General features: G+C 41.8%; 1 protein-coding gene across 3 annotated transcripts; it reads left to right on the top strand.

The window, feature by feature from the left end:
• The first annotated feature begins 39,002 nt into the window (after nucleotides 1-39,002).
• On the top strand, nucleotides 39,003-119,304 carry LOC140730599 (BTB/POZ domain-containing protein 3). Of its 3 annotated transcripts, XM_073051275.1 has the most exons (6): nucleotides 39,003-39,498; nucleotides 44,914-45,025; nucleotides 91,478-91,694; nucleotides 94,672-94,762; nucleotides 97,747-97,865; nucleotides 111,744-119,304. In XM_073051275.1, the coding sequence occupies exons 3-6, from the start codon at nucleotides 91,558-91,560 to the stop codon at nucleotides 112,774-112,776; spliced, it is 1,380 nt and encodes a 459-aa protein (XP_072907376.1). In that variant the 5' UTR covers nucleotides 39,003-39,498; nucleotides 44,914-45,025; nucleotides 91,478-91,557; the 3' UTR covers nucleotides 112,777-119,304. The 3 variants fall into 3 exon arrangements, with proteins under 3 accessions (XP_072907376.1, XP_072907377.1, XP_072907375.1); XM_073051276.1 differs by lacking the exon at nucleotides 91,478-91,694; XM_073051274.1 differs by lacking the exons at nucleotides 39,003-39,498; nucleotides 44,914-45,025 and having other exon boundaries at nucleotides 90,885-91,694.
• Nucleotides 119,305-144,179: the final 24,875 nt, after the last annotated feature.

Raw genomic sequence — 144,179 nt, 5'->3', positions numbered from 1 at the left:
ACTTATCCTTTCCACAGATGCCTGCCTGAACTGCTGAGATTCTTCAGTATTTCTTTTTATGTCAAATTCCACGTGTCTGCATTATATTTTATTAACATTTACTCTCACCCTTGGCACCCTTCCATAAATCTCTTCTGTGACCCCTCCAAAATCCTCTCATCCTTCTTAATAAACAGTGCCTGGAAATGGACACGATGCTCCTGCTGGGGCCTAGCCAGCAATAATAAAAACTTCAGCATTATATCCTAATAGTTATTGGCAACTGAAAAAATTGAAAGAAATCTGAAGTAATATATAAAACTGTTTTTGTTGCTTTTCCCTGCACCTGCTAACAAACTAAACTTGGCTTTAATTTCAATTGAAAATCTCCACAGCAGCCAGTATGTGGATATTTCCAACTAGTATGTGTTAAATTGAGCAGACAAATTAATTTGCAGCTAGCGTTCCAACAATAATTGGAGGGATTCTTCAACAATTAGATTCTAAAGCTTGAATCCAAATAATGTTCCTTTTCAGTCACTATGGACTCCAGCTTTGATACTTTCAACAGGGGATCAGTATTTCATATTCAGTGGAACAAGCAGACTTTAGCACCGTTTCAGCAGAGAGGGAGAAGATGTGATGGGGTGGGGAGAATAGATGACGGTTCTCCAAACCACTCCTAGATATGGACTGTTTGGATCGTCCAAACAACTTTCTAGCTTCTCCAGTGTTAGGGATGGGTAAAACCAGAGGTGGAGAGGATCAGTAATTTTAAATTCCTTGGTGTCACTATCTCAGAGGACCTGTCCTGGACCCATCATATAAATATAATTACAAAGAAAGCATGACAATGCCTTTACTTCCTCAGGAGGCTGTGGAGATTTGGCATATCATCAAAAACCTTGGCAAACTTTTATAGATGTGTGGTGGAAAGAGTACTGACTGGCTACATTATGGCCTGGTATGAGAGCACCAATGCCTTTGAGCAGAAAATCCTACAAAAGGCAATGGATTCAGCCCAGTACATCATGGGTAAAACCCTCCCAACCTTTGAGCGCATCTAAATGAAACATTGCTGTAGAAAAGCAGCATCCATCATCAAAGATCCTCACCACCCAGGCCGTGGTCTTTTCTCACTGCTGCCATCAGGTAGAAGGTACAGGTGCCTCAGGACTCACACCACAGTTACTACACCTCAACCATCAGGCTCTTGAACTAAAAGGGATAACTACACTCATTCTATTCCTGGTGTTCCACAACTGATGATCTCACTTTAAGGACTCTTTATCTTGCTATTCCATGTTCTGATTATTTATTGCTAGTTATTTATATCTACATTTGCACAGTTTGTTGTTCATTGATCCTGTTTACAATTACTGTTCTATAGATTTGCTGTGTATCCCCACAGGAAAAAGAATGTCAGGGTTGTATGTGGTGACATGCATGTACTCTGATCATATATTTTACTTTGAACTTCGAGCTTCTTGAATTTTGAAAATCATAAAGAAAAAATAATGGCTCAATGTCCATGTTTAGATTTCAAAGTACATTTTATTATCAAAGTCGCCATATACAACCCTGAGGTTCCTTTCCCTACTGGCATACTCAGCAAATCTATAGAATAGTAACTATAACAGGATCAATGAACGATCAACTGCAGTGCAGAAGACAACAAACTGTGTAAATGCCAATATAAATAAACAGTTAGCAATAAAGAGAACATGAGATAACAAGGTAAAGAGTAATTAAAATTGCATTATTAGTTGTAGGAACATCTCAATGGATGGGCAAGTAAGTGTAGTTATCCCCTTTTGTTCAAGAGCCTGGTGGTTGTGTTTCAAAGTTCAAAGTAAATGTATTATCAAAGTACATGTATGTTACCATACATTACTTTGAGATTCTTTTTTTGCTTGCAGTTATAGAACGAAAAGAAATACAATATAATTTTACCAAAAAAAATCCATAAACAGACAAGAACTGAAAGGAAGATAAACTGAATAAATAAAAATAATACTGAGAAAATGAGCTGTAAAGAGGCTTGGAAAATTAGTCTGTAGGTCGTAGAATCACTTCAGAGTTGTGGTGAATGAAGTTATCCACACTGGTTCAGGAACCTGATGCCTTTTGGTAATAACTGTTCCATGAACCTGGTGGTGTGGTACCTAATGTTTCTGTAGCTCCTGCCTGTTGGTAGTAGCGAGAACAGGGCATGGCCTGGAAAGTGGTGACCTTTGATGATGGATATTGGCTTTTGTGACAGCGCTCCATGTAGATGTATTCAATGGTTGGGTGGGCCTCTCCTGTGATGGACTGGGCTGTACCCATCACTTTCTGTAAGTCTTGTCCATTCCCGTATACAGGCATTTCCATACCAGGCTATACTGCAACCAGTTAAGATACTCTACAGAAGTTTGTCAAAGTTTTTAGTGACATGCGGAATCTACGCAAACTTCTAAGAAAGCTGTCATGCCTTCTTTCTGATGACATTTATGTACTGATCCCAGGAGAGTTCCTTCGATACGTTGACACCAAGGAACTTAAAGCTACTGACCCTCTCCGCTTCCATTCCTCTAATGAGCACTGGCTCATAGACATCTGGCTATGTAGTCGATCATCGTCTCATCAGTTTCGCTGATGTTGAGTGATTGTTATTGCTGTGGCACCACCAACCAGATTTTCAGTCTCCATCCTAAATGCCATTCATCACCACCTTTGATTCAGCCAACAATATTGGTGTCATTGGTGAACTTAAAAATGGCATTGGGGTGTGGTGAACTACATATACCTGTCTGGACACACCCCCCCGCTGACTGCTCCTGTGGCTCTTCCCACGGACCCCGGTATAAAGGCGATTGGAGACACCGCCCCGGCCTCAGTCTCCAGGATGTAGTGTGATGTCAATTGCTGCTTGTTCTTTCTTCCAGCCAATAAAAGCCTATATCTCGCCTCACATCTCGGAAAGTTATTGATGGTGCATCATGGGGTTGTACTTAGCCACGCAAACTTAAGCTGGAAGTGAGTAGAGCAGGGGGATAAGCACACAGCCCTGTGGTGCACATGTGTTGATGGGGAGTGTGGGGGAGATGTTATTACCAAACTGTACTAACTGGTGTTTTGCCAGTGAGGGAATCATGGATTCAGTTGGACAGGGAAGAAAATACAGGGGTTGTTATGCTCGTGGTACTGGAAAGCCAGGTGGCCATGAATAACACAGATGAGAGAGGGAAAGGTGAGGAATAACCATTCAGCTATTTATTTTACTTGTAAGTCATCTACCCAGAATGCCCTCCCAAATTACATTCAGTACTTAACACACAGGAAAGCCAGACAGCAACTTGTATGGGTCAAAATACACATGAATACAGAACATATCCTCCCGTTTATTCTTAAAGGTTTCTCCCCCTTCCCACACACAGACAATTACTGAACTATTAACAATCAATGGAGTAATCATCAAATTCAACCAACAACAAAAAAAAATGTTTTTTTTAAACTAGAGAAGGAGGGTAGACTGCTTCTATTCCCAGACATAACCCTGGGGATTATTCTGCCCTATGTGCTGAGGGTTAGTTATCAAACTAGTGATTCAATCTGTCTGTAGGCTGCTTGTTCCTGTGAAGGTATCAATGACCTGGGGATGACACCAAAGTAATTTTATCTCGTGGTGACGTATTTATAGATCTTGGCTTGGGTATTGCATTGTCAGTAGGGGGCACCTCAGAAAGCACAGGTAATGAGGGAGTGCTGGCTGTGTCATTTGATCTTAATGGGGGTTCTGCAGTCATTATTTCAGAATCCTGTTCCATTTCTACAACTAAATCTGGATTGGTCTGTTTGTGTTGGTTTTCAGTAGCCTCAGAAGTGGGCAACAGCTGATCAAAATGCTTTCTCCAGATGTTGTGGCTACTAGTTTCCACTGTGTACGATGCAGGACCAGTTTGTACCACCACTGTCGCAGGAATCCACTTTGTTCCAGAAATGTAGTTCTGGGCAAGTACTCTCTCTCTCCTGCTGTGAAACTTCTGTACTTCACTTTGGCACATCTCTCTTCTTGGGTTTTCTGTTTCTTTAGCACAGTCTGTTTGTGTTTGGGGGTCTAAGCAGATCAAGCTGGGTAGAAAGCTGTCTGTTTATCAGTGCAGTGGCTGAAGTCATTTGGTGGTGACGCGAGATGTATTGCAGTATGTCAGCAAGAAAGCGGTAAGATGCTGATTAAGAGATCGTTTTCCCACTGAAGTCTTGAGGGCTTATTTCATTGTTTATACAAATCGCTCTGCAAGGCCATTAGCGGCTGAATGGTATGGTGCTGACTTGATGTGCTGAATACCATTTGCTTCCATAAACGCTTTGAACTCTTCAGACGGGCTTTGTGAACCACTCTGCCACTCACATGCTATTGAGGAAGCCCAAAGCAGCTGAAGTTGGAACTTAACTCCTCAATGCATCTGTGAGATATAGTGCTCCTCATAATGGCAACCTCTGACGGGTGTGTCCACTAAAACCAGGAACATGTGGCCTTCTATCGGTCTGGCAAAATCGATGTGAATCCTCTGCCACGGTTCTTCAGGCTGTTCCCATGGATGCAAAGGAGCAAGCTGAGGAACATTTCTCACTCACTGATAATATGGGAATGCTTTGGCGTTCTGCTCAATGGTTACATCCAGTCCTGGCCACCAGAGGAAGCTGTGCGCGATTCGTTCATGCACACTACGTCACAGTGCTCTGCATGTAGCTCGTTTTCTTAATGGCGAGGAATGACAGCACAGTAGCCCCATTGTAAACTTACTGCTTCAACTGTGAGTTCCTTTCAGCGAGCCTGGTGAGGTTACAATTCGATGGTTGTCTCTCATTTCCATTCATGAGTTATCATGTTCACCACTTTAAGTAGAACTGGGTCAGTACATGTCCACTTCTGGACTTGCACCACAGGTACTTCCTTGAAGTAAAAGATCATTTTTGGGAGTGGCTCTGGAGCTGTAACAACTATAGGAAGTCTGGATAGTCCATTAGCATTTGAACAGCAGTTTCTGTTGCTCACAGAATATGGAGATCACCAGCAAGTTATCTATTTTCCATTGGGAATGTGCTTTTGAAGTCCATCTAGACAGAACTACTCGTGGTGACTGTACCTCAGTAATCTCACTACTCAACCGTGAGATCCATGTAGATTCGAGATCAGCTTTGTCACATGTACATTGAAGCATACAGTGAAATGTGTCGTTTGCATCAACGTCCGAGGAAGTGCTGAAGACAGCACACAAAGGATAGAGGCAAGACACTGATACAGTGATTCTTCCCCTCCCTCAAATGCAGCCTGACCTCCTGAACTCCTCCAGTAATTTGTTGGCTGAGATTCCAGAACCTGTCAATTCTTTTGTCCCTATCCTGGATGATTGCTGCTTCGAAAGGGTTCGAGACATTTGATAGGGTATCCCCATCCACAGCCATTTGGTGACAAACTTATATATTACTGTATATTTTCTGCTGATTACCTCTTTAGCTATTGTGTCAGTCGTTACGATACTGTTTTAGAAAGGCTCATTTTCGGGGGCAACATCTTTTGCTTTTGTTATGCAATTAAAAATCGATCTTTTTTCCCCAGTGTGAATCACAGCATTGATCATTTCCAGATCGATATGCGTCCCTCCAGAAATTCATCATCAGACACCCTGATGCAAGTTCCACATCAGTCTCACCCATGATTCTGTCATTTCCTAACGCAAGTCTCATTTTAGTGCAATGCAGAGGAACTTAAACTATGATGTGAGGAGCAACCTTTGTTGGTCATTCTTTGAACAACTGAATATTCATATTTTAAAGACGGTTTGGGGACTTTGCAGCATGTCTATTATTAACCTTACAACCCCTCATCCCTCAACACCTAGTCCTAACCCTGGATATTGTTCATAATCCACAGAGATTTATGCCCTGAGCCCCTGCCCCATCAAGGCCACTCTGGCCACCCAACCAAATGATCCTCTATGATCCCTGATGCTCCCCTACACTACCCCATCACCCAAAATCATAATTTGCCTATCCACTACAGCAGTCCTCAGCAAATCACAACCACCTCTTAATTTTCCCTTTGCTTCTTTGACAGCCGTACCATTGAACTTCACCACTGTTCTTATACCTCTACACTAGTTTTTTGCCCAATGGATTTCATTACTCCTGTCATTATCTTATTAATTTTAATTTCCAGTGAGCTCATTTTCCTTTCACCTTTCCCTCTGGCTCTTCATCTTGTAATGTGGAGTAAAATAAAATATAATCCACACGGCAGCTCAGACTGCACTAAGTGAACTACTTTTGAAGTGCAGTGTTTATTGTGATCTATCATTATTAACATTGACACAGAAATCATCCACCACATCAATGGCCAAATGGTCTCCCTCTTACTGCTGTTTAGAGGATCATTGCTGCTCATTATATTGGGGACAATCTGCTTCTTCTTCCACAAAATAAACTGTGAGTTTATTTATTTATCTTAGAGATACAGCACAGTAACAGGCCCTTCCAGCCCAGCAAGTCTGCACCACTTAATTACACACGTGACCAATTAACCTACTAACACACATGTCTTTACGTTCACCTGACAGAGTAGAGGAAGCACTGTTTTATCATCTTACTTGAAGATAACAGCAAACAGTGCAGCACTCCCTCTGAACTACACTGGGATTGTCAGATTGGACTTTACGCTCTTCTCATTGTGCGTGAAACCCACAACCTTCTGACTTAGTGGCAAGATTGCTTTCCTATCCCCCGAGCCATGGCTGACAGGTGATAGTCTGTGTTTCCACCCACGTGACTGCTCTTCCGTTCCTCACTCCCCTTTACATTCATTCTTCATCATCTGGCTCACTATTCAGACAGGCAGGATAAAGTACATGGAGCATAAAAACAAGAGTCTCTGCAGAGACTGGAAATTTTGAGCGACACACGCAAAATGCTGGAGGACCTCAGCAAGTCAGGCAGTATCGATACAGGGAAATAAACAGTCAAACTTTCAGGTCTTGGCCCAAAACATCAACTGTTTATTTCCTCCATGGATGCTGCCTGATTTCCTGAATTTCTCCAGCATTTCTGTTGGTGTGTTGCTCAAGTTAATGGATCAGACTTTAATAATATACAGAAGTGATTGGTATAAATGGATAAAAAGAGAATATATTTTTATTTACTGCCTCTTTCAAGCTCTTTTGCAAACTGCTAAAACTTAAACATTATTATACTCTATATTTGCAAAAGTTTTATGACATTAATCTGTTTCTGATTATTTTGAAGACAGTTTGTAAATGTATTCAATTGCTGGAATTTTTTTAAATCTTTCAAGGACTTTGTTCTCAGGAGTGATAGCAATGACAATCAATTCCTAAGTGCCTTTCAAGAAAATAATAGTGAGCTGCTTTCTGGAATTGTTGCAGTCTAGGTAGTGTAGGTGCTGTTAAATGAAGATATCAAACAGTAATAAATCAAGGCAACTGGACTTACTATGTTATCTATAAGACGTTTCACCGCTCATCTGAGAGGCTTCTTCCGTTCTGATCCACAGTGGGTAGTTTTGCGGCTTATAAACTCTGAGTTGTTTAAAGCTATAACAATCACATGAGGATCATTAAGAGTCATAGAGGTAATGAGAGGGTCATTAGTCTTTGCATGAATGGAGGTGTGAATTGATATGGAGACACTGGGGTAGATGTGTTAGGACTGTATGGTAAGTAGCTGACAGGTGGTGTCATACTCTACCCCCTCTGTTCAGGGACCGGATTTCCAGTGGGACAAAGATGGCTTCTTTAACCACTCTTTCAAACCACCTGTCCTCCCTGTCCAAAATGTGCACATTCTTATCATCAAAGGAGTGTCCCTTGTCCTTTGGGTGTAGCTATGACTTCCACTGATGCTCGGTTGAATTTGTGCCACTCTCGATCTTCACGGGTAGAAATGAGGGAGAGCTGGTCACGCTGCTTGACAGCCGGTTGATGCTCATGGATCCTTGTGGATCGTTTTCTCCCAGTGTGGCCAACGTAATGTTTGCCGCAGTTCTCACGATGGATTTTGTAGACCACATTGATCCTTCAGTTCCACCATGCTGCAGGAACACCTACAGATCAGATCCTAAATGATCACAGCAACAATCCAAATGTACACAAGAGATGTATTAAACCCTTGTTCCAAACAGCAGAGACACACTGCAGCATGGCAAAACTAAAAGATAAAAAGGGAAAACATGTCTTTAAAATTTTTTCATGAAACGGATACTCACGAACTTCATACAAAGATGCTTACAAGGTTGACAAAACACCAACCAAGGAGCAGCCAAACAGGCTGTCATTCCATACATTCCAAATATCTCAGAAATGTTGGCCCAACTGCTCCAAGAGCATAAAGTTTCAGTCCCACACAAGCCATCAGCAACATTGAGGAGGGTACTTCACATTACAGACCACAAGAACAAACCAAGCAATTAGGCAAGATCACTGTGGTCTACAAAATCCATTGCGGGGATTGTAACAAATATTATGTCTGCCAAACTGGGAGAAAACTGTCCACAACGATCCATTTACATCAACTGGCTGTAAAGCGGCATGACCAACTCTACCCATGAAGATCAAGAGGGGCATAAATTCGACTGGGCGTCAGTGAAAGTCATAGCGCAAGTGAGCATGCAGCAGGCAAGAGAATTCCTAGAAGCGTGGTTTCCCCAACAATTCTGTAAACTAGCAGTAGATCTTGATCCTACAATGCGGGTGAAATTCCTGACTATAACGTACAAAGCTCACTGCACTGGCAATCAGTGACAGGATTTCGTACCCTCAATACAACTGAGTTTCCGAAGTGACAACCAATCGGATATTGAAAAGAATATAAAGGCCAAGCATTTGGAGGGCACACTGCAAACAACAGCACATTGACAGTGTCTCCTCACATGGTGACAAAATGCTTGCAAGTAAATTGCCAAGATCGGAGGACAATTCAACCTAACCATTAAAGCTTCTCTATAGCACTCATGGCTAACATCCCCACTTCCACTTATTTCCTTAAAGATACATTTTTCATAAGTTATGCACTCCTCCATGGGCAGACAAAGATCCATGGAAGTTGAATTGTTCACTGTTAAGTCCCCAAGACATCTAACATGTAATCCCCCGGAATATTTATCAAATTCATGCATAGAAACATGTTTGATTTCCCTTCTGCTGAATGGGTTTCTCCCAGGTAGTCTGGATTCACCTCATATCTCATAGACACACAATTCGGCAGGTTAATTGGTCACTGTGAATACACCTGATATGTAGAATCTTGGGGAATCTGATGGGAATGTGGGGAGAATAAAATGGGATTAGTGTCAGATTAATATTAAAGGTGAGGTCGATAGATTCTTGATTGGTCATGGCATGAAGAGTTGGGGGAGAAGGCAGGAAATTGGGGCTGAGAGGAAATATGGATCAGCCATGATGAAATGGTGGAGTAGACGCAATGGGCCAAATGATCTAATTCTGCTCCTATCTATGGTCCTATGGTCTTGATGTTTGGAGCCAGTGGGTGGGCCAAAGGGTTGTTTTCCATGGCTGTGTGACTCTTTGACTGTATGGCAATAGGCCATCCCATGACATAAGGCAACCTCACCATAAATTCAAGGGTTATTATAATTTGCATAATGATAATAAGCTTGCAATGTAAAGTAATCATCAGTAGAGGAGTATAGGATAGGAATCATTCTAATATACCTTCCTGCCAGTTTAAAAGGCTACAGTATGCAGTCAACAATTAGAACACGAAAGGTGTTGCTTTCAAGAATGTCCATCAGATTTGTGAAGTCCTGTGGATTACCCAAAATTCCCAGGTTCACAGGTGAGTAGGTTCCTTCTTCCCAAAACCTTCACAGCTGCTGCCTGATCTGCTGAGCATCTCCAACATTTTCTGTTCTTAATTTGAGATTTTGTTTAGTTTCTATACTTGTAGCACCCTTCTGGTTAATCTGTTCTTGAGATAATTAAAATAAAAGTGTATTCACTCATTTCTGATCTAATCTTATTCTCCCAGAGTTCTGAGTCTCTCAATTGGCTTCATGCACTTTCAGATGAATGGCAAAACACATTGATTTGTTCCACAAAAAGAGACATGCTTGGTTTTCTTTCCAGATGTCGATGACCTGCCAGTGAACAGATAGCCTAAAAACATTGAAATAAACAATGGAGTAGGAGAGTTCCCAATTCTCATTTCAACGTAATAGCCAACTAAAATGTGTAGAGTATCTCAGGAACTGGAATTGCACTGTAATGGAGATACATAGCAGGCCATCAGAAACACATATTGCTATAGCATATGTGGCTAAGCAATTTACAGCAGCACATTATCTGCGACCAATAGAACAAAATCAATGTGCACAGCTTGTTAATTATGCTATCAATGTTTACTGCTGAGATCCAAAAAAATTGTCAGAAAGAAAACCCAGCCTATTAGTTTTATGCTGGCAACAAGATCATTCAGAGAAATGCATTACAGACCATTTAATTCTATGTCATTGTTCTTAGATAGGCCATTTACTGATAATTAATTAAAGGTTGGCATGATGATATAGGCAAGGGGTGTGGTGAGGGATATTTCAATTTGTATCATGATCCCCCTTGCATGTAGGGAAGGACATGATTAATTATGCTGTACTCAATATATTGTTTAGGCCATAAATTCCCCAAAGAATGTAAGTTTGAAAACAGATACTTTCTAGATTCTCTGCAGCTATATCTTCCTGTTTTTTAGTCAGAGTGATTGTTGTATCCCAAGTCAGTCTAATGCATTTATGTACCAGGATAAACAGGTTATAACAGCTTTTAGCATTTCTCCGAAGGGTGATCTGATTTACGATACATTCCAAAGTTCAAAGAAAAATTTATTATCAGAATACATGCATGTCACTACATACAACCCTGAGATTCTTCTTTCTGTGGGCATTCCCATGATGACTTGTTAAATCACAGTCAACTGAAATAATTAGAAATTTGCTGATGTTTATTTTCCCAACCAACCTGTACAGATTTTCAAATCCTACCAAGGGTTTACATTTTCCTATTTCTTATATCTGTGTTTATCCAAAGAATGTAATTACTTCATCATTGGGGACCATGTCTTCTGCTCCCAAATGCCCTCAGCTCTTGAATTCCTTCTCAATCTTTCTCCCTTTCTACTTCTCTTTCATCATTTATAAGGTTCCCACAAACCTATTATCTTGACAAAGATATCTTTCCTAATAACTCTTTCTGCAGCTCCTTCAGTGTTAGATATTGCTTGGTTAAACATCTCAGGGTGTGTTGCTAAGGATACTACATAAATACAATCAGTGGTTGTAGGTGGCACTTTCTGTAATAATAGTATTGAAACAGTGGAGAGGAGTGACAGAGACTTGTCAAAAAGTTGAGCAGTAAATACAGAAAGTAGAAATGAACAATATATTTTGTAAATTGGATGAAGTGTCTATGCTTGGAAAGTTACAGAGCAATGGGCAAATCATAAGGGCCAACTGCTAACTGAACATGTTGAAATATTCTATATAACAGAACTCCCTCAATACCACTGAATAACTATATAAGATTATGTCATTGAAAATAATTGCTGAATGGTGGCATCTTCTGAAAGTGGCCTGTCATTGCATAAGGTTATTAATGAGAAGTAGTTGTTCTATTCACTTTGATGGATTTATGCCTTTGTGGCCAATTTTGCAGATGATACAAATATAGGTGGAGGGGCAGGTAATGTTGATAAAGAGATAGTCTGCAAAATGACTTAGATTAGGGGAATGGACTGAGAAGTGGCAGATGGAATACAATGTAGGGAAATGTACGGTCATGCACTGTGGAAGAAGTTCAAAGCAAATTTATTCTCAAAGTACATATATGTCACTATATACAGACCTGAGATTAATTTCTTGTGGGCATTCACTGTAAATACAAGAAGCACAACAGAATCAATGAAAGACCACCCCCAACAGGACAAAAAAACCATCAAGGTAAAAAGACAAGAAACTGTGTTTCATGAATCATGACTGATCCATTTTATTTCTCAGTCCCAATCCTCGGCCTTCTCCCAGTATCCCTTCAGGCACTGACCAATCAAGAATCTATAAACCTTTGTCTTAAATATATTTAAATACTTGGCTTCCACAACTTTCTGTGGCAATGAATTCCACAGAACCATCACTCTCCAGCTAAAGAAATTACTCCTCATCTCTGTTCAAAAAGGACACCCCTCTATTCTGAGGTTGTGTCCTCAGATCTTAAGACTCTTTCACAATAGGAAACATCCTCTCCACATCCACTCTATCAAGGCCTTTCACTGTTTGATAAGTTTCAATTAGGTCAGCCCTGATTTTTCTGAATTCCAGTGAATTCTGGCCAGAGCCAATGCTCTGCATATGACAAGGCATTTAATCCTGGAATCATTTTCATAAGCTTCCTTTGCACCTTCTCTAGTTTTATCACATTCTTTCAAAAATAAGGGGCCCAAAACTGCTCACAATACTCCAAGTGAGGCCTCAACAGTACCTTATAAAGCCTCAACATTACATCCTTGCTTCTATATTCTGGTCCTCTTGGAGTGAATGCTAACATTGCATTTGCCTTCTTCATCACTGACTCAGCCTGCACATTAACTTTTAGGGAATCCTGCACAAGGGCTCCCAAGTCCCTTTGTGCCTCCGATTTTTGTATTTTCTTTCCGTTTAGAAGATAATCAACCCTTTCATTTCTTCTATCAAAGTGCATGACCGTACACTTCTTGACACTGTATTCCACCTGCCAATTCTTTGCCTAATCTCCTAATTTGCCTACGTCTTTCTGTAGCATCTCTACTTCCTCAAAGCTATCTGCCCCTCCTCCTATCTTTGTATCAGCTGAAAGCTTTGCAACAAAGCCATCAATTCCATCATCCAAAACACTGATATATAAAGTAAAAAGAATTGGTCCCAATACAGGCCAATGTGGAACACCTCTAGTCACCGGCAGCCAACCAGAAAAGGCTCCCTTTATTCTCACTCTTTGCCTCTTGCCAGTCAACCACTGTTTATCCATGCTAGATTCTTTCTTGTAATTCCATGGGCTTGTAGCTTGTTAAGCAACCTCATGTGTAACACCTTATCAAAGGCCTTCGAGAATCCAAGTACACAACATCAACCAATTCTCCTTTGTCTATCCTGCTTGTTATTTCTTCAAAGAATTCTAATAGATTTGTCGGGCAAGATTTTCCCTTGAGGAAACCATGCTGACTATGGTTGATTTTATCATGTGCCTCCAAGTACTGCAAAACCACATCCTTAACAATTGACTCCAACATCTTCCCAACAATTGAGTCAGACTAACTGGCTTATGATTTCCTTTCATCTGCCTCTCTCCCTTCTTGAAGAGTAGAGTGACATTTGCAATTTTCCAGTCTTCCAGAACCATTCCAGAATCTAGTGGTTCTTGAAAGATTGTTACTAGTATCTCTACAATCTCCACAACCACCTCTTTCAGAACCATGGGGTGTACACCATCTGGTCCAGGTGACTTCAGACCTTTCAGTTTCCCAAGGACCTTCTCCCTAGTAATGGTAACTTCACATTCTTCCTCCACACTGCTAGTGTCTTCCACAGTGAAGACTGATGCAAAATGCTTATTCAGTTTGTCCACCATTCCCTTGTCCCCCATTACTATCTTACAACTTTTCCAGTGATATCCACTCTCAACTCTCTTTTACACATTATGTATCTGAATAAACTTTTGGTGTCCTCTTTAGTATTATTGGCTAGCTTACTTTAGTATTCCACCTTTACCTGCTTAATGCCTTCTGTTGATTTTGAAAGCTTCCCAGTCCTCTAACTTCCCATTAATTTTTGCTCTGTTATATGCCCTTTCTTTGACTTTTATGTTGCCTTCTTCGCTTGCTAGCTATGGTTGTGTTATCTTGCCTTTAGAATAATTCTTCTTCTTTTGGATGTATACATCTCATGCTTTCTGAATTACTTCCAAAATTTCTGCTCTGCTGGCGTTCTTTTCCAATGAATTCTAGCCAACTCCTCTCAAATGCCTCTGTAATTCCCTTTACTCCACTGCACAGATGCCTTGTGCAGGAAGGCACAGAGTCGACTGTACTTCCTTAGAAGGTTGGCGTCATTCAATGTCTGCAGTGAGATGCTGAAGATGTTCTATAGGTCAGTTGTTGAGAGCGCCCTCTTCTTTGTGGTGGCGTGTTGGGGAGGAAGCATTAAGAAGAAGGATGCCTCACGTCTTAATAAGCTGATAAGGAAGGCGGGCTCTGTCGTGGGCAAAGTACTGGAGAGTTTAACATCGGTAGCTGAGCGAAGGGCGCTGAGTAGGCTACGGTCAATTATGGAAAACCCTGAACATCCTCTACATAGCACCATCCAGAGACAGAGAAGCAGTTTCAGCGACAGGTTACTGTCGATGCAATGCTCCTCAGACAGGATGAAGAGGTCAATACTCCCCAATGCCATTAGGCTTTACAATTCAACTGCCAGGACTTAAGAACTTTTTTTAAAGCTATTATTAATGCTTTTTGAGTTAGTGATTTAGATGCATATCATATTATTACTGAGTTAAGTATTGTATGTAATGAGTTTTTGCTACAACAAGTGTATGGGACATTGGAAAAAATGTTGAATTTCCCCATGGGGATGAATAAAGTATCTATCTATCTATCTATCTATCTAATGCTGATACATCTGATGTTAGCTTCTCCTTCTCAAATTTCAGGGTGAATTTGATCATATATGATTACTTTCCCCAAGGGTTCTGTTTACCATAAGCTCTCTAATCAATTCTGCTTCATTGCACAACATTCGATTCAGAATAGCTGATCTTCTAGTGGGCTCCACCATGAGCTCCTCTAAAACACCACCTCGTAGGCACTCTTGAAAATCCCCCTCTTGGAATACAGCACCAACCTGATTTTCCCAATGTACCTACATATTGAAATCACCATGATTATTGTAACATTACCCTTTGTTTTAATCTCCGGTTGTTACTTGTAGACCACCTCCTTACTACTGTTTGGGGAATGTATATAATTCCATCAAGGTCTTTTTACCTTTGCAGTTCCTTAGCTCTATCCACAATGATTTATCACCTTCTGATCCTATGTCACCTCTTTCTAAATGATTTAATTTCATATTTTACCACCCCCTTTGCCTTCCTGCCTATCCTTTTGATACAAGTTGTAACCTTGAATATTAAGCTCCCAGCTATAATCTTCAGTCAGCCATGATTCAGAGATATCTAAATCATCATACTTGCCAATCTACAACTATGCTACAAGTTCATCAGCCTTATTCTATATACTGTGCACATGCTGTCCTGTGTTCAGCCTTTTCGATTTTGTCCACCTTTTACGCTGCAACTCATCCTGTTGACTCCAATTTTGCCCTATCATCAACCTTTCCTTGCTAGGAATCTCACTACACATTGCCTCTGTTTGTAAACCAACTACCTCATCTTCAGCACTGTCACTCCTGTTCCCATCCTCCTGCCAAATTAGTTTAAACTCACCCAAACAACTCTAACCAACCTGCCTGCAAGGATATTGGACCCCTTGGGTTCGGGCGTAACCATCTCTTTTGTACAGGTCACACCTTCCCCAGAAGAGATCCCAATGATCCATAAACCTGAACCCTTGCCCCTGCACTAGTTCCTCAACCACGAATTCACCTGCCAAATCATTCTATTCTTACCCTCACTGGCATGTGGCACAGGCGGCAATCCAGAGATTACTATCCTGGAGATCCTGTTTCTCAACTTTCTACCTAGCTCCCTAAAATCTCTCTTCAGGACCTTTTCACCTTGTCTATCTATGTCATTGGTACCAATATGTACCAAGACTTTTGCCTGCTCACCCTCTCCCTTGAGGATACCATAAGGCCATAAGACAAAAGAGCAGAAGTGAGCCATTCAGCCCATTGAGTCTGCTCCGCCATTTCATCATGAGCTGATCCAATTTCCCCTTTAGTCCCATTCCCCCGCCTTCTCACCATAACCTTTGATGCTCTGACTACTCAGATACCTATCAATCTCTGCCCTAAATACACCCAATGACCCGGCCTCCATTGCCGCCCGTGACAACAAATTCCACAGATTCACCATCCTCTGGCTAAAAAAATGTTTTCGCATCTCCATTCTGAATGGGCGCCCTGCAATCCTCAAGTCATGTTCTCTCATACTAAACTTCCCCACCATGGGAAACAACTTTGCCACATCCACTCTGTCCATGCCTTTCAACATTCGAAATGTTTCTATGAGGTCCCTCCTCATTCTTCTAAGCTCCAAGGAGTACAGTCCAAGAGCAGTCAAACGTTCCTCACATGTTAACCCTCTCATTCCCGGAGTCATTCTAGTGAATCTTCTCTGAACCCTCTCCAACATCAGCTCATCCTTTCTTAAATAAGGAGCCCAAAACTGCACACAGTATTCCAAGTGAGGTCTTACCAGTGCCTTATAGAGCCTCAACATCACATCCCTGCTCCTATACTCTATTCCTCTAGAAATGAATGCCAACATTGCATTCACCTTCTTCACCACCAACTCAACCTGGAGGTTAACCTTAAGGGTATCCTGCACGAGAACTCCCAAGTCCCGTTGCAACTCAGAACTTTGAATTCTCTCCCCATTTAAATAATAGTCTGCCCATTTATTTCTTCGACCAAAGTGCATGACCGTACACTTTCCAACATTGTAATTCATTTGCCACTTCTTTGCCCATTCCCCTAATCTATCCAAGTCTCTCTGCAGACTCTCTGTTTCCTCAGCACTACCAGCCTCTCCACCTATCTTTGTATCATCAGCAAACTTAGCCACCAAGCCATCTATTCCATAATCCAAATCGTTGATATACAATGTAAAAAAAAGCGGCCCCAACACTGACCCCTTCGGAACACCACTGGTAACCGGCAGCCAACCAGAATGGGATCCCTTTATTCCCACTCTCTGTTTCCTGCCAATCAACCAATGCTCTATCCACGTGTGTAACTTTACCGTAATTCCATGGGCTCTTATCTTGTTTAGCAGCCTCATGTGCGGCACCTTGTCAAAGGCCTTCTGAAAATCCAAATATACAACATCCACAGCATCTCCCTTGTCTAGCCTACTTATAATTTCCTCAAAAAATTGCACTAGGTTTGTCAGGCAGGATTTTCCTTTAAGGAAGCCATGCTGAGTTCTGCCCATCTTGTCATATGCCTCTAGGTACTCCGTAACCACATCCTTGACAATCGACTCCAACAACTTCCCAACCACCGATGTCAAGCTAACAGGTCTGTAATTACCTTTTTGCTTCCTTGCCCCCTTCTTAAATAGCGGAGTGACATTTGCAATCTTCCAGTCCTCCGGAACCAGGCCAGAATCTATCGACTTTCGAAAGATCATTGCTAATGCCTCCGCAATCTCCACAGCTACTTCCTTCAGAACACGAAGGTGCATTCCATCTGGTCCAGAAGATTTATCTACCCTTAGACTATTCAGCTTCCTGAGTACTTTCTCTGCCGTAATTGTGACTGCGCATATTTCTCTTCCCTGACACCCTTGAATGTCCGGTATATTGCTGAAGTCTTCCTCAGTGAAGACTGATGCAAAATACTCGTTCAGTTCCTCCACATCTCCTTATCTCCCATTATAATCTCTCCAGCATCATTTTCTATCGGTCCTATATCTACTCTCACCTGTCTTTTACTCTTTATATACTTGAAAAAGCTTCTAGTATCCTCTTTGACATTATTTGTTAGCTTTCTTTCATAGTTTATCTTTTCCCTCTTAATGACCTTCTTAGTTTCCTTTTGTAAGCTTTTAAAAACTTCCCAATCCTCTGTCTTCCCACTAAGTTTTGCTTCCTTGTATGCCCTCTGCTTTGCTTTTACTTTGGCTTTGACTTCTCTTGTCAGCCACGGTTGCATACTTTTTTCATTCGAAAATTTCTTTTTCTTTGGAATATATCTGTCTTGCACGTTCCTCACTTCTCGCATAAACTCCAGCCACTGCTGCTCTGCTGTCTTTCCCACTAGTATCCCTTTCCAGTAAACCTTGGCCAGTTCCTCTCTCATGCCACTGTAATTTCCTTTACTCCACTGAAATACCAACACATCGGATTTTGGCTTCTCTTTCTCAAATTTCACAGTGAACTTAATCATGTTGTGATCATGTACATTGGACATGACCCTAGACATCCCTGATCCTGGCACCAGGGAGGCAACATACAATTCAAGTGTCTCTATTGCACCTACAGAACCTCATCTCTGTTCCTCTGACAAAGGAATCTCCTATCAAACCCTGCAGTCCTCATCACTTCTCTGCTCGTCTGGGCCACAGCATCAGACTCAGTGCCAGAGACCTGGTTACTGTGGTTCCCCCCGGTAGGTTGTTCACCCCCCCCCCCCCAATAGTATCTAAAGTTGTATACTCATTGTTGAGGGGAACAGCCACAGATGTACTCTGTGCTGGCTGTGCATTTCCTCTCCTTCTCCTCATAGTCACCCTGTCTCCTGCAATCTAGGAATAAGTACCTCCCTGTAGCTCCTGTCTATCACCTCCATATGAGTTGAAGGTCAGACATTGGTCAGACCACATTTGGAGTATTGCAAGCAGTTTTGTACCCCATATTTAAGAAAGGATGTGCTGGCATCGGAGAGAGTCCAGAGGAGGTTCACAAGAATGATCCCAGAAATGAAAGAGTTAATGAATGGGAGTGTTTGATGGTCTGGGCCTGTACTCACTGGAGTTTAGAAGAATGGGGATGGATCTCAATGAAACCTATTGAATATTGAAAGGAGAATACAAAATTGTCCCTTTAGACCAGAGTTAGGAGGAATTTCTTTAGCCAGGGAGTAGTGAATTTGTGGAATTCATTGCCACAGAGGCTTTGCAGGCCAAATCATTGGGTATACTTAAAACGGAGTTTGATAAGTTCTTGATTTGTAAGAGAGAAGACAGGAAAATGAGGTTAAATGGGAAAATAAATCAACTGTGATCGAATGGCAGAGCAGACTTGATGGGTCAAATAACCTAATTCTGCTCCTATCTGTTACAGTCTTATGGTCATTTTTTGATTTGGATACCTTTCTTTGGGGTAACAAGAATAAAACTAGTAAAGGTTCATTCTGCTTGTAATTCACCCTTCTTGCAGGTGAAGACTCCTGAAGTTAAGACAGTTGTAGAGTTGTGGAAAGAGGAGGAGAGTGCTTTGGAATGCATCAACATTATGATATTCCCATTATTTGCACTGTACACCATCCAATTGTGTCTTTGCAGAGAACATCACATTAAGAACATCCTGAATACAGTACCTATGAACTATGCATATTAATTACTGAGTCATTGTCCTGAAACGTACTCTATCTCTCTCCAAAGATATTGCCTGATCTGTTGAATATTTCTTATATTTTTCAATTTAAGTTCAAATTTCCAGCAAATATCTTTGCTTGTACGTCCATGTGGAACTTCCTAGTGAGGGTTGAAAACAGCAATGGTTTAAAGCAAAATGATAATGGCTTGCATGATTTTCTCAATTAGCATTTGCAAACCTTCTGCAATTGCCATTCATCACACAACAGCATAAGCCAGTGCACCACGAGGTTTCCATCATCTGCAGGGCAACTGCTTGAAGTGCTGAGGAAGGCACTCAAGATTATTTTTGTAAAACATAAGAAAGTTTTAGGCAATGCCAGCACTTATTGCCCAAACTAATTACTTCTGAACTGTGTAGCTTTCTTGGCTATTTTGGAGAGCAGTTAATAATTAATAACATTCTAGTGGGTGCAGTCAGACTGCAAAAAAAAAGCATGCTGCCACCTGTAAGGGGTTAGTAAACCAGATGTTGTTTTTATATTTACCATTACCTTTCAAGATCCATATTCACTTAACCAACTAACCTTGAATTCATCAGTTTCTGTCATAGAGTTGTACTGCATGAAAACAGACCCTTCACCCCAACTTGTCCATGCCCGCCAATTTAGGCCCATTTGCCTGCACTTGTTACCTGAGCCACGTGACAAGTGCTACAGGGTTAATTAGATCAGAGAGTTAATTGCCTGGCTCAAATACCAGTATAGAAGAAGTGGGCTTGAATTTATGGGATATTGGCACCAGTATTGGGGAAGGAGGGAGATGTACCAATGGGATGGGCTCCACCTGAACTATGGTCCATGGTCCTGTTGAATTGCATAACTAGGGTTGTGGATAGGGCTTTAAACTAAATAGTAGTGGTGGGATATGAACTCAGATTATTGGTTCAGATGTCTGGAATACTAGTCCAGTACCATAACCACAATACTACTTGCTCTACTAATGTGCTGCAGGTTTAGGAAAATGGAGAAAGTTTAGTAAGTGCTTTAGTGGATAGGTCATCTTAATAGGCTGCACATTTCATCTCCTCAATACATTGACTAAAACGGAAATTGCACATACATAATTACGACATACTTTAGTTCCAATGCATAAAATGTCAACTTGTGTAGTGATATTTGTTCACCTACCCCTATACTACAGAGATAAATTACCTGACATGCCTAAATACATGAGGTCAAATCAAATCAGCTTTTCAGTCAGTCACCTATTCCAAACTTGTTGGTTGAACAAGCTATTTTTATATACCCTTGCTCTTACTACATCCACACAAACAGGTACTGCAGTGTAAGACAAAGTCTAGAGGGATTTAATTCAATTCAGATTAGACCTGACTTTGAGTTTGAAGCTGTTGACAACAGTCAGCTGCATTGAAGAATCCCTTGTGTTGACACACAGCAGTGAATCTCTAATATTCGGTGTAGCTTCATACTCTGTCTCTGTAGTTCCTTGTACTGCACTAAATTGTGGGTACACACCCTATAGGCAATCTAATCTTCAGTAATTTTAATATTTCTCTGTTTGGCTGAATGCTTGTACCAGGATGTGAGCAATCACTCAAAAATGTTTTGGTTGATTGATGGGAAACATGGTTCATCCAACAATATACTTCCAGACTTATTAAGGACTGAAATTTGATTTGCAAAGACAACGCATAAATACTGAGTGTAGTAATGTGTCATTGTTGACTGATCTCTATTTTCATTTATGCTCTGTGTCTTACAGAAGACCAGAGGGATGGTAACAATCCTTGGAATACATCAATTACGCCACCATATATTCTCATCAGTTCAAGTCTCAACGGGAATAATCTCTGCAGCAATTCAGTTATATTGTTGTTTTACAGGGCAATGGAACTACTCTGGCACTATACAAAGAGAGTGAACCACACTGGGGTACTCCTAAACAACAGAGCCACACTGTGATGTTATGGAACAAAGGAACCATATTGGGATATATGGAGATAGTGAAACATATGGGACACGACAGAGGGAATGAAATATACAGGGACGTGATGAAGAGAGTGGAGTGAAAAATGTAATCTCTTTGCTTCCTTTGCTCTTTTTGATGGTAGAGTTCAGATGGTTTGGGCTCTAGGTGAAGAAGCCTTAGTGATCAATTGCATCTATCCTGATCACTAAAGGGGCATACTATCTGGGATGCGCCCACTTCTTACTACTGCCGTCAGGAAGTACAGAAGCTGAAGACCCACCCTCAACAATGTAGGAAGAGTTTCTACCCCTCTGTCATCAGATTTCTGAACAGTTCTTGTAACCATAACCATTATTTCTTTTTTGCACTATTTATTTATTTTGTAATTTATAGCAATTTTATGTCTTTGCACTGTACTACTACTGAAAAAAAAACACATTTCCCAACATTTAAGTCAGTGATCTAAAGAAAAACGGATACCAATTCTGCATGTTGGATATAGTGAATGAGCAGCTATGTTGATGGTGAAGGCAGCAAATGCTCGGGATGGTGGCTGATGTGCCAGTTAAGCAAATTGCTTGATCTTGGATGGTGTCGAATTTTTATTCAGAGATACAGCATTGAACAGGCCCTACCGGCCCAATAACCCACACTGCCCGGCAAGCCACCGATTTAACCCAAGCCTAATCACAGGACAATTTACAATGACCAATTAACTGAGGTCGGTGGAGAACAAAGAAATACCTTACAAACGGCATTGATATTGAGCACCAAGCTCTGACATCCTGAGCTGTAATAACATTGCACTACCTGCTGCCCCAACTTCTTCAGTAACGTTGGAGATGGACCCAACGTTCCATCATAATCCTAATGTATTCCATGAGGATGGCAGTAAAGCTACAGGGTATCAGAAGATGAGTCACACCCCACATAATACCCAGGTCCTGCATTTACATGACTGGTCCACATGGTTTGTCAGCGATATTAATATTGATGGTGATGGACTTGGTACAGCAATGTTATTGAAAGCCAGGTGGTTATATTCCAGTGCTTGGCCTTATTCACCTGTGACTGGAATGTCTTCTGGGCCATTTCTCAACAAGTATTTCAATTTCATTATCTTGAAAATGAAGAGAAGGCTCTTGATAAAAAGAGCAGATAACTGAGAATTGGCTGGGAATAAATTGGGATTGGGGCTCATCAGGAGTAAATAACTGAGGAGGAGAAAAGTAATTGAAGGAAGCTGATGATAGGCTTCAGAAAATAACAAGTAATGACGTTTATGGAGATTGATTGACTGTACTGTCTTCACGGATTGCTTATAATGAACCATTCACCTCAGTTTCCTCTTTAGAGAGCGATATTAGAACCCCTAATTGCATATTCAGAGTGACTGATCCCTTTACAGATGGTGCATTCTGAGGATCTTTTGTTCTACATTAGTCAATGATACATCAAACAGGAGCTCATATTGGCTCCTGCCCCTGAAGAGGGTTAAATATTTAGGTCATAGAGTTAATTATTTCATTGTGCTAATGGATGAAATTCCAAGATATTAAGTGTAATCAGGTCTTAATTAATGCAATGCTTTCAGTTGCAGATGCTGTACGAAAACCTTTCAAATGATGTCAGTAACTCTATATTTTAACGTTAAAGAATAGAGTATAATCAGCTTCATTAAATAAGCTGATTGTGCTGCCTCACTATATTATTATTCTTCACTGTTAATGGATGACGTGCCAATGCTCCCCAATGACAGTCATTTTAGGGCTACAATTACCCTGCAGGCTACTGCGTAGATGGAACAGTAATGTTTCCGTTTTGAGAAACTGCATTCAATTTTTTTCTCTCTCTCTGCCTTTGCCCTTGAACAAAATCCAGCACAGCACCTCTCATTGGAAAGGCATTCGTCAGTAAACTGGGAGGATTTTCACCATTTTTCATCATGAATCGTATTTGTCTGATAACCCTTTTATTCAGAAGTCAATCAATGAATGCACAGAGTTACACACCACACAGGTGGCCCGTTGTAACCTCGCAGTTCAGAGTTTATACTGGCTCCGTTTTTCTTTGATGAGTCAAATTTGGTAATGGTCAAAATCAGAAACTTCAGTGCAAGTCTGCCCAATTTTTTACCATTAATTCTGCAAACCTTCAGATTGAATCTGCATGTGTCTTTATACTTCTTTCCAAGACCTTATTGGTCCTCTATTGTTACTATAATCGACAATACAGCAGGACCTGTAGAACGCTCGTCACCCACATAAGTTCAATAAGGCTAGACCAGCATAGCTGAGCTGAAATAACCACCTCCCCAACACCTGCAGTGCTGTATACCACCAGGATGCAGGTGTTCTGAACTCTGACCTGCCATGGTATACGTGCTGCTGTTAGAAGATAGCAGAAACAAAGAAAGTGCAAGCCTCAACATTGGTTGATGCATCCATACAAATATGTGGGCAGAATCCCATCCTTGTAGATATTAATCTCAGTCTTCAGTGGACGATGTTTTGATCATCCACTCAAAAAACAACATTGGAAAGGGGAACATTGGCATTGCAATTAATGGCATTACTACAGTGCAGTTTATTTCGAAGAAGGCAAGCTACTTGTTCACCACTTGCAACTTATGGTAATTTATCTTAATGATACTGTAAGTGGAACACAGAACTGAAATGTAGTTTCTGTATTTATCAGATGAGAGTCTACTCAAACCATCACACATCCAGAATACTGTCGACGAAAAGCAGCATGAATAGTTACAGCAGACACAATGAACAATCAATGTCATTTATTTTCAATGATAAAGGATTTTTAAAAAAATATTTAGAGTTCTATCTTAAATAGTTGGTCTGCTGTGAACTCTGACACCAGCATCTACAGAAGGTAAGTGTCACATGATCGTCATTAAAACTGAATCAGTTTACAGTTACTCGGAAACAACAAAACATCTTCACAGTATTATTATTAGATTTCCTGAGAATTGTCAAGCAAAATTTGATGGTGACCAGATGGAGAATTTCAAGGATTCAAAGTGCATTTATTATCAAAGTATGTGTACAGTATTCAACCGAGAGATTTGTCTTCCCGCAGGCAGTCACGAAACAAAGAAACACCATGAAACCTGTTCAAAGAAAACATCAAACACCCGATGTGTGACAAAAAGAGAACAAATCGTGCAAACTGCAAAAAAATGAGCACATAGAATATTAAACATCAAACTATAGAGTGAACTAAGGATATTCAGTTTAGTTCAGTTCAACTTAGCGCTGTGTCGTTTGTTGACTGCAAGCCGCTGAAACAGTCCACATCGAAGTGCCCTGATCAAAATTGCATTAAAAAGAGTAACCGGAAACACACGTGACATGAAAAGCAGAGGCCACTGAAAATGAGTCCAATCCACAAGCCGCACCAACCAAAATTTGCCCGAGACCCAAGACTCCTACACTTACCTCCAGTAGCAGTGGGCAAGAGGGAGAGGGAGACTGTTCAACGGTGCTGTTGGCCTTCCACTCTTGTCCTTGTCAATTTCAATCTTGCTCTATGCTATAATTGGCAACAATGGTGTGTAATGGAGCCGATTATGGGTTCGTGCTCCACCAACAGGCTGCACGCTCCATTCTCAGTCTGGCTCTCAACCACGCTAAATTCCCCTAGAGACAGCAGAAGCACCAGGTCACTTAGTCAGCCCAGAAACACTTTATCAGGGTAAATTACAGGCTCCAATCAGTTTAGGTGTAGAAGCATATCTAAATGAAGAAAAAGAAAAAGAAGGAAAAGTAGATAGAAAATCAAATGCTGATCAATGAGGCTGATTTAGGGAGTAGCTTATATAAGAGACTTAATGATGAAATTATAAAGCTCACAGCCTTGACACCTGATGGAAGCCTGCAAATGGAGAAGCAATTAATTAACTGAGGGCTCAGTTTGAGAAGAGCAGAGAGACAAGTCAGTTGGGAGGCATTACAACAATAGTGAGGGGAGTACATTGAGAGATGTGAGGGATTTGAGAGGGAGGATGAGATTTTTTTTGATCTGAAGTCAATACAGGTAGAAAATGGGATGTTTTATGGGTGCAGGTAAGGATAAGAAGCAAGTAGAGGGTCACCTCTGGCAGATTCGAAACAGTAACATTGGTAGGCTGATAAGAGCAGTATTGTAAGATGGAAATGAAAAATACATTTCACAGCTTTTGACATGGGGTCTTCTTCTCTGAAGATCAATAAACTTGGTGAGGTGGATCAGAAACAGGCCTACCTTGGAAAAAAAGCAAAAACATGGAAGGGAAGCAGTAGTAAGTTACCTCCAAGTCCCTACATTCATTAGTCTCATACAGAATGACATAAGAAAGGCAGTCAAAATCAACTTGCCTGTGGGTAGCCACTTTCAAGTAGTACGTCTTCCCAAGGCACAACCCAGAAGTGATTCGCAAATTTCTCATACATTCCCAGAAACCACTTTTCAAGCTGTGGTATAGGATTGCATCTGCTTTAACTCCGGATTATTATTTTCAGATTATCCTTATTCAAAAGAAGCTTATTTGAGATATCTGACAATACACATGACACCATTTAAATTATAGTTTTCTCATGCGGCTGCATATTTACAGCAAAATTGAAAATAGCTGCAGAAATCGAAGGTCATGCAACTTCAATCAACAATGCAACACAGCAAAAGCAAGTCATGTCTTGTATCAGGTCAACAATGAAGAGGTGCTTTTAGGGTTGAATTAAAAATGCCTTGCCTTATAAATTATTGGACACATAAATAACTGCGTGCACTGTTATCCCAGTCTCATTCTCTAATCAAACTATGTCTTCAAACTAAATGATTTTAATGAGGATATCATAGTAGATGGGATTCTGAGTGATGGGATTGCCTGCCTTTGGAAAGGCAAGGACAGATTAAGGACAGTCTGCATGGCTTTTTTCATAGGAAATTGAGACTCCTGAACTTGACAGAGGATTTTGAAGAGGTGAACAAGAGGATTAACATTCTCCACATGGACTTCAGCAAAACCTTTGACAATATCCAGCATAGGAGGCTGGTCCAGCAGGCCAGATCACATAGATTCCAGAGTGAATGAGTCAAATGGACACAAAATTGGCTTGGTGAAAAGAGACAGAGGGTGGGAGTGGAGGTTTACTTTTCAGACTGAATTTCCAAAAAAGATTACAACAGATCCAGATCAATGGAAAAGTGGGCAAAGGAACGGCAAATGGAATTTAACTCAGACAAGGGCAGTAATGCATTTTGGGGAGTTAAACCAAGTCAGGACATCACAGTGAATGGTAAGGTTCTGAGCACTGTCAAAGAACAGAGAGGCCAAGAGGTCCAAGTACATGATTCCATGAAAGTTGTGACACTGACAGAAGGGCAGTAAAGAAGCATTTTGATATATATTTTAATTGGTTGGGAACATCATGCTACAGCTGCACCAGACACTGATCAGACCATGCTTGTAGTGTGCAGTTCTGGTCACCTGGCCAGTGTAAGGTTCACGATAGTGTTGCTGGCATTGGACAGCTAAGGAGGGACTGGATAGGCTGTGACTGTTTTAGCTGGACCACAGGAGTCTGAGGGATGACTTTACAGAGATATATAAAGTCAAAAAAGGGCACAGATAAGCTGGATGATTACAATAATTTTCCCAGGGCAGTGGAGTATTCAACTAGAGAGCATAGGTTTCAGGTGAGAGGAAAAATTTAAAGGGAAAACGAGGGGCAAGTTTTTCACACAGAGTGGGGGATATATGCAATGAGCTTCCAGAGGAAGGGTAGAGTCATGGACGATCTCAACATTCAAAAAACTGGTACATAAAGGGAAAAATTAGAGAGAGGTGGGCCAATCACAGGCAAAAGGGATCAGCTCAGATAGGAAGTTTGATCAGTATGGATTAGTTGGACTAAAAGGCCCATTTCCAGGATGGATAACCAGTATCAAACATTCTTTGTAAATTGGAGTGTGTGCTGAGGTGTATGTAGAGATGTCTAGGTCCAGAGAACATTTCTGAGCACATGCAGCTACTTACAGCCAGGCAGCTACCAGGCTTTTTGCCATTGCTGTATTAAACTGGTGTTTCAGCTTCTAAATTTGACTATGAGAGCATCAGAAAGATAGACTGAGAGTATAGACTGGCTGACAATTTGTGCAGGGGAAACAAACATTGAAATTTCGTGATATTATATTAGCAGGAGTTATGACTCATTCAATAAGATCAACTACAACCAACTAAGGCTCCATCACAGACTGGAATTCTCCTGATAAAGAATACATTGATTGTCCAAATTAATTAGGAGTCAGAAATAATCAATTTCACTGAGATACATCAAGAAGATTATTATGCATCTTTTCTTCCTTTGTTGGAGGTGCCAAAAGAATCCATGATTCTAATCTTGATGTGTCCCATGAAAACATGGTTTAATTGCTTGCACAGTTATTTATACACTTGACCGAAAATATATTTAGCAAAATGACCTGCCTATTTTTTTCTTGAACTGAGATAATAGAATCACTGTAAAGGGATGATAATAACTGTCATTAATACTAATTAGATAAAAGATTATCACGAAATCCACCAGGATCAACTACATAATTGTGCACATTGAGATTGTATTTTTAATATTCACAGTAACTTCTGAAACATTTGTATATGAGAAGTTCAAGTTTGTTACATTGTAGGGGATAGCTTGGGTGTGGAAGTAAACTGGACACCTCTTTCATATAGCCAGCCAAAGCAGAATAGTTTTAATGATCTCCTCCAATATTTTCATATTTTTTAATTCTAATTTATGTACATGGAACTCTTGATCACAGTGGTTAAGCCTTACTGGTATGAAATTCTACTTACAGAAGAATGTTAGACAGCAGCAGTTCAAGTGGATTAGTTTTAGAATGCAGCTTGAGAAGTTTGACAACTTTATTCATGTCTCACAGGTATTACAGGCTCATTAAAAAGTACTGTTCATCTTGCATGTATAATGGATTCCTGCTGCACTTTTGGTAAAAGTAGGATGACATGATCGTCTGTGGCTCAGAAGATAACATTTTATCTTTAGAGGTTGTCCTGATCCAGAAATAAGTGAACAATAATCTAGCTTGGTGCTGTAGTGTGGAACTGAGGGACAGCTGCATTATTGGACCTGTCCTTATTCAGATGTGAGGATGAATTGAATTGAATTTATTTATTAATCACGTATCAGGAACACTTGGTATAACTAAGGATCCCACCCATCCATCAAACATCCTCTTTGACTTTCTACCATCAGGCAGGAGACTATGATGCTTAAAACAAGGACAGTCAGGATGAGAAACAGTTTTATCTCTCAGACCATGAGGCTTCTAAACTCCCAGTCATATCGTATTTAAAGTGTTACAGGTTAATCTGTTCCGTACCTTGCAATATTTAATATCAATGCACTTTAGTTTGTTATTTATGTGTGATTCATCGGTAGATTTTATCCTTACCTTCATAAGTTATCATGTGTTAAGTGCTTCAAGACCATAAGATACAGGAGCAGAAGTAGGCCATTCGACCCATCGAGTCTGCTCTTAATCATGGGTTGATCTAATTCTTCCAGTCATCCCCACTCCCCTGCCTTCTCCCCATACCCCATGATACAACCTATCTATCTCTGCCTTAAGTGCACTCAATGATTTGGCCTCCACAGCTGCTCGTTGCAACAAATTCCACAGATTTACCACCCTCTGGCTAAAGTAATTTCTCCACATCTCTGTTCTAAATGGACATCCTTCAATCCTGAAGTTGTGCCCTCTTGTCCTAGACTCCCTACCATGGGAAATAACTTTGCCATATCTAATCTGTTCAGGCCTTTCTTCATTCGGAACGTTTCTATGAGACTCCCCCTCATTCTCCTGAACTCCAGGGAATACAGCCCAAGAGCTGCCAGATGTTCCTCATATGGTAACCCTTTCATTCCTGGAACCATTCTTGTGAATCTTCTCTGAACCCTCTCCAATGTCAGTATATCCTTTCTAAAATAAGGAGCCCAAAACTGCAAGCAGTACTCCAAGTGTAGTCTCACAATTGTCTTATAGAGCCTCAACATCACATCCCTGCTCTCCTAAACAGATATACTGTTTTGGATACGGTTGGGGGAGATGTCTCATCAGGGGAAGGCAGCAGCAGCCGAGTTCATTGCACCATGGGATGGATGGCTCTGCGGCACAGGAGGGAAGGAAAAGGAGTGGGAGAAGCTATAGTGATAGGGGATTCGATTGTAAGGGGAATAGATAGGCGTTTCTGCGGCCGCAAACGAGACTCCAGGATGGTATGTTGCCTCCCTGGTGCAAGGGTCAAGGATGTCTCTGAGCGGCTGCAGGACATTCTAGAATGGGAGGGTGAACAGCCAGTGATCGTGGTGCACGTAGGTACCAATGATATAGGTAAAAAATGGGATGAGGTCCTACAAGGTGAATTTAGGGAGTTAGGAAATAAACTAAAAAGTAGGCCCACAAAGGTAATAATCTCTGGATTACTACCAATGCCACGTGCTAGTCAGAGTAGAAATAGGAGGATATTTCAGATGAATATGTGGCTTGAAAAATGGTGCAAGGGGGAGGGATTCAAATTTCTGGGGCATTGGAACCAGTTCTGGGGGAGGTGGGACCGGTATAAACAGGACGGTCTGCACCTGGGCTGGACTGGAACCAATGTCCTAGGGGGAGCGTTTGCTACTGCTGTTCAGGAGGATTTAAACTAATGTGGCAGGGGGATGGGAACAAGTGCAGAGAGACAGAGGGGTGTAAAATGAGGGTAGAAGCAAAAAGTAGTAACGTGAAAAGTAAAAGTGGCAGGCAGGCAAATCCAGGGCAAAAAGGAAAAAGGGCCACTTTTCAACATAATTGTATAAGGGCTAAGAGTGTTGTAAAAACAAGCCTGAAGACTTTGTGTGTCAATGCGAGGAGCATTCGTAACAAGGTGGATGAATTGAATGTGCAGATAGTAATTAATGAATATGATACAGTTGGGATCACAGAGACATGGCTCCAGGGTGACCAAGGATGGGAGCTCAACATCCAGGGATATTCAATATTCAGGAGGGATAGACAGGAAAGAAAAGGAGGTGGGGTAGCATTGCTGGTTAGAGAGGAGATTAACGCAATAGAAAGGAAGGACATTAGCCTGGAGGATGTGGAGTCAATATGGGTAGAGCTGCATAACACTAAGGGGCAAAAAACGCTGGTGTGAGTTGTGTACAGGCCACCTAACAGTAGTAGTGAGGTTGGGGATGGCATTAAGCAGGAAATTAGAAATGCGTGCAATAAAGGAACAGTAGTTATAATGGGTGACTTCAATCTACATATAGATTAGGTGAATCAAATTGGTAAGGGTGCTGAGGAAAAGGATTTCTTGGGATGTATGCAGGATGGTTTTCTGAACCAACATGTCGAGGAACCAACTAGAGAGCAGGCCATTCTAGATTGGGTATTGAGCAATGAGGAAGGGTTAGTTAGCAATCTTGTCGTGCAAAGCCCCTTGGGTAAGAGTGACCATAATATGGTGGAATTCTCCATAAAGATGGAGAGTGACATAGTTAATTCAGAAACAAAGGTTCTGAACTTAAAGAAGGGTAACTTTGAAGGTATGAGACGTGAATTAGCTAAGATAGACTGGCAAATGATACTTAAAGGGTTGACGGTGGATATGCAATGGCAAGCATTTAAAGATTGCATGGATGAACTACAACAATTGTTCATCCCAGTTTGGCAAAAGAATAAACCAGGGAAGGTAGCGCACCCGTGGCTGACAAGGGAAATTAGGGATAGTATCAAGTCCAAAGAAGAAACATATAAATTAGCAAAAAAAGGCGGCACACCTGAGGACTGGGAGAAATTCAGAGACCAGCAGAGGAGGACAAAGGGCTTAATTAGGAAAGGGAAAAAAGATTATGAGAGAAAGCTAGCAGGGAACATAAAAACTGACTGTAAAAGCTTTTATAGATATGTGAAAAGAAAAAGATTGGTCAAGACAAATGTAGGTCCCTTACAGTCAGAAACAGGTGAATTGATCATAGGGAACAAAGACATGGCAGACCAATCGAATAACTACTTTGGTTCTGTCTTCGCTAAGGAGGACATAAATAATCTTCCAGAAATAGTAAGGGACTGAGGGTCTAGTGAGATGGAGGAACTGAGGGAAATACATGTTAGTAGGGAAGTGGTGTTAGGTAAATTGAAGGGATTAAAGGCAGATAAATCCCCAGGGCCAGATGGTCTGCATCCCAGAGTGCTTAAGGAAGTAGCCCAAGAAATAGTGGATGCATTAGTGATAATTTTTCAAAACTCCTTAGATTCTGGATTAGTTCCTGAGGATTGGAGGGTGGCTAATGTAACCCCATTTTTAAAAAAAGGAGGGAGAGAAAAACCGGGGAATTATAGACTGGTTAGTCTGACATCGGTGGTGGGGAAAATGCTAGAGTCAGTTATCAAAGATGTGATAACAGCACATTTGGAAAGAGGTGAAATCATCGGACAAAGTCAGCATGGATTTGTGAAAGGAAAATCATGTCTGATGAATCTTATAGAATTTTTTGAAGATGTAACTAGTAGAGTGGATAGGGGAGAGCCAGTGGATGTGGTATATTTAGATTTTCAAAAGGCTTTTGACAAGGTCCCACACAGGAGATTAGTGTGCAAACTTAAAGCACACGGTATTGGGAGTATGGTATTGATGTGGATAGAGAATTGGTTGGCAGACAGGAAGCAAAAAGTGGGAATAAACGAGACCTTTTCAGAATGGCAGGCAGTGACTAGTGGGGTACCACAAGGCTCAGTGCTGGGACCCCAGTTGTTTACAATATATATTAATGATTTAGACGAGGGAATTACATGCAGCATCTCCAAGTTTGCGGATGACACAAAGCTGGGCGGCGGTGTTAGCTGTGAGGAGGATGCTAAGAGGATGCAGGATGACTTGGATAGGTTAGGTGAGTGGGCAAATTCATGGCAGATGCAATTTAATGTGGATAAATGTGAGGTTATCCACTTTGGTTGCAAGAACAGGAAAACAGATTATTATCTGAATGGTGGCCGATTAGGAAAAGGGGAGATGCAACGAGACCTGGGTGTCATTGTACACCAGTTATTGAAGGTGGGCATGCAGGTGCAGCAGGCGGTGAAAAAGGCAAATGGTATGTTGGCATTCATAGCAAAAGGATTTGAGTACAGGAGCAGGGAGGTTCTACTGCAGTTGTACAAGGCCTTGGTGAGACCGCACCTAGAGTATTGTGTGCAGTTTTGGTCCCCTAATCTGAGAAAAGACATTCTTGCCATAGAGGGAGTACAAAGAAGATTCACCAGATTGATTCCTGGGATGGCAGGACTTTCATATGAAGAAAGACTGAATCGACTAGGCTTATACTCACTGGAATTTAGAAGATTGAGGGGGGATCTTATTGCAACGTATAAAATTCTAAAGGGATTGGACAGGCTAGATGCAGGAAGATTGTTTCCGATGTTGGAGAAGTCCAGAGTGAGGGGTCACAGTTTAAGGATAAAGGGGAAGCCTTTTAGGACCAAGATGAGAAAAAACTTCTTCACACAGAGAGTGGTGAATCTGTGAAATTCTCTGCCACAGGAAACAGTTGAGGCCAGTTCATTGGCTATATTTAAGAGGAAGTTAGATATGGCCCTTGTGGCTAAAGGGATCAGGGGTATGGAGAGAAAGCAGGTACAGGATTCTGAGTTGGATGATCAGCCATGATCATACTGAATGGCGGTGCAGGCTTGAAGGGCCGAATGGCCTACTCCTCCACCTATTTTCTATGTTTCTATATTCTATACTTCTAGAAATGAATGCCAACATTGCATTCACCTTCTTCACAACCGACTCAAAACCTGGAGGTTAATCTTTAGGGTATCTTACACAAGGACTCCCAAGTCCCTTTGCATCTCTGCATTTTGAATTCTCTCTCCTTCTAAGTGATTGTCTGCCCATTTATTTCTTCCACCGAAGTGCATGACCATACACTTTCCAACATTGTATTTCATTTGCTACTTCTTTGTCCATTCCCCTAAACTATCTAAGTGTCTCTGCAGGCTCTCTGTTTCCTCAGCACTACCCTCTCCTCCACCTATCTTTGTTACATTGGCAAATTTAGCCACAAATCCTTTAATCCCACAGTCCAAATCATTGACATACATCATAAGAAGCAGCAGCCCCACCACCAACCCCTGTGGCAACTAGTTAGAATAGGATCCTGTTATTCCTACTCTCTGTTTTCTGCTGATCAGCCAATGCTCCACCCATGCTAGTAACTGCCCTGAAGTTCGATGGGCTTTTATCCTGCTAAGCAGTCTCATTGCGACACCTTGTCAAATACCTTCTGAAAATCCAAGTACACCACATCTACTACATCTCCTTTGTCTATCCTGCTTGTAATTTCCTCAAAAAATGGCAGTAGGTTAGTCAGGCAGGATTTTCCTTTCAGGAAAACATGCTAGTTTTGGCCTCTCTTGTCATGTGCCTCCAGGTACACTGTAATCTCATCCCAACCACTGATGCCAGACTAACAGGTCTATAGTTTCCTTTCGGCTGCCTCCCACCCTTCTTAAATAGTGGATTAACATTTTCCAGTCATCCGGTACAATGCCAGAATCTATCGATTCTTGAAACATCATCGTTAATGCCTCCGCAATCTCTCCAGCTACTTCCTTCAGAACTGGAGGGTGCATTCCATCAAATCCAGGAGATTTATCCACCCTAAGACCTTTAAGCTTCCTGAGCACCTTCTCAGTCATAATTTTCTCTGCACATACTTCACTTCCCTGACACTCTTGAATGTCCAGTATACTGTAGATTTCTTACACTGCGAAGACTGATGCAAAATACACATTCAATTCTTCTGCTATCTCTGCATCTCTCATTACAATATCTCCAGCATCATTTTCTATTGGTCCTATATCTACCCTCAACTCTCTTTTACCCTTTATATACTTAAAAAATCTTTTACTATCTTCTTTGATATTAGTTACCAGCTTCCTTTCACGATTCATCTTTTCCTTCCTAATGACCTTCTTAGTTTCCTTCTGCAAGCTCTCCAGTCCTCTATCTTCCCACTAGCTTTGGCTTCCTTGTATGTCCTCTCTTTTGCTTTTACTTTGGCTCTGACTGCACTTGTCAGTCACAGTAATGTCCTTCTTCCATTTGAAAATTTCTTCTTATTTGGAATATATCTGTCTTGCACTTCCCTCATTTTTCACAAAAACTCCAGCCATTGCTGCTCTGCTGTCCTTCCTGCTAGTGTCCCTTTCCAGTCAACTTTGGCCAGTTCCCCTCTCATGCCATTGTAATTTCCTTTATTCCACTGAAATACTGACACATTGGAATTTAGTTTCTCCTTTTCAAATTTCAATGTGAACTCGATCATATTGTGATCACTGTTTCCTTAGGTTTCCTTAACCTTAAGCTCTTTTATCACCTCTGGTTCATTGCACAACACCCAATCTAGCACAGCCGATCCCCTAGTGGGCTCAACAACAAGCTGTTCTAAAAAGCCATCCCTTAGACATTCTACAAATTCTCTCTCTTGAGGTCCAGTACTGGCCGGGTTTTCCCAATCCACTCTTATGTTAAAATCCCCAACGATTATCATAACATTGCCCTTCTGACACACCTTTTCTATCTCCTGCTGTAATTTGTAATCCACATCCCAACTGCTGTTTGGAGGCTTGTATACAACTGTCATTAGGATCATTTTACCCTTGCCATTTCTTAACTCAACCCATAGAGACTCTACACTTCTGATCCTATATCATTCCTTTCTAATTATTTAATATTATCTTTTATACACAGGGCCACACCACTCCCCTGCCTACTAACTTATCTTTCCGATACACCATATATCCTTGAACTTACAGCTCCCAATGGTAGCCATCATTTAGCCAAGTTTCAGAGATGGCCACAATGTCATATTTGCCAATCTGAGCTGAATTTCAAGATCATCCATTTTATTTCTTATGCTGCATGCATTCAAATATAATACTTTGTCCAGTATTTGTTGTTTTCTGTTTTAACTGCACCATGCCTCTATTACCCTGTAAATCATCCCACTGGCTGTGATTATGCCTCTTTTCCTGCCTGTCCTTTCTATCATCTCTGTTGCACGCTATCTTTGATTTATTTCTGTTTTCCCCTTCCTCAGCCCTATCATTCCGGTTCCCATCCCCCTGCCAAATTAGTTTAAACCCTCCCTAACAGCTCTATTAAACCGGCCTGCTGGGATATTGGACCACTTTGGGTTCAGGTGTAACTCGTCCTTTTTGTACAGGTCATACCTGCACCAGAAGAGGCCCCAGTGATCCAGGAATCTGAAGCCCTGACCCCTACACCAGTCTCTTAACCACACATCAATATGCCTGATCATGATATTCTTGCACTTGTTAGCACGTGGCACAGGCAGCAATCCTGAGATTACTACCCTGGAGGTCCTGCTTTTCAGCTTCCTACCTAACTCCCTGAATTCTCTCTTCAGGACCTGCACCCTTTTTCTACCAATGTCATTGGTGCCAACATGTACCAAGACTTCTGGCCCTTCTGAATAATCTGCACCCAATCCGAGACACCCTGTGGGTATCTCTATCAGGCTGACAGAACCTCCTGTCTGTTCCCCTCACTAATGGAACTCACCCACATTCCTCACCATCTTCTCTCCCTTTTGCACCACGGAACCAGGCTCAGTGCCAGAGACCCGATCACCATAGTCATCTTCTGTCAGTTACCCCCTTCAACAGCATCCAAAACGAGATAACGATTACTGAAGGGTATGGCCACAGGGTGCTCTCTACTATCTGAGCTCTCCCCTTCCCTGCCCTGACAGTCCCCCACTTGTCTAACTCCTGCAGCCTCGGGATGACTAACTCCCTGGTTCGAAGACATGTTGTCACATTTCTATATACCTTATATGTTTATATATGTTATAAACCTGTATGTAATTAAATGATAATAAACTTCACTTGCCTTGACTTGATACATTGAATATACAGTGAAATGCTCCACTTGCATTAACAACCAACATAATCTGAAGATGTGCTGGGGGCAGCCCACAAGTATTGCCACACATTCTGATGCCAACATAGCATGCCCACAATAGACAATAGGTGCAGAAGTAGACCATTTGGCCCTTCGAGCCTGCACCGCCATTTTGAGATCATGGCTGATCATCTACTATCAATACCCGGTTCCTGCCTTGTCCCCATATCCCTTGATTCCCCTATCCATAAGATACCTATCTAGCTCCTTCTTGAAATCATCCAGAGAATTGGCCTCCACTGCCTTCCGAGGCAGTGCATTCCAAACCCCCACAACTCTCTGGGAGAAAAAGTTTTTCCTTAACTCTGTCCTGAATGACCTACCCCTTATTCTCAAACCATGCCCTCTGGTACTGGACTCTCCCAGCATCTGGACATATTTCCTGCCTCTATCTTGTCCAATCCCTTAATAATCTTATATGTTGCAATCAGATCCCTTCTCAATTTCCTTAATTCCAGTGTGTACAAGCCCAGTCTCTCTAACCTCTCTGTGTAAGACAGTCCAGACATCCCAGGAATTAACCTTGTGAATCTACACTGCACTTCCTCTACAGCCAGGATGTCCTTCCTTAACCCTGGAGACCAAAACTGTACACAATACTCCAGGTGTGGTCTCACCAGGGCCCTGTACAAATGCAAGAGGATTTCCTTGCTCTTGTACTCAATTCCCTTTGTAATAAAGGCCAACATTCCATTAGCCTTCTTCACTGCCTGCTGCACTTGCTCATTCACCTCAGTGACTGATGAACAAGGACTCCTAGATCTCTTTGTATTTCTCCCTTACCTAACTTTACACCGTTCAGATAATAATCTGCCTTCCTGTTCTTACTCCCAAAGTGGATAACCTCACACTTATTCACATTAAATGTCATCTGCCAAGTATCTGCCCACTCACCCAGCCTATCCAAGTCTCCTTGAATTCTCCTAACATCCTCATCACATGTCACACTGCCACCCAGCTTAGTATCATCAGCAAACTTGCTGATGTTATTCTCAGTGCCTTCATCTAAATCGTTGGCGTAAATCGTAAACAGCTGTGGTCCCAATACCGAGCCCTGTGGCATCCAACTAGTCATCACCTGCCATTCCGAGAAACACCTATTCACCGTTACCCTTTGCTTTCTATCTGCCAACCAGTTTTCTATCCATGTCAATATCTTCCCCCCGATGCCCTGAGCTTTGATTTTACCCACCAATCTCCTATGTGGGACCTTATCAAATGCCTTCTCAAAATCGAGGTACACTACATCCACTGGATCTCCCCCCGTCTAACTTCCTGGTTACATCCTCAATGTTCAGAAGAACAGCACACAACCGACATACAAGCAACAACAGCAAAATAAACCCCTTTTGCATGACCCACTCACACATAGAGATGGACCTCCAGCCCACTGATCTCCGGACTGTGGACATAGACTTGCAGACAGACTTGTCAACCTTTGGGCTTTGACCTCAAGACTCACCTGTCTAAGGCTTTGAGCTCCAGAGCCACCGATCTCAGACTTTGACCTCCGGAAACACCTACCTCAAGTTTTGACCTCTGGGCTCACCAGTCTCAGGCTTTAACTTCTCAACTCACCAGCCTGGGGGCTTTGACCCAAGACTCACCAAACACAGGCCTCTGACCGCAGGACCTGAGAAAGGCAATAGTTCCTGACAAGCACTTCCCCTCCATTGCCCCTATTCCATGAAAATTTGCTGCCTTGCTAAACACGCTATTACAATGACTCTACTTAAGGTGTACTGAATTGGTTGTTGCTTGCTTTATGATGACGAATTGATGGAAGGAGTTAGAGGAATCCAAGCCTTTAGGAAAATGTTACATAATGGTCAAAATTGTATGATTTTCCAATGTTCAAACTTCGCAGGGTGTCACTGATCCTCGGAAGTGTGCATCAGTTTCTGCTGCACTCTTGGCACCTGGCGGAAACAGAGTGGTGGAAGCTCCAAGGAAGTTACAGGACGCCATTGTTGCTTACTGGATACCTGGTATTTTCATGCATGATTTTGTTAAATGACCTTGTACAGACTGCATCTCAATGCCTTCGTATTCACTACTGTAAAGCAGCAAAGAGTTATGCTGCTCTAATAGTTTCGTCAATACGACTTTTATTCAAGGATAGCCGGTCTTTAAATAAAGGAAAATACGTTTGTACTTGAGGGCTGTCAGTTCAGCTCAAGTCTTGTCCACATTGCACCTAAAACTCAGGTAACCAGAAGTTAACAAGTGGGGTACTTTGACAGCCTCATTGATGCCCAAGCCTGACCTAAGGCTGGATTTCAACTGGGTTCCACAACTGCACGGGGGGAGCATACACTGACCTCGGCAATCACTGAGATTCTGCACCCTCCAGGATTTGATGAACAACCATCAATCACTCGCAATAGCCATTCCTTCACTGAATTTGACCATATCTGTATTTCATTAACAAGAGAAAATCTGCAGATGCTCTATTTCATTATCTTTGTTCAGGATCCTTGTCAAAGTCTATAACCATAGTTCCTACTTTTCCTATTCGTCTTATCCAATCAACAGTTATTATTTGAATAAATGAAAATCAAGAAAAATCTTTTCTCACAGATACTGCATGAACTGTTCAGTTTTTTCCAGTGTTTTCTTTTTATTTCGGATTTATTTAATAATGTTCATCTTCCGGGCGTGCCGTTGGGGCTGGGGATAGGTAGGAGTGTTCCAGCGGCAGTTTTACAAGTGCAGAAGTATTTCATTGAAAAAGTTTCCTTGCCTTATTGACTGTTATGAATTCTGTGTGTTGGGGGCAGCCCAGTCAGTGAGGGAGTACGTCGTGATGAGTCGCTCACCCCGGCTGCATTGTTCGTGTATCTGGCTGAGCAACAGGAAGAGCTAATCCTTTAAACTCTAATTTACCAATTCAAAAGCTGCACCGAGGCCCAGTGATGGGGACTGCAGATACCAGTGAGCGCACGATTGAAACCGCTCGCAGAGGTCTTCCCGTCCTCGGGGCTTTCCCTTCTCCCTCCCCAGTCCACTGAGGCTTCGCTTGTCACAGCTGAGAGATGTGGATGGGTGATTCCGACTGGACGGTGCGGTCCTTCACTCGTGGGGGTTGGGAGGTGGGGAAACCAGTGATCCTACCCCTCCCTCCTCCCTTCTGCCTCCACACCCGATTTGGCGACGGAGCAGGTCAGTGATGCTGTGCTGGGTTAGTAGAGGGTCTTGGGGCAGAGCGGTTCCGAGCTGAGGAAGGGTACTCGGAGGGAAAAGGAGGGGGGTAAGGGGAGAGGGTTGAGGAGGTGGCTTCATATTCAGCATCGCAGTCCACGGGGAGCGGCAGCGGAGGGGGTGGGGGGGGGATGAATTGAAAGCGCCAGCGCCAGCACAGCACTTGCTCGCCTCGTTTAACCGTTGCTTTGTTACACTTTAAATTAGCTGTGGTTTTCCGATTTTTGTTTTCGTATTATGAGCGATGGAGAGGTTCCACAAAGAAACATAGTGGGTTTGACAGGAGGAAGGGGGGGGTATTGTGGGTTCTCCTTTATTTGGGGTTCGAATCGTCCCGCAAGACTTTAGTTTTGGAAATGGAACACAAAGTTTGTAGTTTTCCTTCCCTTCTTTGTTTTGCCTGGGGCTGGCTGGAGAGTGTTTCCCCAACACTTGGAGTACAGTTCCGAAGTGAAACACCCTGTTTTGTTCTGTTTATGGTACTGCCTACAGTTCCATCCCTCGCTTCCTCCCTGACCACGGGACAAAGGCTGCTCTGTGTAGGCAATAACTGAATTGATGGTGCCGACCCATTCCTAGGTCAAATCAGAGCTCGTGTTTACAAGGGCTGCGTTTCGTGCAGAGACTAAAGTTATTAGCACGAGGAAAAGTTAGATTGGAAACAAGTTGAGTTAAACTAGTGTTAGAAGAAACCGGACTACCTGATCTGTGGAATTACAGTATTTTGGTTTCATTTTAGAATTTTATTTAACTTATGCACTATCTTTCACAAACTCCGATCATTCCAAAGAAGAGCATTTTGGAATTAGTGATTTTATAATCCAGGAAGTTTACTGGCCTGCATCTGCACAGCAAACACCGAAATGATTAACAGACACGGAGGTCCCTATAATCAAAGTTAACAATGCTGAATAATATATTGAACAGAGTACAGGGATACTGTTTCTGTTCAAGATAGTGTCTTGGGATTTGTTGTCGTTGCTCCAGAGAGAACATATAAGAAATCAGTTCAATGCTTATTGTGACACACCACCAATGAAGTCAAAGTCTAGTTCATAGTCATATGCACAGGTGCAATGAAAAACTTGCTTGCAGTAGCATTACTGGTATTTCGCATCAAGTAAGTAATGCTCCCTAAATATGAGCTCAGAATTTTGTGTGGAGATCAGTCCTCCAAAGCCATCAGCACTAAACTCTAAGCCATCTGCAGTAACGCTCTGATTCTTTCAGTTAGCCCTTGACTCACTCACTTTGTATGTCCAGTAAATCCAATGATCATCTCCATTTACACCACACTCATTGTCTACAATGTTAACTGACACCCGAGTAAAAAATCATTTAACTGAATGTTCAACACACAGTTTTCAGAAGCATAAAATGTGCCCTGTGAGGAACTGAGGGTCAAGCAAAAACAGTATTATGTGAATGGATGGATTGATTGATTAATTAAATTATCTGATGTATCATTTTATGATTCCAGTGCATGTTAAGTATTAATAAATGAACAATCAAAGTAAATTTTAACTGGCTCAGAAAAGCATGATATTCTTGGTGCAGTTTGGACTATCTTTGATATCTGTTCCAGCATAAATGAATTCCATCACTTTCTATATGCACCCTGGGTTACCCTTTCAGAGGAGATCCATACATTTTATTACTGCAAAGGCCCCACACCAAAATTCTTTTACATTGTTAAGTCAGGAAAATATTAAGTTTCCCTTGGTGTTATATCCATTTGGAGGATAAAATATTTGTACAGTAAGATCACTTCAAATTGACAAAACTGCTGTCCAAAAGCACTTACAAATAAAAAGCTACTTAGTTATGCAAGGTAATGAGTCACATAATTTGAAATGATGGAATATAATTTGTAGTTATTAAGTTGTGCCAGTTTTAAATGCACATCTTTGGGAAAACTTAAGTTTGCTAAAATCTCTGTTGCCGTCCCCGAACTCATGATCAATTTCACTTACACACTGTGATGCCTGACACACTCTTTTGCGGTCTCCCTTTTTAGCTGAGCATTTGGTCATCTCTCAGATCTCCTCATGTGGCTCACGGTTAAAATTTGATTGATAATTTGCGACATTTTGCTATATTAAAGGTGCTGAATTGAGGCAAGTTGTGTTACATGGTGCTGGACTGGGAGGCCAGCTGTTCAGGTCTCCTGCCTCCTTCATTCTAGCCCTTATTTGGTTTGGTCTGAAAGGGACACAAAACCCAATGACATGATAGACATCTTCTGCATAATACTCTAGTAAATCTTCCAACAAAAACAGCTTTCATTTATATCCAGAAGAAAAACTAGATGCTGGAATATAGAGTAACACATACTAAATGCTGGAGGAACTCAGGAGGTCAAGCAGCATCTATGGAAATGAATAAGCACTCAACATTTCGGAAAGAGACAGCCTGAAACGATGACTGTTTTATCATTAACATAGATGGTGCCTGATCCATATATTTTTATATTTATATTTTCCCTTTGTCAAAGTAAGACCTTCCTCAGCACTTGACAGGAATGTTATCAAACAAAATTTCACACCCAGGTACCTAAAGAAATCCGGGGGCAGTTGATGAGAAATTTGATCAAGTACTGTAAGTAGATTCTGATAAGCATTGAAAATCTGAAATAAAAACAGCAAACAATAGGAACACTCAACTGGTCAGTCAGCATCTGTCAAATGAGAAATAGTTAGCATTTCAGGTCAAAGACCCCCAAACTGACAAAGAGAAGAGACACATTTGACTTGGGCAGAGAAACATGTTAATCTGAAAACTAACTTGTTTCTTTGTCAGTTCTGGTGAGGAGGATTCAACCTGAAATGTTTACTCTGTCTTTCCTCCCAGATGCTGCCTGATCTGCTGATTGTTTCTTGCATTTTCTGTTTATATTTCAGATTTCACCTCTGGGCTTGTGGTATTTTTATTTGCAATAGATTCTGAGGGCTACATTTAAAAAAAAAGAGAATTTTGGAGAATTTTAGAAGGATATTCTGGAGTTAAATGCCAAACAGCTGAAGGCACAGTCACCATTGGAGGAGCGATTAAACTGAGGAGTACAAAACACACTGGAATGGGTGAAGTGCAAAGACCACAAAAGGTTTTGGGGCTGGAGCAGTGGAAGTAAAATAGGACAAGTTTCAGAAGAAAGACAGAAAACAAGATTAAGGTTTTTAAAATTCAAGTTGCTCTATACCAGTTCTATTCAAGTTGATCTAATATAGATCAGTGAGAATTGAGAGGAGGCAGCATGGTAGCATAGTGGTTAGCACGCCGCTTTACAGTACAGGGGACCCAGGTTCAATTCCCACCGCTGCCTGTAAGGACAAACAAGAGATAATCTGCAGACGCTGCAAATCCAAGCAACGCACTCAAAATGGTTGAAAAACTCAGCAGGGCATGCAGCATCTATGGAAAAGTCGACGTTTCGGGCCGAGACCCTTTGTCCAGCATGCTTTCATAGATGCTGCCTGGCCTGCTGTGTACCTCCAGCATTTTGTGCGTTGCTGCCTGTAAGGAGTTTGTACGTTTTCCCAGTGACTGCGTGGGTTTCCTCTGGGTGCTCTGGTTTCCTGCCATATTCCAAAGTCCAACCTGTTGGTAGGTTAATTGGTCATTGTAAATTGTCCCATGATTAAGCTAAATTGGGAGGTTGCTGAGCGGCGTGGCTCGAATGGTTGGAAGGGACTACTGTACTCCGCACTGTATCCCAATCAATCAATGAATAAATAGTGTTGATGTGTCAGCACTCAGAAAGCAGAGTACTCAAAGGTTAAAGATAGGAGACAGGCCAGGAAAATAATGTCAAAGTATGTAAGCTGGTTACAGAAAAATAGCAATTACTGTCAAAATAAAGATACTTACCACCTCTGCACAATTGGGAGAATGCAATATATGTGATCTTGCAACACTGTGAGTACAAATACTGTATTTAAAATGTCTCAGACAAAGGAGTACTTTTGTTTACGGGTTAAGAGGAGAAAAGTCTGCCAGAGAGGATCCTTTGACTAATGCATTATTGCTTTCTGGAAAGTTGTTGTTAGGAGAAGTGAGAATGAATTTAGATGCCAATCAGAATAAAGGACTGAATTATAAAATGGTAACAGTAGCAAAGGAGCCCATTCAGCTTTTCATATCCAGGCGACTCTGTACAAGGATGCCAGGAATGAGCCCCTCTCATCTGCTCTTTACCTGTGGACCTGATGTTTTTCTTTTGTTTTGAAACCCTAGTTCAGTCTGCTTCTATGGTCAGAGAGGCAATGCACCTGCTGCTTTGAAATGTTTTGTCTCACATCTCTTTTTTTTTAACCAAGTGCCATAAATCTGCGTTGCTTGCGTCTTTCATATTATTGGAAACACCACCTCGCTGTCTACAAGCCTCATTATTCTTGAAATTGCCCCCAAGACCTTTGCATTTTTCCCAGTGACCAGGATTGAACTTAATATTCCAGCTATGGCCGTGGCATGGTTTTATTAATATTCATTCAGTCTTCCTCATTTTTTCACTCCATGTATGAAGCCAGGATCCTGTACATTGAAAATCCCTAGTGGTAACGTAACCCATCAATCTTCCCTGTAGAACCTGAAATATGTAGAATCACCAAGGTACCGGAATGCAGGTCATGCATATGGATCTTTATGGGGGAAGGGAGGAAAGGAATTAGGGTGGCGAAGGACAAGAAGAGAGGGTGATACTGGCCTGAAATTACCATTAAAATGTCAGCAGTCCCATGCATACTGCTGTCACATCCTTAACTATGCGTTGTTCAGGTCTGCCACGTAAGCGCACATCGTTCATTGATCCTGTTATAGTTAATATTCTATAGATTTGCTGAGTATGCCCGCAGGAAAATGAATCTTAGGATTGTATATGGCGACATATATGTACTTCGATGATAAAAAATTACTTTGAACTTTGATATGCATACGTCTTGAATTTCTGCACAGCTGATCATCTTTAACACCTCGAGTGTTCTGTGCCTAGAGCCACAAATAAAATGGCAGTTTCTGCAATATCCTGCACTTTGGGAGGGTTAGCAGGAGAGGGGAACGAAAAGGAAAATAAAGCATGACCAGTAATCTCCCACAGATCCTTGCTAGCTAATTGATCATATTTTGACCCCTTTTCAATATATACGGTCTATGTATATAATAGTTACTTGTACATTGTGTGTTTTAGGATTATTTTTATAGTTATACTTATTTTGGTTTTTTTGGGGTTTTTTTGTGTTCTTTATGCTTATTGGGCTTTTTATGCTGCTGGACTAACAATAATTTCTTTCTCTTTTACAGTCACGTACTAAAGAATGACAATAAATAATCTTGAATCTTAAACATGTGAACCACCTTTTATTTCCATTTCTTTTTTCTCAGGATTTGAGCTTTGATGGTAAGGGCAGCTTTATCGGCTATCCCTTTGAAGTGAATCATTTTTAGGCCATTTCAAAGACAGTAAAATCCGTGGGTCAAGTCCACACCAGACCAGGTAAGAACATCAGTTGTGTTTTTACATAATAATTTTGTGGTAATATTTACCACTGACTCTTATTTATTCCTTTAGTTTAAATTCCAAATTATTAATGAGATTTAAATTCCATCGTTGCTATGGTAGATTTCAACTCACTTCGTCCAGGCCTCTGGTTTACTAATCCAGTAATATAACTGCTGCCCTTTCACCTGAAAATAATTATAGCTTTTCTGGTTTCTGATAGCAAATTTCACACTGTGTAAACCTTGACAGCTAGGCTGAAGGATGCATAGATTTTATATTGCTAGTTATGCATTGTCCTTTTTATGAACTGAGTTCAAAAAGTTAAGAAATATTTTTATCAGGCGCATTCACCATACTAGAGGGCCTTTTTTAAGGTGGGTGGGAACATGTTTTCCTGTCATTTTAAGGGCTTCCTCTGGCTTTGCTTCTATTGCAATTCAGTGCCATGTGGTACTCTGGTGTGAGACAAAAGATCAATGAATAGATGACATTAATAGATGATAATGCTCTAATCAGCATTATCACTGCTCATTTTTCTGTTGGCCAAGTCTTGGGAATGCTCTGTAATTTACTTTGCTGAGATTTGATTTTACATACACTCCTGATTTACAAGCACGGAGGAATTAGTGTCTGGGAAACACATTTTTGAATAAACATTTCTACAAGATCATATGAACTGAAGAAATGCAAGCAGAAGTAGGCTGCTTGACCTTTGCCATTGTTCTGCTATTCATTGAGTTGGTGACTGATCCTAGCAATATTTCCATGCACTAATGCCACATTGTTTGATTTTCCTTGTGTATAAAATGCTGTGGATCTCTGCCCAGAGGACATAGAATCAGAATTAGGTCATTAATGTCATTGAGTCTGGTCCACTATACCATTGGCTGATTTACTATCCCTCTCAATCCCATTCTCCCGCCTTCTCCCCGTAACTTTTAAACTTCCATTTTAAATATACCCAACGAGTTAGCATCTCCAGCCATCGGTGTCAATGACTTCTATAGATTCACCACCCTTTAGCTAAAGAAATTCCTCTCAATCTCTGTTCCAAGGGGGCATCCTAGTATTCTGAGGCTGTGCCCTTTGGTCCTATACTTACTATGATAAGAAACATCAGGGTTTAATATGAGGTTACCACCGCCTCCCCATTCTTCCAAACTACTGAGAATAACAGGCCCAGGACCACCAAACACTCCTCATATGTTAACCTTTTATTTCTCAAAATAATTTTTGTGAGTCTCCTCTGGACTTTCCCCAGTCCTTTCTTAGATTGAGTTCTTCTTCATGCCTTGTGTAACAGTTGGTGGCAACCATGCTGTTTCCTTAGCCTTTGTCTGTTTCTTACAAGGCTGAGTTGCTAACTCGACACTCAACAAACACAGCACAGATGGAAAGCGTGCAAGAAGCTGGCTGGATTCGAATCTGGGACCATTCATCTCGATGTCTGATGCAGATGCCACTACACCACCAGCCAGCTTCCTTTCTTAGATAAGGGGCCCAAAACTGCTCACAATTCTCCCGAGTGTGATTTGATCAATGCCTTACAAACCCTCAGCGTTACATCATTGTTTTTATACTCTAGTCCTCTCAAACTGAATGTTAACTTTGCAATTCCATTCCTTACCAGTAAGTCAATCTGCACAAGGGAATCCTCTGTAGGGATTCCTCCACAAAGAAACCTCTGATTTCTGAATTTGTTCCCTGTTTAGGAAATAGTCCATACCTTATTCCAGCTACTAAAGTTCATGACCATACACTTTCCTACACTGTATTCCATCTGCCACTTCTTTGCCCAATCTGTCTAAGTCCATCTGCAGGCTCCCTGCTTCCTCAGCACTACCTGCTCCTCCACCTATCATTACATCATCCGAAAACCTGAGGTCACAACCAATTCTATCATCAAAATCATTGACAGATAACAGGCAAAGAAGCATTCGCAGCACCTACTCCTGTGTAACAACACTAGTCACCATCAGCCAATCAGAAAAGGACTCCCTTTATTCCCACTCATTGCCTCCTGTCAGTCAGCCAATCTTCTATCCATGCTGGTATCTTTCCAATAATACCAGCTCTTATTATTTTTAGCAGCCTTCCATGGCACCTTGTAAAAGCCATCCTAAAAATCCAAGTAAAGAACATTCACTGATTGTCTTTTGTCTATCCTGCATGAATTCCAATAGATTTTAAGGAAAGATTTTCCCTTTAGTCCTGACTCTGGCCTATTTTATCATGTATGTCCAAGTACCCAGAAACCTCATTCTTAATAATGGACTCCAACAACTTCCAACCCCTAAAGACTTAATAGCCTATAATTTCCTGTCTTTTGCCTCCCTTTCTTCTTAATTAGAGGAGTGACGTTTGCAATTTCCCAGTCCTCCAGAACCATTCTAGAATCTAGTGATTCTTGAAAGTTCATTTCTGATATCTCTACAACCTCTTCAGCTACCTTGTTTAGAACCTGGGGTAAAGTCCATCTGGTCCAGGTGACTTGTCTATCTTCAGATCAGTCAGCTTCCCAAGCACCTACTCCTTAGTAATAGCAACTACACTCACTTCTGCCCCCTGACATGCTCAAATTTCTGGCATACTGGTGAAGACACAGTGAAGACTGATGCAAAATACTTATTATGTTCATCTTTTTTTTGGCTCCTATTACTACCTTTCCAGTGTTATTTTCCACCTGTCGAATAGCCACTCTCACCTCTCTTTTACTCATTTTATATCTGGAAAAAAATGTCTTCCTCTTTTATATGAATTGGCTTGCTTACCTTCATATTTCACCTTTTCTTTCCTTACTGCTTTTTCATTTGCTTTTTGTTAGTTTTTAAAAGCTTCCTACTAATTTTTCCTATATGACCTCACTTTTGCTTTAATACCATCTTTGACTTCACTTGTCTTCTCTTTAGAATATGATGAAATTATAATGTAACTTCTGAATTGCTCCCAGAAACTGCTAGTCTTCCCTTCCAATCAACTTTAGCCTGCTCCTCTCTCACACTTCTGTAGTTCCCTTTATTCCCTGTAATTCTGATACATCTAATTTTAGCTTCTCTCTCTCAAACTGTAGGGTGAATTCTATCACATTGTGATCACTGCTGTTGTGTTCTTTATACGTACCGTGGGTTTCTAATAACAAAACATATTCTGGAAGAACATGACTAAAACTTTATTTACAACAGCAACAACTACACGTGTCTTACAGCGCCATGCTCCTGATGTTTCTAGAACATTCTATCATTTCTGTGCATGCTCATAACTCTGTCCAATCACGTTCTTACACATGACACATGAAATCACCACATCTTCCTTTCCTTAAAAAGAAAAACAATTAACAACATTAAGCAAAACAAATACATAAGTTAATATGTCTCTATCAGTCTCTCTGGGGGTTTATGAAAATGAGTAGATCTTCTAAGTCGTTCACACAGTTCTTGTGTTTCGTTGTTAATTTCATGTTTTGTCTGGTCTGTATCAGTTAACTGAAACTCTGAAATTGGCTCTTTCTTAAGGTCTTTGTGAAGAAATTGCAATTCATTCATTAACTGTGTAATCTCTTTTTTATGCTGAGACTTCAACATTTCAATAAAACTTCTCAATTCCTTCACTCGTGCTTTCACTTCTTCAATTGGATCCTGATTCTTGTCACTCCTTGCTTCAGATCCATATTGTACTGTACCGGCAAGTTTGGTTTTGGTGGCAATGCTTTGTCAGATGCTGGTAACAAAGGGATGGGTCTGGGATTTTTCTTTATGATTTCTTTTACTTTTGCTGCATTGGTATCAAATTCTGTTCTCTCTTGCTCTTTCATCAAGTGACTGTATGCTGACTCTGTGTCACTGTCCAGAACTAAGACTCTTTTCACCATATTCAGTCTCTCGCAGGCAAATAAACCCGGTATTGACTGTACATTTTTTGACACGACCACAAATGAAAGTGTGTGCACACTATTTTTGTGTGATACTTTCGCCACACATGTTCCTTTAACTGGTATGCCCAGTCACTTTTATATTTGTCTGATGTAACTTTGGTCTCGGCTTTAATGCATTAAACTCAGATCCTGCAAGAACATTTACTTGTGCTCCAGTATCAAGTTTAAACAGAATATTGTTTTGGTTCACTTGCAATGGCATAGTCCAGTCATTCTTACTTTGTTTGTTTTGTCAAAGCACATCAATATAAAACTCCTCAAATTCATTTTCAAGCACTGCATTTATGTGTTTTATTTCCTTTCTACATCTGAAACAGCATGAAAAATGATTACTCTTACCACAGTGACTGTGCATTTCTCCATACGCTGGACACTTTTTAGGTTGGTGCTCCCGCCCACAGCAATCACAAGGTTTTTCTCTTTCGGATGATGTCTTGCTCTCTGTTGGTTTTGTTGTCGCTTCATTATTTTTTCTAATAGGTTCACACTTTACAGTGTCTACGCAGCTCTAAATAAAAAGCTCTTTAGCCTGCGACGTCACGGATTCCGAAGCTTTGCAGAGAATCAAAGTTTTTTCCAAATCCATGTCTGGTTCTCTTAAGAGTCTTTCTCTCAGAGGATTATCCAGAATGCCGCAAACAATTTTGTCTTTAATGAGAGAGTCCGTCAGCTCTGCAAACTCACATGATTTACTGCAGTTTCTCAATTCCGTAACAAATTGATCAATCGTTTGACCAGCTGTCTGCCAACAGGTAAAGAATTTGTACCTCCCATTAATCACATTGCGCTTCACTATACAAAATGCTGCAAATTTGTCCATAATCGCTTTTAGATTCAAATTATCTCCATGTTCAAAAGTAAAATGGTTATATACCTCAATTGTGTTGTCACCAATCACGTGGAGTAGAATGGCAGCTCTTGTTTTTTCCGATTTATTTTCTGCTCCGATCACCGATAAATAAGTTTCAAAATGCTGTTTAAATTTTTTCCAGTTTTCAGCAACATTTCCAGTCAGCTGAAGCGTCGATGGGGGTTACAAAACTTCCATTTTTAAAACAGTTAGCACACCCAAAACAGCTTGTGCTCTTTTTTCCCGATTATCTTCACTTCTCCTGTGTTAGCTAAACATATTATTCTTCCAGACCGACTTCTGACACCATGTTGTGCTCTTTATACGTACCGTGGGTTTCTAATAACAAAACATATTCTGGAAGAATATGACCAAAACTTTATTTACAATAGCAACAACTACATGTGTGTCTTACAGCGCCATACTTCTTGATGTTTCTAGAACAATCAGAGAGGCAAACATCTACTACCACTCTCTGACTTCTCCCACAAAACCAATGTCTAATCCAATTTACTACCTCATCCTGAATGACTCTTTGACCAACCCCTCCTATGTGGGACCTTGTCAAATGCCTTGCTAAAGTCTATGTAGATAACATCAACTGCCTTGCCTTCATCCACTTTCCTGGTAATTTCCTCAAAAAACTCTATAAGATTGGTTAGACATGACCTTCCACGTATGAAGCCATGTTGACTACCCTTAATCAGATCATATCCATCCAAAAACTCATATGTCCGGCCATTAGACTACTTTCCAATAACTTTCCCACAGCTGATATCAGACTCACTGGCCTATAATTTCCTGGTTTATGTTTAGAGCCTTTCTTAAACAGCACAACACTGGCTATTCTCCAATCTTCTGGTACCTCACAAGGATGATTTAAACATATCTGCTAAAGCCCCAGCAATTTCTGTACTTGCCTCCAGAAGGGTTCAAGGGAACACCTTGTCAGGTCCTGGGTATTTATCCACCTGATTTTCCTCATAACAACAAACACCTCCTCCTAATCTGTACAGTGTCATTGAAGTTGACACTATTTTGCCACACTTCTATAGACTTGGTGTCATTCCTGAGTAAATACAAATGTAAAAAAAATAAGATCTTCCTCATATTTTTTGCTTCTGCACATGGATTACCATTCTGATCTTCCAGAGGACCAATTTTGTCCCTTGCAATCCTTTTGCTCTTAACATATCTGTAGAAGCCCTTGGTATTCTCCTTCATCTTGTTTGCAGAAGCAACCTAATACCTTCTTTTTGCCCTCCTGATTTCTTTCTTAAGTGTTTTCTTGCATCTCTTATACTCCACAAGCACTTCATTTGTACCTAAATGCCTATACATGCTATGCACCTTTTTTTACTTAACCATGCCTCAATATTTCTTGAAAACCCAGGTTCCCTACGCCTGTTATCTTTACCTTTTATCTGACAGGCACATTCAAGCTTTGCACTCTCAAAATTTCACCTTTGAAAGCCTCCCACTTACCAAGTACACTTTGCCAAAAAACAGCCTGTCCAAATCAACACATCCAAAATGCTGGGGGAACTCAGCAGGTCAGGCAGCAGCTATGGAAAAAAGTACAGTTGACGTTTTGGGCTGAGACTCTTTGGCAGGACTGGAGAAAAAAAAGATGAGGAGTAGATTTAAAAGGTGTGGGGAGGGGAAGAGAGAAACACAAAGTGATAGGTGAAACCTGAAGGGGAAGGGATGAAGTAAGGAGCTGGGAAGTTGATTGGTGACAGAGACACAATCCTGGAGAAAGGGGAGTCTGATAGGAGAGGATAGAACGCCATGGAAGAAGGAAAAGGGGGTAGGAGCATGAAAGGGAGGTGATGAGCAGGTAAGAAGATAAGGTAAGAGAGGAAAAAGGGGATGGGGAATGGTGAAGAAGGCATTACTGGAAGTTCGAGAAATCAGTGTTCATGCTATCAGGTTAGAGGCTACCCAAATGGAATATAAGGTGTTGTTCCTCCAATCTGAGTATGGCCTCATGGTGACAGTAGAGGATGTTGTGTTCTTTATATGTACCGTGGGTTTCTAATAACGAAACATATTCTGGAAGAATAGAACTAGAACTTTTACTTAACAGCAGCAAACAGCAACCAGGTTTTTACCATACAAGTTTCTAGATCATTCTGTCATTTCTGCGCATGCTCCGAACACTGTCCAATCACATGCTTACACGTGACATGTGATATTACCACAACTGCCTTCCTGAGGGTTCCTTTACCTTAAACTCACTCATCAAATCTGATTCATTATATAACACACAGTCCAGAATTGTCTTTTCTCTAGTGGGCCCAATCAGAAGCTGCTCTAAAAAAAGCCATCTTGTAGGCATTCTACAAATTTCTTCTCTTGGGATCCAGCACCAACTTGATATTCCCCAATCTGCCTGCATCTTAAAATCCCCCATTATTGGGCTCTTTACATGCCCTTTCTATCACCCATTGCAAGTTGTTTTCCACATCCTGCCTATTATTCAGTGGCTTGTATATAACTCCCATCAGGGTTTTTTTACCCTTGCACTTGCTTAACTCTACCCACAAGGATTCTACATCTTCTGATCCTATGTGACCAGTTTCTAAAGATTTGATTTCAAATTTTAACAATAGAGCCATGCCACCCTTTCAGCCTACCTGCTGGTCCTTTTGAAGCAATGTGCATCCTTGAATGTTAAGCTCCCAACTATGATCTTCCTTCAGCCATCACTCACTAATGCCCCCAAAGCCATGCATACTAATTGCTTACAGTGCTACAAAATCATCTACCTTGTTACATAATATTGCGTGCATTCAAGTATAACACCCTTGGTCCTGTATTCATCACCATTTTCAATTTTGTCCCAATGTTACTGGAAGATAAATTCTTAACGCTTTTCAAACTTTTTGTTCTTCTATTTATTCTGGAGGCTTTCCTAACCTCTCCTGCGCTCTCCTTCCCTTTTACTTTAGCCTCACATTTTGAACTGTTGAACCTACTGTTTAGTTTAAGGAGACACTTCAACCCATCCAATTGACTCCAACTTTGCCCGTTGAATTACCTATCTTCCCCACAATCTCACTACACGCTGCATCTATTTGCATGACAACTGCCCCATCCGGTTCTCATTCCCCTGTCAAGTTAGTTAAACACCCTCCCCCCTCCAAAAGCACTGGCAAACCTGCCTGTAAGGATATTGGTTTCCCTCAGGTTCATATGTAACACCTCCTTTTGTACAGGTCACACCTTCCCTCAAAGAAATCCCAATGATCCAGAAATCTGGAACCTTGCCCCATGCACCAGTTTCTCAGCCACACATTCACTTGCCAAACCATCCTTTCCTTACCCTTACTGGCGCGTGGCACAGGCAACACTCCAGAGAATACTACCCCTGAGGTCCTGCTTTTTAACTTTCTACCCAGCTCCCCATATCCTCTCTTCAGGAACTCATCCCTTTTCTTACCTATGTTGTTGATACCAATATGTACCATGTCTTCTGGCTGCTCGCCCTACTCCTTTAGAATGCTGTGGATCAGATCTGAGACACCCCTGACCCTAGCACCAGGGAAGCAACATACCATCCAGGTCTCTCTTTCATATCAACAGAATCTCCTTTCTAGTTCTCTAGCTATTGAATCCCCTGTCACCATTGCAGTCCTCTTCTCCGCATCCCACCCCCTCTCTTCTGAGCCACAGAGCCAGACTCAGTGCCAGAGACCTGGTCGCTGTGGCTTTCCCCTGATAGGTCATTCTCCCCCAACATATCCAAAGCAGTATACTTACTACTGCAGGGATACACAACACTGGCTGCCCACTCTCCCTTTCCCTCTCCTGCAACTTGGGGGTGACTACCTCCCTGTAGCTCCCATCTATCATGTCCTTGAATGTACCCTGTGACTGCGCATCCACAATCCTCTCTGGTAAAGAGTTCCAAAGACTTTGTGTGTTTCTTGTATTTTGAGCAGCACATCGTTTCACGGAGAGCATTGATGTAGAGCTTCTTTTACTGCAGTAGGGCCTGGTTTCGCTAATGATCTGCAGATAGGAGCTCAAATCCCACCGTGACTCTGGCAGTTTAAGTTCAGCACATTAATTAAATCAACAATCAAACACTAGCTCTGGTAATGGTAATGATGGAACTGCTGAAAAGTTCAGAATGTATTTTTAAGGAGGGAGTCTACTTTCTTTGTTCATCCTGGCAAATTGTGATGTGGGAGACACTGAACTGTTCTTGGAAGTGGTTGTTTTCAGTTCATCTCAAAGGCAATGGGTGAGATAAGCAAAAATGCTTACACAAATACATAATAACATGAATTAACTATGACTCAACCATCTTCCCAGAAATTTCAGTGTCAATGGTCTGATATTTGGTAGGAATATATGGAGGAAAGCCCAGTGATGCTGGCTAACTAAAAGCTGGTATCGCCCTTAGCACTAGGGCACTTTAGCATGCCAGGGGTTTAGCAATCTGCTAAATTGGCAAGTGGATGGGAGCAAGCAGGAACTGCGTACTGCTATTCCCAGCTTATGAAATGTCATCTATTTTAGTTCTCTCCTTGGGCCTGTTGATAGTCCCAGAGTTCTGAGCACCGCCTGTCATTCCATCATACCGTGGTTTTAATTAGACCCCTGCAACCTCTCGGTGGGCTTATTCCTGCAGGTCGGGCAGCATTGTGTTTCTGGTCTACGGTCCTTCATTTAAAATGAAGACCTGATTTCCAGTGAGTGCTTCTTAGCTTAAGTGACACAAGTCAATGTTTTAACAAGTAGAATAACAACCTTGATAATTGTGCTTGTCTGATTAGTTGGATTTTTATAGGGCTTTATATTGGAGCCCAGGAGAGACTGATTAGTGACGATGTAGTAGCTGCAGTATTTTCTCTGACATGACTAACGTCACTGAATGTTTGAGGCAGAGGTTCCCGTTGTGCTTAGCATCCAGGGCTTGTTGCAAGCCCTAATGTTTTCTTTAAATCCCAGGTGGCAGGTATTGGAAGATACTGTATGGCTCTGTCAGTGACACTCCAGCAGAACTGTTTTCATTTTTGTGATGTTTGCTCTGTAGCATTGCTATTTAAAGGGACTACAACTTTTGCAGACTGCTGCTCAAAAACATTAAAGACACGCATTTTGACTTCAAGGCCTCTCCTAATCATTTCAACCACATTACAGCATTTACAAGTCCTCCTGACATTTGGGTATGGGAGCTGTTGTCCTTCTTCATCTACTTCCTCCAGGACCTTCAGATCTCTCAATGGTTGTCAGAACACTCTGATCCTCCCTATGCCCCTGTCAAACAAACACCATTTCCTTGTTGGAACAACCCTTCTGAGGTCGGTAGTTCATACTGTTTGGCTGTTTGACAAGTAGCTGACAGGTATTAAACATTGGCCTTGTAAAGTTCCTCCCCACACCTTGATAGCACACCGGGCCGTTTCTTTACATTTGTCTGTTTCATGAGGTCGAGTTGCTATTTCAATGCTCAACCCAGCACAGGTAGAAAGCTTGCAAGGATTCGAACCTGGGACCGAAGTCCAGGTGCGGATACCACTACGCCTCCAGCACAGTCATTGGACTTGTAGCAGTGCTCAAAATACTCTTTGTCACTTAAGGCAATGCAAATGTGATAAGTTGATCTGGGAATGCCAGCATATGAATGTCACAATGGAAGCAGTACCCCCATAAGTGACAAGTATTAAAGATGATGCAATATTTCTGTCAGCCGACACACATTGTGAACTGCATAGGTCTACATACATCGCTGACTCCTGGGCGTAGAGCTAAAAAAAAACACAACAAACTTTTAACACCATAAATCAGCGAGTTGTCTGTTATGTCTCCCCTCTTGCTGCGAAATGGGGATTCCTATTTTTCCCTTACTAGGGAGAGAGAGAGCCTGTGGTATGTCGAATTACCGGGTGAACAAGTAGTTTTTGGGGTAGTGCAAGCCTGTGTTTTTATCGATGCTTTTGCTGCATACTTGAGTGCTCAGTGGAGAGTGTTGACTTTTTTTGCTGGCGGGGGGTGGGGGGATCGTTGCCTTGCTGCTGTTTGTGCGTGGGGGGAGGGTGCTTTGGGGTTCTAACGTTTTAACTGCCGTTCATTCTTTGGGGGCACTCCTGTTCTCGTGGATGTTTGTGAAGAAAAAGAATTTCAGGATGTATATTGAAACATTGAGAACCACATAGGCCTACATACATTGAGAATTAGATAGTCCTACATACATTGAGAATTAGATAGTCCTACATACATTGAGAACTACAGTGAGGTAATATAATTTCATTTTGGATTCTCATTAAAGCCTATAGAAAAGATGTTAGGAGATCTACTGACACATCGCTCGCACGGCTGCTACCTTGCAGCTCCAGTAAGCCAAGTTCAAACCTGACCCATCAATGCTGTCTGTATGGAGTTTGCATGTTCTCTCTGTAAATGTGAACTACTCGTTCACTCGTTCTCTCTACATGCTTCAATGTCCTCCCACATCCCAAAGAAGTGCAGGTGGGTAGTTGATAGGCCGCTGTAAATTGCCCCTAAATGCAGGTGAGCGGTGGAACCTGGTTAATGGGAATGTGGGGATAATTAAATGAATTAAGTGAGGGGTTAGTGCAAGTGGGTGCTTGAAGGCTGGTGCAGAATCTGTGAGCTGGAAGCCCGTTTCCCCACTGTTGCTCTCTGATTACAACATTACTACTCAGTGACTGCTTCTTTCCTCTCACCGTGACCCAGTGAGTCCTCCCTGCAGACTGATTGTTGCATTAATGTCCTGCAGCAACAAACAATCTGGAGAATCTCGGTGAGGTGGGGAGGGAGGGTTAGACAGGAATTGCTGACATTTTAGGTCAAAACTCTCATCAACCCTAACCACCCTTCATCCCCACCATGGGCTACCACTTTATGTGTACACGCTGCACCTCATTCCTGCATTGACACAGTCACTGTCCCACTGTATTTTCATAAGCCCTGCTGCTACCTAGAAGAGTTCCTCTAGTCAAGAGTCACTGTCACTTTATCATTTCCTATCAGTCAGCTTATACAGATACTCCTACACAGTGTCACTTTATGTATACAGTATACAGTCTGTTTATATAAGCTAATCTTATGTATATATGCACGGCCAACTCAGTCACTTGTACATTGTGTTTTATAGGATTGCATTTATATTTATTTTATTGTGTTCCTTTTGCTTTTTCCTTAAATCCGCATTGGATCTGGAGTAACGATCATTTTGTTCTCCTCTGTACTTGTGAACTGAATAATAACAATAAACAATTTTGAATCCTGAAGCAGTTGCCCCAGATTCCAGCATCTGCAATCTCTTGTGTCTCCAGTTTGTCTTCTGTGATGAGCTCAAAACACTTTACCCAAGTGCAGTGGTAACAATTTTGCAAATAGCAATTAGTACTCAATCAGCTGTTAATTTTATTTCTGAAGTTGACAGAGTTTGTTAATCAAGTGAGTTGAAGAATTCTGTTGCATGAGGGTTGATGATAGATCAGTCACAATCTCATTGAATGGTGGAACAGGCTCGACAAGCTAAATCGCCTACTGTTGTTCCAATGTTCCTATCCAGATGGCAATTTGCAGCAAACAAGCTTATAATTACCAGAGTCAGGCAGATAATCAGAGTACTTTTACATTTACCTCATGAATAAACTTAATAATGCTGTTTAAACCTATTGTCTGATGTTCTTTGTAAGTGATAACCAGTACCCTGGTGGGTTTAAGGTAATCCAGTTGCCGGAGTTTGATGAATAATGTATTTCAGTTACATTCCTCCTGTTGATGGTGTCATTCCAACTTTTGATTTCATTACTGCCTTGTAATTAAGTCTTTTGTAAATTTTCATTATGTTATTTAGAAGACGGAAGTATCACAGTAATTACACAATGTTGCTGTAAGAACATAGCTAAATTCCGTAGTTGTGTGGGTGTGCGAGACCTGTTTTGTAGTACACGCCATGGCACATGCATTGGGTGCCATCGTAGTGCAGCGGTTAGTATGACGGTATTACAGCTCAGAGCGTTTCTGAGTTCAATTCTGGTGACGTTCCGTAAGGAGTCTCTGTATGTCCTCCTGGTAGACTGCATGGATTCTCTCTGGGTCCTCCGGTTTCTTCCCACAGTCCAAAGTTAGTTTAATTGGTCATTGTAAATTGTCCCATGATTAGGTTAGGATTAATCGGGTTTGGCAGGGGTTAATGGCACGGTGTGGCTTGAAGGGCCAGGAGGACTCTGCACTGTATCACTAAATTAGTGAATAATACATCAGCAAAGCTCCCACATCCATGACCTCTGACTTGTAGAAGGGCTAAGACAACTGGAGTGTAGGAAATTCTTCGCAACCTCGACAGTGACAGAGACACGCACTGCTTTGCAGATGGGGCAAGAGATGGCTGATTTGTGAGGGTGTGTGCTCCTTCCTCTGCTTGTGTAATGATTCTGTATGCACCCAGTGAATAGCAAACTTCTCAATTCTATCCCCAATCCTCCATGATCACTTTGAGCAGTTGTGGCCCGGAGATTCCCAGGAGACACTTTAAGGAAACGGTACAGACAGTCTAATGCCCTTCCCTTGGACAACATCGGTGGCATGGAGAGGGGAGACTTGCAGCTTGGGAAAAATCCTTGAACCCTGGAAACATTCCAAGGCACAAATCCATGGTCTATCAAGACTAACGGAGGCCTACTACAGACAGTCATGTATGTGTCCACCATCCACAAGAGTTTGGAACAGAGTGTCTGTTTTGGGAATCTGATGTTTGGCATGGGAATGACATGGCCTGCCCAGCATGGCCAGCTGCAATATCTAGAGTCCTCTATTCTGGGGACACTGGCCTGGTAGAGGTCTCAAATATTTGTTTCCTTGGACTAAGTTTTGGTTTATTGTACCAAGTACCACTGAAAATCTTGTCTTGTCTTGAAGATCTTGTTCATATAGATCAAATCATTACACAGTGCTTTGAGCTAGAATAAGGTAAAACAATAACAATAAAGTATAAATGCTACTGAAAAAGTGTTGTCCAGGTAAACAACAATGTGCAAGATCATAATGAGGTAGATTGTGAGGCCAAGAGTCCATCTTGTCATACAAGAGGTCTGTTCAAGAGTCTGATAACAATGGGATAGAAGCTGTCCTTAATCCTGGTGGTACATGTGAACTCCTTTTTGCCAGATATTTCAAGAAATACGGCTGGTTAGTCCCTCGCTAACAAGCCAGAGGACCCACCGGTGAGAAAACCACCTTTATTCAAATCCGTACGTCTAGGGCCAATATGACTTGGGTCCCATCAGACCTTTGATCCGAGATGTTTCAACCACCCACACCCTAATCTTAGCAAATACTGTGTAAATGCTGCCCACTTGCAGTTACCTGCTTGCAAGAAATGACAGATCGTACGCTGCATACAATTATACAGGAAGTATATTTACAAATTTCAGCTTGATCAAACAATTAAAGGGAAAATTAAAAAGAAAAAAAATTATAAGGGCCTATTACAGTTAACCCAGTCCAAATGTACACATAAGTTGAAGCTCATCTTAAAGTTGTCTCTAACTCACAGGCTGGACCCACAGCCTGCATGAGAGCACACACCATGTTTCGAATGTCGCTCAACACCCATTTCAAATAAACGGGTTCCCCCGCTGCAGTGTTGGTCTTTCCTCCTTGAAGCCATTCAGCTGCACAAAACACCTTATGCAACCGGGACGGCATTCTCAGCCATCTTCCTTCCTGGCTTCTCCCAGCTCCCGCCAAAAAGACCTCGACCCACACCAATGTCCTTCACAAAAAGGTTCTCCACTCAGCGTCCTGTGGAACCTCCTCCCAATTCCACCATCCTGAATGGATGATACTACATTCCTAAGCTTGAACATTACAACCCCCTATTTTTAGCTCAAACCCAAATGGGCTGAAAGCAGAACAGACGGCTCTTACAGAACTGTTAAAATGAAATACCTACAGCATAGCAGTAAAAATCTTAACACATGCTTTCAGACTTTTGTATCTTCTGCCCAATGGAAGAGGGGAGAAGAAAGGGTGAAATCTTTGATTATGCTGGCTGCTTTACAGAGGCAGCAAAAAATATATACAGAGTCCATAGTAGGGTGGCTGGTTCCCAGTATGAGCTGAGCTGTGTCACATCTCTCTGTAATTTCCTGGAGTCACGTGCAGAGCAGTTGCCATACCAAGCACTATTGCAGCTGATAGGATGCTTTCTATGGGCCATCAATAAAAGTTGGTTGTTGGAGACATGCTGGATTTCTTTAACCTCCTGGGGAAGTAGAGACATTGCTGAGCTTTCTTGATTGTGACATCAGTATGGACCAGGGCAGGCTGTTGTTGTTGATGTCCACTTTGAGGTACTGCCCCTCCAACCCCTTTCTGAAGTCCGTGACCAGCTCTTTTGTTTTCTTGACATTGAGGGAACGGTGGTTGTCATGACGTCATGTCACTAAGCTCTCGGTCTCCTTTCTGTACTCCAAACTCATCATTATTTGCGGCATAACCCACTACGGTGGCATCATCTGCAAACTTGAAGGTGGAGTTGGAGCAGAATCGGGCCCTGCTGTGATGAGTGTTCAGGGAGCAGGTTAGGGGACTGAGGGCACAACCTTGTTGTGCACCATTGTTTCTGGTGGGCCTTCCAGATGACTTCGAGGATTTTGCATTGACAATGCTGGTGGGATCTTTCCAGTGCTGTGAAACATTTGTTGCAGATGGTCCAGGACTCAGAAACGCACAGGAAATAAGGAACACCACTGCCATGGATTCCACAAGTTTTGTACCAGGTTTGAAGTCCTGGTCTTCAAGCACCCAGAGTCTGTGCACCACATTGAAATCAGAGGTGGATTCCATCATCAATGCCCGGCTTTGCTGAGTAGTGCTTGCTGAGATATCGAGAGTGATCCATGTTTTCCAGTTCCCGCTGCGAACCTTTATTGTTTGGGGGCAGGTTCGCAGACGGCCTTGCCCTCGTGCAAGGCCACCCTCTCACGGGCCTTGACTTGAGTTGACCATTCTGTGGAGCTCGGCTTCACAGCACGAGCAAGTGCATTGCCCTCTGAAATCTGCAGCTTGATGGTTGAGATTCAGCAACTGGAGTATACACCCCATAGACTGAACAGATTCCCATTAATGCTGAAGATGAGCTCTACTCCTAAGGGATGTTGGAGGTGCAGTGTTGCAGCGTGTATGAAAGGAGAGACAACGAGGCAGCCTTGCTTGATTTTATTGGCTTTGTTTGAGACGGATTCTGTTGTACACTCACTGGATGGCATCGTGGTTCACACACTATCATGTAAAGCACAGGCATAAACACACCAGATGCTCGAATAAATCACATACTCCTTGTTATTTATTATTGCTGGGCAAATTTCCAGAGCTCACTTCTTAATAGCACCCAGAGGAGAGCCCAGACCAGACAGACGACAACGGTTCGTCATCTGAAGGTGGACTCATCATATCTAATCTAATCGGGGATGACCTCGACAAGATGACCTTGCCACAACATCCCCATCCGACTGATGAACGAAACAAAAGCCTGGGGTTTCCTATAATCACTGAGCTTGCAGTATCCTTGACAACTTGAACTGAATTGGCAAATTGCAAAGACCTTTTCGACACAGTAGTGTAAAGAAGCTCATTTTAACAACACTGACATCTGATGTCGGTTGTTAGGAATGCTGATTCAGAGTGAAGGTGATTGAAATTCTCCAATAGTTTGAGGTGATCATTGTTATTCTCTGAGTGCTGAGACATAGGGGGATAAAGGTGCTCATTCCCACTGAACGCTCCTCAACTTGGGAGTGCTCTACACTTCAAGTACTCTTGTAAAGTAGGAAATGCAGTCAAGCCCCTATTAACAGTGATATTCACCCAGACCTAGTATATTGTCTATAGCAATAGTTCCAGTAGCAACGAGTCCAATTGTTAGTGTAGCGGTTAGTGCGATGCTATTACAGCACGGTTTCAGAGTTCAATTCTGGCGTCCTCTGTAAGCGGTCCCTGCACTGTGGAATGTGTGGGTTTTCCTGGGGTGCTCTGGTTGCTTCCCGCAGTCTAAACACATTTTGTGTAGGCCAACTGGTCATTGCAATTTGTCCGGTGCTTAGGTTAGGGTTGTGTGGGTCTTGTCGGAGGTGTCTGGGCCAGCACGGCTCAAAGGGCCAGAAGAGCCTACTCCGCACGGAACCTCTAAATAAAGTAAATAAAAATTCCCTATTTAAAAGGACTAATATCTATCCAACAGAGGAGCCTGGGACTTAATTTAAAGTCAACATCTTGGGCATATAGTACTCCCTCAATAGGACAGCACAGTAATGTAGAGGTTAGTATGCCAGTGATTCAGGTTCAGTTCCCGCCTGACCTGCCCAACATTTCTAACGTTCTGTTTTAAAGGTAATTGTCACATCCAAGAAGCAACTACTTGGGATGCCATTCACTTAAGTAGATGCCATGATAATTTGGCTATTTTACCGTAATTATGTTGAAGTAATAGGACATATTCATGTTGAGATTGTACGTTCTCCCGATAACCATGTGGGTTTCCTTACATATTCCAAAGATGTACGAGTAAAGGCTGATTTATACTTCTGCGTAGGCTCTACGCTGTGGCCTACGCCGTTGTGAGCATTTATACCTATGCGTTGGTGTGTCTGCATCACTCTGCAATTCACCGCCAAAACGCTAGTTGGCGGTGGGGTTTCTATGCCACTGTGTTGAGTTTCTTTGTGTACTTCAAACAATGGCGACTGAAACTGACGCATCATGTTGGAGTTGGAGCTAATAAATGTTGAACAAGAATTATTTCTATTGAAATTACTGCAACGCAGAAAAAGAGAGAAGACATCGGGGGAGATGGTGTGTACGACCATTGAACGGATTGAGGCAGACGGAGGGTGAATTTTCTGTGCTTGTCCGGCCACTGAGAGACGTGGACGAGGAAATGCATTTCAAATACTTTCGGATGTCGGCAGGTAGATTTGATGGTTTGGTTGATCGTTCAGAAGCAGCCAGAAATGTGTAGGAGGAAATGCGATGCTACCAAGCGGACCAATCGCAGTTGTGGTCTGCGTCGCCGCAACACGTTATTACATTTTTGGGGAGGTGTGCGTCAGGGTACGGCGTAGATTCGACGCAGAAGTATAAATTGCCCTTTAGTGTCAGTAAGTTGTGGGCATGCTACACTGGCGCCAGAAGCATGGAGACATTTGGGAGCTGCCCCCAGCATGTCCTTGGACTGTATTAGTCGTTGACTCAAATGACACATTCCACTGTATGTTTCGATATGCATGTGACAAATAAAACTAATTTCTTTAAAATCTCCCTTACTGGAGTCTCAGCACAGAATATATTTGCTTTGAGGGCTCTGGGGTGAGATTTAAACCTTCTGTTTCGAAGGAAGGAGAGCTGCCCACTGAGCCACATTATTATTAGGATAATAGAATATATCTGCTAAATACAGGTACTCTCATGCCATTAATAATAAATTACGATACGAGAGTATTTGTATTTAGAAGATACATTTTTTACACAGCAACAGCACATTAATATGGCCCATTACTGGGACATTAAGTTAATTACCACAGCACATCAGGTAAAATGGCCCAATTATCACTGCATCTATTTAAGGAGTACAGCCTCCCAAGTAGTTGCTTCTCGATTGCAGTAACTAATTAAATAAAAATAAAACATGCTTAAAGTATTGGGTAAGTCAGGCAGCATCTGTGGAGACAGAAAGAGAATTAATATTTCAGACTTTGAATTTTCTTTGGGAGTTTGACTTTCTGTCAAGATGGCGCCAGTGTACAACGATTCCTCAGGCAACATCTTCCAGATGGTCAATCATTTCAGTTCTTCCACGTCTTCTGCTTACTCTTTTTATCTTAGTTTTGTTTTTGCAACTGTTGGAGCCTGTGACTTACAGTCTGTAGTTCGATCGAGAGAGCTCGCACTCTGCTGTCCCCAGGAAAAACTCCAGGAGAGAAATGCCAGCATCAGCTACCACGAGGAGAACCTCAGAGGTGAGGGTCCGTGATCGGCTACATTTCTTGCCGATTAAAGCATCGAGGTAAATGCAGAGGAGAGCGAGCGGTGCTCGGAGAGGCCACTGGTTCATGTCACTTTCCTCAGTGGGGCCTTTGGTTTGGGCCGTTGTTGTCGGAGGGGCCCACGGTTCGAGCCGCTGGGGTTTGGACCGCTGCCGTTGGTTCAGGCTGCTGCCACCAGAGGGGCCACTAGGTCCCGATGCTCTTGGAGATAGTATAGAAATTCTGAGATTTATGGATTGGACTGAAGTTTAAAGTAACTGTCGTTCATACCGGCCTTTCTCAGTTCTATTTTTTTAAGTTCTCACCCATTCTTTCTTGTTGCCGATTGGCGGGCTGGGGGTTCAGGTGATCTGTTTATTTTTGTGCGGGGGAGGGTTTGGGGGTTTGCAAATTTTTGTTTTTTCCTTTTCCTTCAGGGGGTATCGATGTCTTTCTTTCAACTACTTGTATGGTTTTCTGTATTCTGTGGCTATCTGGAGAAGATAAATTTCAGAATTGTATTCTGCACACATATTTTGAGAATAAAAGTGTCTGTGACAGGGCAGAGATCAAGAGAACCTGTCTGACACAAGTGGCGATGGCAAACTCAAATGATAAGAGGAGATGCAAGTGAAAGGAGGTGAATGAGATCAGATGGTAGAAAAAGAAATGCTGAAACTAATATAGTTTGATTTGTGTTGAATTGATATTGTTGATCTAGTCAACAGATCAGAAATTTACCAACTGACTCAGGAGTTGCACATATTAAAATTTCTGAAGTCCCATTGAAATTTTGAAATTGGTTATCATGCTTTAAGATAATTGAATGTATCATTAATGTTGAAAGGCTACATTCATAGATTGAATATTGCATTTAGCTGCTGAAGTTTGACTCATGTGCTTCTCAAAATATATCTCCTTAAAAGGCAATGTTCACTTGAGCAATTTCAAATTCCTGGGTGGCAGGATCTCTGAGCAACTAAGCTGGTCCCAACATATCGATGCAGTTATAAAGAAGGCAAGACGATGGCTATATTTCATTAGGAGTTCGATGAGATTTGGTGTGTCACCTAAAACACTCAAAAACTAATATAGATGTACCATGACAGACTGCATCACTGTCTGATATGGGGGGGGGGGGGGGGGGGGGAGGGGGGAGGTATACTAACGTGCAGAACCGCGAAAAGCTACAAAAAGTTGTAGAATTATTGAATTGACTTTATTACTTACATCCTTCATATGCACGAGTAAAAATCTTTACATTATGTCTCCATTTAAATGTGCAATGTACAACAGGATAATCAATATAACATAGATATACAGTTGCATCAGCATGAATTAATCAGTCTGATGGCCTGGTGGAAGAAGTTGTCCTGGAGCCTGTTGGTCCTGGCTTTTATGCTGCGGTATGTTTCCCAGATGGTAGCAGCTGGAACAGTTTGTGGTTGGGGTGACTCGGGTCCCCAATGATCCTTCAGGCCCTTTTTACACACCTGTCTTTGTAAATGTCCTGAATAGTGGGAAGTTCACATCTACAGATGCGCTGGGCTGTCCGCACTACTCTCTGCAGAGTCCTACAATTGAGGGAAGTACAGTTCCCATACCAGGCAGTGATGCAGCCAGTCAGGATGTTCTCAATTATGCCCCTATAGAAAGTCCTTAGGATTTGGGGGCCCCACACCAAACTTCAACTGTCTGAGGTGAAAGAGGCAATGTTGTGTTTTTCTCACCACACAGCCAATATGTATAGACCACGTGAGATCCTCAATGATGTTTATGCTGAGGAACTTAAAGCTGTTCACTCTCCCAACCCCAGATCCATTGATGCCAATAGGGGTTAGCCTGTCTCTATTCTCCTTTCTCCACAATCAGTTCCTTTGTTTTCGCAACATTGAGGGAAAGGGTGTTTTCTTGACACCACTGTGTCAGGGTGATGACTTCTCTGTAGGTTGCCTCATTATTAGCTGAGATTAGGCCAATCAGTGTAGTGTATCAGCAATTTTAATTAGCAGATTGGAGCTGTGGGTGGCGACACAGTCATGGGTATACAGAGAGTAAAGGAGGGGGTTTATGATACAACCCTGCGGGACCTCTGTGTTGAGGGTCAGAGGGCAGAGGTGAGGGAGCCCATTCACCATCTGCCAGCAATCTGATAGGAAGTCCAGGATCCAGCTACACAAAGCAGTGTGAAGGCCGAGGTCTCTGAGATTTTTGTCGAGCCTGGAAGGAATTATGGTGTTGAATGCTGAAATGTAGTCCAAGAACAGCATTCTCACATAAGTATCCCTCTTCTCCAACTGTATAAGGTTGGTATGTAGAGCTGTGGCTATTGCGTCACCTGTCGATCAAGTGCAGCGGTAGGCGAATTGTAGAGTGTCCAGCGTGGGTGGTAGCATGCTGCAGATGTAGTCCTTGACCAGCCTCTCAAACATTTGCTTTTTATTGAAGTGAGTGTGACAGGACACCAGTCATTCAGACAGCTCCATCTTGGGTCCTTGCCTCCATATTATCCAAGAAATCTTCAAGGAGCTGTGCCTCAAAGAGCCAATGTTCATTACTAAGGACCAACATCACCCAGGACATGCTCTCTTCTCATTGTTACCATCAGGAAGGAGGTACAGAAGCCTGAAGGCACACTCTCAATGATTCTGAAACAGCTTCTTTCCCTCTGCCATCCGATTCCTAAATGGACATTGAACCCATGAACTCTACATCACTTTTTTAAAAATATATTATTTCTGTTTTTGCACTTTTTAAATCTATTCAATATACATATATATACTTACTGTAATTTAATTTGGTTTTCTTTCTGTATTATCATGTATTGCATTGAACTGCTGCTGCTGAAGACAACAAGCTTCACTACACATGTCCGGTGACGATAAATCTGATCCTTATTCTGTTTACGACCTACAATTATTGGGGGAGTTAGATCTAGTCAAAACCTGACAGTCTACGGTGCCTTGGAAAAAGTATTGAGCCCCCAGCCCTTTGTTCACATAAATGAATATTACATCCAGGGAATTTGATCAGTTTAACCGAGAAACTTTGTTTGTGAATCACATGCTTCGTTTTTCACAGTAGAGCCCCAAAAAAAACCAGGGAAAATTATAAAGCATGAAAAACTAAAAAGTCAAATACTGAAACGTCAGCAGTTCAGAAATGCTCAGCACTTAGCTGAATCACCTCTCGCAGCTATTATAGCCAGTGGTAATTTTGGATAAGTCTCCATTAGCTGTGCACAACATGATGGAGCAACATTTGCCCATTCCTTCTTGCAAAATTGCTCAAGCTGTGCTAGGTTAGTTGGGGAGTGGAGGTGGACAGTATTCTTGAGGTCTTGCCAGAGATATGCAATCGGCTTACGGTCAGGACTGCCTGGGCCACTCCAGGACATCAATTTTCTTCATTTGAAGCCACTCCACAGTTGCTCCAGCAGTGTGCTTTGGGTCACTGTATTGCTGAAAGACAAACTTCCCCTCTCCAGTTTAAGCTTTCTGGCAGAGGCTAGCAAGTTTTTATCTGGAACCTCTCTGTATTTAGCAGCGTTCTTATTCCAATCAATCCTGACAAGATGTACAGCCCCTGCTGCTGAAAAGCATCCACTTTGCATGATTGTACCTCCATCATACTTTACAGTAGAGACAGGAATACCTGGCTGATGCACCATATTAGATTTACACACCATTTACATACCATTCAGTTTTGAGGCCAAGAAGTTCCACTTTAGTCTCATGCAACCACAAGACTTTCTTCCACATCTTTACATTATCTTCTGAGTGACACTTTACAAAGTATTTACGGGCAAGGTTCTGAGTGACACTATTTACGGGCAAGGATATGCTTTTTTTTAGCCAGGGCTTCTTCCTTGCCACTCTTCCATTAATACTCATTTTGTTCAAGGCCTTAAAGATTGTGGAGACCCGAAGTTCATCTCCAGTTGTAGCCACTGACTTCTGCAGCTCATTCAGAATTATTTTTGGCCATTCTCCAGTGACTAAGTTTAGAGGGACAGCCTGGCCTAGGCAGTGTGGTTGTGGTTTCATATTTTTTGTCCACTTTTTCATGATAGACTGCACTGAGCTCCAAGGAATGTTCAGTGCCTTTGGGATAGTCTTGTACCCTCCCCAGATTTGTGCTTCTCTGTTATAATTTCCCTGACTTGTCTTGAATGCTCTTTTGTCTTTATTTTGGTTTGATCTGCTGAAAATTTACCATACCACTGGAACTTACAGAAAGAGGGGGTATTTATTCTTATGATTTCCTTCAAAACAGGTGATGCTCCAATTTTCCACATCAACAAGCCTAGTGAGTTGGTAAGGTAATACAAACTATTCCACCTGAGGAAAGTTAGCATAGTATTTACAAAGGTATAAATACTTTTTCAGACTCACCATTGTGGTTTTTAATTTTTAGTTAATTGATGACAGGTTTTGGAATATTTCTTTTGATTTGACATGATGCACAATGATTTGTAGATTAGCTCAAAACAATCCTACTTCAATATCTTTTACATTTAGAAAACGAGATAGTAAAATGTGAAAGTAGTTGTGGGGGCTAAATACTTTTTCAAAGCACTGTACTTCTCTTTCCATTTTTGTTATACTTCTCTCTCCTTCCTCCTCTGGGGATCACATCTATCCTTCCAGTTACCAAGTTGCAAAAACTTCATGCTCAACATCAATCCAACCCGCCTTTGAAACTACTGATTCTCTTCACGCACAGGTCCATTGCTGTAGAGGTAAATAGGACACTGTTTTATTTGCACTTTGACATATTACCTGATGCTTAACCTGTGGTGCTGATTTCCTTCCTCATCAGGGTAGTGCCCAGTCTTGCTATGCATATCATTTTCTATAACTGTAGACACATTGCCACTGTGTCTCAACCAGTAAGTTGCCGGTGTAGCCGCTTTTCAAAGCAGATTTGGCCTCAAGTATGTAGCATTTTGCTTCAGACAAGACACATATTTTTTAAAAGATGGGGACCATAACTAACAGAATTAGTGACCCCTGCAAGGTACCAAGTAAAAACAAGACAACGTCATGAGCCAAATGCAGTCAGAGAAAAAGAGTGGCTTTATAAAATGATGTCCATGAACATCCCTGCCACTTGGTAGTGCAGTTTCCAGGTGTGATTGTTAGGTAGATTATCAAACACCTCCATTTTGGCTAAGAAGAGAGGGGGCAGTATGTATATTCAGAGTGTGCCTGATGGACCTGTAAGCATCTCATACAAGCTCTTTTTTTAAAATTCACAGATGAGGTGAGGGAATCACAAGGAAGCTTAGCATGTAGCATGCATCCTTTTAAAAGACTGTGGAGAGGCACCTTGGTTCTTGTTGTGAAGGCATTCCCACTGTTGTGGTAGATTTCAGGATTTACGTACAGGGTGATTGAAGGCATGGCCATATATTACCAAATCAGGAAGAGTGATTAACCTGGAAGGAAAATATATCAGCTGGTGTTCACATGGATTTGCTCGTTAAGGCAAGGGGCATTTCTCAACTTGCATCCTATGCTTCTTTAGATCCAAGTTAAAACTGGTCAATTTTTTTTCCCTCCAACCTTTCTCTCTTCCCCTCCCTCTGAGAATTCACATCAATCACTCCAGTTACCAGATTGCTAAAAGTTCAGGGCAAGTTCAAGGTACATCAACCCAAACTACTTTGGAAACTATTGATTCTCTTTGAGCACAGCTCTGTTCCTCTTGTGGTAAATAACACTCTGTGTTACTTAACTGTTGTTTGACCATTGGCATTGAGTTACTTCCTCGTCTGGTCAGTACCCAGAGGCTTACTGTGCAAATTATTTTCCATTATCATGGGAATCTTTGTCCTGCAAAATGGTAGCTTTTTATCATAATACATTTTATTCATAATAAGAATTATTTTCATATGGTCTCCACCATATAATAATTGAGGGGCTTCCTCACCCAAATCTGGCCCCTTCCTATCCAGTAACAGAAGAACCTTATTCTGTGGTTTTCACCCACTGAGGCCTTGTGGTGGCTGCACCAAGCTTCACTGCATCTCGTAGCACGTACAGTACTCCTGCAGCCTGGAATGTGCCACTGACATATTGAAATGGTAGTTGTTGTGGCTTTAGAAGATATAGTCAAAAAATAAATTTTGGAAAGTAGCTACAGTGCACTTTGCAGATTGGATACCCTGCAGTCACAATGTACCGCTGGTGGCTAGATTGCATACTCTCAGTGGAAGAGGTGCTAGTCAAGTGGGCTGCATTGTCTAGGATAGTACAGGTTGATTACCTCTTATCCAAAGTGCTTGGGACCAGAAGAGTTTCAGATTTTGGATTCTTTAGGATTTTGGAATATATAATGTTTGGGACTACCATAATTTCCAACGCTGAATTTGTGTGTTACTAGTAAGCAGTCTTTGTTTTACACTCGTTGATCACACATATATATTTAACAGTAAAAAATATTACTTACCATTAAAATAATGACAATATAATGTGTGCAGGGCAACAAAAGCAGCACAGCAGTTGTTGGACTACAACCAACAATGGCAGGCTTTCACTCTCCACCTACGATGTCATGTTTTGATTAAAAGGTTACAGTACACTGTACAGTCGGCCCTCCTTATCAACAAATTCCACACGCGCGAATTCAACCAACCGCAAATCGGGAAAACCTGGAAGTCCTCTTCCAGCACTTGTTGTTCGAGTATGTACAGACTTTCTTTCTTGTCATTATACCCTAAACAATGCTGTATAACAACTATTTTACATAGCATTTACATTGTATTAGGTATTATAAGTAATCTAGAGATGATTTAAAGTATACGGGAGGATGTGCGTGAGTTATCGTGGATCGGGATCAAAAAAATCAAAAGTTCGCTTACTAAGTATGTCAGAACAGGTCCATCCAGTATTATTTAACATCAGTTAGTCAAACGTTTGTCTTAGTATATAGTATATATTTTACCTTTCTTTGCATATAAAACACTTAAGAACATATGTTTCAGCGCCGGGCTCGGGAACTTCTTCCCGAGTTTGATCCAGTGACAGACCGCTATCGAGTGTGCTCTCCACCGTGCCGGGTTGATGTGAGGATCAAAAACCCCAAACCCAATAATTAAACCACTGTGTTGCTTAGTAGTAATTGTAGCTTTCATTGGGGCACAGCCTTTCTCACTTTATCCATTAAAATTGTTCCGATCATTGACTGACTGTAGCCTAACGCTTTTCCAATGACCGATGGCATTTCACCCATTTCCAATTGCTTTATTTTCAATCGCAATCATGATTATTTTCATGAACAGAAACATTGCGGATTCAGATCTCTGCCGCTGGGTCCTAATGTCCACCACACTGAGACAGGTTAAATAAGGGACTTGAGCATCCACGAATTTTGGTATCCGCGGGGGGTCCCGGAACCAATCCCTTGTGGATAAGGAGGGCCAACTGTATTTGTATTTGTTTTAGGTTTTACGAATGGTAAAAAAAAACAATTAGCATTGTAGTCTTGATCTGGTGTTAAATTTTCATCAGTGATGTTGGTAACTCAATGTATTTCTCTGCTGTTTCGTGATTAGCAGATGATTGATCACCACAAATATTTAAAAAATTGATGCCATGCCTTTTCTTAAAGTTCTGCAGCCAGCCTGCTGAATATTCGCAATTACTTTCGCATTTCAGTTAGGAATGATAGATCTTTCCCTGTTCCAGGATCAGCATACCATCAAGCTGCATGTGTTCACTCTGACGCTGAATCCAAATCCACTCTTACAATACATGTTGAGATCTTCATTTTTTACTTTATGCAGTGCTTTTCTATTTTTCTGTTCGTTAAAAATGTGACACCACTTCTCAGAACTGTCTGCGGTGCGCAGAGACCTGAGTATCGCCTGGGAACCTTCCCAGCATGTTGTGGAATTTTCCACTTGTGGTCAGCGCTCAAAAACAATTTGGATTTCGGAGGTTTTAGGATTTTGGATTCTCAACCAGCACTAAGCATCGTGATGGTTGTTGCAATCATCCAGGCATATGGAAAATATTATCTACAATAATATTACAAAAGCCTTGTAGATTATCCAAAAGCTTTGATTGAGTTAGTTGGAAAGTCATTCACTGCAGAATACCAAGCCTCATTTTCAACAGTTGCTGTTTGATTTTTAAATACCATTGCTTGGGCTTTCATTCATACAGGGATAAAAGCACTTTGCACTTTGATTTTTTTCCATATTGACATGATCAGTGATTATGCTTAATTCAGCTGATTTCCTGTTTACTCATTATTAGAACAAAAATAATCAAAATTTCACTTCTTTTAAGATTTGTCTCATTAATAAAGTCAAGCAGGACTTTTGCAGTTTGCAAAGGGTCTTCTTTTGAGGTGAATCTCTTTTCTAAAATAAAACTTGCTCTTCACAGATTCGCTTTTTAATGCTGGCATGCATAATGAAGTTCACTCTGCACAAAATACGTATCTGTTCGAAGTCAGTTTGATATTTCAGGGAATTGCACTGTGTTTTTGAAGTGCTAAAACTTGCACAAATCACAGACCCATCTACTTGCTGCTGTGTGAGAGCACACCTTTTTGAGAAAATCATTCTTCTGCAGACTTTCTATAAAATGTGAAATAACAGATGGCTGAGGGCAAAATACTGAGTTGCAAAAATGTCCTGTTGGGTTTGTGTTTTCCATACATCTGTGCATCAAACACAACTAACCCCAATGCACAGGGGGTCATGTACAGTACCACACTGTCCATTCTCTAATGCGCCAGTGAAAATAAATTACTATTTTAATACCTCGAAAGTAGACATACCTGATTTGGAAAACTGTGTTTGGTAAATATGGCAATAAATGATTAAAATATCAGTTATCATAGTTGCAAAATGATATAGGGACCAATTTCAATACAATCCTTTCCCTTCCCAAATTAAATATACTGAATCAAATTGGAAGTTTTCTGGATATTGTTTCATGTTTAATTTTACATTTTAAAAACTCAAAAGCATTTTTTTCACTCTGGCCAGTCTTACAATGCAACTAATTCGAGTAAACATGAAGCAACGTTTATCTTCTGTGTCTCTGAAGTGGAGAGCCATTGTGATGTCATAAATGCGTTACGTATTCGAGACCACTTTCATTTGTCTTTCTACAGAGACTTTGATCATTTGTTTATCGAATCTGAAGTCCTATTTCTATATTTATGGCGTAGGTATACCATGCACTGCAGTAGTGAACAAGCCTGGTGAATTCTGAGCAACTCAGAAAAATTACAATCGACATAGAAATGTTGTGAGAATTGTTGGCTGATGTGTCCCTAGGTCCTTATGGACTTCATCTCAAAGTCTTAAAAGAAGTGGCAAACCCCATCTTCCTACCTCCTTAATAGATAGAGAGATCCTCTTGTCCTCACCTACCACCCCATAAGTCTCCATATCCAACACTCAATTCTCCGCAATTTCCATCATCTTCAATGGGATCCTATCACCAAACCCATCTTTACTAACTCCCTCCCCTCACCGCCACTCTCCGCTTTCCACAGGGATCCCTCCAAGATTCCCTTATGCATTCGTACCTCCCCACTAAACTCCCTCCTGTCACATGTCCCTGCAAGTGACAAAAAAGCAAGCCCCACCATTCACCTCCATTCAGGGCCCCAAACAGTCAACACATTGTTGAGTACTTCAGCTCCATTCACCAAAAAAATAAAATGGAATTTCCTGGTGGCCAACATTTTAATTCCTCTTCCTATTCTCTTTCCAACATGTCAGTCCATGGCCTTCTTTTCAGCCATGATGAGGCCTCTCTCAGGGTGGAGGAGCAACACCTCATATTTCATCTAGGTAGCCTTCAACTTAATGGCATAAACATCAATTTCTCCTTCCGGTATCTTTCCCTCCCCCTTCCATCTTCTATTTCCCAGTCTCTCCTCACCTGCCTACCATCTCCTCTGATTACCCTCCTCCTTCCCTTTCTCCCATTGTCCACTCTCCTTACCTATCAGATTGCTTCTTCTCCAGTCCTTGACCTTTCCTACCTACCTGGTTTCACCTATCACCCTCCAGCTTGTCCTCCTTCCCTTCCCTTCAACTTTTTATTCTGGAATTTTCTCCCTTCCTTTCTATTCCTGATGATGTGTCTTTGCCTGAAACATCAACTGTGTTTCTTTTGCCCCCATTTCCATGAATGCTGCCTGACTTGCTAGGTTCCCCCAACATATTGTGTGTGCTGCTCGGGATTTCCAGCATCTCCAGAATCTCTTGAGATAGTTAATGGTTTGGCCTTATTTTTCCAATGTTATCTAGATTCAGGAAATTTGTTTGTTTCACACAAAGGGTGGTAGGTACCTGGAATGAGCTGTCAGAAGAAGTAATTGAGGCAACTTATAAAATACAGTTGGACAGGTTGATGGTTTGTAAAGGTTAGCAGGGTTGGAAAGATTTATGGGACAAATAATAGCAAAGTGATCAGCTTAGATAGGGCATTTTGGTCGCCGTGCACCATTAGGTTGAAGGGATGTTTCTGTGCTCTACGAGTCTGACACTGGGAACTACTTCGTTCATAAAGCGAGAGACAGACAGAAAGTGATAAACATCAGGCCAGTTAACTTAGCATTGGAGAAGCTATTAGCAAATCCATCAGGACTCAGAGACATAACAGTTCAGAGTTCCAACAATTTGCTGAGTACCATTTTGTTGACAGTATGATTTTCCCAAGCTTCTCCCTCTCTTCCAATTCCCAATTAACATCCATTTTATGATGTTATTTGTATTCTCCATAGTGATACTTTAAAAATTGAAGGTAATCAGATAAAGCCACCATGGCATTGTGAAAGGGAAATCATGTTTGACCAATTTATTGTAGTATTTCAAAAAGCAACTGCTGCAGATGAAGGAATCCAGTGGATATTGTAAACTTGGGATTCCAGAAGGCATTTAATATGTCACTGTATCAAAAGTTATTGCAGCAAGTAAAGGCTCATAGTGTTGGAAATAACATAATGGGCAGATAACAGAGAATAGGCGTAACTGGGTCTTCTTCTGGTTGGCAAGGTGCTATGGCATTGGATATATACACTATCAAGAGTATTCACCCCCCACCCCCGGATGTTTTCATGTTTTATTGTTTTACAACATTGAATCACAGTGGATTTAATACTGCTTTTCTAACACTGATCAACAGAAAAGACTCTTTTGTGTCAAAGTGAAAACAAATTTCTACAACTTGGTCCAAATTTATTGCAATTATTAAACACAAGATAATTGATTGCATAATTACTCACCTCTCTCAAGTCAGTATTTAGTAGATGCACCTTTGGCAGCAAGTGCAGCCTTGAATCTGTGTGAATGGGTCTCTACCGGCTTTGCACATCCGGACACTGCTATTTTCCCCCATTCTTTTGTACAAAACTGCTCAAGCTCTGTTAGTTTGCACGGATATTGAGAGTGAACAGTCCCTTTCAAGTCCAGCCACAAATTCTCAATTGGATTGAGGTCTGGACTCTGACTTGGCCACTCCAGGACATTAACTTTATTGTTTTTAAGCTATTTCTGTGCAGCTTCGGCTTTATGCTTGGGCTCACCGTCTCGTTGGAAAGCAAATCTTCTCTCAGGTCACAATTCTCCTACAGACTGCATTGGGTTCTCCTCCAGAATTTCCCTGTATTTTGCTGCATTCATTTTACCCTGTCTTCACAAGACTTCCAGGGCCTGCTGCAGTGAAACTCCACCTCATCATGATGCAGCCACCATCGTGTTTCACGGTAAGGATGGTGTGTTTTTGATGATGTCTGGTCTTTGGCTTACACTGAACATAGCGTTTAGCCTGATGGCCAAATAGCTCAATTTTGATATAATCTGACCCATAAGATCTTCCAGCTGACTTCTGGCAAACTCTAGACGAGGTTTCATGTGAGGTTTTTTTTCCAACATTGGCTTTCTCTTTGCCACTCTCCCATAAAGCTGTGAATGGTGAAGCACCCAGACAACAGTTGTATGCACAGTCTCTCTCACCTCAGCCACTGAAGCTTGAAACTCTTCTAGAATTATCATAGGTCTCTTGGTGGCCTCCCTCACTAGTCCCCCTCTTGCACTGTCACTCAGTTTTTGGGGAATGGCCTGATCTAGGCAGATTTACAGCTGTGCCATAATCCTTCCTTTTCTCAATGATTGACTTAACTGTACTCCAAGGAATATTCAGTGACTTGGAAACTTCCTTGTATCCACCGCCTGACTTAAGCCTTTCGATAACCTTTTCATGGAGTTATTTGAAGTGTTCTTTTGTCTTCATGCTGTAGCTTGTGCCAGGATACTGACTCACCTGCAGTTGGACAGGTGTATCCAGATACAGGTGTATTTTTACTACAATCAATTGAAACACCTTGACTGCGCACAGGTGATCTCCATTTAACTAATTATGTGACTTCTAAAACCAATTGGCTGCACCAGTGATCATTTGATGTGTCATATTAAACAGGGTGAATACGTATGCAATCAATTATTTTGTGTTTTATATTTGTAATTAATTTAGATCACTTTGTAGAGATCTGTTTTCACTTTGACATGAAAGAATCTTTTTCTGTTGATCAGTGTCAAAAAAAGCTAAATCAAATCCACTGTGATTCAATATTGTAAAACGATAAAACATGAAAACTTACGGGGTGGGTGAGTGAATATTTTTTATAGTTGCGAGAGAGAGAGAGAGATATGAGGCAGCAACACTGGCACATTTGGAGAGTCTTCAGATATCTGTAGTGGACAGTACAGGTCACAGAGCCACAGAGCAGGACAGGGATCACTGCTGACTGCCAGGCCATGACCTTTCTGCCGGGTGTGGGGTCTTGATCTTAAAGCACCCATTTTCTCGATTAACTAGAATGGATAGTGAATTTTAGTATAAAAGTCTGTCGTCATTTTGCACCATTGCAGCTGAGGTAACACTTTAAACAACAATCATAAATGCAAGTTCCTTCTGTTTTGAACTCTCTGCCATGGTCTCTTTCCCCTTTGAGCCTTTTAACGTAAAATAGAGATAGGTTTATTTGATATTTGGTAAATGGAATCAAACCAGCTTTCTTGGCATTTCAGTAAATGTTTAGGATTCACCTGTATATATGCTTGACAAGCCATATTATCCATCAGTTTATCAAACACTCCACTTTATTTCTGTTTTCAGGGTCCTTTTTTTATTACCATGAATGAATCATGCAGTTTCTATTTATTATTCAAAATTTAACAAACTTGATTCTGAAGGCACCTCTCCATTAGAATCTAAATGTCAGGGCAAACTTTTATGTGGTGCTTGGTACTCTGCACAGGAGATAAGAATGGTATACAAATTTTTGAGCAACTAATCCTTTTAACTACCCTGCTCAGCTGAGGCTGGCATTAAACAGATCAAAGCATTTCAGCTAGCATTGTTGCCAAACTATCTGTGACTACAGCACTGAGAAGCATGGAGTACTGAACCATGGTTAGACCACATTTGGAATTCTGTGCATGGTTCGGTTCTCCTTGCTATAGAAACGATATAGCATTATTGGAAGAGATTGAACACACAAAAATTCTCAAGAATTATACCATCTTGTGGAGATTACAGTGAGGGACATTCAGCCCAGTAGGCCCACATCAGCTCATTCTCATTTGTTCAATTTCTCTACTTATTTCTCTTTAACTTGCACTTGGTCTGTCTTATACATACCCATCAGTCCCCAGTAATCTACACTGGGAAAATTTACTAGATGGATGCTCTTTATATTTAAACTATTTTAGTTGGGAATTAATTTATTGGAGCTCTGGCAACCTTGGCCTTTAGTTGGAGCCCTTCTGACAAGTTCATGTATTCAATACCCTTCGCTTCTAGGGATTTTTAAAATTTCTCTCTAGTTGTTCTGGGTACAGGTATGCATTTCCTTGTATAAGACAATTGCCTGCCTAACTTTATTTAATATCTGTCGACTTCCATCTGTTGGAGATTTTTCTCCAGTTTAACTGTTACCACTTGCTTGCATTGTGAATTCTCCCTGGAATTCCCTTGCTAAACCTCTTACCTCTCCAACTTTAAATTTCTTTGATCACCTGTCCTCCTACAACTTAATAGAGGCAGTAGCAACTCCAGGTTTGATGATGCTCCTCTAACATTCCATGGGACTTTTTATTGTCTCTGGTGGTTCTAGGTATTGTGTTGTTTACTCATTCTTACCATAATCAGAATCAGAATCAGAATCAGACTTTAATCGCCAAGTACCTATGCACATACAAGGAATTTACTTCCGGCAGATGTTGTCTCTCTGCTCATAACAATAATAATGATAAATATAAATGAAAATATAGATTATACATACAGGTAGTGCAATCCAAGTAATAGTTAGCCGACAGTTAACCGGCAGTTAACTGGCAGTTAACTGTTCAGCAAAGTGACCACAGTAGGGAAAAAACTTCTCCAGTGCCTATTAGTCTTAGTCTGGAGGGATCTGAAGCGCCTACCAGACGGAAGCAAATCAAACAGTCCATGCGCAGGATGGGAGGAGTCCTTTATGATGTTCCCCGCCCTCTTCTTCAACCTGGAAGAGTACAGGTCCACAATAGAGAGCAGGGAGGCTCCAATGATCCAATGGCAACTTCTATAGCCACCAAATACCAGCTTTGTGCATTTACAACTTTCATTGTAAACTTCCCAATGAATTTGGTAGCCCAACACCCATTATTAGAAGAAATAGTGTTTCATTCCACAGTTCCTTCTGAAGCCTTACATCCTGAGGTATCAGTGACCCTCCATTCCTGTACCTCAGTCACATTCACCCATCTGTCTAACTCCTCTGCAGTCACAACACCTCATTGCTCAGTGCTCCTGGATCAAGTAAGTAAAACAAAAAAGCTGTGATCTCCTATGATAAAATGCTTGTTTTCTTTGACCCTAATTAAACCATATTTGAAGAAGGTTTGACAATGTTAATACTGAAAAGTTGTCCCTGCCTTAGCCATAAGATCTTGAACCAGGTGCTATGGTCTCTAGATAAACGAACACCACCCAGAGCTGCAAAAAATAGAATCTTGTTTTTTTTTAAATTAGATAGCAAGTGGTCCTTGCCGTTTGCCCAGCTGTTAGCTTGCAGATGAATGGATAGAAGCCAGTTTGAAGTATTGTTTTTCTTTCCCTTCTGAATCCAAGTTTTTCTGCACAGATTGTTTTATTTTTAATTCTATACAGAAGAACTATAAAGAATTGTATGGTATACTCACACGCTGCAGGCAGTCTAGGTATAGAGCTTTGAGTTATAGATTACAAATTTTACTTAGTGTCAGATCGCTGGTAGGTTAGCTGACTAAAGTTTAGAGACCTGAGTTCATCTGTGTGGAAGTACCTCCTTTTTGTGGTGGGAGTTCATAAAATTGTTTTCCCATCCCAACCCTGTACGTGTGGAATTACTCACAATGTGCTCCACAGAAGTGATAGCCATTCTGCCCAACCAGTTTGTAACTGTTTAATACTCCATGAAGATATTCTCCAATTTTATCTGTCCTCTATCGAGTGTTTCATCAATTCTTCCCATTTCTCACATCTGATTTCAAATGGAAGCGTGAAATCAGTTTTCCACAGCAACTTCCTGGGTAGAGAATTTCACATTCAACTCACTGTCTCAGTAAAGACAATTCATCTTTCTTTATTGATGTAATAATAAAATGATAGCTGAATATTGTATAAAATGCTTTATCAATATATTAATTCCTTGTAAATTATTTTCCATCATAAGGATTAGTCCTTGAATGGTGTTAAATATAGCCATGTCTTCAAAATTTCTGTGGGGTAAGTTGACCTACATTGCTGTCTTTTCTGTTCTTTCCAAAGTGGCTAGCTAAGGCATTGTTATATTCGACCATAACGGAAAATGTAACTGAATGTTCACAATGATCAACGTGTATAGAAGGACGTGATGTTGGAGTGAATAGAACTTGTAGCCTTTAGTGCACAGGTTTGCAGATGAAAACTAGAAGGGCCTGGTCCAAAAGGAAATTACAACAGGTGACAAAAGTGGGAGGTGTAAGTTCAGAAAGTTGTCTTGGCTTCCCCTTTACAATATCTCTGAGGTTACTTGCAGGATTTCTGCTGCAGTGGGGAAAAAAAACTTCAATAATGATGTCACAGTTGTCATAGTAAAGATATTAACCCTCATCTGAACTCCTGGCTCCTCAGATCACTATTAGCTGTGGCCTCACTACCCATTACTAACCTCTTCTGCTTAACTTCAGAATCGAGCAGTCCCTGCGCACACACTTTGCACTTGTCTCACCAGGTTTGTAATCGTGACCACCTAAGTGAACAAGATGAGCCCTTTCTCTGAATGTTACACAGGACAACCATTAACAGCCTCCATTCTTTCTTGCAGGAGAATGTTGTGCTCAAACCATGGCAGTGGACAGAAAATAGAGAAGACCAGGTTTCCTGTGCTCCTTTTTCTCCTGAGGAGACTTGTTAGTCCCTGTGACTGGGAAGAGCAGTGACACAAGCAAGACCATCACTACCCTTAATTCTATCTTCACTGAACGTGTCCCTCTTTGATTTACTCTCTCTTTCTTGCCCTTCAAACTTGAATCTAAACCTTGTCCTTTTCTTTAGTTTCAGATCAAGGGTTCTGAGCCACATAAAGAGAAAAGAGTAGGGGTGGGGAGACCTGCTGTAATGCCTCTTCACGCCAGGCACCACTCTGAGTTTGCCACCGTACACGATATGGAGAGCAGAGTTTGCCACATATGCCAGTGAGTGAGCCCATGTACCACCTCTGCTCTGGAGGTGCCATACTCCAGCTCGAGGTGCCCTGTGCACAGAAAGTTGGCTGACCGGCACCACCTACAAGGAAATGCACAAAGTTTAACTTCAAGTTTTAGTTTTGTTTCTCTCGTGTTCATTGAAACATAGTGAACTGCTTTGTTTGTATTATCAAATCAGGTCAGCAAGGATTCTACTGGCCCACGGTGTCACTACACTTCCAGCACCAACAAAGCACGCTCACAAACTCACTAACTCCAGGCACATCACTGGAATGTGAAAGGAAACAGGAGCAGCCAGAGGAAACCCACGCAGTCACGAGGAGAACATGCAAACTCCTCATAGATAGTGGTAGGAGCCAAACCCTGATCTCACACAGCTGGCATGTAAAGTGTTGTGGCAACTGTGAGGTCACCATGCCACCCCTCAGAGTGCTGCAAGCACAGAGAAAAGCAGACAATGAAGACTTGATAGAACTTACGGTCAGCTCTCCTTCAGCGTGATAGCAGTACCAGCATAATGGAGTATCTACTGTTAGTTCTTGCAGTTTCCTGCAGGCTAAGAAGTTTTCATGGCCACCACTTTGGCTCAGTGGGGATTCAACGTTGGTGAAGAGTGTCGTGCCTCATCCATGAGCAGGTCCTGTGGAGAGGTGTAATGCAGTGCTAGGACACGGACCTTGCCTTCCCTGGGCAGACAGCCGTTGTCCTCTCCCAGGGTGACAGCAGGCCTCTACTCCCCCCCGGCATCCATCAGCCAAGCCAGGTCTCTACAGTCCAGGCTGATGTTGCAGAGTGCAGACAGGAACTTGTAGCCCTGAGCGACTGTTTATTCACTGTATCCTCAATGGGAGTCCAGCAACATTGCATCTCTCTGATCCCAGCCCCTGTTGGAGCTCTAGAAGAACATCAAAAATAGACACCATAGGTGAGATGGTGTTAATTACTGCTGATGATCAGTGAGCACAGATGGGATAATGTTAGTAGATTACTAAGTTATATTGTCCTGTTGCTGCTGCTACTATTTCCCAGAAATCAGACTAAGACCCACTACACAGGGCTAAAAGTGGGGAAACAGACGCTACAGGTGCTAAGGGTAATAGGATTGACAATGTAGACGGAATTGGAAGTTTGATTCACTAGAAATGGCCTTGCGATAGTTACTGTGGGAATCGTTGACAGCTGAGTGGACTTGCTGGTCATCCCTTTGCTCCTGTACTTCCTCCTCTCCTTGTATTTGCCGTTGTCCTGCTGGTGATGGGAAGGGCTGGTCCCTCAGCATAGTGAAGTTTGAGCAGCACAACTACAAATCCTGATGGACAGTCAGGGCCATGATGCTCTTGAATGATCCAGGAAGGAGTAACAATACTGAGGTTTACCTGCTGCCTGTAAGGTGATAGTTCTAGACCAGCCCATGTTCCCCAGGGATCCTGCGCTTCCCCTGGTTACCTCTCTGTGACCTGATGTTCAGATTGGCACAAAGCCAGCAGGAAGGAATTGCTCAATCAGACTGAATCATATCTGCTGTAAGGAATCCAGGAAGAGTCCTGAGTAAAGTTCTGCTCACTGCCACAAATCAGGCAGCCATCCGGTGACTGGAGTGTCTTCCCATTGGGAAAGATGCCAGGAAATCTGGGAGAAGCGTAGGTACCCATTGTACTAACTGGGTGAATCCTTATGTTCTCTCATCCTTCTCACCCGGTTCTTGGGAAAAAAGAATCAATATCTGTTATACTCCTGATGCAGGGGTTCAACCCAATATGTGGACAATTCCTTCAAAACCACTCTCCCCACAGATGCTGCTCAATCCAGTTCCTGTGGCGTTGCAATTGAAAGCTGTATTGACTTGGACAAACAGCACTGTCTGTGATTGGGTTTGGGTTTCCAAATGGACAGAATTGAATATCTTGCTAGCATCCTTCTTGGGCAAGAATGTATTCCATAGAATTGACTATGGAAATTATATCCCCCATAGTGAATCTCACCACGTCTTACTCCCAGCTTCCATGACTCCTTCCTCCAAACCTCATGGCTACTGATTATCCTGTGCCCCAAATGTCAGACTTAAAAGTAATAGTATTACATAGTACTACAGAAGCTTGTTTTAACTGATACATGTTGGCAAAGGTGTCTGCCTAAGCTAGTTGGGCTTGGCCAATGTTTGTCAAATGTTCCTGTGCATCAAAGTGCAAGATGAATTAGATGACTTCTCAACTATCTTTACCATTACCCTGGCCCTGCCAAAGCTAGCCTCATATTATGTCTGGAGCAGAATAATGCTGAAGGCAGATAAAAGTATCTGGTTGCACAACAGTGAAGGGAACACATCAAAAGAGAAAAGGGCCAAAAGAATTCAAAGTAAGCAAATGAAGTGACTTTTTAAAAAATATTACATCAGTCATTTTCCCCCTTGCAGAGAAATTTAATCACTAAACAGTGCAGGTTTGAAATAATGAAAATGAAAAAAACTGCAGATGCTGAAATTTTGAAATAAGAAGAGGAAATGCCGGAAACAGCCAGAAGATTGGTCAGAATCTTTGGAAAGAGAAGCAGTGTGAATGCTTCTGGTCAAAGGCCCAGGTTTTGAAATAGTTCACAGCACTTTGCCAAAGTGGAGGTGGTGATGTGGCTTTGTGCTGGGTTTGAGCAGGAAACTATTTTGACTTCCTGCCACTTGAGGGAAGTTTTCACACTACTGGTGGTTGTAGGAAAGAAAATGCCTGTTGACTACATTAGCTGATGATTTATGGTATTTACATGCCCAGTTGGGAAAAGGGAATTTTATATCTTGATGATTGTTCTAATATACGTGTTGATTTCAGTGGATGACTACAGTTTCAACCTAGTGCCCTTAAATGTACATCACATTCGCCTTTATTGTTGCTTTCTCATGATCCCCAAGTACACAAAGTCATTGTTTTGGTAATTACAATAGTCATGCTTTAGCACCTCATCACTTTAAACTCTATAATGCCAATGGCATAATTGGTAATTGCACCTGCAAAGTCAAATGGTCTAAAAATTAAAGACTTGTCTTTTGTATTGCAGCATTCAGAGTCATACTACTTAGAAACAAGCCATTAAATGATCAAGCACAATTTGCATAAATTCTTCACTAATCCCAATCTATTCTCCCCACATTTCTATCAGCATCCTCCCAGATTCTCCACTCATCGAAACACTTAAGGCAATTTGCAGGAGCCATTTAAACTTGTGACCTACATATCTTCAGCATTGTGACCTATATAGCCTCAGAATAGAAGGAAATCCCTTTAGAGATGAGAAGGAATGTCTTTGGAAATTGTGGAATTCATTACCACAGACAGCTGTGGCGGTCAATTCATTGGGTATATTTAGGTTGCTAGGTTCTTGATTAGAAAGGGCATCAAAGGTTACATGGAGAAGGTAGGAGAATGGAATTGAGAGGGAAAATAAATCAGCCAAGATTAAATAGTGGAGCAGACTCAATGAGCCAAATGGCCTTATTCTGCTCCTATGTCTTATAGTCTTTAGGATGTGAAAGGAAACTGGAACATCTGGAGGAAATTCAATCGTGTTTTGGTTGCACAACAGTGAAGATAGCCTGTCCAAAGAGAAAAGGGCCTAAAGAATGCACGCAAGCAATGCATTTTTTTAACCCATCAGTTTCCTGCTTCCAAAGAAATCACATCATTAAATGAAGTTCTGAAGTAATGGAAAAAAAATGCAGATGCTTGAAATATGAAGTAAGAAGACAAAATACTAGAAACCCCCAGGAGATCAGACATAATCTCTGGAAAGAGCAGCAGAGTTAACTCAAATATGCAAACTCCACCTAGTTAGCAACCAAGTTCAGTATTGAACGTAGGCCACTGGAACTATGAAGCAGTAGCACAACTACCTACACCGCTGTGGTGTTATGTCCCATTTTGAACTCCACAAAACACTTCAAAATGACACAGTGCGTTTCATCATCTATCGCCCTATCTTTTTCTTCAGACATGAGCTTAGCCTTGCATAGTATGTCGGAAAAGAGGTGAGATTTACCTTTCACTTGGGAGTGATGACAATATGTCTTTTTGGCAAGGCATCAAAAGGTCAGTTTCTAGTGACATCACTGCCAGCCAATGAGTAGTGGGCAGGATGTGCCATCTCAGTAAGCTCAGACCAACTGTGGATTGTGCATGAAGCAAAAGCAATTTATTCAGAAAACAGTCTGTTTAAAGAACAGAGGGAAGAAAACTCTTGACAGCAATTACAGCAACATCTCCCAATAAAAACAGGGTAATTTCTGCAGAGAAAAAACTGCAGTGACTGGAGGCTGGTTACATTATGTGTAAAAAATCAATTTTAATCACACTTGTGGGATACTACTTGCAAAAGTAATTGGGCCAGCTGGCCTTTTATAGTGAATCTGTGATATCACCTATGATATGGGGAGGAGTATCCACACATCGATTACCAGCGCTCAGCTCCAGGGATTATAGATCATACAGAAGTCTTCCTTGACCCACGATGCTGCCACTGCTCCCAGCATCAGCAGCCAGACTCACTACATGAGCACACACTGTTAGTTTGAGATGATCCCAGTTCAGATTTTCGTTGAGAGGTTATTCACATTTTTATTTCTTTTGTTTGTACCTTAATAGTTTTATCCTTTGCCATTACCTCCAATTAAGAAATAACTTGCCTGCCCCCTCACTTAATCTTACAGTAAAGAAAGTCTTAATATGGAGCAGACTCAATGGGCCAAATGGCCACCTTCTGCTCCTATATCTTATGGTCTAATTTTTATTTTCTGTGCTTCAGCTGCATATTTTACCATACGTAATTTTGAATCAGTTAGCTGCTGGCATAATTATTACAACTAGCAATGATCTTCTTCTCTCCCATATTACATACAAAGTGCAGTAACACATACAGGTATTCCTGTTCTCCTCTTCTGTCTTTTCTTCAAAAAGAAAATCTGTGCCATGGATGAGTAAAACCATTTTACTTCACTCCATGTCCCATCCAATTTGGAACATCACGCTGCAAAGAATAAACTCAAACAGTGAAAACCTTGTTTCCCACCAAACTCTCTCCCACACCCTCAAATATAATTGCCAGTCGAAGCTCTTGATGCCAGGAAAGTCATTTTTTTTACACTTCAACAGTATTAGTTACATCCATTGTGCACTTTAATATACGTTGGCCTAATGTTTATTTTGTTTGGTAGAATTCTGATCAAAACATTATTTTACTCACCTGTTAAAAGCATCAACCATGCATATGTATGATGCACCCTAAGTATTCCTTGTGCATCTACAATCTGTGCTCTTTACTGCCCATTATGGTGTTGGTGTTTAGGGCAGTAATCAAGGTCCTCCATCTCTGCCAGTACTCAGGGCTTCCTTCATCATGTCATTAGCTCAGTTTTCATTACCGTCAGTCATGCAAATTCCAAGTGGAAACTCAGGAATACCATCACACTCATATGTAGAAGGATTCTTCATTGCTGTTTCTGTAACAATTTTGTTTTACCGGTCAAGTTGTTAGCCCTGAGCTGAACTCCCAAACCTCGAGGACTGGCGGACTACTCTTAGTCTGGCCTCTACCTTTTAACCTGTTTGGCATGGGTGACCCTACCAAGAGCCAAAGCACAAAGCCCTGACTCCAGCCCACATAGCTGTCCGAGTCATTAAGGCATACAACCCTCCAAACCACGACAAGGATGACAAGGTTGTCGTCTTCTGGGAGGACAATCCGTGCTAGTAGAAGTAAAATATGCAACTTTTTTAAAAAACATAGTCAGCCTGCAGATACTCACTGCAAAGTTCTATATTGACAGCAAAATGCAATTTGATTTGAAAAATCCTCCAAAATTTGCATACTTGTGGAAAATAAACAGCCAATTTGTGACATTGAAAATCGTAGAACATCCAGTTAGGCTGTAGATTGCTGGATGTCTTGGATATAAATCATTGAAATTCGTACTGCTGCTGATGCTGAGATTCTAATAGCGAAATTTCCTGCATATTTATATACAAAATGATTCACCCACTGGAGTATTAAACAGCCTTTATTGGTTATGCCAGTGTTGTAAAAAAGGAATCAACCTCCTCGTGGAAGAACATTTGTAAGGTGGTGCATGATCTGCCACACCTGAATTATTAGAGAAAGCAAGCATGAATGTTGAAGGTCATAAAATACAACCAAAATAAGTTATGATGTCAGCATATGCTCTGGCCATATAATGAGCAGGTATACTTTTTTCTTACAAGTGCAAACAATTGTATAAGATGCTAGTTGCATGGTCTGCGATAGCTTTGAATTTAAACTAGCACAGCTAATTATATTTCTAGACCTTGTATGTTGTTTGCTATTAATAGGAAGTAGAACTATTTAAATGAAGCATCACACAGGAACCTCACCAAAGGAAAACAAATCCAAAATACTGCTGATGCAGGAAATTCTCAGCAGGTTGGGCAGCATCTCCAGAGAGAGAAAAAAGAGTTATATTCAGGTTAAAATAGCTTATTTTCACTTATACCAGGGTACAGTGAAATTCTTTGCTTGCATGAAACTCACAGTGTAAACAGTAAAAAATAAATACAATATACAGGGATGAAGTCAAAAGCAATGGAATGGAGCAAAGTACGGTAATACAAAAAGGACTTCTGAAAGGGACAATATTGGAAGAGGTAGAGTTAAGGGTTTGTGAATGTGGCAGTTCAATTTTCAGGATGATCGGCTCTCATAAGTTTTGAATTATGCTAATCAAAATGCCTGTACCCTTTCAGAGAGGAAAAGTGCAGCTGTTCAGGAGCCAGCATTTATTCCACTAACATAAACAACAAATATCGATGAAAGACTGCAGATGCCAGAAGTATGGACTAATATACACAAATTGCTGGAGGAACTCAGCAGGGCAGGCAGCATCCATGGAGGGGAATGAACCCAAGTGCCTGACCTGCTGAGTTTCTCAAGCATTCAGCGTGTGCTGGAGCAGTTCTCTATGCCGTCACCCCATTGCATCAGAAGGGGTGTGCTGCATTGTAAGAAGTGCCTTATTTTAGAATGGACCGTAAGCAGTATGCCTCTAAGGTAGACAGAAAATGTCCCACAGACCTATTTTGAAGACGAGCATGGGAGGTTTCTGCAGCTTCATGTTTACCCCTTAGCCAACATGTCCGAAACAGATTTTCTGATCGTGATCATGCTTTTTATGTGAACTTGCCGTGCACATATTGATCTTAATTATAGTGATTACACTTTATTGGATGGGAAGTGTTTGGGAGGTCCAGAGGTTGTAAAAGTGGCTGTGAAATGCAATTCTTTCTTTATGTCCATTTCATTGTTAGTCTTTGGGCTATTAACTGCAAACATAACCAACTCCATGCACATCAAATGACCTGTTTTACAAGAGACTGACTAAGTACTTTGGGGGATGCTTGTTTAATCTGCTTTTGAAGAGGGCAATTCCTCCTTCCTGTGAACCTTGTAGCAATTCTACTAGAGACAATTGTGCTTAAACTCCATCACCACACATGGCTGATTGTTTCTGAAAGATAATTGAAAACATACAAGACTTATTAATATGTTTCCTAGAGAATAGATAACCCATTATACAGTACTTAGTGTGTGCCTGTATCTTTCCATCATCTTCAATGAATGTTCCAGAAAAGTCTTCTGATAACTGAGGAGGCAATGCATTATAGTCGGCTGTAGATCACACTGATTGCACCCCTGATCCTCTCCTTCTCAGTTTTTATTTAATTTGAACAGCAGAGTTTACCATTTAAAGAGTTTTTAATACTTCCTGTTGTGTCAAATAAAGTGCTCTTCATCAGCCAGCACAATAAACATCCTGAGCCAGAAGCAAGATTGAGTGCTTCTTACTGAGTGACCCGGGCACAACCACTAGAGTCATAGGCTTGAAATTCGCTGGAGCTTGATCTGAAGAGGACCAGAATTATTTCGTTTCCACCAACTACTTTTGATTATTTCTCCTAAAATGAACAAGTGCTATTTTAATATCAAGAATAGCTGTCTTCAAAAGTAGAAATGTAGCTTTTGCAAACGTGTAACAAACCGAATTGTATGCAGATTTCCTCACAGTCTACTTGTATACAAAGAAAACCTCTTCAAGAGCAGACCACAGTGATCTTGAATGGAAAAATGTCAATCTGTATGTCCATATGTGCTGCTATGTTCAGTCATATCTGTGTGTTATGGACTCAGTATCAATATGATATTTGAATATAAAGCAGAATTCATATTGCACCACCAGTGACTCAGTGGTGGGGTGAGTTTTACAGTAAAGCCCATAAGCAGATTGCATTCAAATAGCACAGCAGAGCAAACAGTCTACAGCATTATCACTTGTCAACTTGTACTCCTCACCCTCTTCCCCAATCCCCACCTTCTTGTTCTGACTTCTGCCCATTCCCTTCCTGGTCCCGATGGAGGCCCTCGGTCCAAACCCTCGACTGTTTATTCCCCTCTGTAGATGCTGCCTGACTTACTGAGTTCTTTCAAAATTCTGTGGGTACTGCTCAGGATTTACAGCATCTGCAGAATCTCTTGTGCTTATAGTCTGCAGTGTCTTTTAACAAATCTCTGAATCTGAACCGCAGCAGCTTCTCTTGCTGAGGCCGATTTTCCGAGAACCGTGGGTGACATATTTCTTTATTAAAGCTCTGTTTTCTCCCAGAGACCACCCATTTTAATTCCACTTCCCATTCCCATTTTGATATGTCCATCCATGGCCTACTCCACTGTTGTGATGAGGCCATAGTTAGGCTGGAGGAACAACACTTTATATTCTGTCTGGGTAGCCTCCAACCTGTTGGTATGAACATCGATTTCTCAATTTTCTGGTAATACCTCCCCCCCCCCCCCATTGATTTCCCATTCCCTTTTCCCTCTCTCACCTCATCTCACTAATCAACTTCCTAGCTCTTTACTTCATCCCTCCCCTTCCCAGTTTCACCTATCACCTGGGGTTTCTGTCTCCCCTCCCCCCACCTTTTAACTCTACTCCACAGCTTTCTTTCTCCAGTCCTGCCGAAGGGTTTCGGCCTGAAACGTCGACTACTTTTTTTCATAGATGCTGCCTGGCCTGCTGCGTTCCTCCGGCAGTTTGTGTGCGTGCGTGTGTGTGTTGCTGGGTTGTTCCAGCATCCTCAGATCTTCTCTTGTCTGTATTTTTATGTTTTTTTCTTAAAGGACCTGATGTTATATCACAAATAGTTGCTCCATTCCCACATCTGGGTCCAGAACCACTCCCAATATTCCGATTCCTAGTCACAGCATCACACAGTGGTGCAGACATGGGCCATTTGACTCTTCATTTACAGTACATGCCATACTCATCCAAGTTCCAATGTGGCAATTCAAGTGATTTTTAAGATTTTTTTTTAAAATGCAAATACTATCCTGAGGCAGCTTGATTCAGGTTTCAACCCTTCTCTTGTGTGAAAAAAAAATCACACTCAGATCCCCTCTAAACCTCCTACTTCTCGCCTCATATAAGTGATGACATTTTAGACCCCCCCCCCCCCCCCCACACCAGGACAGACGCACAGTTCCTGCTGCCTGGAATTTTGTGGACAAGCTAGAGGATGCAGTCCAGAAAAGGGGTGCCATAGCAGAAAGACTTGTAATTATGAGCCTTTCAGGAATTTGGAGCACTCCGTGGAGGTTGATAGCAATGCAGTACTTTTGTTATTTCGTAGAAAACTCACCTGCAAATTTTGTACCTCGGTCCCACAAAGAGCAAGATAATGATATTAGAGCTTAATATTGGCCAGGATAGCAGTGAAAATCTCACATGTTAGTATTGTAATGGGGCAATGGGATGTGTCACATCTGCCCAGGAAAGTAGTTTAATGTCTTCCGACGGTGCAGAATTTCCCTCAGAATCGCGCGGGAGTGTCAGCCGAAGATCTTTGAGCTCCAAATCTGGTGAGGAATTTCACGCTTTGAAACCTTCTCAGAACCGAAAGCGCAAATCAGGGCTGACCTAACCCGAAAGAGCGAAACGTGGAATCATTCCCAGTCACAACAGTGATCGATGAGGGAATGCCCAATAATCCCCCATTCCAGTTTGGCTATGCATTGCCTTCACAGGGAGAACCCGTCCCCCAGTACATTATGTAAGGTTTCCGAAAGAAGTGATGAGATGTTAACCTGACGTAGTGTTTCTGCCGAGGGGAGAAAAGACGAAGCTTTGTGCAGAGACACAGGATAGCGGCGTGTGTATGCCTGCCTACGAGTGCCCCTTTAACTGCTGGCGCTGTGCATTGACTCTGGGTATTACAGTAGGTGTCAGTATAGTTTCTTGCCCAGTCGCTGCCGGGGCTCCCAATGCTGGCTGGTAGCCACTCTCCGTCTGCAGGAGGACAATCTCGATCGCTGTTTTCTTTCTTTTTATCGTTCCCCGAGGAAAATAAAAATCCTCAGTAACTTAAACATCATCCGACAGTCGCCGTGAGAACAAGAACTGAACTCTCAATAGAAATTCGACCAAGTGCATGCAACAGAGAGAGAGCTGCACATAAGAGAGAAAGAGGGAGAATCTTGTTTATTTTAATCCGATCTGCGGCAGGACCCAATTCATAACAATTAGTCAGCCGTAGCCGGAAATATCCCCAGCTCCGCGCCGCTGAAGGAATAGTGCAGGCTTACAAGTGGAAACTGGATGAGGATGCTGGAGTTACAACCAAGACAGCGATTCCTGACCTCGGATCACACTTGAGCACAAAACAGGGAGTGGGGTAAAGGTCTTTATACCTGCAAGGAAAATTCGGGGGAGAATTTAAGTCCTCGAACATCAGCCCACTTTAGCTCCCTCTGCACCTACAGCCTCCCGGCTGCCGTTCAGATGCACCCATGGTCGATGCCAAGAACAGGAACATGAAGTGTCTGACTTTCTTCTTGATGCTTCCAGAGGCGGTGAAGAAATCCAAGAAGGCATCGAAGGCCAGCCGGCTGCCGGTGTGCTACGAGATACTCACACTCAGGAAGAGGATGGCCGCGGAGATGTACAGCGCCAAGAAAGTGGCCGGCCCCAGCATCAGTGTCCAGAGTCATCAGCAGAACCTCAACAACAACAACACCATCCAGGGGACTAACTGGCAGGGGCTGTACCCCACCATCCGAGAGAGGTAAGAATAGGAGACCCTCGACTCGCAACTCTCCGGTAAAAGGTGTTTTGTCTGCCGACGATCCGAGTAAGCTGTCTCTTTTTCCTCAACTATCACAGCCTACAGGTAACCAAGCACATCTTTCCTTCCAGATCCTCATCTTATCGACAGGTCGGGTTGCATTTTCCGTTTTAGATGGGAAACAGTTTGTAAACTTACAGTCTTGTGAATTTGCTTCATTCATTGAGGGCATGGATTTAACTGTTGTTGACTGTAACTAAACAATTGACAGTAATCAACCCGCCCTGGATAAGGTTTTTGATTTAGAAGGATTTTTTTCTTAATATATTTTCCTATGCTATACCCTTTAGGGCAGAGATGAAATAATTGGCACTGGTTGTCATGGAAGCCCTAGAAAGGAGCTGTTATTTAAAGGAAACTGCTCACATAGATGCTTTTCTTTATTTTTGTTAATGGGTGATGTCTGTTTAAAACTCTTAAGCAGCAGTCAAGAAAAAAAAGCATTTGCCCCCAAATGGTAGAAGATTGTGCAATGTGCTTGTCAAAATTGGTTAAGTTCTGTTTTTCTTTTAAAAATAAATACACTGGCTGTTAACTTGAATACAACCCTTTCAGCTAAAATAACAACTGTGGTGGGAGCAAGCTTTAAAACCTGCCAGCTGCCCAATGAGGGGTAGGGAAAGGGTTTCTCAGGAAAATGCAACCAGGACCAGAAGGCAGGGTTTTAAAATCACTGCTAAAGGTGCAGAGGAGAGAAACGGAGGAATTCGTTCCTCCTCGGGTATTTTCTAGGGACCCTCTTGAACGGGTGATAGTTGTTACTTCCACAATTGATTTTAAAAAGGAATTGTGTTTAAAATACGTGCAGGACTATGAACCCAGATTGTAGAGTGTGGGTTTTGAGGAGGTGGTTGTATGGGAGAGGTGGCTGACTGGGCAATGGTGGGACTGTCTTCCTCTCTGCTTGGAAAGAAAGAAGGTACAATGAGCAGAATGCCCCCTCTGGACTGTCAGTTTAAATGTATCAAGGTTGACAAATGTGTAGCCAATATGTCATGCAGAAGTAGGCTATTGAGCCTGTTGTGTCCACACCAAACTGCTTGAGCCATTCAGCCTAATCCCAACTTTCAGCATTAGCCACGTAGTTCTACAGCTCTCAGTTCTTCATTTCCATGTCAAGTATGCTTCAGGTGTGTTGAGGGTTTCTGACGTTGTCAGACTTTAAGTCAGCGAGCCTCACATCACTATCATCATCCGGTTGCAACAATATTTCCTCAACTCTCCTTGAATTCTTCTACTAATTCAGCACAGCACAGTGGTGAAGCTAATAGGACCATGGCTTCTCAGTGTAGGAGATCGGATCCAACCATAGCCTGACATGTGGAGTATGCTTGTCCTCTTGATGCCTGTGTGCATTTCCCTTGAAATGTGGGTGTAGTTTCCTCCCACATCCCACATGTGGGTTGGTAGGTTAATCGGTCCCTGTGATTTGTCCCGAGTGTGAAGCTGAATAGTCAAAACTGGTGGTGGGTGGGGGGGGGGGGGGATGAGATCTGTGGAAAATAAATGGGATTAATGTAGGATGGTTGATGGTTAGCACAGACTGAGTGGGCCAACGGCTTGTTTTTCTCTTATGATTCAATTACCTTAAATCAGTGGAGACACAAGAGACTGCAGGCGCTGGAGTCTAGAGCAACAAACAATTTGCAGGAGGAACTCAGCAAAGTGAGCAGTATCTGTTGGAGGAAAGGAATCGGTAACATTTTGGGTCTTGATGTTGTTCAGCCCGCCAAGTTCCTCCAGCAGATTATTAGTCACTTTAGATCTATGTTTATGACTCACTGTTAAAGGAAGTATATTCTTATTCATTTTATCTAAGCACCTCACATTTTCATATATCTCAATTTGATCTCCCCTCTGTCTCTCCTGATCTAGCGAAAGCACCCTGTGCAACTCCCCTTACAATTAAAATTTTACAGTCCTTGTTACAAACCCATAAATCCCCTTAGCAACATCTCCAGCACAATCACATCTTTTCTCTTATCTTGCTACTTGAATTATGCGCAGTACATACACCATGGCTTAACTGATATTGCACAGAATCGTAACATCATCTCGCTGCTTTTATAGCCTATGCCTTGGTGAACAAAGGAAAGCATCTCATCTACTTTTAACCCATTGTCCTACCTTTAAAATTCCATGGACTTGCATTCCTCTATTACTTCCCACCTGATATAAGACACATTAACAAAGTCAGCTGGCAAGTGTACACTCAGTGACCATTTTATTACGTACAGGATTGGAACCAGTGTGGTCTTCTGCTCCTGTACCCATCCAACGTGCTATGTGCTCAGAGCTGTTCTTCTGCACACCATTGGTGTTGTGCAGTTATGTAAGTTACTGTCACGTTCCTGTCAGCTTGAACCAGTCTGGCCACTCTCCTCTGACCTCGCAGTAACAGGCATTTTTGACCACAGAACTGCTGCTCACTGAACGTTTTTTTGTTTCCTTCACCATTCTATGTAAGCTGCAGAGAATGGTGTACAAAAAAATCCCAAGTGATCAGCAGTTTCAAACCACCCCGTGTGGCACCAACAATCATCCCACGGCCAAAGTCACTTCAATCATATTTCTTCCCCATTCTGGTATTTGGTCTGATCAACAACTGAATCTCTTGATCATATCTGTATGTTTGTTTGCATTGAGTTCTTGCCACATGATTGGCTGATTAGATATTTGCATTAATGAGCAGGTGTACCTAATAAAGTGGCCACTGGGTGTATTTTCTGGGAGTGAGATTAAACATTGGGAGACTTGAAAAGGGGAAAGGCTTCACTGGACATCTTAGTTTGAATTAGGTTAAAAGTTTGTATGAACAACGTATTACATGGGGTGACATTGCATTTATTTGTGTAATATTTTCTGACAGAAAACTTGTGTAACCTTTCTTTCTCTCTGCTTCCTTAATCTACTCTAGAAATGCTGTGATGTTTAACAATGATTTGATGGCAGATGTTCATTTTCTGGTCGGACCACAAGGTGGGACCCAGAGGTTGCCAGGACATAAGGTAAGCAACAAACAGTATGTAATGCATGTTAAATGATTATTTAACAAGCATCAACATATACCGTTAAATGAATCGGCAATCTATTTACTTAGAAGGAGCCATTTTTGTAACTGTAAGCAGCCATATACTAAGCTAAGGACATTCTTTTTAAACATCTCTTTATTGAGATGTATAATGTTTGCAACACTTAAGGTTTTATAAAAATCTCAAAAGAGTATAATAAAATAAATAGATTTGTGAACATCATGGTCTCAGAGTAAATCTGGTATTTGACTACAAACCATTTGCATAAGACACATCCTTTAGGCAACAGGTTTGTGCTAATTATCGCAACGTTAGTGCTTGGAAAATAAAAGTGTGGGGGAATATATGCTTGCTAAAAAGAGCTGCATTTATTCAGAACTTTGCCTTGGAATACATAATGCTGACATTTAGTGTAATAAGTTTATTGCTGTTCCATTTCTGCCGTGATCTTGTTCAACAATCAGGACTCTGTTGAGAATTTCATAAGAACAGTATCCAAAAAATCCATTTTGTCTCAATGTACAGTATTGTGCAAAAGTCTTGGGCACATGTAAAAATAAACTCTAACATGAAGATGCTTTCTAAAATAATTGTAAAGTTTCTAAATATCAAAAAGTTTACTATAAAGAGCAGTAAACAGTAAAAAAAAACACACTAAAATATGGGCTGACCACCCTTTGTCTTTAAAACTGTATTAATTCTCTTAGGTACATTTCGTGCAGCTTTATAAGAAAATTGGCTGGTAGGTTGTTCCAAGCATCTTGGAGAACTTGGCATGGTTCTTCTGCAGACGATGACTACCTTGCTTGCTTCTGTCTCTCCAGGAAATCCCAGATGGCCTTGATGACGCTGAGATCAGGGCTCTGTGAAGGCCATACCATCTGAAACTATATAAAAAATTCTAGGGTGCCAATATCTTTTATACAGTACTGCATTGTCACATGAAGCAACGATGTTACTCCTCACATAATGCCTTTCCTAATTAAAAGTAACATATAAAGACAAACAAGCCCACCTTCTTCAGGTCAGGCAGCATCTCTGAAAATGAATGAACTGTTGCCATTTTGGGCTGAGTCTTCAACAGAACTGGAAAGGAAGGAGGAAGAAAAGCAAGTGGCGGAAGGGGAAGGAGGACAAGCTAGAAGGTGCTAGATGAAGTCAGATGGCTGTGGAATTTAAAGGGTCGGAGCAGAAGGAATCTGATGGGAGAGGAGAGAGAACCATGGGATAACGGGAAGAAGGAGGGGCACCGGGGGAGGTGATAGGCTGGTGAGGAGAAGAGGTAAAAGGCCAAAATGAGGAATAGAAGGCAGGTGGGGGGGGGGGGGGGGGGGGAGGAAAAAAAGGAGAGAAAAAAAATTACCAGAAGAAAAAATAAATGTGCAAGCCATCAGGTTGGAGGCTACCTAGATGGAATATGAGGTCTTGCTCCTCCACCCTGAGAGTGGCATTGTGGCAGAAGAGGAGGCCATGGACCATCATGTCACAATGGGAATGGGGATTAGAATTAAAATGGTCACTGGGAAGTTCTGCTTTTGGTGGCTGGAGCAGAGGTGCTCGACAGAACAGTCCCCCAGTATAATATATGTTGCGTCTCACCAGTGTAGACAAGGCCACATAAGGAGCACTGGATACAAAGAACGACCCCCACCGATTTCGTAGGCGAAATGTTGCCTCACCTGGAAGGACTGTTTGAGGTTCTGAATTGAGGTGAGGGAAGAGGTTAATAGGCAGGTGCAGCATTTCTCTCCTTGCAGGGATACGTACCAGGTGGGAGATTAGTGGGGAGGGACGAATGGACAATGGGATCACAGTGGGAGCGTCCCCTGTAGAAAGTGGGGGGGGGGGGGATGTAAAGATGTGTTTGATGGTAGGATTCCATTGAAGATGATGGAGATTGTAGAGAATAAAGTGTTGGATGTGGAAACTCAAGGGATGGTAGGTGATGGGAAGATGGGCTGAACACAGATGTCTGGGAAACGACACAAGTTGGGGGACAGCTTTGTTGAGCATCTCTGCTCTAGCCACCAAAAGTGGAATTTCCCAGCAGCCAACCATTTCAGTTCTTATCCACATTACAGTCCATGGCCTCTTCAATGGAATCCTACCATCAAACACATCTTTACATCCCCCCCCCCCCCCCTTTACAGGAGCAAACCTCAGATTCCATCTAGTTAGCCTCCACCCTGATTTCTCCTTCCAGTTCACTTATCCCACCTGGTTTTACTCAACACCTACTAGCTTGTCCTCTTTCCCCTCCCCACACTTGCTATTCTAGTGTCATTCTCCTTCCTTTCCAGACCTGATGAAGAGTGTCGGCCTGAAATGTCTATCTACTGTTTATTCATTTTCATAGATTCCTCCAGCACTTTGTGTGTGTTGCTCTGGATTTCCAGCATCTTGTGTTTACTATCTTCTTCAGGTGGAAAACTGGCTATCAGAACCACCCACACTTTTTTAAAATCCCATTCAGACAGTCTGATTTTTTAAAAATAATTGCAAAAGATTATATAATTTTCCCCTGTGCTGGGGCTGGTGGAAAAGAATTATCTGTCAAATCTTTTAATCACATTTAAGCACCACATGCAGTGTGTACTGATTGGCCTCCTTACTATAATATAATGTGTTTCACAGCTCTGTGACCAATGCAAAATGACTGGGAATCCCTCTGCACCACAATCTGGGTTATCATTGAAATGTCGGTTGTGTGGGATCAATGTTCATGGTCGAATCATAGTATACCTTCAGGAAAGTAACATAGTGCTACAAATTAGATTATTTTAGCACCATATAAAATTGCAATTCCATCTGCAGTTTCTTGTTAGTGCCTTGGGGTGCAATTTATGTATTTTTTTTGCAAGCACAGATTTAGTCTTTTGCACGTTGGTGAGTATTTGTGTAAGATTGAAAGTCCATACTGCCGTTTGATTATAACTAGTCTTCTTTCTTTCCTCTTGAAGTACGTTTTGGCTGTTGGGAGCTCAGTATTTCATGCAATGTTTTATGGGGATCTTGCTGAAGATAAGGAAGAAATTAGAATTCCTGATGTTGAGCCCGTTGCTTTTCTCGCTATGTTGAAGTAAGTGTTGTTGTCTGTTAATTAACTCTGTTCAACTCCTTTGAGTAAAGAAGTTTTGTTACAAAGGAAGTGGTGTCTCAGTGATATGGGAGTGGGAGTGGATTACAATAAATTTATGTAGTGTCAAATACAGCCAGATATGTTGTACACTTGCTAAAATATCTTTAAAGTTTATTCTTCAGTTGCTCAAATTTGTTGCTAAATTTAGTGACTTAGCTTTGAACTTCCAGCAGACTTTATTTATTACCCTTAAAAACTGTAGCCATGATAAGTTTAAGCACCCTCATCTACTAATCTAGAATTCCTATTGTATTACTTATCCAAACACCCAACAACAAGATACACCTTTTTAAAACATATAGGGGATATGGGATTCACAAGCTGAGCTGATACTTAATTGCTCACCCCAGTTGCCCTTGAGAATTGCCCATCCCTAGTTGCACTTCAAATACTTTTCTAAGTTAAGGGTGTCAACTTCTATAAGGTAGGAGTGAACATCCTTAATTTAGTAAAGTATCTGAAGGCTTGCCACGGAAATATTATCAAAGTTTCACCATGAGTTTCACTTGAGGAGAGCTGGCTGATAGCCTAGCAAAAAGATAGGTTTCAAGCTTATCTTAAAAGGATAAAAGGGAGAGAGGTGGGTTGAGGGTAAGGATGTGAGGTTGAGATTGTCAGGGTGAGAGGACGAGATGGGGGTGGGGGAAATAGGAATAAAAGCTTACAGTCCAATCAGCATAAGACATTTTCCCGTGTTGATATCTGGTAGTCGATAAGAAGAGTAATATTGCCACTAAATTTAATTGGAAAAATAGGACTTTTATTCTCATGAAAATGAGCTTCCATAGTCCAAGGAGCAAAATTAGTGCTATACTTCCTTGTTCTTGACACATTCTATATAAAGAAAAACAGATCTCTGCAGTTGTGTAAAAGTTTAACAAAATATAAGTTTGTAACTGAAGGCAGAAGGTCTTCAATATGAGTTCCAGTTTTCTGAATGTAAAGTAGATCAAGAGAACTTTGGCTATAAACAATCCAACTCCCAAAGCCAGCTGGACTTTTATTTTAGTACATTTTTATTGTAATTCATAAGGTGTATTGATTGCATGCTTCCAAGGCTGAATGCTTTTTCTTTGTTGGTAATGAGATCATTCTAAAGGGCTCAAACTTTAGATGTTAACTTCCCATGTAAACAGTTGCTACAAAATAACATTATGTACAAGTAGTATTAATGTCATCAGAAACAACTATTTGTTTTAAAGGGTTTGATAATTAACATGTCTGAAAGTAGTAGTTAGAACTGGATGTGTGTGTGTGTGTGTGTGTGTGTGTGTGTGTGTGTGTGTGTGTGTGTGTGTGTGTGTGTGTGTGTGTGTGTGTGTGTGTGTGTGTGTGTGTGTGTGTGTGTGTGTGTGTGTGTGTGTGTGTGTGTGTGTGTGAGAGAGAGAGATTTGATATTTGTACAGATAATATTTACATTCATATTAAATTCTAACTAAATGGGTCATGCCAAGGAACCCTCTTGATTTGCCCTGAGGTCTCTGTTAATTTAAAAAAGTTAGCATATTCCAGGAAATTCAGTGTGAGCACAAGGTCAAACGGAAAGAAAATTCCATTATGCAAAGTACTGAATCCTGAGGCATTTTGAGAAAAGTTACTTTAGATACAAGTGTCTCGACACAAGCTCTTGTGGGATTTATAATTTAAATGAAAAATATTGTAGTCACTGGAAATGAAAAAAAAACAAAATTGCTAGAAATACTCAGTTAGTCAGGCAGCATCTTTGGAGGGGAAAACAGGTAATTTTTCAGGTTACCGATCATTTGCAGAACTGTGAAATCTGTAGTTCTGTTCTTGTTTGGCAGGTTTCCAGTTTGAATTACTGCACCATTGGATTATTTGGGTGGGGTGGGCATAATAACGGCAGAAATGTGAGTGATGTTATGGTACAGTGGACAGGGTTGTAGGGATATAGTGGGGTTAAGGTGGGGTGTGGTGGTGATGCGGGGATGGGTAGGTGTGTGATGAGTTAACCTGGCCTATGATGACTTTGTAGTTGGGTGAATGTAGTGTTGTTAGGAGGGATGCGGTGTGGTGGGCTGGCTTGTGTAGGCAGACAAGTTTTAGCAGGTTAGGTAGGGACGCGGTGGAGTTGTGGCGAGTCTGCTTGGGTGACATTACCTTTCCCAAAATTGTAGCAGCTGTCACAAATAATTTGAAAATCAACTGGTAATGCAAAACACTTGTCATTAGTAAGACTTTTCTTGAATAACTATATTTGCTGGGGTATATTTATTTTAATATAATCACCATTTAAGTAACTATTTATAGTTGTAAGAAGTAGTTCATATTTCCTGTCTGATAGTATTTCATAATAACTGCTTTATGTACTCATTCCAAATGCTTGTCAGGCATTTAGCATTTTAATTGAACTTTGAGACTCGTGTATAGGCACGCGTGTCTAGGGAGCCCCAAATTTCACTGACAGCCTCCAGACACACTTCACTTCACCCCCACTCCGCGGAGCCAGTCTCTCTCATTCACTCTATTGTGTGTACACACACACAATGCCTAGTTAGAACTTACATGTGCAGCCTGAAGAGGGCCAGTCTGGGCTCAAGTTTAATTTGCTTCATCGCTTTAGCTTTGAATATATGAAAAGTGCAGTGTTACTGACCTTGATGATGCGATATTTTATACCTCATTTTCCACTACCGTGGATGCTCCACTCCTGGAGAAACCTTTCCGTGGCAGTGAAAAGTTACAGCCCAAGCTCATTGTGGATAAGTGGTGGGTCCAGACCTCCATACCTTCAACCCAAGTTTGTGATGATGACCATCCATTGCCCATTGTCCTTCAAGACAGACGGATGCCAACCACCACTGTATATGGTTTTCCTGTAGGAAACAGCACCAGGTTGCTCACAGCAAACTCCCACAAGCAGCATCATGATATTCATCATAAAATCTGTCCTCTTGAGGTGCAGTAGGTTCCTTAAGGTTGTCATAACCAGTGGTTATAGTGGAGATAAGCTCCCACCACCTATTAAATGCTCCTAATGGTGTGCGTCTCAAATAACCTGGCCTTCATGTGTGGCTGAGCCACTGAGCCTGGCAGCTCCATTTCTACTGACAGGGAAAGGGACAAAGGCAGGTGATGGATGCCATAAAACCAGTCGCTTTGGGCAAAAGGGGCTTGTCAGCCATGGTAGGCAGATCACCTTGGAGAAGGAAGACTCTGATCTCCATCCTCCATTGCCTTGCGGCCATACCCACTCATGGGCAAGTCTTCAGGAGTAAACCTCAAGGAAGAATCTGGAGCTGGAGTCTCCGATGTTGAGTTCAGCTCCTGAGATGCCGCTGTATCGACCTCTGCCGTTCCTTCGGATTCATCAACTGAGTGGAGGTGGGAGCCTGCTGTATGGGCAACTGCTTGCTCTCCCTATTGCAGTGCCCTGGCTTGTGTATCATGGGGACAGCTAGGATGCAACATCCATGGTCAACCCCAACCAATGGAGAGCCTCAAGATGAGGTGTATGTTGCCAGAATACAAGAGATATTTTCCCAGCACTTCCACAAAATAGCACCATAGAGTTTTTAGTATGCAGCTGCTGAGAGGGTTAAAGAGGCTTTGGTTCAATGTTTCATTCTGAATGAAGGCACTGGATACAGCTCAGTAATCTCTCAATACTGCACAAAGATAATAAGCTACTTTGTCCTATGTCTAAGACCTTGGAGTAGAACTTCCATTCATAGCTCTGTGACTCAGGTAAGAGGACAACTAACTGAGCCAAAAGTCTTTCACTAATAATTTGGGTGATTTGACAATCTACAGCCAATTGTGGGTTTACTTTTGTCTTAATAATCGATCTGAAAATAAGATTGCATCTATTGTAGGGCTTTTGGATGTCCCCAAGCACTTTGAAGCCAATTAAGTATTTTTGAAGAGTAGTCATTATTGGCAATGCATAAATCTTTTCTTTTAATTTTGAAGGCAAAATTTTACGCCTGTGAATTGGAAAGTCATTCAAGCATTCAATATGACGATATCAAGGCTATATTCTCCTTTAATTCTGAGGTGCATTCAATCACTGACAATAGAACTGCTAATTACTAAAGAGCTGTAGTCTCTTTAGTCCTAGCGACACAATCTGAATTCGCCAGTCTCTAGTTAGATTTTATAAAAATTAGCGGAATTGAAATAACCCCAAATGGCAGTCTGGGGAGAAAAAGAGGAACGAGAGGCAGATTGAATTGCTGCTTTGAATAAACTGCACGCATAAAGAACACAAATGCAGTTAGGAAGTGCAAGAAAAGATGTTCCCAGTAAAAAAAAATCCACCTTTTATAACTTGCAAGAGCAAGTAAAATTCGTTCTGTTTGGCATGCCAGCAGATAATAAACTGGTCAGATTTCATTCTTGCCACATGGCAAATTTGATTGTGAAATACAGAACAGAACAGGGCCGATTACAGTCAATAAAATAACTTTGGGTACATAGTGTATCGTTGAGAGATTCTTTCCTGATATGTTCCAGATTGGGATACTGCATAAATTCCCAACTGTAGGATTTAACATTGCATCAACAATTCACTTTCACTCCCTTATGATTAAAATCAATTAGTTTTATTTGTCCAGGGAAAGCAATCTCAAATTAACTAAAGTGGTTTCAAGTTACAAAAACAAAGAAAACTGGAACTGTTCAGCAGGTTAAATGTGGTGTGGAAGACAGGCAATATTTCAGTGAAGTCCCTTCATCGGAACTGGAAAATGAGAAGGCAAGCATGGTTTTAAGTTGCAGAAAGGGAAAAAGGTGAAGAGAATAGAGGGAATGTCTCTGGTAGGGTGCACACCATGGTTGTCAAGGTAACAACTACTTCAAGAACTGACGGAACAAAATGGCGCAGAAACAAGTTGAATTACAGACAATCCCTGCATTACGGTCAGTCAGATTACAGAAATTCTCCTTTACAAAATTCACAAGTCATGATTCAGAAATTTGAGGTATATAATAAAATTTGCTGTCACAGAATTTGTGTGGGGAAAAAAATTACCACACTATTTACTTTCAACTTACATTCCTTGACACCTGCACAGATGACGTGGCTGCACTTTGCAGAAAATTGCGATGCAGATCTTTTTTTTCTGGATAGAAACACTCCAGAGCACAGGGATTGCCTGCATAGCAAATTGAAACAGAGAAGTACAGCCATATCCATGGAAGTGGGAGGAGGGTTACCTAAAATTCTCAAACTCGGTGTTAAATTATGAGAAATTAATCAGGAGATGAGATGCTGTTCCTCAACCTTAGGATGGATATCAAAGGAGCAATATTGGACATCAAACGCAAGATATTAGAGTGGAACAGGGGCAGTGAGGCTCAGGATCACTCTTGTGAATTGAATGGAGGTTCATTCCTAAGTGATCGGCCTATTTACTTTTGGTTTCTGCCAAAGCATTGACTCTCGCCAAATGATGCTGTTTGACTTACTGGACTGTTTCCAGCATATGCACTTTTATGTTGCAATTAATTACTGGTCCAAAAGAGCAGAAAATGCTGGGGGAAACGCAGCAAGTCAGGCAGCACCTGTGGGAAAGAAACAATCATTATTTCGGGCCTGTGACCCTGCATTGTTTTGGTTGTCTCTATTTTGAATTCCTTTCCTTCCCTTATCTCTGAGTAGCTGACTACATTTTTCTATTGTTCTGACAAAAGGTTGCAGGCCCAAAACTTTGACTGTTTCTCTTTCCACTGATGTTGCCTGACGTGCTGAGACTTTACCAGCATCTTATGTTTTTGTTCAGATTTCCAGGTTCTGCAGTTTTTTGTTGCCATTAATTAAAATGGTAGTGTAGAATACAATAATAAGGTAATTATATGAACAGTTAAGTCTTGGGTGGAGGAGAACTGTCTAGTAGCTGATTTTGGCTGAGCTCCGCTGAACATATAACAAAGCATTGAGGTTAATAGTTAACCCTAATCCAGCATTGATTCCTCTGTAGCTCTTACAGAGTCAGAGTTTTGATATAATGTTGCCCTTTTCCTGTTCTCCTTCTGCAGGGATATTCTCGTTGCTCCTTTGAATTTCCTGCTAAAATTTGCTTGTTTCTGGCAGGCAATCATTTATGAATTGATGATGCTGAGTCTCTTGGTATCCACGGCACTATCTCTATCTAACCTTATCAGCTTTGTTGATTTCTGTTCTCTGTGTCTGATGTGAGTTATTATTCTTCCCGTATCTACCAATGACAAACCACATTTTTCCCTTGTGCTAATAACATTTCTCATTTCTTTTTCCCCCATCATCCTTTTCAATGTGGGCTCCCATTGCTTGGTAACATAGCTTGTATGTTTATTCTCACAACATTATATCAAAACTCTCTAGCAGACCCTCAGACTCCATAAGACCTGGAAATAAAAGGTTGGCGTCAATAGAAATCAAAACTGTTGGAGTGTTGTAAATATCCACTGTCTTCCAGGGTTAAAAGATTGCCACCCTTACCCATCTTGGTCTTATTACGACTCCTGTCCCAAACCAGCTTGGTCATTCTTAAGCAACAGAAGAAGCACTATAGGAACTCCATAGGTCAGGCATCATCTGTGGAGGATAATGGGCAGTCAATGTTTTGGGTTGAGATTCTTCATTTGCATTTGCCTCTTAAGTAACCTCTGAAGTGGTTTGGCAATTTTTTCAGGTGTAGACAAATACCCAGTTATATTTATGTCTTTCATCGTTTTCTGCTTGCAAAGATAATAGTTTTCGGATGTCTCGTGGCAACGGGAGAGAATGTTGATAGTGCGGCCAGGAAATGCAAAAGATTGGTTTATCTTTTCTCGGTTTTTGTAGTTCATGTTTTTTCCTATAAGAAATCAGAACTATCAGAGAAATGTCTCTTCTTGGAATGGCTAAGCCTGCAAGGTTTTTTACAGTTTCTTGATAGAAAGGAACAGATTGACTGAAAGTAAAGATCAGGAGATATATAAGTCAGGCTGTCAATTCACTGTCTCCTGGTTTGCACTGTCACATAACTAGAGCTCTGCTTTAGAGTGTTAATGATGTTGCTCAAATAAAAATGGGCTTGTTGTTTAAATATTGTAAAAGAAAGCTGTTTCTTTTGTAAGTGGTTCAAAGACCTGGAAGGACAGATTCATTATTTTGACCAGAGATACACACAGAATGTGAAGAAACACTTGTATGCAGAGCAAGGCTGTAATGATGGTAGAACGAGAATCAATCTGATCCTTCAAAGGTAAATTGAAGAGGCAATTCAAAGACAATAATTTTGTAGGGGGAAAGTGAAAGAACAGGCAATCATACTTGTGGGAGTTCTCTGTTAGGAATTACCATGTATCTGATGTGCCAAGTATCCTCTTTCAATTCCATAATTTTTCAACGATTCTAATGACTAAATCACTAAATGAGACAACAAAAGTGCAATTTTAAGTCAAAACAGTAGACCTTTTATTCTTGCTTCATTGCTCCCTCATCTCTCTTTCCCACTCATTCTGTTTACTTGACTTTAATGTTAATGTTTTATCTGCCTGGGTTAAGTCTGTCTACATTATGTTCTGTTTTTATGTTCTAAGTTCTTTATTTGATACAGTTCTGTCTCTGTTCAGGCAGTCCCCGGGTTACGTACGAGTTCTGTTCCTGAGTCTGTCTTTAAGTCGGATTTGTATGGAAGTCGGAACAAGTACATCCGGTATTATTTACCGTCAGTTAGTCAACCGTTTGTCTTAGTATATAGTATATATTTTACCTTTCTATGCGTATAAAACACTTAAGAAACGTATGTTTTCCAATAATTAAACCACTGCGTTGCTTAGTAATAATTGTAGCTTTCATCGGGGCAGCACCTTTCAAATGCTCTATTATTCTCACTTTATCCGTTATCCTTTAAAATTTTTCTGATCGTTGACCGACTGTAGCCTAACGCTTTTCCAGGGAATGGCATTTCACCTCTTTCCAAACGCTTTATTATTTCCACTTTATTTTCAATCGCGATCGCTTCCCGTCAATGGAACAGAAACACTGCCAGCGGCGGCTCCTGAGGTCCGCTGGGTCCTAAGGACCACCGCATTGAGACAGGCTAAATGGGACAAGTGGGGGCTGTGCTGGGTTTGGGTATTTGATCCTCCACAATATTCCGCGTGGGAATTTAAACTGGAGGTGGCAGTGTTTTTTATTACAAGGTCGAGTTGCGAGCTTGACATCAACCCAGCACGGATGGTACAGAGTCACTAGATCAACATCAACCTAGCACGGGAACGGTCTATCACTGGATCGAACTCGGGGAACTCCATTCTCCAGCCCGGCGCTGATCTCACTGTGCCACCAGAACCGGGGGGGGAGGGGCGGTGGGCAGGGTCAGGGTGAATCTTACTAAGAAGAATTTAAGCCAAATACAAAGTTAAACACTCAACACAGTGTCAACGGCAATGACTTAAAATGGCGGACAGCGCCACAATCCAACTTAAATTGGCGGACGGCATTCTCCTTCCTCAGTTCGTAAGTACGAGTTGTCCGTAAGTCGGACGTTCGTAACTCGGGGACTACCCGTATTAATTTATGAAACAGCTGTCACATTAAACAGCTTCACCCCTAAATGCCCTTAAGAGTGTTTTGGCTGTTCCAGTAAGATGGCAGCGCACTCGGACGCAGCAGTCTTTCTGGGTCCAAACACAAAGGGGTAATTGTTCATCCTTTATGTCATTTCTGTGACCGCAAGACATTGCTGGATACTAAGAACACTGAGGACTGTGAGTCTACCCCACTAGTTGAGTTGCTCAACAGCAGTGGAGCTGGATTTGATGTGCACTGTGTTGCAGCCCGCTCAGCTCCAAGATAGTGACAGAGGCGGTGCGTGATCGAGCATATGATTGTCTTGGATGTTTTTACTGTGATTACGAGAGGCTGTTAGACATCGGCATTGTAGGATATTGTGAGTCCAATTCACTGGTTGATTGGCGAGACCAGTGGCCGGGGAACTGCAAGGCCTTGATGTTGTGTGGACAAGGCCCTTATGCCTCAGGGTCGCCTGTTGCGGCCGCCTGGGAAGGAGATGCCAGAGCTGGCTGTGTGCCACTGGATTCTGTGCTGCCCCTCCCATCGGTGCTGCTCTCCAGTGCATTGTTCTGCAGCTGCACTTGCGCAAGATGAGCACTGCTGAGTGCTTGTTCTTGTAGAAACATGGCTCCAGGGCATCTTCCATGCACCATCATTCCACAGGCCATGACACTCAGGAACTTGGGCTATATTATTATTATTATTTGCTTTGCTTTGTAACTATGTTTTTCTACTATCATAATTATATGTGCTGTTTGCAGTGTTTTCGGTGTGTTTATTGGTACTGTTTTTTTGCTCCTTGGCCTCAGAGGAATGCTGTTTCATTTGGCTGTATTCTTGTATGTGGTTGAATGACCACAATTAAATTTGAACATGAACTTGAACTTGGCTTGCTGGCCCCTTCTGTGGAGAGTTAAATGCCAACCACATTGCTGAAGGTATGAAGCTGTACTTATTCGTACAAACTAGTATCTGTCTAGGGACAGCATTGAACCAGATGGGTTTTAATAACAATCTGGTATTTCCATGTTTGCCCTAATGGATAATAGCCTTTCATTCCAAGTTTATTTAATCAACTGAATGCATTAAACTTAGTGGGATTTGACTGATTATTAGTCCAGCCACAGAATCACTGCAGTAGTGCACTCAGTTGGTCACCATACTAATAATTTCCACTCTGCCCGCATTCTGCATTTTGGAGTTGGGACTTATAAACATACCAGGTTTAATTTGGGCAGAAATGAGAATGGAAAAGTTTAATTTTTCTTCATCCAAAGTCAAAAGAGTAAAGAGCAAGAATGATAATGGTTAATATATAAAAACATGGCATGTATAGGGTGGGAAACAAGAGAGTTTCTGCAGATTATGGAAATCCAAGCATCTTCCCCCACCAGGAAGGCCTCAAAGCTCTCAGTTTCTCTTTGGACACCAGACCCAACCAGTTCCCCTCCACCTGGCGGAATGTTTCTCCTTTGGCTCCTCCCACTTGCTTCAAACAAAGAGTGTAGCCATGGGCACTCACATAGTTCCCAGCTATTTCTGCATTTTTGGTGGCTACTTGGAACAGTCTATGTTCCAAGCCTACACTAGCCACTCCACTACTTCTACTATGTGACATTGGTGCTGCTTCCTGCACCCATGCTTAGCTCGTCAACTTAATCAATTTCACCTCCAACTTCCACCCTACCCTCAAATTTACTTGGTCCTTTGGGAGACGGCTTTGCCAAACACCTGCACTCCATCCGACAGAAAAAGCAGAATCTATCAGTGGCCACCCATTCTAATTCCACTTCACAGTCCCATTCCCCAATCTCAGTCCATGGCTTCTTCTACTGTTGTGAGAGGGCCACACTCAGGTTGGAGGAGCAACACCTTATATTCCAACTAGGTGGCCTCCAACTTGACGACATGAACATCAATTTCTCGAACTTCCTGTAATGCCTCCCCTCGCCATTCCCCATTCCCATTTCCCTCTCTCACCTTATCTCCTTACCTGCCCATCACCTCCCTCTGGTGCTCCACCCCCTTTTTTTCCTTCATGGCCTTCTGTCTTCTATCAGATCCCCCTTCTCCAGCCCTGTATCTCTTTCAGCAAACAACTTCCCAGCTTTTCACTTCACCCCTCCTGGTTTCACCTTTCACCTTGTGCTTCTTCCTCTTCTCCCCACCTTCTAACTCTGACTGCTCATCTTGTTTCCTCCAGTCCTGCTGAAGGGTCTCGCCCCGAATTGTCGACTGTGCTCTTTTCCATAGGTGCTGCCTGTTCTGCTGATTTCCTCCAGCATCTTGTGTGTGATGCATAGAATGGGCTGTGCCAGATAACTATCCACAGCAGATGGGCAGGGACATGGCAATTATCGAAGTTCCAGCGCAGGTCTCATAACTATTACCTCAAGTTGTCAGTTCGGTCTGATCTGCAGCTTATCACTTTAAATATTTACTAAGAACTTCCCTTAAATTAGTGCAGCAGAAAACCAGAATTGTTTCAGAGGTTTTGATTGCTGGGAATCAATGGAGCACCATTTAGTATAAGGTGTAGCAAAGAAGGTAAGCAGATTGAAGTGTGGATCTGCCATGACCTAGTGGATTGATGGAGTGTTCTCCTTGGAAAATGAAGCTGGGAAAGTCACTGATGTGTCCTTGGGGGGAGTACTTTGGAACCATAATTCTATTAGTTTCAAGATAAATGGAAAAAGATGTGGCTACAAATTGAAGCCCTCGATTGAGGTAAAGCTAATTTTAACAGCATTAGACAGGATCTCGCAAATGTTGGTTGGGGGAGGCTGTTAAAGGAATGTCTGGCAAGGCTTTTAAAATGAGATAGGACAAGAGCAGGACCAGCATTCTCCTGTTACAACGGGAGATTAGAGAACCCTGGTTGACAAGGAATACTGAGGCTATGATCAGGAGAAAGAAGGAGGTTTATATTAGGTTTAGGAGGCTGGGATCAAATGGGTCCCTCAAAGTGTATAATGGATGTAGGAAATATACCGTAGATTCCGGACTACAGAGCGCACCTGATTAAAAGCCGCAGGCTCTAATTTTAGAAATAAAATCAATTTTTTAATTGTAAAGGCCGCACCGGATTTTAGGCCGCACCGCTACTTTTAAATATACATACGTATCGGTAACACAAATTACGTTGCATATACTTTTTTACTGAACAGCACGAACAACATTCCAATATCTCCTAGCGACTGGTAAAAATATATATACTGCAGCCTACCAGGAAAAGTTATTGATCGACTTTAACTTAAAAGCAGCGTTTTCGCTCGGGTCTAATCGGGTCTGACGCGCTTGCGCAACGCGATCGGGTCTAATCGGGTCTGACGCGCTTGCGTAACGCGATCGGGTCCAATCGGGTCTGACCCGCTTGCGTACGCGATCGGGTCTGACACGCTTGCGTAACGCGATCGGGTCTGACGCGCTTGCGTAACGCGATCGGGTCTAATCGGGTCTGACGCGCTTGCGTAACGCGATCGGGTCTGACGCGCTTGCGTAACGCGATCGGGTCTGACGCGCTCGGGTCTTGCTTTTCTTCGAGTATTTTCCATGTTGATGAGGGTGAGTACAAATGACTGATTTACAATAATTTAATTGTGAAAGTGCGCTTGATTTATCGTACAATTTCATTGGACCTCTGTGAACTACTCATCAATTTTATTGGTCTACTGTTACGAGGCAAAATGTTTACGAGGCGGCATGAAAAAAAACCATGTATTAGCCGCTCTGGATTATAGGCCGCAGAGTTCAAAGCTGTTCAAAATGTGGGAAAAAAGTAGCGGCTTATAATCCGGAATCTACGGTAGATGAAGGAAATTTGGAGGGCAAGAAGGGTGTCAGGAAAGGAGAATCATAGAAAAGCCTACAACATAGTGGACAGTGAAGAGGATTGTCTAAGGACACCGCATGATCTGAATCAACTCAGTAAGTAGGCAAGGGAATGGCTGATGGAATTTATTTCAGGTGAAGTGCAAAATAGTGCATTTTGGGAGGTTAACAAGGCCAGGGCATATACAGCAAAGGGCAGGACGTGAAGAATCTTTGAACACTGAGGCCTTGGGGTGCAAGTGCATAGTTCCCTGAAAGTGACAACACAGGTAGACAAAGTGGTGAAGCAACCGTTGGGTATGCTTCCCTTCTAATGGCTGAAGCATTGAGTACAGGAATTGGCAAGTCATGTTTCTGTTGTACAAATCGTCAATTAGACCTATACTATTGTGTGCTGCTCTATCTCACCACATTGAGAACTAACTAAGCTAGGTGCAGAATAGATTCATTCACAGGTATGTTTTCTGCATGGGAGGGCTTGAATTGTAAATAGAGATTGAACAGACTGGGATTTTTTTTCTTGTTCAGAGGAGGCTTTGGGTTGATTTTAGAGAGGATTATAAGATTATGAGAATTACATAGGGTTGATAGTCTTCCCAGGGTAGGGAAGCCTAAAACTGGAGACCATGAGTTTAAGGTGAGAGGGGAAAGATATAAAGGGTATCTGAGGAGCATGTTTTTATTACCACGCTGAGAGCAGTGGGCATGTGGAATCAGCTGCAGAGAGGTTAAAGGCCTGGATGGTCTGCACATGGAGATGATGTTTCCAGTTGTGGGAGAGTCTAAAGACCAGAGAGCACAGCATCAGAATAGAAGGACACACCTTGAGGAGAAATTTATTTTGCCAGACGATGGTGAATCTGCAGAATTCATTGCCATAAACCGCTGTGGATGTGGGTTATATCTAAAGTGGAAGTTGATAGTTTCTTGATGTCAAAGTTTACGGGGAGAGAGTAGGAGAAAGGAGTTGAGAGGCAATAATAGATCAGGCATGAGTGAAGGGCAGGGCAGGCTCAACGGGCTGAAAGACCTAATGCTACTCCTGTGTTTTATGGTTTATGGTCTTATAGAGACTGGTACCGTTACAACACTTATAAGACATTTGGGCAGATGCATGGATAGGAAAGGTTCGGAGGGATAGGGGCCAAATGCAGGCAATAGGCATCTTGTCAGCATGGATAAATTGGGCCAATAGGCCTGTTTCTCTGCTGTATATCGGTAGTTATCTTTGATAAACTGTAAGGCCAACTTCTGTTAAGAAGTTGCTAGGATGAGAGGGTCGAGGAAATAAACGTATTTCCATCTTTAAAGGAGATTTGATCAGATCCCCTTACCCCGTATTATAGTATCTGAACCAGATCTATTATGCTGGGATAAACCAGTTCATAGTAGGTGTCCACCTTGGGATAGCACAGGTAGTGAAGCGTATAGATTGCATTCTTTCTCCCATGGTTAAGTCACCTCTTGTTCTATTTTTGCAGGTACATCTACTGTGATGAAATCGAGCTAGCTGCAGATACAGTCCTGGCCACTCTCTATGCGGCCAAGAAGTACATTGTCCCTCACCTAGCTCGAGCTTGTGTTAACTTCCTGGAGACCAGCCTGAGTGCCAAGAATGCCTGCGTGCTGCTGTCCCAGAGCTGCCTGTTCGAGGAGCCCGATCTGACCCAGCGCTGCTGGGAGGTCATTGATGCCCAGGCTGAGTTGGCTTTGAAGTCTGAGGGTTTCTGTGACATTGACTACCAGACGTTGCAGAGCATCCTGAACAGGGAGACTCTCAACACTAAGGAAATCACCCTGTTTGAGGCGGTGCTGAACTGGGCGGAGGTGGAATGCCACCGGCAGGAGTTGACCACCAGCATTGAGAACAAGCGCAAGGTCCTGGGCAAGGCGCTGTACCTGGTCCGCATCCCGGCCATGACACTGGACGACTTTGCCAATGGGGCGGCCCAATCCGGGGTGCTGACGCTCAATGAGACCAACGACATCTTCCTGTGGTACACGGCAGCCAAGAAGCCGGAGCTGGAGTTCGTGTGCCGGCCTCGTAAGGGCCTGGCGCCCCAGCGCTGCCACCGCTTCCAGTCTTGTGCCTACCGCAGCAACCAATGGCGCTACCGGGGCCGCTGTGACAGCATCCAGTTCGCTGTGGACAGGAGGGTCTTCATCGCTGGCTTCGGCCTGTACGGCTCCAGCTGCGGCTCAGCCGAGTACAGCGCCAGTATTGAGCTGAAACGACAGGGCCTCATCCTGGGCCAGAACTTCAGCAAGTTCTACTCGGATGGTTCCAGCAACACCTTCCCCGTGTGGTTTGAACACCCAGTGCAGGTGGAGCCAGACATTTTCTACACAGCCAGCGTGGTGTTGGACGGCAACGAGCTGAGCTACTTTGGGCAGGAGGGGATGACTGAGGTGCAGTGCGGAAAGGTCACCTTCCAGTTCCAGTGTTCATCAGACAGCACCAACGGCACAGGCGTCCAAGGTGGACAACTCCCAGAGCTAATATTCTATGGCTAAACGGCAACAGTGACTCACTGGAAAGCCTTCCAATTCGCACTTCGGTCTGCCTAGTGTGACCTGTACACATTATGGAGCTAATTGTTAACTCAAACACTTGCAGCTGAGCGGAAGTCATGCCATGCTGCCTCTATAAGTGCTTTCCAGTCCAGTCCCAGTCTCAAGCTTTCGGTCCAAAGTTTGCAAATTGCAGCACGTCAAGTGTGCATCCAAGTACTTTTTCTAAGCTAGCAGCTCCGAGGGTTTTTTGCCTCAGAGTGTTCACAGGGAAGGAGAGCAGTCAGGGGACTATCTCCCATTCCCAATAATTGTAAAGCACATTCAGAAAGCATGCATATATATAGAATATGCCTCTGTTAAATGTGCCAATCCATAAGTGGTCAAATTTAAATTTATGCACATGACTTTCCTGCCTATTTTACAGGCAATGAATTCCAATTTTCATCACATTTGAATGAGAAAAATTCTCCTAAGCACGCCTTTTAATACACTTTCCAATCCCCTTTAATCAATGCCCCCGATAAAAGAACTCTTAAACACTTAAAGATAATTTAATATGCCCCTATTTTAATCTCTTCTCATCCTTTTTGTTTCAGTTTTTCTAAATATCTAAAATCTAGCAAGTATTACAAATTGATGGTCTCTTGATCAACAGCTTCAGCTACATCCATATGCTGTTCTAAAATCAACGCTAGCTGTTTCCCTTTTCTACGCAAATAATGGTTTATTTAAGGAAAGATGTACTGTCAAACTGTTCAAGTTGATCCCTGAGCTAGGGGTGCTAATTTATGAGCAGCTTGAGCCTGTATTCATTGGAGTTTAAAAGAAGCAGTGGTGATCTTTCTGAAACCTGTAGGAACCTGGGGTGTGGTGGAGGAAGGTGTGGCGCTGACAGAGAGATGGGGTGTAGGCAGGGTAAACAGTGGACCTTTCCCCTTCCTGCATAATCTAGATTTATGAAGCATACTTTTAGAACAGGGTGTCTCCTAATTTAACAGGCAGGGAGAAAGAATATCTTTGAAGTTTTTTGAAACGCTTGCTCCAGAATTCTGTGCAGGCTGAGACATAAAATCTGTCTGAGGCTGAGTTAGGTTGATGTTGGTTTTTAGGGAGTTGACTGTTGTGGAACTGGATAAGAAAGTGGAACTGAGACCAAGATCAGATCAGCCATGATCTCAATGAATAGTGGAACAATCTTGAAGGAAATGTGGTTAATTCTGTTCCTTTTATGTCCATGTATTTAATACTGTTTGGTTAGCCTACGTGTAAAAATTATATTCACCTATTCACCAGCAAAGGTGAAAGGTCTAGGATATTCATCTTGTAATGGATTACAATAGCTATCAGGATACTGTTGCAGAATGGACTGAATGGTCCAGCTTTCCTTACCTCCATCCTCTGCAAAGCAGCAAAGTAAGAACAGCTACAAATTTCTCCACCTTACTTTGTTCCCACTTGTCATAATGTGTAGAAGTACCTTTTAATGGAGAACAAATCTGACTTTGTTGCTGCCAAGGTAATGCAACAGGAGCACAAGTAGCGTGATTGAAACAGATAAACAGAATCTTAATATGTGCATGTCAGCTGAAAGAGTGGATGTAAGGACGCTCAAGTCTTCCAAAGAAAGTTGAAGGGGTATAATCCTTCATTTTTTTTTACTGCTCAGGATAGGAAATGAATCCGAAATTGTGGGTTGAAGTCACACTACAAAAACTTGAGCACAAAATCAGCCTGTCTCTCTATTCTAAGAAGGGAGTGTTGATCTGCCAGAGGGACAGTCTTTTGCATGAGACGTTAAATGGAGGCTCTGTCTGATCTCTCAGGTAGATGTACTGAATCATAAACAGAAGAATGTCTGCAGGTGCTGGAAATCCAAAGCAACACATGCAAAAGGCTGGAGCAACTCAGCAGGTCAGGCAGCATCAATGGAAATGAATAAACAGTTGACGTTTCAGGTCAAGACTCAGAATAAGGGTTTCTTTCCATTGATGCTGCCTGACCTGCTGAGTTCCTCCAGCATTTTGTGTGTGCTGTTTCAGATGTATAAGACACCCTGATGCTATTTGGTAAAGAAGCAGAATGTTCCCCCTGGGATCCTGTCTTAAGTCAATCAGCATTGATAAAATGGGAAATTTCTAAACATTGTTATAACAGTTTTTGCAAATCCTACTTTAGCAAAATTGGGTGGTGCATTTCCTGTATTAGAAGAGTAATTAGAGAGGATGTAGGGTGATGTGGAAATCCCTTTCTTCTTCCTCCATCTAATAATAGCTGCTTACCCATCTCAGTTAGAGTAGCTAGGTTCTGCTAGAATCACTGAATCCTATAATTTTGGGCAGCCTTCCAGACACTTGCTAGCAGTGATAGTGGGAGATCAGAATGCATATTCTTTGCTTCTGTCTCACCTCTCCCCTTGACAATCTAATGTAGAAACAAAGGGGCAGTATCTATTCTGATATGAGATCATGGACTTGAAGCATAACCCTTGCTTCTCTCTTCATAGACGCTACCTAGCCTGCCGAGTCTCTCCAGCATTTACATTTGTGTTATACCAGTATCTACCTCTAGTTCACTTGAGTTGGTCTGTAGACCAATATGACCATTTTTTTCTATGCATATAATGTGTTAAGGAGAACAAAAAAAACTGAAAATCAAATTTGCAAGAAAATGTTTTGAATTACAGTAAATGCATTTCATCTCCAGAACAATTTAGCTGATCAGAATGTGCTGGCCATTGTCTTATTAAATTGTGTGGGAGGATGAAAAGGCTGCAGAAATCAATTGTAGGTTGATGTAATAAAGAATACTGTAATCATCTTCCAAGAGTTCCTCATACAAAGCAAATGAACCTTGTAAACAGAGATTAGTTTGGCTACACTTTTTACAGACCTTTCAAGGTTTCTGGAGTTTTTTTTTCCTTTTCGTTCACTAGCACTGGCAATACATTTTTGATCATATAGCAAGATACAAGAAAAAAAGAAATGGTAATATTAATTGAATTAAGCGAAACTTACTGAAACATTGACATGAAGCTTGTATGGGCTGACAGTTGGGAAAGGCTATGCCTCCAATCACCAGTTCACCTAATATTAGTTCACGGGTGATCTAGTTGAACTTTTTCAGATGTTTAGAGGAATTGATAGTAGACAGAGAGATACCATATGCTTCTCATTGGAGAAGTCCAGAATAATTGATTAGAACCTTATATTTGAATTGTGTCATTCGATGTGTAAGGGTGTCAAGAAGCACTTCCTCACACTAAGAATGGTGGGAACCTGGAAGCGTCCTGCTTCAGAGCTGCAACCCCACCACCACCTAGCTCCAACATTCTACCACCACCTACCACAACAACCCTGCTGTCTCTACCAAAAACAAAATTTCAACTCAGGAGATCATTGAAAAAAATCAAAATAGAAACCTCTTGGCTTTTGTTTACCTAGGGATTAAGGGTTAATTAACCAAAGTCGTTGGAGAGCCAGTGTCCAGAAAATCTATGATCTAGTAGAATGATGGAACAGACCCAAGGAGATAGATCAGCTCATCCCCTTCCTGCCATCTGAACAGCAAACTACCCCATCATTCGCCTAGATAATATTCACATTTTTGAATTGCATACTCAAAATAAAAATATATTAAATCAAAGGGGAATATTTGAAATTGCCATCTGTGCAAAGACTTAAGGAAAGATGTAGAAGTCTAAGAAAGACCATATTGTTATCAGGGCAGAGGAGTCAGTTATATCCTGTATTTGTTGGATCAGAGCCCATACTTAATCTCATCTGAATCAAGTGACCTATTTCTAAGCACAAATCGTCAAACATGTTCAGTTGTTTAGAGAGATTGGGACGGGGAAGGTTGAGAAATAAAAAAGATTTTTCAAATTGACCACATTTGAAAGTAATTGATTATAGACCAGCAAAGTTATTGGCCAAAGAGCTTGACAGTAAATTTGAGGAAATGTTTCCACACACAGAGTAGATGGAATCTGGAGTGATTTGCTTGAAAAGATGATAAATGGAAGCTAATTTGATAAATAATTTTGAAAACAATTAAGGAATTGAGGATGAAGAATTTATCAACTATGAACAAAAAATGAGGGTGAGGAACTAAGCACATCTTTTTCAAAAGGGCCTACATTGACCTGATGGGCCAAATGGTCTGTTTTGTGTTCTAGATTCCTATCATTTTCCAATCAGCTTTTGGGGAAAGTTTTAGCATGGTATTCAAGGCCAGCATTCATGGTATTGGGCAGCTTTTCAAGGCCAGCTTTTGTTTTGAAGTCTGGAAGGGGAATTATGGTGGCAGTAATTAATGAGAACCGACAGTAACTACTGATTTAGCTCATCTATACCAGATTAAAAATAGCAGCTTCAAAGTCTAATGGACATAATGTGGTTAGCTGACAGAAGCCATGAAATCAGGACAGATACCCTTGAAGTTATTTGTTAGACACATTACGAACCTGCATCAAAAACGTGCCATGCCACTTGGGACAGCTATCTCTTTTAATCGGCTTCATAAAACTTATAACACAAAGAAATGGATGTCACTTCTTTCAGTTATTTATCTAAATCTTATTATGGGAATCAATCATAGAACTAATGAATGACAGAGAATGGAAGTAGGAGGCCATTCAGCCCAATATACCTGTGCCAGCTCTTTAAAGGAAATAGCTAAAAGTCCTTCTCAGTTTTAGGTTTATTTTCCATCCTCAAATGATGTATTTCTTTAGGAAGTTACTACTTATTCTGAAAATTAGCATGCAGCTGCACCTGGTAATGAGGAGTGAAATGTGAGTCTTTATTGCAAAGAAAATGGAATGCCAATATAGGAAAGAACAGTACAGAGACCTGGTTAGGCCACACCAGGAGTACTACAAGTAATTTTGGTATGTTTATATAAGGAGGGTTCTATTTGCCTTTAAAGTAACACAGGGAATGTTTACTAGGTTGATTCCTGTGAGGAAGCAGGTAAAGATTAATCAAATATAATTTGAGTTTATAAGATTGAAAGGTAGTCTTTATTGAAACCTGTGTTTTTTGGGGATCTTGACAGGAAGAATTTTTCCCTGGTGGGGAAGTCCAGAACTAGAGGGCATAATCTCAGGATGACGGTTGGTTACTTAAGGCTGAATTGAGGAGGCATTTCTGAAGATATAAAGATTAGCTTTATTTGTCACACGTGCATCAAAGTGAACAGTGAAATGCTTCATTTATGTCAATGGCCAACACAGTTCAAATACCTGTTGAGGGCAGCCCACAGTTGTCGCCATGCTTCTGGCACCAACATAGCATGCCCACAAATTACTAACCCTTACCCGTATGTCTTTGGAATGTAGGATGAAACTGGGGCACCCATGGCCACGGGGAGAATGTACAAGCTCCTTATAGACAACGGCAGGAATTGAACTCTATTCGCTAATCACAGGCACTGTAATAGTGTTACTCTTAACCACTACATCACCGTGCTGAGTGATGTAAATCCTTAGAATTACCCTCTCTCGAGAGCTCTAAATGCTGAGACAGGTTTTCAGAATACTGTGGGAACTGAGGAATATGGGGTAAGGCAAGAATGTGGAATTGAGCCCAAAGGTCAAATCTGCCATGATTTTAAGTGGCAGAGCAGGCTCAAGGCATATGACCTACTCATGTACTTACATGTTATACTGCTGCATTCATCCCCATTCTGATCAGGATATGTTGTGTCACCTCATCTTTTAAATAGGATCTTGCCCATTTCTAGGAATAATAACACATTACCACATTTTTAAAAATCTTGGCTTTCCTAATAGTTCTCCCAGTTTTGTTTTTTTAAAGTTAATGGCTAAATGATACCATGTTTCAATTTATAAGACCAAATGGTGTTGTAATACAGATAAGCCACCAAAGTTAAAACTACTCCCTTTATAATAGTTGCTTTGAAGCTTTGCAAGTAAATGATACAAACTGCTTGTGGGAGTGTATCACAAATTTGCTGATTATTGCAGCTCTGCATTTTAGTTTGATTTGCAAACCATAACAGTTATATTTCATACTTGAACAAGCATTTGGCTAGACCAATGCTGTTTCAATAGAAGAATTAAAGTGTCTATGGACCTACTAACTGAAGTGAAATGTGATTTCTTTTTTTCTAAAAAAAAAAGGCAATTTGATAAAGAAGAATGTTATTGTGGTATGTAGTTTATTTCACAGCTTTTTAAAAAAAAAGAAACATTCATTTGTTACTGCATTGTATATTGCTCCTGTGAAAATGGTGAAGTAACAAATTTTATTTGTGCATCAGTCTGGCACTGTATGTTTCAGTGAAATCTATACATATCTATAACTAAAACCGTTTCCCAAAGTACATATTTGACACTGATTATATAGTTTCTTAACTTGTGGTTGGCAACTGAAGTCTTTGTGAAGATGATAAAGTACCTCAAGCTTGAAATTGTTGTACCTTCACATGCTGTAATGAAGCAGTCTGAATGTTGTTAGACAGATGAATGTGTAGGATTTATTAAAACTTCAAAGGGAAATAAAGAAAGCTGGTTCTTTGTTGTCTGCTAGATACATCTAAAATACTGCACTTTTACTTGGTTCATCCTTTTCTTGCTACCTGGAAGCCAAAATCCATGACCTTTTCCTTTGCTTGGTGTTCATATGAAAGAATTTCTAACAGTGCAGTTTTACCAAGGAACGTTTCCCTTTTATTGATATTTATTTGCCGGAATCTAACTCTTATACAAAAAACTTGAGTCATATTCATGAATGGTGAAACATGTCCATTCGTGGCATGCTCCTAGCCTTGTAATTTTTTTTGGAAGAGAAAATGTGAGAAGACTGTGGAGGACATACTTGGTCCTGTTCTAATGCACCAGTAATGTTAGCATTGGCATGTGTACAGTCCTTCTCCAGGGAGACTTCAGACATACTATCTAGTTTGAAGTCACCACAGGGAATTATGTCAATAATTCCATCAGAACATATGAATCTTTAGCTTCCTCTAAATCATTTTTGTAGAACTCTTTCCAGTAGTAACGGATGCTGTATTGTGTTGACTTTTACTGGAAAATCATAAGTTGGATAGCATGAACATTACCCCTAAAATAGAGAGGAACACATCAATGCTGCAACTGTTATTGTGACCATTTCAGGTAAAATTCTGATGAAATTTGGCTTTAATTTCTCATGGCAAGTTTCCAACAGACTACACTGAACCATTAACTCATCACAAACCCAACTATCAGTGTTAGCATTTAACTATTTATAACTGAGAATGTTCTTTTACAGAAATGTGTCAAAAAAAAACTTTTAAAGAACTGTGAAGAATCCTTAAGCATCATAGTTGAAGCAGCAACATAAACCCAGGTCCTCAAACTCAATGTACTGCCCTAAATTCGGATATTAAATAACCTACAATATACAACAACAAAAAATACTCATGCCGGGGAGAATTTCATGAAACCATTAAGTAGTTCTTCAACTTGAGATGCTGAAAATCGGAAGTAACAAAAGCAAACTGCTTAAGGAACTCGGAAGATCAGGCAACATCTATGTGGAGGAATGAGCAGACTCAGCTGGAGACATCAATTGTTTATTCTTCTCCATAGATGTTGCCTGACATGCCAACTTCCAACAGCATTTTGTGAAATTGTTCTTAAACCCGGCTAGCTTACTGATGTTTTATAGGGAAGGAAACGTTCCTAGCCTGGATTTCTGTGACTCCAAACCTAAGATATGATTGTTTGGTAACTTTTCTCTGAAAGGCCAACAGAATTATTAGTTACAGTAAACTGTCCTCTTTATCACAAAGGCAATTTGAGCATGTGGCTCATCATTACTTTCTCTGGAGCATTAAGGGCTGCCCTTGCTCACAAATTCACAAGGACCTCAGGAGAATTAATAAAAGAAGCATGGGAGATCCTAATAAGACAGACTTACGGAACAAAATACAAAAAACACAGAATGTGGTCTTGTCCATTTCATTCAGTCCAAGATGTTTGATTGGAGGTGGAGGGGGTGTACAGGTGCCTATTACTGATCTCAGATTGGAAACAAAAGCTATGGGAGAAATGACATCCGATCTGCTTCACTGGCAAGCAGGAAATTCCTGAAAACCAGCACCGTATGTACAGTGAATAGAGGACTCAATACCCGACAAAGGACTCCTCGAGGAATGAGTGTGGCAGGTGTTCTTTCAAGATCCTTCCTGCTCCATTATCCATAATAGGTACCACTGCACCATGAAGACACCAATACTAGAGTTTCCCAGCTCCTCGCCATTATGAAGTCTTGGTTTATTGATCTACAACAGAGAGCAGAAGGAGGCAATTTGTCCCATCGTGTCATCACAGGTTTTCTACCAAAACAACTCATTAAATCCGCTGCCAAGCACATCTGCCTTCCCAACCACAGCTCTGTTGAAGGGCAGGGATTGGGATGGCAGATGAGAGTGGAACTAATGAGTTCATAGCTTTGCAAATATTTCTTTGCCATAAGTTTACTCAATCCTCTCTCAAATGCTAAAACCAAGCCTGTCTCTCCACAATTTCAGCAGGCAGGTATTCCAAACACGTACTGCATAAATAAGTTGTTCCTCATGTCACACTTCATTTTCTTTCTCTTTATTTTTACGCCCGTGACTTTTGGTCCTTGAACATTGCATTCAAAGGAAGAGCATGCTGTTACCCACTCTGTTCTACAGTCAGCGGTCACTATTCGCTACCCACTGTACCTAATAAAGCGGCCACTGAGGGTATGTTTGGGGTCTTCAGCTGCTGTAGCCCATCAAAGTGCGACATGTTTTAAGTTCAAAGATAATCTCTGCACGCCACTTTAGTGACGTGTGATTATCTGAGTTACTGTCACTTTCCTCTCAGCTTGAACCAGTTTGGCCATTCTCTGACCTCTCTCGTTAATGAGATGTTTTCTCCCACAGAACTGCCGCTCACTGGATGTTTTGTTTCTTGTACCATTCTCTGTAAGCTCTAGAGAGACAGTTGTGTCTGAAAATTCCAGGAGATCAGCAGATTCTCAGATACTCAAATCACCCTATCTGGTACCAAAAATCATTACACAGTCAAATTCACTTAGATCACATTTCTTCCCCATTCTGATGTTTGGTCAGAACAACCAAATCTCTTGACCATGTCTGCATGCTTTTATGCATTGAGCTGCTGCCACATGATTGGCTCATTAGATATTTGCATTAACAAATAGGTTACAGGTGTAGATAATAAAGTGGCCACTGAGTGTATCCATTTCTTTAAAATTACCACCCCCCCCCCCCACCTCCACTCCACCTCAAAATAACAGGTCCACCCTCTCTAATTTATCATGGTAACTTAACTCACTTGGCTTAGGAACCATTCTTGTATATCTTTTCTGGACACTTGCCAATACCTTTCTATAATGTGCTGATCAGAACTGAACAAAATACTTCATTTGAAGCTGGACAAGTGTTGTAAAAGTTCAGAATGGCTTCCCTGTTTTTATACTCAACACCTCCACTAATAAAGCATAGAATTATGTTAGCTTTATTAACTACTCAACATGTTTTGCCACTTTCAATGATTTATGCTTAGGTCTCTCTGCCCCTGCACGTCTGCCAGACTTAGTCCATTCATCTGTCTGAATCTTTGACTTGATGTCAGTCAGTCCTGACTGGCAAAGTGTTTGAATTTTCCATGAATTTACAACGAGGTCTATTATTCTGTTTCACCATGCCACTAGAGATCAGTTTTGTCCTGAGCATTGGTCTTGAGGAACTCGGCTGATCAGAATCCACTTAAGTGTAACAATCTGATTCCATGGTATAAATCAACTAATTGACAGCCGTTATATCAATTCTGTGATGCAGTTCAGTATTCTATTTTGTCTTTCATAGAATACTACCCGTATCTGGAAGAGTGACATGAAAACATTTGGCCCAAAATGTGCCAATCTTGATGCCATTTTATACTAAATACCCTGTGTATCATACATATCCATGCCCCTCATTTTCAGGTATCAATCTAAAAACACCAGACTTTCTGATTCCATCAGACTCTTGCTGAAAAAACCTAACCCCTTGTGCCACCTTTAAACACACACCCCTCTTCTGGTGTTTGACATTTCTGCCCTGGGGAAAACATTCTGACTGTCTAGCTACTTATAGCTAAAAACTTCAATCAGGTCGTCCCTCAACGCTGATGGTCTAGAGAGAACAACTAAGTTTGCCCAACCTTACCTTAAAGCTCGTACCCTCTAATCCTGGTAGCATTTTGGTAAACCTCTTCTGCACCCTCTCTATAGTCTCCATATCCTTCCCTTATGGGAAATCAGAACTGCATTCAATACTCCAAGTGCGTTCTGACAAAAATTTTATACAGCTGTAGCGTGAGCTCCTTACTTTTATACTCAATACCCCTGCCGATGGCAAGCACACCATACACTTTCTTTACCACCTCATCCACTTACATAGCCACTTTCACTGAACTATGGACCTGAACTCAAGATTCTTTTCTGCAACAATGCTGTTCAGGTCTCTGCCATTAATTGTGTACTTTCTCCTTTCATTTGACTTCCCAAAGAGCAACAGCTCACATTTGCCTAAATTAAACTCCATCTACCACTTCTCTTTCTATGTCTGTAACTGATCTATATCCTGTTGTATTCTTTGAGAGCTGTTGACACTGTCCAATAATTTTAACGTCATCTGCAAACTTGGTAATACACCTAGCTACGTTTTCATCCAAATTATGTGAACAACAGAAGGTCCCAGCACCAATATCTGCAGAATACCACTGGCCATGGATCTCCAGCCTGAGTAACTGCCTTCCATCCCTATTCCTCGTCTTCTATGGACAAGCCAGTTCTGATTCAAACCATGCAATTCTCCTTGATGCCAGACACTGTTATTGTCTGAGGCAGCCTACTTAACAAATGCAGCATTAAAATCCATGCAGATAGCATCCACTGCCTCCCCCTCATCAAGCTCCTCTGTCGCCTCAGAAAACTCAGTCAAGCTTATAAGCCATGACGTGCCCTTCACAAAGCCATGCTGGCTGTCCCTAAGTAGTCTCTGCTTTTCCAAATTTGCATGAATCCTTGGGGACTTATCCAGCTGATGCTTTTCAGAAGACACAGCATAAACTTCTCCTTAATCTCAAAGTGTACCAACACAAGAGCATGCCCACCTCCACCTTCTCTATCCTCCAAGTCCTTCTCCCCAGTAAATACCAAGACAAAGTACTCATTCAGTACCTCAGCTACTTGCTCTGACTCCAAACACAAATCCCCTCCTTTATCCTTGAGTGGACCTACCATCTCCTTAGTGATTCATTTTTTTCTTAATGCAATGGATTCCAGTCAAATTGGGACCACTACATTTTGGCCCAATTAAGCAGCCGTCCCAGTTAGTCAAAGTTTCATGGAAATAGTCAAGAATGTATAAAAAAAGACAAACTACTATTTAACTGAGTAAGAAACTACGTATTTAAATGAAAAACAGAACTAATTAGAACACTACCAATACGACTACAGTACTATAAAACTGTCTATTTGTAATTGGTGGAGGAATTCATCCAGTGTATGCTGCCGTATTCTTTTGATTGACTGTAAATGAACAAAATCAGCCAGAGACCTAAAGCAAATAGTAGACTGCCTTCATACAATGTTTTCCATGTTTGAATCCTCCAAATCTTCATTTTCATTGTAACATTCAAGATGATAAACAATACCTTAAAATTCCTCATAGTTCCTAACTTGATGAAGTAGTGAAATCATTCCATTTTAACTCCCGGCTGTTTCTGGCATCTCCAATCCTGAATGCTTGAAACCCTCAACAAGCAAAACAGTTTTGAATAGTCTTACTGCTTATTTCTCACCAACTATCAGTGACAAAAATCTCTCCTCTTTAAACATAAACACACACAAATGACACTATTTAAAAACTGCTCACTCTAAGCACGATGTAGTGTCTACCTGCCACAGAAGTGTGCACAATTGACACTAGTTAGAAACCGTTCGGCAACAGTCCAACAGTTCCAATTAACCGGCACAGTGTCCCAAATAAATGAGGAAAATCCTAGCTATTGCCTCAATTAATTTTTGTACTTTAATTGTGGCTGCCCCAATTAACCAATGGTCTATTTAACTACAATCAATTGTATAAGTATAATATTTCATTGCTGCTTTTAACCTTGCTAATCGCCTGATTGAGCACTTTCTTGCTATCTTTAAATTCCCCAAGGGCCCAGTCTGATTTTAACTTCTGAATCTTAATTTATGCTTCCTTCTTCTTTCTGACATCACTTAGCACCCCTTTGGGCATCCAAAGTCCCTCTTCCTTAGCTTGCCATTTTTGTCCTTACTCCTCACCAAAACAGGCGACCAGACCTGAGCTCTGGTCGTCTGGTTTTTAAACAACTCAGATACTTGTCCCACAGATGCTGTTCCCAATCAGTACCGTTAGCTCCTGTCTTATTCTGTCATAATTTGTTCCCCCCCCCCCCAATTTAGTACCTATCAGCACTCACAACTATCTTAAAGCATAAAGGGGTTGTGGTCACTATTCCCAAAATGTCAGGCCTGTCACCTGCCCCAGATCATTTTCCAATACCAAATCCAGTATGTTTCCTCCTCTGGTTGGACTCTTCACATACGGATTGATGAACCACTCTTGGATGCAGCTGTGGCATTTTATCGAACGTGGCACACATCCTCAACAAGACTATCATGATTCAAGTCAGTGATTTGAGGTCAGACGAACAATTGTGAACAGAATCTAATGATTAGCTTCCACTGAACAACAGATCGGCCTAGGGAGAAGGGTTCAGAACAAAAGAGATGCAAGGTGGCCGCAGTGAGGGCACGTCGAGTGCAGAGCCCGCAGGCACACACGCAGAATGCTGGAGGAACTCAGCAAGTCAGAGTGCGTCTATGAAGGGAATAAAAAACTACACACCCAAAATTATGGAGGAAGGAACTCAGCAGTCAAGCAGGAAATTAAGCACTTCTTCCCTTTCCCCTACCTTCTTATTCTCACTTTTGCCCCCTTCATTTCCAGTCCTGATAAAGCATCTTGGCCCAAAATGTTGGCAGTTTATTCCACTCCATAGATGCTGTCTGACTTGCTGAATTCCTCCAACATTTTGTATGTGTTGCTCAAGGCAAATGGAGTTTTGGATTTTTACTGTGCGAAAAAAATGTTTGCCATTTGTCAGCTTTGGCTCACTCCTGCATCCAAGTCTGAGCATTCATATCCAACTCCAAAGCACAAAAATTTAAGATGACACCTACGTCCAGAATGATAGAGTACCACAATCAGACTATTTTTCAATGTAATGTTACACTTATCTGGGCCACTCTATCTGTCTAGTGTAATAAAATCCCATGGTGCTTTTCAAAGGAAAGTGGAGCGTTATTGCTAATGACCTGACATTGACCAACAAGCACAATTTAGCTAGTCATTACCATGCTACTGTTGATGAGATCATGCTGTGCACAACTTGGCTGCTGCATTTCCTGCATCGCCGCCATGGTGTCAATTCAAAGTGCACCATTAGCTGCAAAGCACTTTGAGGCATCTTGAATAGATCACAGAACAGCAAGCTGAATGTAAAATGGAAATAAATAAGCCTTCTTTCAATCCATTGGAATAAGTTCATACCTTAAGAGTATTAAATATAAGGGCTGGTGATGTACATGTGGCAGTCCTCATTTCTTTAAGTGCACCACAGAAATGGCATCAGTAATTTGACCTAATCTTGGCTGAGGTAGTTTTTACAGTTACTTGAATTGAAACACTTGAGCTGAATATTCATGAATTGGTGACCCCTGCATCATATTTTCAGATGCAAATGTATATGCAAAACATCGGCTTAGTTCATTGCCAAAATGTTACCTCCAGGCCTAATTTCCCCCATTAAATCTCTAAAAGAACCAATCAGGCTTTAATTGTTTTTTCAGTACTGCATCATGATTAATACATTTACCTGCAGTACAGAAGTTGATCATCCTTGCTTTGATTGTCCTTTTAGTATTTATAATGTGAGATTATTATCCTCAGCTGGTTTTACAACCTCTTAACAGTTGCTCTCTATAGAGCCAATGGAGTTTTCAAGCAGGGGAAAACCAGATGCTGGAAATCCAAAGCAACACACACAAAATGCTGGAGGAACTCGGCAGGCCAGGCAGCACCTTTAATTTTCAAGACTAATTTCCCCAGGAATCTGAAATGTTTAGCCATCTGCTTTAGAGGAACTTCCTTCTTTATTTTTACTCGCGACACACAAGATCGTTTTGTCAATTTGCATAGAATTAATTGAACTCATATTTTGTTAGCTTGCGGTTATTTTTATCTCATGTTCCAATGAACTCTCACTAGATCGTTCTCTTTGAATAAATATAACTTTTCTGAAATAGGATAAATTACCAGAGGAGTTACTAAAATTAAACATCACAATGATCACATTTATCCAGGTGTATGGCAAATGGAGAGTAGACATTGTTAAAGGGTCAGTTCCGCATGGTAAATCTATTAAAAATCGCCCATTAATAAAACATGAAGCAGCCATCCAACCTTTTGAGAACACTATGCCATTCCTCAAGAGCATGTATGATCTTCTACCTCAGTGCCATTTTGTAGCACCATCCACATGTGTCCTGATTCTCTGAGTGTCCAGAAATGTATTGATCTGGCTTTTCAATGAACACAATGACACTTGTCCCCTAGACCTAGACGGCCCACAGTCAGTGGAAATATCCATGCTGCATTTAACCCAGTTCTCTCCATCACACTCCCATAACACTGAATGTGAAAGGAATCATTAGACAAGCATGTGTTTTTGGTGAGCTCGGGGTCCTACTAATGGATGAGTTAAAATCCAATATGATGAAGACACTGCTACAATTATAATCTGATCTTAATATCGTAACGTTGCCTTTTCTATCTCCAGTTGTAATTTGTATCCTACTCCCTAGCTACTGTTCAGGACAAACAACAGAGAATCTGCAGGCAAACACGAGGAAATCTGCAGATGCTGGAAATTCAAGCAACACACACAAAATGCTGGTGGAACGCAGCAGGCCAGGCAGCATCTATAGGGAGAAGCACTGTCGACGTTTCGGGCCGAGACCCTTCGTCAGGACTAACTGAGAGGAAAGATAGTAAGAGATCTGAAAATAGGAGGGGGAGAGGAAAATGCGAATTGATAGGAGAAGACCGGAGGAGGTGGGGTGAAGCTGAGAGCCAGAAAGGTGATTGGCAAAAGGGATACAGAGCTGGAGAAGGGAAAGGATCATGGAACGGGAAGCTTAGGGAGAAAGAAAGGGGGAAGGGAGCACCAGAGGGAGATGGAGAACAGGCAGTGTGATGGCAGAGAGAGAAAAAACTAAATATATCAGGGATGGGGTAAGATGAAGCAACACTCAGGTTGGAGGAACAACATCTTATATACCAGCTGGGTAGCCTCCAACCTGATGGCATGAACATTGACTTCTCTAACTTCCGTTAATGCCCCTCCTCCCCTTCTTACCCCATTCCTGATATATTTAAAGACAACACGAGTGAATCTGCAGATGCTGGAAATAAATAAAAACATATTTAGTTTTTTTTTCTGTCACTGTTCAGGGTATATAGTGTAACTCCTATCAGGGTTTGTTTTTACAGTTGCAGTTTCTTAACTCTACCCGCAAGGATTCTACATCTTCTGATCCTATGCCACCTCTTTCTAAAGATCTGCTTTCATTTTTGGTCAACAGAGACACATCATCCCCTTGGCCTACTGCCTGTACTTTCAATATAATGTGAATCCTAGGATGCTAAAGCTCCCAACTATAATCTTCTTTCAGCCATGACTAAGTGATGCCCTCAACTTCATACTTGCCAATTTCTATCTGCACTGCAAGTTCATCCACCTTATTCCGTATACTATGAGCATTCAAATATAACACCTTCAGTCCTGTATTCATAACTCTTTTTGATTTTGTCATGTTACACTATAACTCATCCTGCTGACTGCAATTTTGCCCTATCATCTGCCTGTGCTTCTTGATAGTCTCACTACGCACTGCATCTGTGGGTATACCAAGTACCCCATCCTCAACCCTTTCACTCCAGTTTCCACCCCCCTACCAAGTTAATTTAAATCCTCCCCTAGCAGCTTTAGCAAACCTGCCTGCAAAGATATTAGTCCCCCTTGGGTTCAGGCGTAATCCCTTCTTTGTGTACAAGTCATACCTTCCCCAGAAGAGATTCCAATGATCCAGAAATCTGAAGCCCTGCCCCCTGCATCAGTTCCTCAGCCACACATTCATCTGCCAGATCATCCTATTTTTACCCTCACTAGCACGTGGCACCGGCCTCAATCCAGAGATTACTATCCTGGATGTCCCGCTTTTAAGCTTTCTACCTAACTCCCTAAATGATCTTTTCAGGACCTCCTCCCTTTTCCTACCTATGTCATGGCCGCCAAAATGTACCAAGCTGTTCACCCTTCCCCTGTACAATGCTGTGCACCGGACCTGAGACAACCCCGACCCTGGCACCTGGGAGGCAGCATACCAACCTGGTGTCTCTTTCACGTCCACTGTATCTCATGCCCACTCCTCAAACTATGGAATTCCCTATCACTACAGTAGTACTCTTCTCTCTCTTTCCCTTCTGAGCCTTAGTGTCAGAGATGCGGTCACCGTGTCTCACCCCTCAGATGGCCGTCCCTCTCAACGGTATCCAAAACGGTATACTAATTATTGAGGGGGACAGCTCGGGGGCACTTTGCACTGGCTGCCCATTTCTTATACGACTCCTCATCCCTACCACGTGCAACCTGGGGGCGTCTACCACCCTGTAGCTCCGAACTAACGCCTCCTCATTGTCCCATATGAGCCAAAGGTCATCGAGCTGCATCTCCAGTTCCTGAGCCTGTTTGCCGAGGAGCTGCGTTTCAGTGTACTTGGTGCAGATGTGGTGATCCAGAAGGGTGGAGGCCTCTCTGAAGTCCCACATCTCACACCAGAAACACCACACATCCCTGGAACCACGCTCACTGCACTAATGGATGAATAATGAAGAATCTTACTAGACATTTACCTGTTGAGCCAAAGCCTGCCCACTCTAACTCCAGTCCACTGCAACAACATCCACTCCAGCATTTTGATAGTCATGGAGATTACAATATGTAGGTAGATTGGGAAAATCAGGTTGGTGCTGGAACACAAAAGAGAGAAGTTGTAAAATACTTACAAGATGGCTTTTTTAAGCAGCTTGCGGTTAATCCCATGAAGTGAAGTGCTATTCTGGATTGGCTGCTGGGCAGAGAAATGGATTTGATTAGGAAGGTTAAGATAAAGGAACCCTTCAGAGACAGTGATCATAATATGATAGAATTCACCCTCCATTCTGAAAGGAAGAATCCAAAGTCAGGTGTATCAGTCTTACAGTGGAGTAATGGGAATTATAGAGCATGAGAGAGGAGCTGGCCAAAGTTGACTGGAAGGGGACATAAGCAAGGATGGTGGCAGAATACCAAACATGGCGTTTCTGGAAGCAATTCAGTAGGCACAGGGTAGATGCATCTCATTGAAGAAGCATTCTAAAGGGAGAAAGAGGCAACCATGGCTGACAAAGGAAGTCAAAGAAAACATAAAAGCAAATGGCAGGGGATATAATAGAGCAAAGGTTTGTGGGAAGTTAGAGGATTGGGAAGATTTTAAAAACCAACACAACACAACTAAAAAAACTATAAGTGGGAAATATGAAGATAAGCTAGTCAATAATATCAAAGAGAAAACCAAAGTTTTTTTAGATACATAATGAGAAAAAGAGAGGTGAGAGTAGATATTAGACCACTGCAAAATGATGCTGAAATGGTGGACACACTAAATAAGTATTTTCCATCAAACTGCACTGTGGAAGACACTAGCAGTATGCTGGAAGTTCAAGAACACCAGGGGCAGAAGTGCAGTTGCTAATAGTAGGGAGAAGGTGCTTGGGTAGCTGAAAGGTCTGAAGGTAGATATATTACATGGACCAGACGGACTACACCCCAATATTCTGAAAGAGGTAGCTGAAGAGATTGTATTTGTATTGATTTTTAAATTATCATTAGATTCTCGCATGGTTCCAGAGGACTGAAACATTGCACTCCACTCTTCAAGAAGGGATGGAGTTAGAAGAAAGGAAACCTGACCTCAGTTGTTGGAAAGATGTTGGAGTCAATTGCTAAGGATTAGGTCTTAGGGTACTTGGAAGCACACGATAAAGTAAGCAAAAGTCTATGTGGTTTTCTTGCCTGACAGATCTGTTGGGATTCTTTGAGGAAATAACAAGCAGGACAGAAAGAGGAGAATCAATGGATGTTGTGTATTTGGATTTTCAAGAGGCCTTTGGCAAGGTGCCACATGAAGCTGCTTCACAAGATAAGAGCCCATGGTATTAATGGAAAGATACTGGCATGGATAGCAGATTGACTGATCGGCTGGAGGCAAAGAGTGGGAATAAAGAGGATCCTTTCTGGTTGGTTGACAGTGACCAGTGTTGTTCTGCAAAGATTGATGCTGGGACCATTTCTCTTTACATTGTACATCAATGATTTGGATGATGGAATTGATGGCTTTGTGGCCAATTTTGCTGATTATATGAAAATAGGTGGAGGAACAGGTAGTACTGAGGAATTAGAGAGGCTTCAGAAGAACTTGGACAGATTGGGAGAATGGGCAAAGAAATGGCAGATGGAATACACCGTTGGGAAGTCATGCATAACTTTTAGAAGGAATAAAAGTTAAAGCTATTTTTAAACGGAAAGAAAATTTAAAGAGGCAAGGTACAAGGGGAATTGGAATCCTTGCGCAGGATTCCCTAAAGGTTAACTTGCAGTTTGAGTCAGAGATGAGGAAGGCAAATGCAATGTTAGCATTCTTTCCAAGAGGACTGGAATATAAAAGCAAGGATGTAATGCTGAGGATTTATAAGTGATGAGTGAGGGTTCACTTGTGAGTAGTTTTGGGCCCCTTATTTTAGAAAGAATGTGCTGAAATTGGAGAGGGTTCAAAAAAGCTTCATGAAAATGTTTCTAGGAATGAAAGGCTTGCCAAATAAGGAGCATTTGATGGCTCTGAGCCTTTTCTCGCGGGAATTTAGAAGAATGAGGGGAATCTCATTGAAATCTTTAAAATGTTGAAAACTAAAATGTTGAAAGGTCTAGGTAGCATGGATGTGGAGGGGATCTTTCCTACAGTGAGAGAGTCTCGGATCAGAGGGCCCAACCTCAAAATAGAGGGATGTTGTTTAGAAAGGAGATGAGGAAGGATGTCTTTAGCCAGAGGATGTTGAATTTGTGGAATTCATTGCCACAGGCTGCTGTGGAGACCAGGTTGTTGGGTATATTTAAGGCAGAGGTTTTTGATTAGTCATGGCTTGAAAGATTACAGGGAGAAGGCAGGAGAATGGGGTTGAGAGGGAAAATGGATCAGCCACAATGAAATGGTGGAGCAGACATATTGGGCCAAGTGGCCTAATTCTGCTCATATGTCTTATGGGTTGAAGAGATGTGTGGGCCACTGGAGGGATAGGGCCAAGGGAATGCAGCTTCCAACATCAGGACAGCACTGAGAGAGAACCTGGGCAGCAGAAAACAAGCACTCTGAGTGACATAAGTTAACTAAAATATTTGGTCAGGTCTACCATGTGCTGGATAACAGTATGTTTGTAAATGCTGATGTTTTAAGAACCCAATCAAGATTTTCATCCTCTTTTCCAAGTAACATCAGAGAATCTATTAAATTCACTTAAGTAAGTTGAAATTTAATTTAATTTACATTTCAAGCAGAAGACCTTATCTCTGTCAGTGCATCCCTCTCTCAATACTACATCAATGTCCTCAACTTTTTAGACAGTCATTTTAAATTGATTATATTCCTTTGTGTTTTGGGGTGACTGATAGCACCAATGTGGGAACCACAGACAGATGCACAGAAGAGTCAGGAGATACCTGATGCATGGGCGAATGGGTACTTTGAAGATGGTATGCTCCTTACACTGTCCATGCTTGTGTACTCCTGAAGCATAATATGCAGCTTCTTAATGCCACCCTGAATTCTGCTTCTCTGCTTTGAATGACGATGAGCCAAGCGTTCCCAGGAGTCATTGATGATGTTGCTATTTTTCCAAGAAGTTCTCAATACATAATTAAAATCTTTTTCTCCAAGCACTGGGTAATCTCTTCCCACAGCGAAGTTCAGAATAGAGTGTCTGTTTTATGAGGCTGCAGATGCTGGAATCTGGAGCAAGCACAAAGCACTGGAACAAATTGGCAGACCAAGCAATCAGTGGAGGGACATGGACAGTCAATGTATTGGGTTGCGATTTCTCATCTGCCTGTTTCAGGAGTCTGGTGCCAAACCTGCAGACAAACTGGCCTGTCTGAATGTAATTAGGACCTCAGTGCTGGAGATGAGCACACTGACATTGATTCACTGTGGATAGGAGATTGTTAAAGAAACAATGGTGATATCCTTGTGTTGCCCACTAAAGGAAACCCAGGGAGATATGGGAAAGCAGGGATCAAAATCACCCCACTGCTGAGTTTCATCATTAACGTCGGTTTTCAGTGAGAGCTGGTCCCTGAGGTATGGGAAGTGGTCTATATTTTCCAAAATCTTGGTGTGGTCATTTATTGTCAGAGAGTGAGATGTATAATGGGACCGAGCTGGAGGAGGACCTTAGTCTTGCAGATTTCAAGCACAAGCTCCATTACCTCTTATCCTTCAGGGAACAAAACAACAATAGCTGGTATCTCAGGCTCTTAACAGGCACAAGCAGAAGTGCAATCTGCGTTTTACAACTTTACAAATGAGGTGGGGTCACCGTAGTTGCTTTATACTACACCAATTCCTGTATCCTATGCCAATATCCTAACTATTTGTAATCAGTAGTGTAGATCTACAACTCTCTCATTGCCCCAAACAACATTCATATGTAAAAGTGCTCTCGGTGAAACATGACCACCCATTATGATTATCTGTGGGAAATATCTAGTTCCTAGTACTAACCCGGTGAAAACTGAACTTGATGATCATGAATTAAAAAGACAAGGGCAAAGTAATTTATTATAGGATTATCGTCACAGAGATGCATATATGTAACTTCGTATTATTCATGGAATTAAATGTATAAACCTCCTGTTTCTTTTCACTTAACCTTTCTCACACTCACCCGTGCTTCAATCAGCAGCACGTTATTGCAAGGGAGTTGGAGCACAGAAGCGGGGAATTCTTGCTGAGATTTTGCAGGGTGTTGATGAGACTTCATTTGGAGTGTGCTCTGCTGTTTCAGTCTCTGTACCTAGGGCAAGATATCTTGGCCTTGGAATCAGAGCTGTGTAGGTTCGCTGGATTGGTTCCTAGAGAGAGTGATATAGAACATAGAACAGTACAGCACAGTATGGGCCCTTTGGCTGATGAGCCAACCTACATAAATCTACTCCACCATCAATTTAATCTTTCCAACCTACATAGCCAATAACCCTCCATTTTTCTTATATCCCTAAAAGTCTCTTAAATGCCCCTATTGTTTCAGCCTCTATTATCACCCCCAGCAGTGTATTTCAGGCACTGACCATCCTCCGGGTAAAAGGCCCAAATAACATAGAATGGTACAGCACAGTTCAGACCCTTCAGCTCCAAATGTTGTGCTTACCTCTAATATTTCCCCTAAACTTTCCTCCACTCACCTTAAGCAGGTGTCCTCTGGTATTGGCCATTGTCACCCGGGCAGGGCATATCTACGGGAAATAGCGCCTATGGCAAGCACTGAAATTGAGCCCCTGTCCAAACATCTGACACCCATCTTTTAGATAACTTTACCATAATATCAGCTCAGAAATACAAGTCAAGCTTGTTAATCTTTTAATTAGCAATTTATGGCACTACATGAAAATTATAACTGCAGCTTCCTTGCTTTCACTGATGCAAATTGGTCTATGATGTGATCAAAGTCAGTTTTCTCAGTTTCTTATCTTTCTACACTCAGCAGAACAAGATCACAGAGTCTGCCTGGACTCATGGAGGCTCTCAAATATGAAAGTATTAGTTTTAACTTGCTGAATGATCTCTCACAGCTGGCGATGGAAACTGCGATGGTTAGCATTATCTGAATAGCAACATGAAGATTGGGGAAGACGCTCTCGTCTCCATACTGAACAATAAATTCAAAAAGCTCTTTAGGTCTTGATATTTTCATGTTGACCCGCTTTGATAGCAACATTCTGCAATCCAAAATTTCTTCATATAGCTGCTGTCCATCAACATTAGAGCTGTACAATTGGCCCAGATTTTCGTACTTCTTCTTTAGGTCATTACTGTCGTAACACAGTCCCTTGACATCGAGAAGGAACCCAAACTTGGCGTCAGTGACATGCAAACGAGTGAAACTTTCATCCATTGCATGGTGAAGATGGTCGAGTGTTCCCCTCATGACTCTTTCCATTTCCTCCTTAGCTGTTAACCCAGCGCCTCTTGAGTTCTCATCAGCCATTCGTTTCTTTCGACTCTGACGTCTTTCAACTTCAACATTCCATTCTTGACAGAGACCGACTCCTTATTCAAGTGACTCACTGACCAACACTTCTCTTTCATTATAAAAATTATCTCGGAGGCCTTTGAAATCCAGGGCAGAATCATGGAAGTTCATGCTAGGATCCTGCAGTCTCTTTTGAATATGGTCAGTGCGAATGAGTACTTTGTTCCAAAATCCTAGCAAAATCAGAAAATTGTAACTCAACATGCAGTTGTACAGCTGCCCTGTGTCACTTCTTGTTTCACTGGTCTCTTTTTCATTGTCTATCATGTCCTGGAGAACTTGAAGTATCTCCTCAAGGTACTTGTTGACGGGCTTTACTGCTTCTGTCCTTGCACTCCACCTGGTTTCGGACTCCGACTTACCAACTACAGGCATGGCATTTTTGAGTTTTTCCCAATGCTGTGTTGAACGAGAGAAAAACACATAGAGAGCTTCAATGGTTCCAAAAAAATGCGACCATCATTGTATCCTACTTGGCTGCATGTATACCCACTAAGTTGAGTGAGTGATTGTTGCAATTCACAAACACTGCCAGGTTGTTTTTCTCACTTATTCTTTGATGAACACCACTTCTGTGTCCAGCCATCACAGCAGCGTAGTCATTAGCACAGTGACCGACAGTCTTGTAGCTCCATTTCATCCTTCTCTAGCTGTTTCAAGATGTCTTCAACCAAGTTCTCAGCATCCTTCTGGCTTATCTGGATAAAACCAAGGATGGACTCTCTAACACGGACTGTTTTCCTCTCAAAATCAACTTCCATATACCTCACATCTTCTGACATCTGCTCACGGTGTGCCTGATCAGGAGTCGAGTCAAACATGAGATCATAGTACATGACTTTATGAATGCTTCTCAGTAAACTCTGGTGAACAGTGGATGCTGTCATGTGGATGAATTCATTCGGGACACCCAGTGAAAGATAAGATGTGGATCCAGGATGACTTTCCAAATAAGTGAGATGTTCTTCTTATGACAGGGTCAAAGATGGGCAGTAGTTTCAGTAAGCCAAGGAAATTTCCCACACTGGAGTCATTGTCTGGCTGAAGTGATTCCCTGTGTCCTCACAAAGCCAGGTTCTGAGTCTCAAGGAATTTTATGCAGTGAAGGATTCTCGTCAAGATATCACGCCACTTCTGCTTCTCTTTCTCAATCTGTGACTGAAATACCGCGTCAGTAACTCCTCTATTTCCAGCTAAATTTCTTTCCATTTCCTTCCACTGTGTGTAGCATTCCCAATGATTCTTGGCATTCTCATGAACACTAATCCTTTCAGGTGCTTTCCACTGGTTGAATCCACTTCCATGCTCCAATGCGGACTGATGGTCTGACGGGGAATAGAGAAGACAACAGATACAAAATGCAGACTTTTTAAAAGAGGAATAGACCAGCCATGAATGAGTCACTTCCTCACCACAACCATTTCCCAATGTCTTCTTGAATCAAGTTTTGTTCATTGAGTGGTTATTTGTTGGTAGGAAAGGCCCCTCACTGTTCTGGAAATACTTCGAACCCAGCTTTATTATTTCTGTTCTCAACACATCAGGCCGAATTGCTTTTCCAGAATCCTTGTCAAACTTCAGAAGCCCAATGTCATGCTGTTCAATCACTTCTGGTATGACAGTTCGAGGCTCTTTGACACCATCCAGTTCACTAGGTTCAGTGTCGTCAGGTTCAACCTTGTCAGGTAAAATCTCGTCAATAAACTCAACATCACCACCACCACCATCGTCTTCCCCTCCTGTCATGTCCACGTTCTCTGTGGCAGCCTCACTCTTAATCTTGTCATACTCGGATTTATCTGACTTGGCTTCCTCCTTGGCTTGTGATGCATTTGTACTTGATCCACCGTTGGATTCTAACAAATTTGTAGCAGGTGCAGGCAACTCCATGGAACGTGTCAAATTGCTTGTTCCAGGCTTTTCAAAGAGGGGCATGAAGAACTTGCTCGACTTCTTCCGCCTCCAACTTTCGTCTTTTCCGTCCTTCAGCTCCACTTTCCTTCTTCTTCATGAAGAAATGTTTCATGGTCTTCTTACACAGTGCTCTGAAATAAGGCCATCCTAGTGCTTCTCACCCATGATAATGAAAGACACATCATACATCTGAAGAAAATTCTTTTTTCACTATCTGAGGATGGCTTGTCTGACTTTAATAGAAACTGCTCAGTGGCGCCCCCCCCTTCAAGTGGCACCCAGGGCACGTGTCAGACCCACCATACCTTAGATACGCCACTGCACCCTGGGAAAACAGTGGTGACAACCCACTCTCTGTATGTCTGTCACAATCCTATACACCTCTATCAAGTCACCTCTCACCCTCGTTCACTCCAGGAAGAGAAGTCCAAGATCACTCAACCTTTCCTCGTAAAATATGTTCTCTAATCCTACGGGTTAGTTGATAAGTTTTAAAACCGGCTGTTAAGAGGGATAGCTATTCAGACAGATACAAACAGAATGGGATATGGGTTACTCGAAATGCTTGTTGTCTGTCACATGACTTGCAAATCCATAGAGAACGAGCAATCTTAGCTCCGCAAAGTTTACATTCATCCTTGAAAGCCTTTGGAAATGTTGATGGAGCAAAACCCATTCATCAGCCCTTCAAATACCCTGAACATTTTCCAGAAAACCACCATTTATGATAATGGTTGAACATCAGTCAGAATGACATTTCTTTATAATGAGACTAAATCAACTAATTCATAAACCTACAGTACCGTGCAAGTGTCTTAGGCCCATATAGCTAGGGTGCCTAAGACTTTTGGTACAGTACTGTAGTAGTTTTATTTATTGCATGATACTGCTTCCCCCAGCAAAAACAAATTTCATGACATATGTGAGTGGTGATTAACCTGATTCTGATATGGGTCTCTACTGTGGACTGAGAGTGGGAAGGGGGCAAGGAGAGGGAAATCATGGTTGGGAAAAGGGGAAGGGAGAAAGGAGTGAGGGGGAAACACCAGAGAGACATTCTGTAATGATCAATAACCAACTGTTTAGAATCAAATAACCTTGCCTGATATCTTAGAGCTGGGTGTGTCTGCACCCATGCCACCCCTCACTCTCGACACTCTTGCTCTGCCTGCTGTCCCACACTCCTCCCACGGTACTCCAGCCATTCCCAACACCCTCAGCTTCCACCACATTTACAGACTCACTCTCTGCTCCATGTTGATGAATACTGTACAGAAGTTTTAGGGGACCTACCTATGTATCTGTGCCTTATAATCTTCCACAGTAATATATAAAGATGGGAAAATCATAGTGGAGGAGGTAGCAATGAAATCAGTTGCAGTCACCTGATGTATTTTATCATATGACATGCAACTTGAATGGAAGTCTATGATCTATTGAATGACACTAAAATAAATGTGAGGCCAATATATAGACAAGAAATATAAATACTTGCATGCACAGATTCAGGTAGTTGTTGGCCAGAAAGGACTACAGTCTATTCATCAGTGAATTTGAATGAGTCAAGGACAGACCAATTGTCTTTGTTCTTGCCATGAGGTCAAAGGAATGGAAGCCGCCATTTTGTGAAGCTGCTCTGCATCCTCCATTTTGTGAAGTGGTGTTTCTTAGTTGAATCTGTGTTGTAAAGTAGACACAATGATGCTGCAAGATAATCTGCTGGACTAGCGATAATTTCCAAATAAGAAGTTATTTGTGAAGTTTTCTTTGGTTAAGATATAACATGCAGGTTTGTGAATGGTGCAGTCTGTGTCTGCCCTGAGTGATTCAAACAGGTTATTGGTTTGGTACTAATTTGAAACAAAGACCCATAAAATTACCAGTTGTCACATGTGGAAGAAGGACAATAAATGGATGCTGGCCTGTATCAATAAGAAGGTGATATAGTTCAGATAGATGACACAGCCAATAACACTGGAACGCAACATTTGAACTGATAAGGAACAATTATAAAAGCAAAGGCTTCAAATGCAAAGTAGCGACAACTCCAGAGATTAACCATCGCAGACGCAAGTGTGAGCAACCGAACATGAAGAGTGGATCAGGACTACGAGGACTACCTGGCCAGCATAGACTTCTTCCACTGGGTGTTACCTTTTCTATTCTTTGCTTAATCAGGAGAGTCAGTGAAACCCAGTGAGAGTGCACACAGGTACTTAGTGCTTAGCTTGTTAGTTTAAAGTCCAGGGAATGAGGAGACCTGGGAATCAACAGACATTACTTGCAGTTTGTAAATGAGATCTTGCAAATGAGCGTGGAGAACAGAGAGAGGCTATAGAGACCACTGAAATCACACGGCAGGATTTGCCATTGACAGAATGGAGTGGCTGCAGTGGGAAATGGTGACCTGATCAGACAGCAGAGGATGACCACCAGAATGGTCATGAGTAGATGAGGTTATATTCATAGCTTAGAGAAAGAGTATTGGATGTTGTAGTGCCAGCCGTTGAATTGTAATTTCTTGACTCATGTAAATACTTAAGTATTTCTTACAGAATAAGGAATTTTGATTTATCGCCGTTTATCAAATTCCTGATTGGAATCTTAGACAACCACAGTGCTTCAACTCACACTTGTTATGAACATGAAACAATGAACAAATCTGCTGAAGGAGCTCAGCTGGGCAGGTACCATCTACAGAGGGAAATGAACCGTCAGCGTTTTGTGTCGAGACCCTTCATCTGCTTAAGTTTAGTGGATTTACTCATCCCAAAGAGAGTTGCCTTATGAAGAGAGATTAAGGTGGTCCTTTACTTAATGGAGTTTGGACAATGATCACTAGGAGACAATAGAGTGATCTCTGAGATTCTGAGAGGACTTTGCCCTGTCTGGAAATTCTAGAATGAAGGGACTTCACCTCAGGAAAGGGTTTGTGTGGCAAGGAGACATTTATTTAAGCAGATGTTTGGTATTTTGACCTCCAGAAGGATGTTGATGCATATCATCCCACTTTAAGGCTGAGATTGATGTGGTTCGGGGCACCAAGATAATCAGACTATATGAGGATCAAGTGGCAAGTGGGATAGTATCAGCCTCTATTTCTTCTCATTTTTACAGCTGAGACTGAACATTCTGTGTTCAGATCCTGCTCCAGAGATTTCAGCAGGAAATCTCGGCTGGCTGCCGAGTGTATGCCTGAGGAATCGTGTTACTCTCAAAGAGTCATCTTTTGGCTGACATGAAAGCATGTTCACAATTGGCCTTTCAGGTGCATGTTAAAATTTCAAGGAGTCATTTTCAAAGCCTGGTGTCTTTGCCATTGATGTTTTTTTAATCAAATTTTTGAAGAAGAAATCTTTTACGATCACATTGCCATTTGCAAAAACTGGCAGTATGCAGATTTGCTACTGTGTTTTCAGTATCACTATAGTTGAGAAAGTGCTTCATTGGAACTGAAGTAAGTTATATGTGCAAGTGTTTCTTGCTTCACTGCACTACCTTCTGCTTTTATAATCAACCTTGAAGCTAAGAATTGACTTAGAATATAAGTTCAAAGTACATATATGTCACCATATCCAACCCTGAGATACTTGTGGAAATACTCAGTAGATCCAAGAACCATAAAAGAATCAATGAAAGACTATACCCAAAACAGTGGACCAAGAACCAATGTACAAAAAGCAACAAACTGTGCGAATTGAACAGTGAAATAAATAACCAACCAATAAATAGCGAGAACATGAGATGAAGAGTCCTTGAAAGTGAGTCCATAGATTGTGGAAACAGTTCAGTGATGGGGCAAGTGATGTTGAATGAAGTTATCCCCACTGGTTTGAGCCTGATGGTTGTAGGGTAATAACTGTACCCGAAACTGGCAGAGTGAGTCCTGAGTCCTGTACCTTCTTCCTGAAGGCAGCAGTGAAGAGAGAGCATGACCTAGGTGATGGAGGACCCTGACGATAGATGCTGGTTTCCTGTGGCTGCGCTCTATGTAGTTGTGCTCAATGGAGGGTAGGTCTTTAGCTGCAATGGACTGGGGTAAAGCCATTCCCCCCCCCCCATTGATTAAATATAAAGAAAACCCTCCCTAGGACTGATCAGAAGCAACTAATGTTACAATATATGTCAACGTAGCGTAGCTAAAGACTTTGGAGATTTTCTTCTAATGATTTTCTTCTCTGCAACATCATATCCCAATTTCTCTAACGTTCTTACATCAACCCCCTTGGTGAAGGTTGGCCTTGAAATCCTGTTCTGTTATTGTCACCACACCATTTGGCCACTACATAAAGGAAATAAGGTGCAAGGCACTTGGTGCACATTATTTTCTAACTCCTTTGTACCAACTCCCACGGACATAAGAAAGCTCTGGCATATTTCACATCCTGACTTCGTTTCGCTGATTGTTGGGAGGCTGCACACTGAAAATGTGCATAAAACTTGCCACTCAACCTGCTTAGATTGGAACTAGCTATTTAATCTCTCAAGAATAGTCTACACACTCATGTACTTCCAGTTGTTATGATACCAGCCCCCTCCTTTGTGAGAATTGCAAGAGCCCTAGTGAAGGGGGGGTCAATGACCCGAGAGAGAGAGAGAGCAAGAGAGAGAGAGAGAGAGACAGGCTGAATGGACACAGGAAATGGAAAGACAGCAACGTGCTGGATACCGCATTCCACTGGGACAAAAGCTGGGGACTGTGGCATTGTTCTCAGGAGACACCTGGGAACTGCAGACGTGCCAACTCGCAGGGACATTGTAAAGCCCTCGGGCAAAGTGGGCTGGTTGAGAGAGATTGCATCACCTGCAACCTGATTGACACCTGAGATCCCGTGAGGCAGTATAAAGAAGGGTCTGAAAGAGGACGACCCTCAGACGCACCAAGGAGACACCAAGAAGCACGATAACGCTTCCCGTGGGAACGGGAAGCCATTTTGAAATAAGCCACGTGCGTTAAATTCCGAATGCGGGGTTTGTGGCTGGAACCAACGGAAGATCGCTTTTAACTAACAACGGGGAAGATCGCTCCCCTGATTCCACGGATGTTTTTGGGCAAGTTTTTCCGTTTTATCTCTCTCTCTCTCCAACACGTGAAACCAAAAGGGAAAAGCCTGCAGACTTCAGAGTGACTCTTTATATTTCCAATTGGACTCAGTATTATACCCTAGACAACGAAAGAGCTTATTTCTGAGTGATTATTAATGTACCTGCGTTTTAGATTGAGTATTGACGCATGTTATCTGAATGGTTGTATTAACCTTAATTTTTGTGCCCCTTTATTAATAAAACTTTTGAAAATAGTACCATTGGACTTCAACTGACATATCTATCTTTGCTGGTAAGTGAAACCGGTTACTGGTTACATAACAAGTGGGGTTCTCGTCTCGGGATTTGACACCAAAAAGGGGGAGGTCAGTCAATCGGGATTGTAAGTCAAAACAAAATAATTTGGATCTGGTACGCAGGTAGCCAGACAGAAAAACCAGCAAAGATGGACGTGTGTGAATTTATGAGCACCAAATCAGACTTGTTAAATTTGGCGAAGGGGTTAGAGATGGAAAACGAGCAGAATCAAGCTGAGAGGCAAAGACAGCATGAAATTCGGATCAGAGAGTTAGCAGCAGCCGAGAGAGCGGCAGCGGGGAGAGAAAGAGAGAGGGAGGAGCTAAGGAGAGAGCGGTTTAATGTTAGTCGGGAGCTGAGATTAGTACCTCCGTTCGAGAAGACGGATGTTGATAGTTATTTCATTACTATATACCAGAATCAGAAGTGGCCGGGGGAGCAGTGGGTCGCGTTGTTGCGAAGTGTGTTAGCAGGAGGGAGGACCCGCAGACCAGCGAGTGCGGTGGCCCCGCCCCTGGAGTCCCAAAGCTTTCGCGCATGCGCGGTCACTCGCAGCCTGTCGGAAAAAGCGGCTGAGAAAGAGGACAGTTTAAATGAAGCCAGCGGTGATCTGGCCAAGATGTTTTTACCGACCCTGTACCATGAGGGTTCCGAGGGTGGTAAAACAGAAAGCAGTAAAGTAAAAGGGGGTAAGGGAGAGGAAATAGCCCTGCCCTTAGTGAAGAGAAAGGTCCTAGAGGTAGGAACTAAAGTTGAGAAACGGATAAAGTTGTTAAAATGTCCAGAGTTGGACATGGTTAATCTGTCTGGTTTGGCAGAATTGTTTGAAGAAGTTCAGAGTTCTAAAGGTGTTCTCGATGGTCCCGAGAGTGAAATGAGGGCAGTCTTAGAGAGGAAGGGTATCCTTGCTGTGGAGAAGTCAGCTGAAATGGCCGAGGAGGTTGTTTCAGCTCGCAGGGTTGCGCCTTCCCCAACGGGGGGCTGCCTAGAGAGTAACTGGAAGGATCGGGGGACGTTAGAATTTGAAAAAGGTACGGGTATTGAAAGCCTGGAAGGGGCCAATGTCCCGTTTGGGTGTGTCCAAGATGGGGGCGCACGTGGTGCTGAACCAGGTAACAGAGCTCAGGGGAAGTCTGAGGTGTTTGATTCAGGGGGACGGGGCGGCCGTCTTTGTGGATCAGATAGGGTTGGTTCAGTAGGAAAAGGGTTAACCTTGGTAACCGTGGGAAGTGTGAGTTCCACGGTGTTTGTATTCGAGAGTGGGGCCAAGGTTAATGCCGAATTTAAGGGGGGAATGAGGATTGTTATTGAAGGAAACGGAAAGTCTGTAGTTCCCAAGTCGAAGGAAGAAATTTTAAACCTGGCAGATCGCTCACAGAGTGAGTCGGGAAATAGCGGGGCCCCCCACTCTATTGTTACGCCAGGGTGGGGTGTGAAGAGGTTGCATTCGAAATGCTACCTGAAAGAGGAGTTGGAATTAAAAACAAATAGCCTGAAGGGTCTTGACAGTTTGGGGCATGGTGTTGAAAAAATAGCCCCGATGAACGAGGCTCAAATTACTCAAAGTCCCAACGGGGGGACTCGCCAGAAAAGAGGTGACG

Source organism: Hemitrygon akajei, chromosome 7 (genome assembly GCF_048418815.1).
Source record: "Hemitrygon akajei chromosome 7, sHemAka1.3, whole genome shotgun sequence".
In the NCBI taxonomy this organism is placed as follows: Eukaryota; Metazoa; Chordata; class Chondrichthyes; order Myliobatiformes; family Dasyatidae; genus Hemitrygon; species Hemitrygon akajei.
Note: the sequence above shows the minus strand (reverse complement) of the source record. Positions and strands in the feature narration are given on the sequence as shown.

Bases quoted from the DNA above. Each gene is read 5' to 3' on its own strand.
- LOC140730599 (XM_073051274.1), top strand. From the start codon at position 91,420: ATGGTCGATGCCAAGAACAGGAACATGAAGTGTCTGACTTTCTTCTTG. The intron at 94,763-97,746 runs GTAAGCAACAAA...TTCCTCTTGAAG, and splicing joins AGAGGTTGCCAGGACATAAG to TACGTTTTGGCTGTTGGGAG. The intron at 97,866-111,743 runs GTAAGTGTTGTT...CTATTTTTGCAG, and splicing joins GCTTTTCTCGCTATGTTGAA to GTACATCTACTGTGATGAAA.